Source organism: Leopardus geoffroyi, chromosome B4 (genome assembly GCF_018350155.1).
Source record: "Leopardus geoffroyi isolate Oge1 chromosome B4, O.geoffroyi_Oge1_pat1.0, whole genome shotgun sequence".
Taxonomy (NCBI): Eukaryota; Metazoa; Chordata; class Mammalia; order Carnivora; family Felidae; genus Leopardus; species Leopardus geoffroyi.
Genome location: NC_059341.1, coordinates 71,532,506 through 71,644,240, shown reverse-complemented (window position 1 = coordinate 71,644,240; position 111,735 = coordinate 71,532,506). Strand labels below are relative to the sequence as shown.

General features: G+C 36.6%; 2 protein-coding genes and 1 long non-coding RNA gene across 8 annotated transcripts; 1 reads left to right on the top strand and 2 right to left on the bottom strand.

Annotated features, from left to right (window-relative positions):
* Window positions 1-20,805: 20,805 nt before the first annotated feature.
* On the bottom strand, window positions 20,806-46,452 carry IRAK4 (interleukin 1 receptor associated kinase 4). 3 transcript variants are annotated; one of them, XM_045466555.1, is made up of 12 exons: window positions 46,254-46,452; window positions 39,471-39,640; window positions 36,018-36,163; window positions 35,008-35,190; window positions 34,361-34,521; window positions 33,378-33,442; window positions 30,546-30,660; window positions 30,042-30,151; window positions 26,172-26,355; window positions 25,255-25,317; window positions 21,507-21,665; window positions 20,806-21,381 (listed from the first exon to the last, which is right to left on the bottom strand). In XM_045466555.1, the coding sequence occupies exons 2-12, from the start codon at window positions 39,629-39,631 to the stop codon at window positions 21,346-21,348; spliced, it is 1,383 nt and encodes a 460-aa protein (XP_045322511.1). In that variant the 5' UTR covers window positions 39,632-39,640; window positions 46,254-46,452; the 3' UTR covers window positions 20,806-21,345. The 3 variants fall into 3 exon arrangements, with proteins under 3 accessions (XP_045322511.1, XP_045322512.1, XP_045322514.1); XM_045466556.1 differs by lacking the exon at window positions 46,254-46,452 and adding an exon at window positions 45,766-45,891; XM_045466558.1 differs by lacking the exons at window positions 36,018-36,163; window positions 46,254-46,452 and having other exon boundaries at window positions 39,471-39,584.
* Window positions 46,453-46,525: 73 nt separating this feature from the next.
* PUS7L (pseudouridine synthase 7 like) lies at window positions 46,526-80,063 on the top strand. 4 transcript variants are annotated; one of them, XM_045463175.1, is made up of 9 exons: window positions 46,526-46,596; window positions 49,977-50,896; window positions 64,615-64,774; window positions 67,318-67,510; window positions 70,412-70,510; window positions 72,882-72,963; window positions 74,104-74,384; window positions 78,054-78,107; window positions 79,150-80,063. In XM_045463175.1, exons 2-9 carry the CDS (start codon window positions 49,993-49,995, stop codon window positions 79,474-79,476), a joined length of 2,100 nt encoding a protein of 699 aa, XP_045319131.1. In that variant the 5' UTR covers window positions 46,526-46,596; window positions 49,977-49,992; the 3' UTR covers window positions 79,477-80,063. The 4 variants fall into 4 exon arrangements, with proteins under 4 accessions (XP_045319131.1, XP_045319132.1, XP_045319134.1 ...); XM_045463176.1 differs by lacking the exon at window positions 64,615-64,774 and having other exon boundaries at window positions 67,383-67,510; XM_045463178.1 differs by lacking the exon at window positions 49,977-50,896 and having other exon boundaries at window positions 46,548-46,596.
* Window positions 70,990-108,848, bottom strand: LOC123590254. Its single transcript, XR_006708688.1, has 2 exons — window positions 108,668-108,848; window positions 70,990-71,221 (listed from the first exon to the last, which is right to left on the bottom strand). It is a non-coding gene; the product is annotated as an uncharacterized LOC123590254 (long non-coding RNA).
* Between the last annotated feature and the right edge of the window lie 2,887 nt (window positions 108,849-111,735).

Sequence of the window (111,735 nt, the reverse complement as noted above, 5' to 3'; positions counted from 1 at the left end):
TGGACCAAGCTTGTTGCTGCCTCAGGAATGCTGAAGGTACTGTTCCCACGCTGGATCACCAATCCAGGATCTACATGTCTTCTTCCTTTATTTAACGCAGGTCTCTGCTCAAGTGTCCTCCCCTTAGAGAAGTCTTCCCTGACAACCCAATCTGATTGTACTCCCTGTCCCTCTCACCATAATCCTTTATTTTTCCTCTAGAGCGCTCAGGGATTTTATATCTATGCATATTGTTTGTCTCCTCCAGTAAAATAACAAAGTAATGGGGGAAAGGGGTGCAGCATCCTCAGCACCCAGAACAGTGTCTAAGACATAGTGGATACTTTATGTATTGAATGAATAAAAGAGATTTTACTTTCCTTGAAGAACAGTGGGGAGAGGAGCACATTCCAGCAATGACAGATACCTCACGGAGGCTCTGGCCTTCAGCGCTGCATTTCTGGCCAAAGCAAATGTCACTAGCACAGCCAGCCTCTTGTCCTCTGGACCGTGATTTCTACCACGAAAGACTCTAGTATTAACTCACTCCTGAGCAGCATCTTCCAATGGGAATCTTCTTTCAGCAGACTGCTCTGGAAAGGCCAAGACCAGCCTTTACTCAACTGCCAGTGCCTTTCCACCCATCAACATTTGCTAGAATTCAGCCAGGCCATAAGGCCGTATTGAAGTCTGGATGCTTAATGGGAAGAGGCAAGCTATGAATGTGATTTAAACTGTAATTTCCTAGTTTCCGATGACCAGGCTGTATGGACGGACCAACATGGGTCATGTGTTTGTGAACGTGTGTGTCTGTGTGTGTGATGCTGCCACTTAGTGGCTAAATGACTGAACTCAGTTATTGCTACCATACCACAAACCACTCCCAATATGTAGTGGTTTAAAACAGCAGCACTTTCCACAAGTCTACAGTTGGTTAACCTCTCATATTCTCATATATCTGTGGTCACCTGACAGGTTGGCTGGTCAAGGATGACATTATCTGAGGTGACTTGTCCCTGCTCTGCATGGTCTCTCAGCCCAGGATTGGTCTCATGGCAGTGGCAGTATTCCAGGAGACTAATACCCAAGGACTCTTGAGGCCCAGGTTAGGAACTGCAATATCACTTTTGGTGCATTCTATTGTTTAAAGCTAGTTACAAGGCCATCTTAGATCTAAAGGCTTGGGAAACAGACTGTGCTTCCTGATGAGAAAAGTTACACAACTATATTGCAAAGGGCATGGATGTAGGGAAGAGTGGACAATGGCAATTTAATATGATGACCGCTAGGAACAAGTTACTTAAACTTTGGGGTCATCAATTTCCTCAATAAGGAAAAGATAGAACGTGTCTTATAGGATTATTAAATGAGAACATGCTCATAATACAGTGCTCGGCACAGCAGTTAGCTCTCAATGATAGAGAAGATGATGTTTATATGATGACATAGGATGTGGTAGTAAAGGTTGCACGTTGCTGTCAGATGCCTGAGTTAAAATCCCAGCCCTGAAATTTCTTAGTTGCATAACCTTGGGCAAGTCACTTCACTTCAATTTCCTCATTGGTAAAATATGGGTAAAAATACCAAATTCCTAGGCTTGTTATGAGGATTAAATAAGTTAATAGAGGGGAAGCACTTTGAGCAGTGTTCGTAATCGTTTAATAAAACCAGTGCAACATACAACTTTTTAAAAATTAACAAGCTTATAAATTAACATACATAACATTATTATTATTATTATTAACGTTTATTTATTTTTGAGACAGAGAGAGACAGCATGAACGGGGGAGGGGCAGAGAGAGAGAGCGAGACACAGAATCGGAAGTAGGCTCCAGGTTCTGAGCCATCAGCCCACAGCCCGACGCGGGGCTCGAACTCACAAACTGCAAGATCATGACCTGAGCCGAAGTCGGAGGCTCAACCGACTGAGCCACCCAGGTGCCCCAGTCACTGATTTTTGTATATTGAACCAATCTTGCATTCCCGGGATAAATTTTACTTGGTTTTCGTGTGTAATCCTTTTTATATATTGCTGGATTCAGTTTGCTAGAATTTGGGGGTGGATTTTTGTGTCTACTTTGGGCACTGCTTTTGCTGCATCCCATTAAGTTTTGTTTGTTTTTCATTCATCTCAAAGCATTTTATAATTTGCCTGTGATTTCTTTTTGAATCATCATATATTTAAGAATGTGTTGTTTAATTTATATATGTTAGTGAATTCCCCAAATTTCCTTCTGTTAGTTTTTAAAAATTTTTAAACTTTATTTACTTATTTTGAGAAAGAGACAGAGAGAACAGGAGAGGGGCAGAGAGAGAGGGAGAGAGAGAATCCTGAGCAGACTTTGCTCTGACAGCGCAGAACCCGATGTGGGGCTCAAACTCACAAACCATGAGATCATGACCTGAGTTGAAACTAAGAGTAGATGCTTAACCGACTGAGCCACCCAGGCACCCCCAGTTTATTATTTTCTAATTAATTCTCCTGTGGCTAGAGTACTAGCTTTGTATGATTTCAATCCTTTGAAATTTATTGAGATTTGTCCTATTTGTTGGAACTGGTAAATGCTACTTTCTTCAGTAAATGGGTCTTTGCAAATGTGACTAAGCTAAGGATTTGAGATCAGGAAATTATCCTGAATTATCTGGTGGGCCCTAAATATAATAGCATGTATCTTTATAAGAGAGAGGCGGAAAAAAATTGACTACAAAATTAATGTTAAGGTAAAGGTAAATGTTAAAGGTAATGTTAAGATGGAGGCAGAGATTGAAGTGATGTGGCCACCAGCTAAAAATGCTGGCAACCAACATTGATGCTAGAGCAAGAAATGGATTCTCTAGAGATTTTGGAGAGGGGTTACAGCCATGTCCATGCCTTGGTTTTGGTCAATAGTACTGATTTTAGACTTCTAACCTCTAAAATTTTAGGGGAATTAATTTCTATTATTTTAAGTTATCAAGATTGTGTCAATTTGTTACGTCAGCCACTGGAAACTAATACCTTTTTTATGGACTAACATATGGTCTTAGAGAATTACTCATGAGCTTAGAAGAATGTGTATTCTGCTATTGTTGGGTGGAGTAGTCTATAGATTCTGTTAAGTCTATTTGATTTATAGTGCTGTTCAAGTGTTCTACTTCCTTGTCATCTTCCACCTAATCCATCAAGATTGGTGGTAAAGTCTTCAACAATTGTTGAATTGTCTATTTTCTTTCTCAGTTATGTCTGTTTTTGCTTCATGTTTTTTAAACCTCTGTTGTTAGATGCATATCTGTTTATAATTTTTATATTTTCTTGATAGGTTGACTCTTTCAGCATTATAAAAAGAGGTCCTTTGTTTATAGTAAGAATTTTGGCCTCAAAATCTATATTGTCTGGTATTCATATACCTACTGCAACTCTCTTTTAGTTACCATTTACATGGTATATCTTTTTCAGTCCATTTACTTTCAACCTATTCACATCTTTAAATATAAAGTGAGTCTTTTTTAGAAAGAATGCAGTTGGATCATGTAATTTTATCCATTTTCCAATGTCTCCATTTAGTTGGAGTGTTTAATCCATTTGCATTTAATGTAATTATTGAGAAGGTAGGAATTACATCTGTTATTTTGCTATTTATTTTTCTATATGTTGTCATTTTTGCTACTCATTTCCTCTATGACTGCCAATAGATACATTCTCATGTACTATTTAAATTTCCTTATCATTACTTTTTAAGTTTTATGTATTTTTTTGAGAGAGAGAGAGAGAGAACAAGCCGGGAAGGGGCAGAGAGCAGGGAGAGAGAAAAATCCCAAGCAGGTTCTGCATTGTCATTTCAGGGCCCTATGCAAGGCTCAACCTCATGAACCCATGAGATCACGATCTGAGCCGAAATCAAGAGTCAGATGCTTAACCGGATGAGCCACCCAGGTGACCCTCCTTATCATTTCTTTTACCATATTTTAAAAGTTATTTTCTTAATGGTGCCCTGGGAATTACAATTCACATCTTAACTTATAAAAATCTACTTTGGAGTAATACTAACTTAATTTCAATAGTTTCTGTATAGGTCTCTGCCCTGCCCCCTTCTTTGTGCCATTATTGTCATACAAATGATATCCTTACATATGGGATGTCCACCAACACAGATTTTTAATTATAGCTCTATGCACTTGTCTTTTAGAGAAAAAGAGCCACAAACAAAATATATTTATAATGTCTTTTATATTTACCTATGTAGTTGCCTTTACTAGAAATTTTTTATTTCTTCCTATGGATTTGAGTTACTCTTTAGTGTTCTTTCATTTCAGCTGGAAGAACTCTTATCTTTTTCTCATAGGGCAAATTTTCTAGTCACAAATTCTCTCAACTTTTGTTTTTCTGTGACTGTCATATTTTCTCCTTATCTGAAGGATAGTTTTGTTGGATTTATTGGTTGACATTCTTTTTCTTTCAGCAGTTTGAATATATATATATATATATATATATATATATATATATATATATATATATTTTTTTTTTTTTTTTTCCAGTTTGGATATATCCTCCCACTGCCTTCTAACCTCCATGGTTTCTGATTTTAAAAAATCAGCTATTGGGGCGCCTGGGTGGCGCAGTCGGTTGGGCGTCTGACTTCAGCCAGGTCACGATCTCTCGGTCCGTGAGTTCGAGCCCCGCGTCAGGCTCTGGGCTGATGGCTCAGAGCCTGGAGCCTGTTTCCGATTCTGTGTCTCCCTCTCTCTCTGCCCCTCCCCCGTTCATGCTCTGTCTCTCTCTGTCCCAAAAATAAATAAACGTTGAAAAAAAAAAATTAAAAAATCAGCTATTAACCAGCGCACCAGCTGCATGTAAAGCACCCCTCCAGGACAGACTGGCACTCTGGAGTGGTCAGAGGGAGAGCATAAAGATAGCGCCTGTCCTCTGGGGTCTCTGGAAAGGATTAGTCAACCCCTAGATCCCTTTTTAATTAGAAGCCTGCCCCTCAGGCTGCAGCTCTGATGATTAGCTGAAAGGTCTCTTTCACAGAAAGACCTAGCTGCTGGGTTTGTTGCCTCCTGCTGTGCCTCAGTGGTGTTGAACTGCTGTTTAAGAACTCTTTCTCTTTTGCTTACAGTCCTGTGGGACCCATGAGCGTAAGTCCTACTGGCCACCAGAACCAGGTGATGTACAGGTGTTCCCTGGTAGCAGCCACAAAGATTGGGGCACCAGACAGACATTGAGTTCCAAATCTTGGGTGACACCACTTATTACAATAGCATGGGACTGGAAACGCAAGCTCCCCTGGCCTCCAGAGCCACACAGTCAAGAGGTATATCCTGGGCAGCAGCCACAAAGATCGAGGCACCACACACATGTAAAAACTCCCTTCTGGGGATCCTGGTGCTCTGGAATACAGAAAAGGGAGAGCATAAAGATGGTGCCCACCAATCTCTGTCCCTGAGGAATGTTCCAGCTGGCTCCCAGATGTATTAAATTAGACACTTGCCCCTCAGGCCAGAGCTTTAATACAAGCAGGTAAGCCTCCTTCACTCTAAGTCTGGGTGTAATTGGCTGCCTCTGAGCTGGGCCCTGGGGTAGGGGAGACTAAGTGCAGAGGCCTATGAAAGCTATCTCCCTGGTCACTATAATCTATGAGTCTCGGGACACAAGTCCTTTTTGTTTTCAGAGTTAGATGTTTTGGGGGTTCATAAAGATGCAAGTTGAGATGCCTCGTGGTGGTTCAAACCCTTTGCTCCTTGGGGAGAAGTGGTGGGCTTTAAGCTTTCTCCCCATTGTGGGTCTCTGTGCTGGAGGTGGGGATTATGGTAAATTGTATCCCTACCTCTTCCACCTGTTTTGATGTGTCTTTCTTATCTGCCTGATGTACAGTCATCATTCAGAGGGGATTTTTTAAAGAGGAAATTGTTCCATTTGTAGCTATAGACTCAGTGTGTCTGTGGGAGGGTCCTATGTTGCCATCTTGCATCTGATTTTCTTGTCTAGTACCCTGGTTTTGCAGTTGGCACCCAAGGGATGCCTTTGACTGCCTATCTCTTTTGGCCATGGGGGCTTGCATTCCTGGGTCCAGTGGGACTGGCAATGGGAACGATGGTTCTTAGCAGGTTGCCACTCTCAGGGCACTGCACAGAAAGCAGATTGAAGTGCACCCCCTAGTGTTTCTGTGAAGGAGGCCTCGGCATTTCCTGGAGCTTTAACCTAAGGATCAAGATTTAGGTTTATCACACACCTAGTGAACTATGAAGCTGCTTTCAAGGAGCATAGGCTGTGAACACCATCTTGATGCTCTCCTTCTGCTTTGCTCCAGCTCACAAGTATCTCCGGGAAAAGAACTTATTTGCTCATATGAACCCCTATTTTTGCGACTGCTACCCAGAGGATACTGCCAGATTGCCTGACCAGTGGAACTTAACACTTGTAGTCCCACAACACTATATATATATTTGCAAACTTTTTAAAGCTGCTGCCTGAGGGCCTGGCTTCTAAATAGTCTGAATCTACTTGCTGAGATGCTCCCCTTAGGGACACTCACAGGTCTTGGTACATCCTCAGCTAATGGGAGCTATTAAAAATGTAATAGGCTGCTTAAGTAGAACAAAGGTTTGAGAGATGACAAAGAGTTAGCTGGCTCATGACCAGTTAGCTGGTCAGAGTTAGCTGAATGACAAGGCTTCTACACAAGGCTACTCCTTCAAGAGTGGGAGAGATGGTTGTTTCATCTACTGTAAGAAATCAACAGAGTTGAGCAAAATGAAGAAACAGATGAATATGTTCCAAATAAAAGAACAACATAAAATCTGAAAAAAAAAAAAAAAAACCTTAATGAAATAGAGATAATTAATTTGCCTCACAGAGTTCAAAGTAATGGTCATGAAGATACTCACCAAACTGGGGAGGAGGATGGATGTACACGGTGAAAATTTCAAAAAAGAGATGGAAAATATAAGAAAGCACCAAACAGAAGTCACAGAGCTGAAGAATACAATTACTAAACTGAAAAATACACTAGAAGGGTTCAAAAGTAGAATATATTAAGCAGAAGAAGGCAGTGGAACTCACCCAATCAGGGCAGAAAAAAAATAAATAAATAAAAAGTGAAGATAATGTAAGGGACTTAGAGGACAACATCAAACAGATTATAATTTGCATTATAGGAGTCCTAGAAGGAGAAGAGAGAGAGAAGGGGGCAGAAATGTTGTTTGAAGAACTAATGGCCAAAACTTCTCTAACCTAGGAAAGGAAACGAACATCCAAATTCAGGAAGCCCAGAAAATTCTAAATAAGGGGAATCCAAAGATACCTATACCAAGACACCTTGTAATTAAAATGGCAAAAATTAAAGACAAAGAGAGAACATCAAAAGCAACACGAGAAAAACAACTTGTTACATGCAAAGGAATGCCTATAAGACTATAAGCAGGCTTTTCAGTAGAAACTTTGCAGGCCAGAAGAGAGTGACACAATATATTCAAAGAGCTGGATGAAAATACAATTTCAACCAAGAATACTCTACCTGGCAAAGTTTTCATTCAGAACTGAAGGGGAGATAGAGTTTTTCTTTATCTCCTTGGGGAGCATAAGCTAAAGGAGTTCATCACCACTAAACCAAACTCACAAGGAATATTAAAGGAACTTTAAGCTGAAAAGAAAGGACACTAGTAACAAGAAAACATGAAAAATAAATCTTACTGGGAAGGTGAAATACATTGTAAAGGTAGTGGATTAGTCACTTATAAACCTAGTATCAAGTTTAAAAGACAAAGGTAATAAAAATAACTATGATTGCAAGGGATACACAAGATAAAAAGATGTAAAATGTGACATCAAAACCAGAAAACATTGGAGGAGAGGGAGACCACAAATGCTAAGCTTTAGAATAGGATCAAACTTAGGTTTTTATCGATTTAAAATAGACTGTCATAGATACAAATTGTTATATGTAAGCCTTGTCACCACAAAGCAAAAATCTATAGTAAATACACAAAAGATAAAGAGAAAGGAATATAAGTATACCACTAAAGACAGTCATCAAACCACAAAAGAAAAAAAAGAGCAAGGGAAGAAGAAAGGAACAGAGAAGAACTACAAAAACATAAACAATTAACAAAATGGCAATAAGTACATACTTATCAGTAATTAAATGTAAATGGACTAAATAATCATAAGACACAGAGTGGCTGAATAGATACAAAACAAAAACAAAAACAAACAAGAGCCATCTATATTCTGCCTATAAGAGACTCACTTTAGATATAAGGATGCAATGGTGAAGTAGAAAATTTGAACAGATTACTAGTAAGGAGGTTGAATTAATAATCAAAAACCTTCCAACAAATAAAAGTTCAGGACCAGATGGTTTCATTAATGAGTTGAAAAAAGAATTAATACAAATCCTTCTCATACTCTTCCAAAAAAATAGGAGGGAACGCTTCTAAGCTTACTTTATAATGTCAGCATTACTCTGACACCAAAACCAGACAAAGATGCCACAGGAAAAGAACATTACAGGCTGGTACCCCTGATGAACAAGATGCAAAAATCCTTAACAAATATTAGCAAACTGAATTCAATAATGTATCAAAATGATCATACACTGATAAAGTAGGAGTTATTCCGGGCCTGCAAAGATGGTTCAACATCTGCTAATCAGTGAATGTGATATGCCACATTAACAAAAATAGGAATAAAAATCATATGGTCTTCTCAGTGGATGCAGAAAAAGCATTTGACAAAGTTCAACATCCACTTATGATGAAAACTCTCAACAAAGTGGGTATAGGAGAAATGTACCTCAATATAATAGAAGCCATGTATGACAGGCCCACAGCTTTTACTCCATGGTGAAAAGATGAAAGCCTTTTTTCTAAGATCAGAAAAAAGAGAAAGATGACCACTCTTGCCACTTTTATTCAAGTATTGGAAGTCCTAGCCAGAGCAATTAGAAAAGGAAAAGAAATAAAAGACATCCAAAAGAAAGAAGTAAAACTGTCACTATTTGCAGATGACGTAGTACATATAAAAAAACCCCTAAAGACTCCCAACAAAAAACTGTGAGAACCAATTAAGTGAAAAAAGTAAGTTGCAGGATATAAATAAGCAATTAACAAAATGGCAATAAGTACATACTTATCAGGTATTAATTTAAATGTAAATGCACTAAATTCTCTAATCAAATCAATCAAATCGAATCAGACACAAATCTCTTGTGTTTCTATACAGTGATATAAACTCTTAGAGAATAAAGAAAACAATTGTATAAATTGTATCAAAAAAAAAAAAAATACCCAGGAATAAATTTAACCAAGGATGGGAAAACCTATATATTGAAAACTACAAGACAATAGTGAAAGAAAAGTGAAAAAAAAAAAACACAAAAAATGGAAAGCTATATCATGCTCATGATTAGAAGAATCAATATTGTTATAATGTCCATACTACCCGAAGCAACCTACAGGTTTAATGCAATCACTATCAAAATTATGATGGCATTTTTCAAAGAAATAGTACAAATAATCCTAAAATTTGTATGGAACCAAAAAAAAAAAAAAACAAAAAACAAAAAACAAAAAAACAAACACACACACACAAAAAAACAAATAGCCAAAGCCATTTTGAGAAAAGAACAAAGCTGGAGGCATCATGCTCCCTAATTTCAAAGTACATTACAAAGCTATGGTAATCAAAACAGTATGGTATTGGCATAAAATAAACATATAGATCACTAGAACAGAATAGAGAGCCCAGAAATCAACCCATGCATATGTGGTCAATTAATTTATGATATGGGAGCCAAGGAATGTACAATGAGAGAAAGAAAGTCTCTTCAATAAATGGTGTTGGGAAAACTGTACAGCTATATGCAAGAATAAAACTAAACTACTACCTTACACCATATATAAAAATTAACTCAAAATAAAGACTTGAAAATAAGACCAGAGGGTGTGTAGGTGGCTCAGTCAGTTGAGTGTCTGACTCTTGATTTTGGCTGAGGCCATGAGCTCATGGTTCATGTGATCGAGCCCCATGTGAAGCTCTGCACTCTGTAGCACAGAGCCTGCTTGGCATTCCTTCTCTCCTACTCTTTCTGTACCTCCCATGCTTAGGCTCTCTCTCTCAAAATAAATAAACTTAAAAAAAAAGAAAAGAAAGAAAAGGAATAAGACCTGAAACTGTAGGACTCCTAGAAGAAAACATAGGTGGTAAGTTCCCTAACTTAGGTCTTGGTGATGATATTTTGAATCTGACACACACACACAAAAAGCAACAGAGCAAAACCAAACTATGAAACCTACATAATGCCAAAAAGCTTTTGTACAGGAAAGAAGTCATCCACAAAAAGAAAAGGCACCCTACTAATTGGGAGAAAATACTTGCAAATCATATTTATGGTAAGGGGTTAATATCCGAAATGTATAAAGAACTCATATAACTCAATAGAAAAAAAATCCAATTAAAAAATGGGTAGAAGATATGAATAGACACTAATGGTTAAAGACAATGTGATAAATACACACAGACACACAGAAACACACACACACTGAAATATTCAGCCATAAAAAAGAATGAAATCTTGCCATTTGCAGCAACATGGTTGGATCTAGAGAGTAGAATCCTAAGCTAAATAAATCAGAGAAAGACAAATACCATATGATTCCACTCACAGGGTGGATTTTAAGAAATAAAACATTGGGGGCACCTGGGTGGCCCAGTTGGTTAAGCATCCAACTTTGGCTCAGGTCATGATCTCATGGTTTGTGGGTTTGAGCCCCACATTGGGCTCTGTGCTGACAGCTCAGAGCCTGGACCCTGCTTCCAATTCTGTGTCTCCTTCCCTCTCTGCCTCTTCCCTGTTTGCACTCTGTCTCTCTCTCAAAAATAAACATTAAAAAAAAAAAAAAAAGAAAGCAGTGAACAAAGGGGCAAAAAGAGATAAACCAAAGAACAGTTTCTCTCTCTCTCTTTTTTTAAATGTATTTATTTATCTTGAGAGAGACAGACACAGCACGAGTGGAGAAAGGACAGAGCAAGAGAGAGACAGAATCCCAAGCAGGCTCCACACTGTCAGCACGGAGCCCAATGCAGGGCTTGAACTCACAAAACCGTGAGATTATGACCTGAGTTGAAACCAAGAGTCTGATACCCCCCCAAAAAAATTCTTTATAGAGAACAAACATGCAGTTACCAGAAGGGAGGTGGGTGGGAGGATGGGTGCACTAGGTGAAGGGGATTAAGAAGATACTTATCTTGATGAGCACTGAGTTGTATATGGAAGTTTTGAATCACTGTGTTGTAATTCTGTAACACTGTATGTCACCTACACTGGACTTAAATGTTAAAAAAAAAAAATTTTTTTTTTTAACATTTATTTATTATTGAGAGACAGAGAGACACAGAGCGTGAGCAGGGGAGGGGCAGAGAGAGGGGGAAACACAGAATCCGAAGCAGGCTCCAGGCTCTGAGCTGTCAGCACAGAGCCCGACACGGGGCTTGAACTCACCAACTGCAAGATCATGACCTGAGCCGAAGTCCGTTGCGCAACCAACTGAGCCACCCAGGTGCCCCAATTAAATATTTTTAAAGGGCAGAAGATATGAATAGACATTTGTCCAGAAAAGACATACAGATTGCCAACAGGTACATGAAAAAATGCTGAGCATCATTAATCATCAGAGAAATGCAAATCAAAACCATAACTAAATATCACCTCAACCAGTAAGGATGGCTAGTATAAAAAAGGCAAGATATAATAAGTGTTGAAGATGTGGAGAAAAAGGAACCCTCATGCACTGTTGGTGAGAATATAAATTGGTGGAACTATAGAAAACAGGATGGAGATACATCAAAAAATTAAAATTAGAACTACCATATAATCCAGCAGTTCCATTTCTGGGTATTTATCTGACGAAAACAAAAATACTAACTAAAAAAAAATGCACCCCCATTTGTTCACTGCAGCATTATTTACAATAGCCAAAATATGGAAAAAACTTAAGTGATCATCAATGGATGAATAGATAAATAAGCAGTGGTATATACAGACAATGGAATATTATTCAGCCATAAAAAAGTGAAATCTTTTTATTTGCAACAACATATATGGACTTTGAGGTCATTATGCTAAGTGAAATATATAGAGAGAGTCAAATACTGTATAATCTCTCTTATATGTGGATTCTAAAAAAAGAAACAAACAGAAATACCTCAACAAGCTCATAGATACAGAGAACAGATCTGTGATTTCTAGAAGTGGGACAGATGGTGGGAGAAATGGGTAAGGGGAATCCAAAGGTAAAAAGAAAAAAGTAAAATTAAAAACAATTAAAAAAAAAACCCAAGTAAACAAAACTGATAACATCAAATCCATGCACAAAAAGTCCTTAATTTTATTTTATATTCTTTCTAATAAGTTTTATTAGCTGGCTTCCTAACTCATAAGAAATCTATATCTATTAATCTTATTGAGGATTCTTTATACCTACTGAGTCACTTTGTTTTTGCTGCTTTCAAGATTCTCTGACCTTAATTATGACCAGTCTAGGTGCGACTCTCTTTAGGTTTATCCTCTTTATCTTTTTAAGTTTAACAACTTGCAGTTGTTAATTTCTTGGATGCATAGATTAATTTTCATCAAATTTGGAAAAATTTTGTCCATCATTTCTTCAAATATTCTTTCTTTCTAGCACTTTCTCACCTCTCCTTTTAGGACTCCCATTACATGTATGTTGGTAAACTTCAGGGCGTCCCATAGGTTTCTAAAGATCGGCTCATTTTTCCTTATTTTTTCTTTCCCTCATTTGATTTATCTTCATATTTATTGATTTCTTTTGGCCTGCTCAAATATGCTGGTAAGGCATTCTAGTGAATTTTTACTTTAGTTATTGTACTTTCCAACATCAGGATTTTTATTTGGTTCCTTTTTATAATTTTTATCTTTTTATTGATATTTGGTATATGGCAAAACATTCTTATACTTTTCTTTGGTTCTTCAGACATGATTTCCTTTAGCTCTTTGAACATATTTAAAATAGCTGATAAAGTCCTTCTCCAGTAGGTCTAACATCCAGGCTTCCTCAGGTAGTTTCTATTGACTTTTTTTTTTTTTTTATATTGGGTATAGGTCATACTTTGTTTTTACTTTGTATGTATGGTATGTCTTTGTTGAAAACTGGGCATTTTAAATAGTGGCAACTCTGGAAATCACTCCGTCCCCTCCCCAAGACTTATTGTTGCTAATTGTTTTAGTTGTTTAATGACTTTGATAAACAAATCGTGTAAAGTGTGTATTCTTCGTAATGTGTGGCCACCAAAGTCTCTGTTCAGCTTAGTCATCACTATTGAATAGACCGAGATTTCCTTAAACATCTGCAGCCAATAAATCTCCCAATAAAAGAGTCTTGGCTAGGGCTCTGAGTGCATATAGAGACCCACCTTCCACACTAAACTAGGTAATTGAGACTCTGCCTTAATCCTCACTTCTTGCTTGTACAGAGCCACAAGGTCAGCCAGAGTTGAGAGCTTAGGGATTTCTCAGGTCTTTTTCATTTCGAGCATGTGCATGGCCTTGCACATATGCGTGGTTTTCTTGGTTCCCAGGAATATGTTAGAGATTTTAAAAGCCATAATGAATATCTTATTTGTCAGATTTTTCTTTTGAACTTTTTAGTTAACCTATTGTTTGTCCTGTTATTCATCACTTCAGCCAGCTGTGATTAAATCATTAGCCAGCAAATGTTTTTGACAAATGACTCCACAGGGAGGTTTTTAGCACTAGGTGGGTGAGCTTTAGTCAGGTCAAATAAAGATAAGACCTAGGACGTCTTTGGAACCACCTGAGTGGTAAAACAACTACAATTCTTTCAGAAGGAAGCTTTGAAAGAGCTCCAGGTCTGTTCTGCACTCTCTGGTACCAAGAATGTGGGCTGCTTTTTCTTCAAGGCTGCAAGCTGGACATAAGGGGTAGTATTAGGACAAATTAAAATGCCACAAAACTTGTCATTCCTATTGGGATTCAGCCCTTTTTCTTGAGGAAATGTCCCTTGGGTTATTGTGAAGTTTCTAGTTCTAAAAAAGTCAGTTCTGACAATTTTTGCCATTGTATTCATTGTTTTTATGGAGAGGCAAATTTTTGGAGTTCCTTTGTCATTTTCGAGCCCTGAGTATTTAATGGCACATGTTTTTACTGATCTTTCTCTGTCAAAAAAGAAAAACAATCTTGGTATGGCAGGGTTTCCTAATACGTTAAACGGAGTAAGCTGTAACAAGTTTTTTCTAATAACATGAATTTATTTAAGAATATTTGACCAGGGGCGCCTGGGTGGCGCAGTCGGTTAAGCGTCCGACTTCAGCCAGGTCACGATCTCGCGGTCCGTGAGTTCGAGCCCCGCGTCAGGCTCTGGGCTGATGGCTCGGAGCCTGGAGCCTGTTTCCGATTCTGTGTCTCCCTCTCTCTCTGCCCCTCCCCCGTTCATGCTCTCTCTCTGTCCCAAAAATAAATAAAAACGTTGAAAAAAAAAAATTAAAAAAAAAAAAAAAAAAAGAATATTTGACCAAAGAATACCATTAATGGAAGCGTTGTTGGCTTTTTTTAAACTATTGGTCAACACTAACCTATAATAGTCAAATTGTGTTATCACTATAAAGAAAAGTGTTAGTCTTCTTCTAAAATATGTTATGGAAATATTCCTCACTTTCTAGGAAAAGTTCTGTCATTATTTAGCCATTTTACAAAGGGGAGGAGGAACTAAGTATGCAGTCTCTTGCTTAACTTTTAAGTTCTTTCTTTCCTAGCTTTATTGAGATATAATTGACATATAACATCGTGTAAGTTTAAGGTATGCAATATGGTGATTTAATGCACTTGTATATTGCCAGATAATCACCACCATAGTGTTAACTATACATTTGAAAAGTTTTTATTTAAATTCCAGTTAGTTAACATACAATGCAATATTAGTTTCAGGTGTACAACTTAGTGATTCAACACTTACATACAACACCCAGTGCTCATCACAAGTGTACTCCTTAATCCCCATCATATATTTAACCCATCTCCCCACACACCTTCCCTCTGGTAACCATCAGTTTGTTCTCTATAGTTAAGAGTCTGTTTCTTAGTTTGCCTCTCTCTCTCCTTTCCCCCATGTTTGTTTTATTTTCCCCATTTGTTTTTTCTTAAATTCTACACATAAGTGAAATCATACAGTATTTGTCTTTCTCTGACTTACTTTGCTTAATATAATACTCTCTAGCTCTATCCATGACATTGCACGTGGCAAGATTTCATTCATTTTTATGGTTGAGTAATATTCTGTTGTATACATACCACATTTTCTTTATCTGTTCATCAGTCGATGGACATTAGGGCTGTTTCCATGATTTGGCTATTGTAAGTATTGCTGCTATAAATGTTGAGGTGCATGTATCCCTTTGAATTAGTATTTTTGGGTAAATTCTCTGGATAAATACCTAGTAGTGCAATTGCTGGAGCTAGTAGCTCCTTTTTAATTCTAAAAAGAGGTCGAGACACCATCTGGCTATTAGAATGGCTGTAGTAGGAGAAAGGGTCACTCAAAGTCTAAGGTTTGAATTTTAGAATTGCAGATCAGCCTGACATGATCAATTGTGAAAATTTAATTCATGCTACCTACACTTTTGAAAGACTTAGGTATAAACCAGGACGTGAATTTACTAATCATACAGAGACGCTGAGGGGCACCTGGGTGGCTCAGTCAGTTAAGCATCCGACTTCGACTCGTGGTTCATGAGTTCAAGCACCACATTGGGCTCTGTGCTGACAGCTCAGTCAGGAGCCTGCTTCAGATTCTCTCTCTCTGTCTCTCTCTCTCTGTGCCCCTCACCCACTCATGCTCTGTCTCTTTCTCAAAAATAAAATAAACATTAAAAAAACACTCTGAAACAGAAACTGATACATAGGTTGCCATAGTCTTTGTCACTGTGCATTGTCTTCTAAAAGGCAAATCCGGGCAATAAGTCAAAATGAAAAGGCTGCCAGATAAGTATGGGGTTAATGCAAGCAACCAGAGTTAGATAACCTTAACAGCTATCTTCAACAAACTACCCTGATGCATAAATAAATAGCCTAGTAGAGGAAAATACCTGACAGAATCTAAAAGATAATAATCCTTGCCCCGGGATAGTAGTAGAAATTTGATGACAAAGTCTTATTCTTAGGTCATTGCTAACCCAAGGGCATCTGATAACAGAGCTAAACACCAAATAAAACTTGATTCAATTTTTATTTTTTTATTTTCTTTTTTCTAAGTTATAGCAATGGTTGTCATTTCTGAGACCATACATTGGTAGGTTTCATTTTGTTTGTTTGTTTTTTGAGCTTGGGTGTTGTTAAATCTTTTAATCCAAGGTAATCTCTTTATCACACACATAGTTTTAATGTTTCCTTTATACTTCTCACTATCTGATCCTGTTTTATTTACTTGTATCATCTCAGTGTCTCATCTCCATCAAATAGGGATTTTCTCCTGAGAACAAGCTCCTAGAAAACAAGGACTTAGTAATGTTCATTATTAATGGTTCATTGCTATTATAAATGTCTGGACCATTGAAAACAATCAGAAGATCTGTGGAATCAAGTTGATTATCTGTTAATTATTGTTTTAGATGAGAGTATCTCATGAGATGATTTTTTCCCCTAATTTCATCAGAGGAATGAAATCTTAGCATTAATTTTGGAGATTCATTGCTATTGTCTCCATATTGACTATTTTTGAGATTCGGATTTGAATGATTAAAAAAAAGAATTTGATTAAAAAGCCATTCCTATTTATGTCCACTCTTATAGCACAAACTATAAAAGAGTATGAGGAGAGGTGGGTCAAAGAATACAAACTTTCAATTATAAAATGGCTGAGTTATTGGATCTAATGCACAGGTTGATGAGCATAGTTAATAATACTGTGTTGTATGCTGAAATTTGCTAACAGAGTGGATCTTAAATGTGCTCACCACAACAACAAATCAAAAAAGGTAGTGATGTGAGGTGATGGCTGTGCTAATTAGCTTGATTGTTGTAATCAGGTCACAGTGTATATGTAAATCAAACCACACATTGAACACCTGAAGTATGTATAATTTTATGTTAACTAGACCACAAGAAAGCTGGAAAAAATTAAAATACATACTCATAGGCATAAATCATTTTATTTCACTTTGCAGATAATGCAGCTTTTATAAATTGAAGATTTATGGCAACACTGGGTCGAGCACATCTATTGGCACATTTTTCCAATAGTATTTGCTCACTTAGTGCCTGTCACATTTTTGACAGAAAGAAACTTAACCTTAATTCTTGCAATATTTCAAACTTTTAATTATTATTGTATTTGTTATGGTGATCTGTGGTCAGTGACCTTTGACGTTTCTGTTTTGTTTGGGGGCCTCATCTACGGTACCCATATAAGACAGGGAACGTAGCAATAAATGTTGTGTGTGTTCTGACTGCTCTACTGACCTACTGTTCCCCCATCTCTCTCCCTCTTCTAAGGCCTCCCTACTCCCTGAGACACAACAATATTGAAATTAGGCAAATTAATAACCCTACAATGGCTTCTAAGTGTTCAAGTGAAAGGAAGTGTCCCACATCTCTTACTTTAAATCAAAAGCTAGAAATGATTAAGTTTAGTGAGGAAGGCATGCCAAAAGCCAATATAGACCAAAAGCTAGACCTATTGTACCAAACAGCCAACTTGTGATGCAAACTATAATTTCTTGAAGGAAATTAAAAGTGCTACCCTAGGGGTGCCTGGGTGGCTCTGTTGGTTAAGTGTCCAACTTCAGCTCATGATCTCATGGTTTGTGAGTTTGAGACCCACGTCGGGTTCTGTGCTGACAGAATGGAGCCTGGAGCCTGCTTTGGATTCTGTGTCTCCCTTTCTCTCTGCCCCTCCCCCACTCACGCTCTGTTTCTTTCTGTCAAAAATAAACATTAAAAAAAATTTTTTTAAGTGCTCTTCTAGAGAATACATGAATGATAAGAGAGTGAAACAGCCTTATTGTTGAGATGAAGAAAGTTTGAGTGGTCTGGAAAGAAGATCAGACCAGTCACAACATTCCCTTAAGCCAAAGCCTAACCCAGAACAAGGTCCTAATAACTCTCTTCAACTCCATGAAGCTTGGGAGAGGTGAGGAAGCTTCAGAAGAAGTTTAATGCTAACTGATGCTGGTTTCTGAGGTTCAAGTGAAAAAAAAACAAACCCATCTCCATGACATACAAGTGCAAGGTGAGGCAGCAGGTGCTGATGTAGAAGCTGCAGCAAGTTCTCCAGAAGATCTAGCCAAGATAATTAATGAAGATGGCTACACTAAACAATACATTTTCAGTGTAGAGGAAACAGCCTTCTTTTGTAAGATGTCATGCGGGACTTTCATAGCTAGAGAGGAGAAGTCAATGCCTGGCTTCACAGCTTCAAACGACAGGCTGACACTTGTTGGAAGCTAATGTAGCTGGTGACTTGAAGTTGAAGCCAGTACTCATTTACTATTCCAAAAATCCTGGGGCCCTTAAGAATTATACTAAATCTACTCTGCTTATGCTCTATAAATGGACCAGTGAAGCCTGAATGACTGCACATCTGTTTACAACATGTTTACTAAATATTTTAAGCCCACTGTTAAGACATACTGCTCAGAAAAAAAAGGTTCCTTTCAAAATATTGACATTTCATTGGTCATTGACAATTCCCTTGGTCACGCAAGAGATCTGATGGTGATGTATAAGGAGCTTAACATTGTAGTCATGCCCGCAGCCCATGGATCAAGGAGTAATTTTGACTATCAAGTCTTATTATTTAAGAAATACATTTCATAAGGTTCTTCTGCCATAGATTCTTCTGATGCATCTGGGAAAAGTAAACCGAAAACCTGGAGAGGGTTACCATTCTAGATGCATTTAAAAACATTTATGATTCATGAGAAGATGTCAAAATAATATTAACAGGCATTCGGAAGAAGTTGATTCCAACCCTCATGGGTGACTTGGAGAGGTTTAAAACTTTGGTGGAGGAAGGGCAGTTGTGATGGAAAGAGCAAGAGTAGAAGTGGAGTCTTAAGTTGTGACTGAATTGGTACAATCTCATGATAAAACTTAAACAAATGAGTTGCTTCTTATGGATGAGCAGAGAAAGTGGTTTCTTGAAATGGAATCTACTCCTGATGAAGGTGCTGTGAAGATTGTTGAAATGACGACAAAGGATTTAGAATATTACATCAACTGAGCTGATAAAGCAGTGGAAGGGTTTGAGAGGATTGACTCCAATTTTGGAAGACATTCTACTATAGGTAAAATGCTATTAAGCAGTATTGCATGCTACAGAGAAATTGTTTGTGAAAGGAAAAGCCAATCAATGGGGAAACTTCATTGTTGTCTTCTTTTTAGAAATTGCCACGGCTACCCCAACCTTCAGCAACCACCACCTGATCAGTCAACAGCCATCAACATGGAGGTGAGACCTTTCACCAGCAAAACGATTATAACTCCCTGTGAGCTCAGATGATAGTTAGCCTTTTCTAGCAATAAAGTATTTTTAAATTAAGGTAAGTACATTATTTTTTAGACATAATGCTACTGCACAGTTAATAAACTACAGGATAGAATGAACATAACTTTTATATGCATTGGCAAACCAAAAAATTTATTTGACTCACTTTATTGTGATACCTACTTTATTGTGATGGTCTGGAACTGAACTTTCATACCTCTGAGGTATGCTTGTGTTTTGAAAGTGAAAAAAAAAGGACTACAGATAGCTGAGATCTATGAGCATTTTATATAGGACCAGAAAGTGGACAGAGCAATAAATGCTTTAGAATGTCTTAAATTTCTCTTAATTATATGTCACAAAAGTAAGGCAAAACATTTATCAATTGTTCCTATTACCTGTGTGGTTTTCATAGAACATAATGAGAGAAATTAAAAATTAAAAATTTTTAGTTGGCTAGCTAGCAAACCAGTGGGTCAGAAATATGGTTCAAAAAACAGTTGTTCTGGGGCGCCTGGGTGGCGCAGTCGGTTAAGCGTCCGACTTCAGCCAGGTCACGATCTCGCGGTCCGTGAGTTCGAGCCCCGCGTCGGGCTCTGGGCTGATGGCTCAGAGCCTGGAGCCTGTTTCCGATTCTGTGTCTCCCTCTCTCTCTGCCCCTCCCCCATTCATGCTCTGTCTCTCTCTGTCCCAAAAATAAATAAACGTTGAAAAAAAAAAAAAAAAAAAAAAACAGTTGTTCTTTCTAGAAGAATTCAGTTTCTTGTGGTTATACAACCCAGGTCCCAGTTTTTTATGCTGGCTAATAGCTGGAAGGTAGCCTTTAGCCTAGAAGGCCACCCATAGATCTTAGCCAATGTGGCCTTCTTACAACACGGTAGCTTCCTTCTTCAAGGCCCACAGGACAATGTCTCAGACTTCTTGTAAGAAACCATCTTATTAGGTCAGGCCTACCCAGCACAGTCTCTCTGTTGATACTCAAAGTCAGCAGATTAGGGGCCTTACCAACATCTGCAAAATTCCTTCATTATGGAATATGTTGCCATATAACATAATCTAATAATGACCAAATCATCAGGTAATATTTGGTTAGTGGTGAATGCTTAAAATAGTACATTGTGGGGCACCTGGGTGGCTCAGTTGCTTAAGTGTCCTACACTTGATTTCAGCTCAGATCATGATGTCACCAGCTCGAGAGATCAAGCCCCATGTCAGGCTCTGTGCTGACTGTGCGAAGTCTGCTTGGGATTCTCTCTCTATCTTTCTCTCTGCCCCTCTCCCACTCATGCAAGCTCTCTCTCTCTCTCAAAAAACACACTGTGAACACGATCCTATAAACAAATGACTGTAATTGGATTGTATAAACATCTACATAAACTTTAAATTTTACATCACTTTACATGTTACAAAGTGCTTGTACATAGTCTGCATCATTGGATTTCCAGGACTACCTGTCAGAGAAGCACAGTAGATAATTAGCCTAATGTTACCAGTGAAAAAACAAAGGCTCAAAGCTGTTAAAGGATTGTCCAAAGCTCTATGGCAAATTAGTAGTGGAGTTGGGGCTTCAGCTTCGGGTCTTTTCACCCTATAGTCCAGTCCCCTTTGTTGCTAATTCTAGTTTTCAAACCATGTTTGGTGAGGTTCTAAGGTGAGGTCTTGGGGATTACTCAAGAACTGAGGGTGACACTAAAAAGCCAGGGATTAGGGTCGATATAGTGGCTCTACTTTTGTTGTTCTATATATATGTTGGGGGTTCCATGCTCCATGCTGCCTTGTTAAAGGTAAAAAAGAATGTTTATAACAAAAATTTAGTTTAAAAACTGTTTTACATAGCTGTATATAAAAAACCAAGAGTCTTCCAGTGAAGTTTCAAGAAACTGTCATTTCTTGCAGCAGCTGTTGAACCTTTCATAAAGACAGAAAAAAACAACAAAAAAAATGCATTAAAGAGTTGGTTTGAAATGTACACTTAGGAAAAAAAGATGAACCCTACCTTTTTCACTTTTTCAATAAATATAAAAAATCAGTACCTTCTTAATATCTGGTCTCTTATTTTTCTTTTCATGCAAGCATTGACTGGCAACAGAATACATGGTTTCAATGGAAATGGGATCAATGTCATTCATCTTCGTATCAATATAATCTTCAATTGTCTTTTCTTCATCTTCGATTTCTTCTTTAATATCTAGCTTTAAAACAAATGTTAAAACTTTAGTAGGAGTTTCAAAGAAAAGTGAGAGAAATCAGAATATAAATGGATTTATTTCATCTACTTCATAACAACATGTACTCTTACTTTACTGTCTATTTTTATAACCTTACTAAGAATTAAAGACATACAGGAGAAACCCTATTTGTCTATTTATACATCTATTCATACCTAGGTACATACATACCTTTTAGATACTTTCGGCCATTTGCCTTCTAATTTTTGTATTTCTGTTGCTGAGCTAATTGCGCTCATGTTCCCATTGGCAGCATTTACTAGGCTGCTAGCCCAAGGTGATTTGCTTCTTGATGTGCTCCTGATAATGCAGTTCCAATTTCTGGACCCAAAATCCTCCTCCCTGGACAGGCACACTTGTCTATAGGTACTCAAATTATTGAATCAAAGATAAAGAGGTAGAAGGAAAAAGGGGACAGGGCCATGATAAAAAAGTACTGTATAGGGAGAGAGACATAGAACTAGGATGATGTAGTGGGTCAAGTGATGGCCCTGAAAACAGTATGTCCAAGTCCTAATCCCCAGAATCTATGCTTATGACTTTATTTGAAGAAAAGGTCTTTGCAGATGTCATTAAGCATCTTGAGATGAGATCATCCTAGGTTATCCACGTGGGCCCTAAATCCAATGATGAGCATCTGTAGAAGAGACAGAGAAGAGAAGAAAACAGACACAGAGAAGACAGTGTGACCACAGAGGCAGAAATGAATGATGTGGCCTCAAGTCAAGGAATGCCAGCAGCCACTAGAAGCTGGAAGGGGCAAGGCAAGAATCTCCTCTGGAGCCTCCAGAGGGAATATGGCCCTGACAGCCCCTTGATTTCAGATTTCTTGCTTCCAGAACGATGAAAGAATAAGTTTCTGTTATTTTATGTCCCAATTTCTTACAGCAGCCCTAGGAAACTATTATCATTGAAAAGACTACTTATGTGAGGTCAGTTGTAAACCCTCCAGAAACTCTTCCAGAAGAATTTTAAGGGGCGCCTGGGTGGCTCAGTTAAGCTTCTGACTCTTGGTTTCGGCTCAGTTCATGATCTCATGGTTCATGGGTTTGAGCTCTGTATTGGGCTCTGTGCTGACAGTGTGGAGCCTGATTGGGATTCTCTCCCTCTCTCTCTCTGCCCCTCTCCATCTCTCTCTCTCAAAATAAATAAATAAATACACATTAAAAAAAAAAAAAATTTTGAAAGCATTTGGGCGATGGCAGAATCTAGTGATGTAAAGGTTCTTTCAAGGATCACTCACTCCCTTTTGGTTATATTTGTAATAAAATCTTACTACTTTATGGTCATCTTGCATGCACACCTTAAGAGTAAGTAAAAGGGTATAATCTTCCCTGAAGTTTTATGATTTTCATTATTATATGATCATGCATAAAGGTTAGGACTGAGATGGATTGTGTGTTTTTCTGTATTTCATCCTTACTCAAACCAAAGGTTTGAGTCTTTCATAATATATTAAAGGAGAAAAAGTCTGAGGGAAAAGGATTTAGGCTTTTAGACAGGTAGGCTTTGCTTAAAAAGTATAAATTACACAGTAAAAAAAAAAAAAAAGGAGAGTTCTTTTAGTTTTTTTTAACTGTCTTGTATTTTTATTTATTTATTTTTAATTTTTAAACATTTATTTATTTTTGAGAGACAGAGACAGAGCACTAGTGGGGGAGGGGCAAAGACAGAGGGAGACACAAAATCCGAAGCAGGCTCCAGGCTCTGAGCTGTCAGTACAGAGCCCGACGTGGGGCTTGAACCCATGAACAATGAGATTATGACCTGAGCTGAAGTCAGATGCTTAACCAACTGAGCCACACAGGCACCCCAACTGTACTGTTTTTAAAAAAAAAATTTTTTTTAATGTTTATTTATTTTTGGGAGACAGAGAGACAAAGTACAAGCAGGGGAGGCGCAGAGAGAGAGGGAGACACAGAATCTGAAGCAGGCTCCAGGCTCTGAGCTGTCAGCACAGAGCCTGATGCAGGGCTCAAACCCATGAAGCTCAGATCATGACCTGGGCTGAAGTCGCACACTTAACCCATTGAGTCACCCAGGCACCCCTGTATTTTTAATTTATACACTTTCTCTGTATAATCCCATCCACACCCAAAGCTTTATCTACACTTGGACACTAATGGTTCCAAAACATTGTATCTGCAGCTGAGGCTTCCTTCCTGATGTCCAACACACAGTAAGTAATGTACATAAACTATAACAACATATATATAGCTATGTATAGCTATATATTATATACAAGATATAATTATTATGCAGATAATATAATAATATAAATATATATTATACAAATAATAACTTTTCACAGTAATATTATGTTCTGTAAATATACCTTAATGCGAAATGTTATATAATATATAATACCGGAATAGTACATATCCGGGAAACCATGGAAAGCTTTATAATGTACTTTTTATTAAGGGACACCAGTAACAATATTATAATATATAGATATCATACTTATGGCTTTTCTTAAAAGAGTATGACACCAAACTCTTGAGCAAACATAGCTTTTGACTTTCTAAACTCCATAGGGAAATAATCTGTTATTCATGTATTATCTGAATTTTTCACACTGGTTTGTCTCATTAGAACACATAAATTAGAAGAAAGCCAGCATAGATATTTAATTTTAAGAAAAGCTTATACATGATAGTATTTTTGTAATCTTTAGTTTACAAAAGATTTTTGTAAATATTTAATTTTATAAAAAGACCCTCTAACTTCTTAAAATTTACTATATGGGGGAAAAAAGGGGCAAGGCATAATTTTCTCATAACTTTAGCATTCAGTTAGTCTATTTATGTAATTGCCAACGAATGCCGAATATAATACACAGGTCATGTTTTCTATCATAATTTTATAATTAAAATACTTCATAGCGGTGCCTAGGTGGCTCAGTTGGTTGAGCGTCCGACTCTTGACTTTGGCTCAAGTCATGATCCCAGGGTCGTGGGATTGAGCCCCACATTGGGCTCTGTGTTGAGTGTTGTGCCTGTTTAAGATTCTCCCTCTCTCTCTCCCTCCCTCTCTCTCTCTCCCACTGCCCCTCATTCCAATTCACACTTTCTTGCTCTCTCTCTCCCTCAAATAAAAAACAAACAAACAAATAAGTAAAATAAAAATAAAATACTCCATAATAGAAATAGATAGCAAATTTTACCAGTAATTCTATTCTGATACAAATGTGAAAGGAAGCAATATTGTTTTTTCTCTCTGAGCTGAAAAGTCTGTTAGTAATCATCCTGAAAGTAACAACAACAACAAAAAAATACTGGAGAAGACCTAAAAGATTATATAGTTCTATTCTGATATTACCCACAAAGAAACCAGAACATAGAATATATAAGTGACTTTACAAAGCTTCACAAATTCTTCATGGCAGAGCTGAGATTAGAAGTCTGTTACGCTTTTTCCATATGCCACTGGGTAATTGCCAATGGAAAAATTGCCAATAGAAAGTGACATATCTAGATGCCAAACTTACCCATACAAATTTAGATTATAAATGCAAAAGAAAAGGACTGGAAAAAATGAGTCTTTCAATTACCAATAACTGAGGTTCACGGTATTCATCTACAGCTGGAAGTCCAGTTATTATTTCTAATAAAACCTATGAAGACAAAAAAAGATCCATTACTGTAACACTCAAGACAACATATAGAAACTAGACAGAATATGGGTCTTGATTATGAAATCTGATTAATCATTTCCACACATTGCATTATGCCTTTCAGGCATTAAAGCAGAAAGGACATGAGCTGTGGTCATTTCTCACCATCATTCCCTCACAGAAACCTTGGGTTCCAGCAAACCCCACAAGCAGTACTTTTTGATTGTCAACTTACTAAACAATCAGCTCCACTCACTATGTATTCTAGACATTCTGTCCCCTGTCTTGCAGGGGATTCTTCACAAGAATAATTGTCTCTGGCTTTTAGAATATTATTTTCTAAAGTTTAGGCCTATCCTACAACTCTGTGCCTTAACAACACAGTGCTATGAGGTTAAATTTCCATATAGGAAACATGCGCGCAAAAATAAGATGAAGTAGCACCTAATGTCTCCAACCATTTCCACTCACTCCATATTAAAAGTTATTAGGAACAGACCAGTAGATCAGAAAATGCCAAAGTGTACATCTGTTAAAAAATAATTCATTTAAAAACTGACAGTAAATACATGCTGTATATGATTTGCTTTATGCGCTAATGTAAGCTTCATACTAATTTGTGAGGATAGTGTGTTAAAAAAGTCACTTCTTACAGTAACTTCAGAAATCAATTTAAAAGTTTACAAATTTGGAGAAGGTTTTATGACTTTCTCATTTAACTAAAGGTTAAAGTAAACAATATACATACTTACATAAGAGAGCTAAGAAAGACAGGTGTGTTCAAAATATTCTACTTCAACTTCACAGTTATAGCCAGAATGATTATTGTTACGAATTATATATGTGAAACTTACCACACCAAAGCTGTATATGTCAGATTTGGGTGTTATTTCTCCTCGTAAAGCCTCAGGTGCCATATAAGCTGTTGTTCCCACAATTCTGCTAGTCATGACTGTTTGGGCAAACTTCTCAGAAGCCCTTGCAAGCCCAAAGTCTGATATTTTGGCTGTAAAGTCTTCATCTAGTAAGATATTTGCACTGAAATAAAGTAAAGTTTGAAGAAAATAATATTTTTCTTTTCAAGCAAGTCAAACAGTCAGGTGTATGAACATACGTACATATTTACAGAGTAGACTATTTTATAATACACATCATAAAAGCCTGAAATTCGTGTAAACAAATCTAGACTTCAGATTGAAGCTAAAGAGAAATAATTGTCTTCTTTTTCCTTTTTGTTTCTTGAGGAAAAATTTTAGAAGAATATAAATGAAATAAAACTGTCCACATTAGTGAGAGATAATTTCATTGTTTCACAAATAATTTATTTTGGGAAAATATCCCTCAGTCTCCAGTCTTAAATTCCTTTCCTAACATTTCCCAACTCATTTAAGAACCAATTTCCAAACAAAGTATCTTAATTATTCATCTCTTTATTCTTTTTTTTTAAGTTTTTAGTTTTAATTCCAGTATAGTTAACATGAAGTATTATATTAGGTTCAGGTATTATTCTCTCCCTCTCTCTCTTTTTTTGTACTATCTGATAACTTTCAAAGAGGAAAGAACATGGCTAAGAGGTCTTCATTCATTCATTACACACATTCACTCATACACACATACTCACATTCAATAAAACTTTATCAAGGACTTGCTATGTATAATAGTATTTGATCTCAGTGCTGCATAGAGGGGGAGTTTTCAAATCTTGTCCATGACAAAGGTATATACCTAATTTTAAAAATCCAAAAAATATTCCACAATGGTGATGTTATGTACAAAACGCTGAGAGAACAACTAAATGCCTGGAAGAACTGGAGAAAATTCTAAAGACAGGGTAAACAGTGTGCTTAAAGGATTGTTAGAAGGTGATGGTTAAATGAGGGGAAAAGGTATTTTGGCAAATGGAGCAACACGTACATAGTGATGAAAACAAAAGCATGTGATCAATTTCGAGAAGCTGGTGCCCACGGAACATGGAGAGAATATGAACTTCATTCTGTGATAGCAGGACGCCAGTGAAAGTTTCCTGGTAATGAATTAGTGCTATTACACCTGATTTTTAGGAACACTACCTGGCCAATGTAGTAGTGAATGGAAGAGAACTGGTACAGACTGGTTAAAGGCTGACCATGAAAGCTTGTAATAAAATAAGAGAGAGAGTCTAGATAAAGAAAGAACACTGTGGGTGAAAAGGAGCTGAAAAGTTTGAGGCATGTTCAAAGGAACTTTGTAATTAGTCTGATACGAGGAATGAGAAAGACTAGCTGGGAGACAGGATGAATAGTGACTTCATTTAATCAGGAAGAGAATATAGGAGGAAGATTGGTTTGGAAGAGAAAATGAATTTGATTTCTGACATGTTAACTTGGAGGCTGCTGTGGGACATCCAGGTGAGGTATTTTTGGCCTGGAGATACCGAAAATATAGGATTGGAGGCTGATGATACGGATGATGATAGAGTCACCCACAACTAGATAGTAGGTGAAGTCAATATAATGTCAGTCAGCAAGAATATGTTGTGAGAACAGAAGAGACAGGAGGTGAGAACATGAGGAAATGCACCAATATGTAAGGGATGAGAGAGAGTGCCTGTCCTGTCATCCAAGCTTGATCCCTCTATCTGGACTCCGTCCTAAATTCTCAGGAACCTTACTCTATAAATTATCTTCTTCTTTCTTCTACTTTATCATCTCCCTCTTCCCATAGGCATAAAAGCATGCTTTAGTCTTCACCATCTAAAAAAAAAAGGTTTCCTGAGTGACATTTTATTTTCAGCGATCATTCTTCACTATCCAAATGTCTTAAAAGACTTGTCTACGCTCACATCTCAGTTCTCCAGCTTTCTCTCTCCTCAACTACAAGCTGAATTCTGCCCAATTGCTACGTGTGGAAACAGAGCTCTGTAAAGATACTAATGACCTTCAGGGCACTAATCAAATGGTTATTTTCAATCCTCATCCTGACTTCCAGAAAGCAACTGACATTTTTGACTAATACTTCTTAGGAAATGCTCTCTCCTTATTTTCACGGATACCACACTTTCCTGGTTCTCATCTTACCTTTCTATGCCTATTTTCTTAGATTCCTTAGGGATCATGCTCTTCTAGTTGGCCATTAAGTCTTAAAGTTCCTTAGGACTAAATCTTGGGAACTTTTCTTAATCTCTATCTCTCCTTAAGTGAATACAATCATATGACAGGTCTTCAATTATCGCCTACATGCAAGTAATGCACAAATTTAATGTCTTCAGCTCAGACTTCTTTCAGGTCCAAATCTGTATATCACATTGTCTATTTAACATCTCTACTTCTATATCTTAAGAGAATCTTAAACATAACATGTACAAAAGAGAATTCATATTCTCAACCCTCAACCTGGTCCTCTTCCACACATCATCCCAGAATGCAATTCAGGAAGCTATAAATCCAGGAGTCATTCCTGACATGTCCCTCTTCCTGACCCCTCTGCAGCCAAGATATGAGCAGGTCCTGCTATCTTAAATCTCTCAAATCTGCTCACTTCTTTTGATATGAACAGCTATCACCAAGACTTCTGTGAAAGCCTAACTCTCCCTTCTTACAAACTGTTCTCTACACTGAGAGTCAAAATGACCTTCTCAAAACTTAAACATGAGGCCACATCCCTACTTATAATTCTTCAACGGCATCTGGTTATTTGATGATAAAAGTAAAGTCCTTACCTTAGTCTATTAAATCCTACAGGGTTTAGCTCCTTGCTGATTTCTATAAATTTATCTTGTATCAATCATTCCTTCCATTTCTGCACTTCAGTTATAACTGTGTTCATTTCACTTCCTGTAATTAATTCATCATGACCGCATGCTCCCTCTCAACATTGGTTTCACAAATGCAGAATGCTGTTTTCCCGACCTTCTTTAGCCACCCTCAACTTGAGCCCACTTATTTCCCACTCATTCTTTGGATCTCTGCTAAAATATCACATCCTCAGAGAACACTTCTTTATACTAATATTTATATTAAATGCTGTATACTGCACACTAAAGTTTTTTATGATCTTGTGATCATTCGTCTGATGTCAAATGCAACAAGTGCTACTTTTGCTAAATATATTATCTTCAATGCCTACCATATGGTAGGTGCTCAATTAATATTTGTTACTTATGTAAGAAGAAAGAGACCTGAAATGCACCCATGGAGGATGAAAGTGATTCAGAAAATAATGGTGACCTCGAAAATAATTTTGACAAGGTAAAAGTGGTCAAGAAAAACGAAATGCCATGCTATTAAAAAAAAAAGAAAGGCCATGTAGGATGAGCACTAAAAATAGATCACTGGGTTTGTAATAAAGGAAATTATAGAACATCTTAATGAGAAGACCTTTCATGGGGTGCCATAAGTTAAGACATGCATGTAATTATGAATTGAAAGGGTGAGAGCAAGTTATTCTTTAAAAAAATTTTTTTTAAATGTTTGTTTATATTTGACAGAGAGAGGGGGACAGAGCATGATCAGGGGAGGGTCAGAGAGAGAGAGAGAGAGAGAGAGAGAGGGAGACACAGAATGGGAAGCAGGCTCCAGGCTCCAAGGTGTCGGCACAGAGCCTGACCCGAGGCTTGAACTCAGAGACCGCGAGATCATGACCTGAGCTGAAGTCGGACACTCAACCAACTGAGCCACCCAGGCGCCCCTAGAGCAAGTTATTTTTTAAAGTTGGTTCTCCAAAAGCTTTTTAAGAGTAGCATTTACCTTTTAATGTCTCTATGAATATGATGGTTTTCATGTAAAAAACTGATGCCAGTAGCTGCACCCTGAGCAATCTTGCATCTCATATGCCAAGAAAGTGGTGGAGTATCATCCTTATAAAGTAAGAAAACAACCCATTAAAAAAAAGAACAACTTTCTCAGCAACTGCTGAAAATGATATCATATCACCCAGATTTAGAATTGCAATTTTTAAAAACTGTTCAAAAATAATCTCTCAATAAGATCAAACCGGAGTTACCAATTCTTATTTGATAATAAAAATATATAAGAGCATCTTCAAAGACTAGTCTTGACTGATAATTTTATGTTTAAGATTATTACCTAATAGAATGGCAATCCCAGTTGTTTACCTATCAGCTGTAAAATTTTCAAAGAACAAGAAAAATATTAAGATTAATGTGGTTCAAATAACCTTGTCAGAAAGTGAATATTCATATTCCAACACATAAAGAGAAAGCCAAGCAATATGATGAACAAATATCTTACCAAGCAGGACAGCCTGTCCAGCAATGACCCATTGGGCATGTAAACATACACTAAGCAGAGGTCATCTCCATCACTTGAGAAACCAAGTAGTTCTACTAAGTTTTCATGTTGACACCTACGACAAATAATTTTGCACTCAAAATTATTATGATACATACATACATTCAGCTGTAGGTTGAAGGTTATTCAATTTGGAACTTTAACAGAAAAAAAAGGAGTAAGAAAATATTGATATGCTATGTATCATTATATTATAATATGTATGTTTATAGTATGTATATTTATTACAACCGCTTATAATTTTCTGCAAACAGTTCTTTCAGACAATACTGATCAACATTAGAAGCAACCCCTTTTTCCATTTTATAGTAAAAGCTCAATACTTTAGAACTTTGGAACTTGTGACAGTTTGGTTAAGGACTTGGGTTGATATTTACCTTTGCGTAGCACAATTTTCAATGATAGTACAGCCAAGATTTCAACAAGTCTGCTGAAACTGGTATGACAATCTTTTCAAGAACTTTTTAACATATCCAAAGCACTGATTTATAGACGTGTGATCTCTAACCACATCTAATTTACACATTTCTGATCTTTAATGATATGTTATAACCTAATTTGAGTTTCTTTATATACTTGAATAAAACTAAAGAGAGCTGAAACATAACAAAACCTTAGGTTTCCAAGGCAAAGTAGGAAGAAAAGTGGGCAAAGTCCTAAGTTTAAAGCCTAGCTTCGCCACCCTCTGGATATTTGACCTATAGGCCAAATTAACAGTTAACAGGTTAACAACCTCACTAAACTTCAGCAACTTTACCAGATGTGGATAGTAATACCGATTATGTAACACGGATGCTCTGAGAATTGAATGAGCAAATACATGAGAGCCTAGAAATATACTTAGAACATGATAACATTCCATCCACGTGCTTACTCATTTTGATTCAACATCATCTAAAATTCTGACATTTCATTATTTCAAATCAGACTTTAATTTGAAATCAGTCTGTCCTCATAAATATTTTAAGAAGTACAAATTAAAACAGTAAGTGCTCTATTTTCCACCAAACTGGCACATTTTTAAAATGAGTTGGCAACATTTGATGACTTTATACTATATACAAGGCACTGCAGTAAATGATTTACCTGCTTTGTTTTATTGAATTCTCACAATAACTTAATGAAGTAAACACTATTATCCCATTTTATAGATGAAAAAACTAATGAATAGACAGTTAAGAAACTTGGCCAGGGTTATTTTGCTAGTAAGATCCAAAAATTGGTACTTGTTAAAAAACAGTGATAATATTCAACAGTGGTGAGGTAAAGGTGAAATTTGACATTGTAATACATTGCTGGCAGGAGCATAAATCACTATTTATAAAGCCATTTGGACATGTGCTTGAAAAGTTTTTAAGAAGCTCATGAATTCTGAATGAGTAATTCTTCTAGGACTCTACCTGATGAAATATGCAGAGCTGCATTTAAAGATTTATGTACAACAAGATTTAATGGAGCTTTAATTTGTAATGTTGAAAATTAGAAATTAACCTAGTAGGGTAATGGTTAAATAAAATATAATCATCATATATGCCAAATAATTAACATATAATACCTTGAAATTAATGTATGATAACAAAATGTTTTAAAATTATTTTTAATGACATGGGAAAATTGTATACACACATCATGAGGCAAGTACATCAAAATATTAGTCATGGTTATCTCTGAGTGATATATTTAAGGGATGATTTTTATTATTGTAAATATATATTCCCGTATTTCGTAGATTATCTACTTTGGACAAATTACTTTTAGGATTGGAGAGTGGGTGTTAGAGTAGGGGGAACAAAATCCTGAAAGAGTTTTTTTTTTTTTTTTTAAATCAGTATGCATTATTTTTACTGTCACTGAATTAATTCCAGTCTGTTCTTTCTTTCTTGAGGTTAAGCAACTAGAATCGGTAATTTATAGCAATGGGTGTAACTGAGTGTAAACTGGTAAATCTCATTAGAATTGTATAGTGACTGAGGGTGACTACACTTATGGTGGTGAGCACTGAGTAATGTAGAGAACTGCCGAATCGGTATGTTGTACACCTGAAACTAATAGAACGCTGTATGTCAATTACATTTCAATATTAAAAAAATACATTTAAAAAAAGTAAAAAGAGAAAAGGTCAAGCTCTGGAATCAGATCCGAATATGAAAGGCAGATCTGATTTTTACTGGCTATGTGGCCTCAGGCAAGTTACTTAATGTTTCTAAACCTCAATGAAAAAAAAAATGTAGGGAGGTTACAATAACCTTTATGAGGATTAAATGAGGCCACACACATAAAATACACTGCACTACAATTATTAGAATAATTTCCTGACTTGTTTCCCTTATTCTTCCTGAAGACACCCAACAATTTTCAAGCATACTGGGTCAAAGTTTTCTAAGCATTCTGGCATATAACTTTTTCCTGGTTTAGGGTTGTTAAGATATCTAAGGGCCTATTATTCTATAATTTTTTTTTTTTTTTGTATCTCTATAATTTATCTGTCATGAATTTTGGGAGCAGCAGAGGATAATGGAAGATATTTGAAACCCTTTGTAACTTTGCTATGATTTAAAATAATAACTGCTGTTTTATCTGCAGGCATATAAGCATATGCAGTCACAGAATTATAGAGTCAAAATTCTTTCAATTCCTCTAATCTGAACCCTTTATTTTAATTTTACATATCTGAAAATATCACTAGTTCATGGCATACTCTGGGTAAGAAACCAGGCCCCCTGCTTCTTGTCCTGCTCTTGTCCATTATATCACACTGTCAAATTAACTTACTTTGCCATAACTTTTATTTCTTGATCAAACTGCTGTTTCAGTTCTTCAGTACTAATGTCAACCATCTGAAAAAATAATATGTAATATAATACAACATGATAACCTTAAGGCTCCTAAAGCTAGAAGGAGGCACAAGCGATTGCCTGGCTGATCTTGCTTTCTTTAAAATAGTAAGGCATTATTCTCTCCCTTCTGTAGAATAACCGAGAACTGGAAATATTACTGATTTGTTCAAGGTCCTATGGCTAGTTAGCAGAAGGAAAAAAACCCTAAAAACCATATAACCATATAAGTCTCAGTTACTGTAGGAACAAAATGAAATAATGTGAGACTTCATTGTATAAACATTCTGAAGAAAAAATTTGCTGTAAGAAAACATAAGCAAATTTGAAGGCAAAAAGAACAACAAAACCTGCAAAAGTATTTGTACTGTATATAACAATGGGTGACTATTTTTATCATATAAATATGTATTATATGGATATTTCTAAAACATAATAACAGATTTATAATATAACAAATCAACTACATGCTGAACACTCTAGTAGCAATGGGAATGAGGGATCTAGACAAGAATTTTTTCAATCTTTTTTCTTATTGTGTAATTTTTAAACTTCATTTTTAAATGAGAACAGTAACATAAGAAAGTTATTTTTACAAAATTCTCTTAGTGTCTTCCCATTTTAATCCTGATTATGCATAAAAGCACTATGTAGAACAGGGCTTCTCAACTTTATTTTGTGATTCTTCCAAAATTATATATACAATTATATGTGTATGCCTATAACTACATTTTTGTAGGGACAGGATCTGTAGCTTTCAACAAAATTTTAAGTGTTCAGAACCACCAGCTTAGAAGATGTTTAAAGAAAATACGCTCTGAAATAATGTATTTCCTAAGGACTAATTTAAAGCTTAAGATAGAGCACCCTAGGAAGCAACTTTTTCCTTTAATTCTTTGTACTCCTAAACATGTAACTTACTGCTGCAAGCTTCTTCACTGCTACAGTTTTGTTGTTCACGCAGCCTTTATACACAACTCCAAACCCGCCCTCTCCCATCTTGTTGCCACCGACAGAAATGGGCCTTTCATCAAAGTTATTTGTGACATTCTTCAATTCATAAAATGAAAAGCTGTGAAAACCTATAATGTCAATGAAATAAGAAAAAAAAGTGCTTCAATAAAAAGGATATTGGTTTTAATAACTTCAGTGTTTTCTCAACTTGATTATTTCATGTATACACAAATATTTAAAGTTTGGATTAGACAGGATAGGAGAGAGTAAAGCTATATTTTAAACTAAAAATTTAAGTTTTATCTTGAGAATTCTGTTTGGGGGTCCTCCACCCAAAACTCTAGTCACTTATTTTCTTTACAAAATGACCTTTTCAAGTTATGTAAATATTTATACATTTTTTCATATTTCTATGGTTGTATATTCTGTTGACTGTACTTACTGATAACACACTAATACAATGAAGATGGTGCTTAATAGGTCAGGAGGGAAAAAAAGAAAACCCACAAAAGAGCTATTGCCAGTGTGCACAAACGAAAGGAGAGATTTATTTCAAAGCAGTGATGGGCTTAATGACAAACCGGCCAGGGGAAAGCACTGTACGTGTTACTTACGTGTATCACTCCCTGCTAAACTTGTATTGTCTGGACTTGAGGAGTCAGGGGGCATATAGTTTTGTTCAAGATCCTGCACAGGTAACACAAATGTCCTGTCTTTGCCACAGAGAGGCATTTCTTTCTGCGGAACTGTTACAGCTTCTTTAGCAGGTAGTGTATTAACAGTTTGGGGAACAGCATCTGCCAAATGAAGTTACAAGTTGTTCTTCAATACGGAAAAGTGTTTGTCCAAAAGTTAAACTAGGAACTTGGTTCATTTGACATCACTTCAGTTTCCACATGTCAACCCCATTTTCTCACAGCACACATGATAAGCTACCTAGTATGAATTTGTGAGTTTGGGGTTAAGGTGATTAGAGAGGGTAAGGCGATGTTTTCAAAGTCTATGAGCCACCTACCTCAGAGCACTGAAGTGCTTGTTTAAAAACATAGACCTTAACCCAAGTCAAGAATTCTGATACAACCAGGAAGCTACCTGTTTAACAAGAACCCCAAGGGATTCTACTGCACACTGAAAAGTGACAACTGCTAGTATAAATGGCATCAAAGGGAAATAAGGCTATTAGGAAGGCATCTAGACAGTAACCCACCAGAATACAACGTAAGGATATCATGATCACAGAGTCCCATGAGGGTGGAGGTTAAGGGTAAAGAAAATCAAGAGCTAAAAACAAACAAACAAACACAACCAACCAACCAACCAACCAACCAACAAAAAACACCCCAAAACTAATTTTCATCCTTCTACACTTCCTACTAGCACAAAACTACCTGACTTGAATGGTGGGCTCAGGCCCAGTCACGAGGCCTCCTTCTCAGCAGCAAGTCCACAGTGCCCTATGTCTGGGGTGCTTTTTGAGTTGGGGAGGGTGGAAAGAATGAAAAGGAGTCTCAAATGTAAAGTTCATCTACTAGGAGAAAAAAGTCCAAGTAAGAAGACATGTTCCCATTTCTGCCACTTGCCTTTGCACCCTAATCGTTGATGCCCTACTCATGCTCAAGTTTACCTGGTAGCAAAAGACTTGCTGGGGCAAAAAACTCATTTTGGACCAAAAGATCCACAAGATCACCAACTGTGCAATTTGTGGTACCCCAGTCAAACAGTAATTCACAAGTGGGGCTTTTTCCAGTTTGAAGTAATGCTTCAAATCTCCTTAAAAGCAAGCAACAAAGAAACAAAATTAGTACGTAAATAGGCTTAACATGAAAATAGGAATTATTCCCTCATGCCCTTGTCTGGCCCATACCATCTCCTATAGTATTAAAGGAAAGGGGCAGCAGAAGAACCAGCCAGAATTACAGAGAACTGGGAAGATAGGCAGAAAGGAAACAGATGCTGAAGATACTATAGGTTAGCATATATTGAGTACTTACTGAGTATCTGCTCAGTGGGCCATGGGATGCACCCACATAAGCTCATTTAATTCTCAAAGATACTACAAATGTAGTACTAATTATGAATGAGAAAGCAAAGCATAAAGAGGTAAAATAACCAGCCCATAGCCACACAGCCAGAAAGCTGTATCTAAATTGAGATCCAAATTTAGATCTCACTTGACATAAGGGTCTGCTTTCAACCTACTAAGCTATATTTCTTCCTTACCTGACTTAATAACTCTGCTTATGAGTTAAAAAAAATTTTTTTTAATGTTTATTTATTTTTGAGAGACAGAGTGCGAATTGGGGAGGGGCACAGAGAGAGAGGGAGACGCAGAATCCGAAGGAGGCTCCAGGCTCCTAGCTGTCAGCACAGAGCCTGACATGGGGCCTGAACTCACAAACCGTGAGATCATGACCCGAGCCGAAGTCAGACGTTTAACCAGCTGAGCCACCCAGGCGCCCCTTAAATTTTTTTTTAATGTTTATTTTTGAGAGAGAGAGAAAAAGAGAAAGGCAGACAGAGAGGACAGAGGATTCGAAGCAGGCTCTGTGCTGACAGCAGTAAGCCTGATGCGGGGCTCTAACTCACTAACCATGAGATCACAGCCCGAGCCGAAGTTGGACGCTCAACCAGTTAAGCTCCTCAGGCACCCCCAGCCATATGATTTTCAATAAACCCTCCTGTTTAATGAAATACAATACTATACATAAACTTGGAGAATTATTCCTTTGATCTTAATTACATTTTAGTTAAATTAAGGAAAAACAGGTAATTTTTTTGTTCTTATTTCTTTAAAAATTAGTTCGGAAACTAACACTTAAAAATGTAACAATTTTTCCTGGTTTTCCTCCAAATTTTTTACATTGAAAAATTTCAAACCTACATAAAAGTTGAAAGAATAATACCATGAACAACCATTTGCCCTTCACCTAGAAGCACTAATTGACCAGTTGATAACACTTTTTCACACTTGTGTTCTTGCCCTCTCCCTTTACCTCTCCCTTTACCTGTATGCACACAGGCTTTACAGTGGAAGCCAGACACCTTGTACAATGTCTCACAGTCTAGATTTGTCTGACTACTTCCTCATGATTAAATTCAGGTTAAAAATGTTGGGTAACAAGGAATACAGGAGTACTGATGCATAGGGGCACTTGTACCCCAATGTTTATAGCAGCACTCTCAACAATAGCTAAATTATGGAAAGAGCCTATATGTCCATCAACTGATGAATGGATAAAGAAATTGTGGTTTATATACACAATGGAGTACTAGGTGGCAATGAGAAATAATGAAATATGGCCCTTTGTAGCAACATGGATGGAACTGGAGAGTGTTATGCTAAGTGAAATAAGCCATACAGAGAAAGACAGATACCATATGGTTTCACTCTTATGTGGATCCTGAGAAACTAACAGAAACCCATGGGGGAGGGGAAGGAAAAAAAAAAAAGAGGTTAGAGTGGGAGAGAGCCAAAGCATAAGGGACTCTTAAAAACTGAGAACAAACTGAGGGTTGATGGGGGGTGGGAGGGAGGGGAGGGTGGGTGATGGGTATTGAGGAGGGCACCTTTTGGGATGAGCACTGGGTGTTGTATGGAAACCAATTTGACAATAAACTTCAAATATTGAAAAAAAATAAAAAAGGAAAAAAAATAAAAAAATAAAAATGTTGGGTAAGAACACTACATAGGTGACAATGTGTTCTTGCCACTGTATCACATCCAGAGGGCACATAATGCAGTCTGTACCATTATTAGTGACCCAAAGTTTGATTACTTGGTTAAGGAGGTGTACTTCAGATTTTTTCTTTGTAAAAGCACCATTACCCTTCATAATTCATAAGTAACCTGTGGATAATACTTTGAAATCTTATGCATATCTTGTTCATTGACAACTTTTCATCTTGTCTTGTTAGCATCACTGATGAGTCTTGCATGAAGCAATTATTCATTGGTGGTTGTAAATTGGCAACTTTTCTATCATTTTTTCAATAATTATTTGTTACCATTAATCTGTAGAGAAGAGCTTTTTCTCCGCCCCCCCCCCACTGCCTCAACCATTCTCCAGAAGGTTTTGTTTTGTTTTTTTAAATTTTTTAACGTTTATTTATTTTTGAGACAGACAGAGAGAGACAGAGCATGAACGGGGAAGGGTCAGAAGAGGGAGACAAAGAATCTGAAACAGGCTCCAGGCTCTGAGCTGTCAGCACAGAGCCCGACGCGGGGCTCAAACTCACAGACCGTGAGATTGTGACCTGAGCCCAAGTCAGCGGCTCAACCGACTGAGCCACCCAGGCGCCCCCAGAAGGTTTTAATAGTATATCAGTAAACTATCTTTGAAAGTTGCCTTTCAAGGTTTAATCTTAAACTTCTTTCAAGTAACTTAAAGTGTTTATCCTTCATATGAGGAAACACTTCCTAGAAGGACTAAGAAGTTAAAGTTTTGGGATCTTTATTAGGTTAATGCTGAAAATCATAAATTAATGTCTTTTCCTCTTACTTTGAAAGACAGATTTTGATATAGGTTTGAGCTGAAGTAACAGCTTCAAAAATAAAATCTGTACTTGTATTTTACACTAAATCAAGGAGAGATAAGTAGACAAAGAATGAAATTATCTGAAGATAGTGTTGAAAAATCCTGCCTAAGAACTAAGAATTCTGTTTATAGATGTGTACATTTATAAGCAACTTTAAAATGTCAATTTGAAGAACTCCCAAAGTACATTGGTAAGGTGGAGTAGAGATTTATACACTTAGAATTTTACTAAAGATGCTTATAATATCCTATGTTCAATCTGGAAATGACAAGTGTGAGGCAGAGGAAACTGTTCTCATCTTGCTAAACAGAAAACTATAGTAAAAGTAGGAATCTTGATTCTAACCCAAAAACTTATTTGCAAGATCACAATACTAGCCAAGCTAACATAATGGAGAAGGAATAAAAAAATCATACACACAGAGGAAAAAGAGAGAGAGAGTTTTACTTTCTGAATTGCAACATTAGACAATATTTACATCTATTCATCATTCCAGATTGTGATGTAAGAATTTAAAAAGGAAGAGAATTTTATAGGTTACCTTATGTGAAACTGATTGTATCTATCATCACCAGATGGTTTTTTAATAGCTACCGCTAACTTCTTCCATCCTTCTTGAGGATCAATAAAATCTGACAGCTTCCTGATTAGTCCAACATTGAGGGAGCGCACATATGTTGAAGATGTTATGGGTTTATTCATCTTCTCTTCCTAAAATATGGAAAATTCTCATTAAAATTTTACAGTAGTTTTAGTGATGACATCTGTAAGCTTATAAATCACATTTTTCTACAGTATATGAAATGTTGGCAACTGATTACACCGTAATAAAGGAACACTCCAAAGTCCACTAACTGATATCCTAAGAAGAAATTAAAATTGTGGTTTATTTGTTTAATTGTCCTCTGTTCTTACTTACTTTCTCTACCTATAATTATCAATAAAAAATGGAAGAATCGTTTTCTGACACTGACATTTCCCAAGTATAATTTATCCAAAGGAGTAAAAAATTTACTTTTTCAGAAAAATTCCTGTGAATATATTCAGGAATCAAATCTATTAAATAACAGAGATTTATTTTTTAATTTAAAATATTTTTCTCAATCAGTATTTATTTACTATGAAACATTTACCACCACTCTTTGGTAGAAGTAAAAAAAAATGTCCTGAAATAATTTGAGTAGCATTAAAAGACACGGTAAATAGTCAACTTTTACTATAATATCTCTTTTTCAAATGCTCCACATTATTTGAATCCAGCAGACCTATCTGATCATGATTCATTCTCTACTAAGCCAAACCCTGTGGTTCACCACTTTACACTCTAGAGCAAACCTTTATTTCCTTATTCCCCTTTTTCTTTTGCCACTGCACCCTGGAGAGCATCAGCCAGGGATGGATTTCACAATTTTACTGGTACAACAGCATTGCTGAATATACCTAAGAAAACCTGGTAACTGAGCAGACTGGTATGAATACAAATTAATGGGGACCCCTTTTCCATGGGGCCTTCAACACTGCTGTTAATCCTATTACTTGTCTTCTCTCAGCTTATTGTCCTTAGTGACTATTTCACACCTTACCCTCTTTCCATGTGGTTTTATTTGATCTCTATGCCTCTCATTTTTAGCAAGTAGCAACCTTTCCTTCTAATTCATCAAGACAGAGAGATTTAGATATTCTTCTGTCAATTATTTTCCTGCTTCCCCCCATATATATATATTTTAAAAAATTTTTAATGTTTACTTATTTTTGAGAGAGAGAGAGAGACAGAGCATGAGCGGGGGAGGAGCAGAGAGAGAGGGAGACACAGAATCTGAAGCAGGTTCCAGGCTCCATGCTGCCAGCACAGAGCCCGACGTGGGGCTCGAACCCACGTACTGCGAGATCATGACCTAAGCCGAAGTTGGAGGCCCAACCGAATGAGTCACCCAGGCGCCCCATCCTCTTATATTTTTAACTTTAAGATGTACTATAATTAAATTTTGGAGTAAAAAATATATTCACGTGGTACAAAATTCAGAAGCTATAAAAGAGTAAGAAGCAAATGTCTCCCAGATCCTAGGCCTCTATATTTATATTCTCTTCTCTTTGGCCTTCTTTGACCATGGCATCTAAGTAGGTCTATCTGCCTTCAACCTAATTGTCTTTGATCACGGCACAATGTAACTGTAATCATGTATTTATTTGTTTAGTACCTGCCTCCCCCATCAGATTATAAGCTCCATGAGTTCAGGGACTATGCTCTTTCATTCACTAATATGAAACTAGTGACTAGCACGTGGTATATATTGCAGATAAATGTTAGAAATGAATGAATTTGTTGTCTAGTACCATGCTAAGTAATTCATATATTTCACTTAACCCTTACAGTGATGAAGACAATTTTAACATCTTTACTTCACAAAGGTAGTAAATGAAGACTTGTACATGAATCTGTATCTTACTCCAAAATTCATTCCATATGTCCATGCTTCTATAACTCAATGCATTGTTTGAGTCATTCTCTTTTCTATAAAGACAAGACATATCCTTTCATATATTCATATGTTCAAATAACATGTCAGGCTTTGGGGACGCCTGGGTGGCTCAGTTGGTTAAGGGTCCAACTTTGGCTCAGGTCATGATCTCGCGGGTTCGTGAGTTTGAGCCCCATGTCAGGCTCTGTGCTGACAGCTTGGAACCTGGAGCCTGCTTCAGATTCTGTGTCTCACTCTCTTTCTGCCTCTCCCCCGCTGATGCTCTGTCTCTCTGTCTCTCTCTCAAAAATAAATAAATCTTTGGGGCGCCTGGGTGGCGCAGTCGGTTAGGCGTCCGACTTCAGCCGGGTCACGATCTCGCGGTCCGTGAGTTTCAGCCCCGCGTCAGGCTCTGGGCTGATGGCTCAGAGCCTGGAGCCTGTTTCCGATTCTGTGTCTCCCTCTCTCTCTGCCCCTCCCCCGTTCATGCTCTCTCTCTGTCCCAAAAATGAATAAACGTTGAAAAAAAAAAAAATTTTAAAAAAATAAATAAATCTTAAAAAAAATTAAAAACAAACATGTCAGGCTTTGTACTTAGTGATGGGAGCTACAGAGAGGAGAAAAATCTTTGTTTTCAAGCTTCTCAGTCCAGCAGGGGATACAAAGAGTGAATGACAAATGTTACAAGAGCGGTGTGCATGGTGTGGATGCCCAGTGAAGGAGCATAAAGCCAAAGCAGTCTAAAGCAAATATATCAAGACAGATTTAGGTGGGGTGGGAAATTAGAAGGATGAGTGAAAAGGAATGAGGATAAACCTAAAGGGAAATTCCAAGCAGTAGGAATAGCAGGGAGAACATGGATTAGGCTCAGGCAAGGAGTTTGCTATGGCTGGAGCATGGGATGCATGTCATTAAGTAGTAAGAGAAGAGGTAGGAGAGGTAGGCAGGGCCAAATCATCATGCACCTCAGATATTAAGACAAGGAGTTTAAGCTTTCTACTAAAAGTTATCAGGAAGCCATTTCAGGATTTTAAAGAAAGGTGTCATGAGATCTTATTTGGTTAAGTGGATTCTCCTGGATAAAAAAATTTGAAGGGATGTATATTGAGATAAAGAGACCAGTTTGAAGACTTTGCAATAATCTAGGTCAGCAGAAATGAAAGCCTGAAAAAAGTTGAGGAATGGAGGGAAAAAAAGACTCAAAGATTTAGGAGGCCAAATTGAAATAATTTAACGACACATCAGATATTAGAGGGAGAGGAGAGCGAGGGAAATCCAGAAGCTGATTCCTGGTTTTTTGGCTTGGGCAGTTAGATGATAGAGGAAATGAAGTGTTCATGGTCATGTTAAATGTGAAATATCTACCTCTGGCACCATCTAGGGGATTTGGCACTAAGTAGCTAGATATATGGTCTGGAGCTTAGGAGAGAGGTTTAAGTAAAGAATGCTCAGTGTATGGGCATTCTCAAATGTTCACAAGTAAATTGTTGGTTGAAGCAACAAGTAAATATGAGGTTGCCTATTAGGAACATATAGAATATGAAGAAATGAAGAGAAAGAAGAACCTTTAAAAAGTATTGTTTAGCCATGGAGGTAAGAAAAAAAAACTAAGACAACAGCATATCAGAGATTTCTAGAATAGGGGATAGGTTGGTATAAAAGACCCAAAGAGGTCTGATAAATACTGCTGGGTGTGTTAGATTTGGAAACTGGATGACTTAAGAACAGTTTTTATAGAGCAGTGAGTGAATGATAAAAGTGCATTTTCCAAGAAATCTGGGTTTGAAGGGAAGGAGACACAGAGACAGAGACAGAAGGCATCAGTTCTCAAATTTGGTCTTGGTACCCTTTACACTCTTAAAAATTTCTGTGGACTCCAAAGAGTTTTTGTTTATGTTGGTTAGATCTATCAATATTTACCTTCTTAGAAACTGACACTGAGAACTTTAAAGATTACTTATTCATTAACTGATTAAAAATAATGAACATATTACATGTTAGCATACGTAATATATTTGATAAAAATACATTTTCCAAAATAAATAAAAGTGTGATATTATTTTACAGTTTTGTAAATGTCTTTAATGTTCAACTTAATAGAAGACAGCTGGATTCTCATATCTGCTTTTGCATGTAATCTGCTGCAGTATATTGATTTGGTTGACATATATGAAGAAAATCCAACTTGACACAGACACATAGCTGGAAACAGTATTTTAATAGCCTTTTCACAAAGTAGATTTTTCTCTTTGACACTATAGTGAACCTTGATAAAAGATAATTTCCTAAACCCTATCAATGAACTTTGTTTCATTAAAGTTCATTGCATTCTGAATCAATCTTTTACTCATAAGCGATTTTGACCCTATAAACCTCTTGAAAGAGACTTGGGGACACCAACAACATCCTGAAAACTGCTGGTTTAAGATTTGCTTTTAGAGTTAAGCCTGGTTGAAGATACAAAAAGGGATAGTGAATAGAGAGTATAGGTGAAGATGTAGCCTTGAATAGAAGGAAGATTCTTCCAAATCTTGAAAAGAGGAAGCAGAGGTTTGGATACAGACATATTTGAAGGGAGAGGGAGAATTCTCACACAACGTTATTTCTTGGTGAAGCAGAAGGTGAATTCATTTAGGGCTCAGTAAAATAACTGCCCAATCACCTTGAGGACAACCAGGTAAATGCCTAGGATTTCTTCAAGCTCAATGCAAAAGGCACTATTGGCTTTCCCTGATAATCATCTCCTTTGCTCCAAACTGTCACTAGTCACTCTTCCAGCATAACAATTATCATATTTTATTGTTTAATGTGTCTGCCTTCTCTTCTAGATGGTGTGCTTTCCTAAGCAGGGACCCAACCAAATTGAGCTTTAGCAGCTACTCAAAATAGTTGTGTTGGATGAAAGACTGATTTTAAAATTTTAATTTAGTTTTTTCAAGTTTATTTATTTATTTTGAGGCAGAGAAGAGAGGGAGAGAGAGAATCCCAAGCAGGCTGAAATATTGAATATTTCAGAATGCTAAAATAAATAAAGTAGACTGAAGTCTACTTTGTGCTGGATACTGATCTAAGTTCCTAGAGATAAAACATTAGGAAAATATGAAAAAAATAACTGAACTCATGGAGCTTATATTTTTAACAGAGGAAGATAGGCAATAAGCAAATAAACTCTATACTATGCTACATAGTGTGGACAAAAATAGAGAAGGGGTTTCATTTAAAAAAAAATTTTTTTTTTCAACGTTTATTTATTTTTTTTGGGACAGAGAGAGACAGAGCATGAACGGGGGAGGGGCAGAGAGAGAGGGAGACACAGAATCGGAAACAGGCTCCAGGCTCTGAGCCATCAGTCCAGAGCCTGAAGCGGGGCTTGAACTCAACGGACCGCGAGATGGTGACCTGGCTGAAGTCGGACGCTTAACCGACTGCGCCACCCAGGTGCCCCAGAAGGGGTTTCATTTTTAAAGAGGGTAGTCAGAGTAGGCCTCAGTAAAAAAGTGCCATGTGATTAAAGGTCTGAAGAAATGGGAAAGTCAGACATTGGGATATCTGTGGGAGAAGCCTGGAGACAAAAGGAATACTAAATGTAAAGGTCTGGAGTGGGCCCACTGAGAACAGCAAGGAGATGCTAAGTCTGGAGAGGAAGGAGCAGGAAAGTAGCAGATTAGATGAGAGAGGTAGGCTAGAGCCTATAGCCTTTGTATTGATTTTGTTTATCCTCTGAGTGAGAAAACAGTGGAGGCTTTGAGAATGGAGACATACACTCTATATTCATGTCTTAAAAGGACACTGGGGCTGCTGCTGAGAATAAAGGATATTGGAGTAAGAGTGGAGAGGCAGGGAGTGACCAATTAGTAGTTCAACAATCCAGGTGGGAGGTGCTAGTGGCTTGGGTGGTAGCAGAAAAGGTGCAAAGTCTTAGGATGCTGTATATTTTCTGAAGTAGAGCAAATAGAATCCTATGTGCTGATATGAAGGGCAAGGAGATTGCACCAAGATTTTTGGCCTGAACGTTTCCTGACATTTACTAGGATGGAGAAGACTGTAAGGTGCAAGTTTGGCCCGCAGGATCAGGAGCTTGGATTGGACAGGCAGAAAGCAAACTTCAAATGAGTGTTCAGCTTGAGAGAATAAAAGAGATAATGAACTTTCTGACCGATCTCTTCAAGGATTACCCTTAGAAAGGGGAAAGGCTGGCTTTAATATTCTCCACTCTTTGGGCTCCTTGGGCAGTAAGTTTTTCAAGCACAAATACAGCTATCTGTTTCCATTTTAAATGGCATTTTCTCGCTTTCTCAGGGTCTGCTTTTTATCCCTTTGTTATCTCTCATGCTCCAGGCTGTCAGGTATACTTTTCCCATCTGATTATGTACTTACCTGATCCTGACAGCCCTCTTCACTTTCTAATTTCCTGGAAACTTGGAAGCCAGAGTGACAAGTTAATTAGAATCTTGTGGAGGCCCAGAATGCTTTCCATGCCACGAGCATCTCTGCACGGAGCTGGCCTTACTTCCTGGTTCTCGGGAAAAGAGATTCATTTCGTAAATTGGTTCCCGCAACACAACGCCTGGGTGTTGAGAAACAGGACGCGAGGTCTGACACAGCCACACAATGAACTTGGTGACGCCTCTCCACGCCCCGGGCTCCTCCCCAGGTCCTATTCACTTTTTGATCCTCGGGAACCCACCCAAGTTTTTAGCCTGGAGCAAGCTGTGCGCACACAAACTACTTCCTCTCTGACTTTTCTCACTTTGCTATTTTCCTTCCGAAACCGTCCCTCAACAACCTTGCGGCAGAGGGATGGAGGCGGGAGCACAGATCTTGGACGACCTGTGAAGAAGGCGCGCACGGCGGGAATCCCTTACCTGCCCAGTAGCGGGGCGCCAGGGCGGCTGGGGCGCCTGGGCGGCCAGGGCACCGCCCAGCTGAGCCAGCTGCGAGGCCACCCGGACTTGGAACAGCAGCGGAGCGGGGAGGGTCCCACCTGTTAGTTCCAGCCCGAGACCCCGCCCACGTCCAAACCCCGCCCCACCTCTTTGCAAGTCCTGGCGTCTCCGCAGAGAAATTCCGGGTCTTGAGTAAGGCTCTGCTTTAAGTGGCAGCCTGCCCCTTTAATTACTCCGCTGTCGGAGGCTAAGTATTTTAGCGCTTCCGGACATGCGCAGTTTTGTGCCCAGGAATTCGTAACGTGGACGTGAGGTAGATCGGGTCAATCTTGCGAGTTTTGGCGTTTCTTTGGGGGGCAATGACGTGATTAGTAGTGGGACCCCCGACTGCCCGCAAACGGAGGGCGGCATGGGCTAGTATCGTGCGTTGGGACAGGCGGGGGACGTGGAAGGAGAAGTGGAGCCATTGGCTGTGTCTGGGGGGTACTTTCGGATTAGCCAGAAGGCAACACCGCCGGAGACTAGTTCTGCAAATTGGTGACAGAAAGCAAGTAAGAGTGAGTTCGGCTGAGCGTTGGCATTGGAAGAAAGAGCGTGAGGGGGAAAAGCACTACCTGCTGCATTTCTAACATCTCCTCAGAATCTACCCTCAACCAACAATTACCCTGTCTTGGGTTAGCCAAACTACTCACTCCCCTCTCCACCCTGTACCCTCATCAAGAAATCTGTTTAGGAACACTGCACATTTGTGTTTAACTCCACGTGGGCTCCTTGGCCCCCTCCAGCTCAGCTACATTCTTTTATAAGATGATTGTTGTAATTCCCTGATCATTACGTTCTTTTCAGTTCTACCTATCCTAGTAGTTTAGAATGTCGTCACATCTTGCTTTTACTGGGAGAGAGATCTTTATTCTTTACAAGGCCAATCCTAAAACAGTGCTCTTGATCACATTGCTTTCGAACTCTCGGAATTCTTCATCACATTCATCCTGCTCAGTGCCATTATTCATCTTATTAAAACAGCTTTTTGGATTGTGCCATTTTTCTACTCAAACACCTGCAGTAGCCATCTATTGACCACTCAATAGATCCTAAGTCCTTGGCAGGGCATTCACTGGCAGTTTGGCTCCAATCCAAACTGTATTTTCTAGAACTGTACTGTAAGACATTACTCCTGTATCTGGGCTGTTCAGTTTTCCCTGGCGCATTGCATATTTTGTTTGTATGTTACTTCTACGTTTTTACCTTATTTCTGTCTCTTGAATAATTTTGAAGACTTAGATGGCCACTTCTCACATTACACCTTTTCTGATTATCATAGGCCGGAGTGATCTCTTTTTTCTTCCTCTTCACTCTCACAGCTCTTGTTTTGTACTAGTTTCATTTATTCAACAGTCAGTATTGGTTGCATGCTTACTATATGCTTGACGCTGTTCTGAATGTGAGATAATTAGTCAATTAGGCAGACAGGGTTCTTGCTCCCATAGAGCTAACATTGTAGTTGTGAGAGGTCTACCGTAAATAATAGGGAAAGTTATTAGATAGAAATACTGTGCAGAAAATTGAATAGAGTTTGGTGAAAGAGTGCCTTGCTGGTTCCTTTACCATATTAGTCAGGGAAGACCTCTCTGAGGATGTCATTGGGGAAGGACTAATTTAATCAGCAGGAACAGTTAACACAAAGGAACTGAAGAAAGCCGGTGTGGTTGGGAGTATAGTGGGTAATGGGGAAAGGGTACAAGATGAGTTTGGAGAATAAACAGAGGCCAGAATCTTAGAAGTCTTTGGAAGCCAGGGTAAGCAGTTTGGATTTCATTCTAAATGTGATCAGAGGTTTTAAAGAGAATTGTGATATGACTTAATTTACCTTTTAAATCATCATTCTGGCTACGTGGAGAATGGACTATGGTAGGCTAGTAGTAGAAGCAGATGAGAGGCCTTCACAATGTATAAGAATTACTGAGGTGGAAGTACTGCGTGATCAAAGGACAGCCATCGTGTACTGTCATCTCTTGACAGTAATCAGAGAGCCAGATACTTAAAGCTGATGTAATTTTTTGTGATGGGGAAGTCAAGGTTATGACCAAGATGGCGTGGAAGTGGATTGAGGTGGAGATCAAAGACTGTGGTGTTAAATAGATGATGCGTGTAGATGGACGTGAAAGTCATGCTGGGTAGACATTGAGGGAGGCACTAAAGGCATCAGTGAATGAAGAAGAGTCATCTGGGCATCAAAGAGAAGATGATAGCAGATGGTAGAGTCTGATGGCATGAGCTTTGAAAGAACTGGGATTTGGGGAGGTAGAGGAGGGATAAATGGTTTGGAGCTGTGGCAAATAGAAAATATTTACTATCTCCAGGTCCTAAGTTAGGTGGGTGTCAAAGGAAAAAGAGTCCTCACTTGAGAAGACTAGAGAAGAAGCCTGAGGAAATAGCCAGGTTTCAGTTATGGCAAGAAACTGAGGAGACTGTGCAGGAAATCACGGAAAGAAGGAAAATAAATATATCCTCATTTAGTCTAAGAAATTAAGATATAGAGACTTTGCTGTGATTTCTACATGGCATAATTGGGGGGTGGAGGTTTGCTAAATTGGTTCAGATTGGTAGAATACATTGTAGAAATGGGGTGAAGGTTCAGATGATGACAAATTACCTAGAGACTGTAGTTAACACACAGAACTGAGTAGTATGGGGCCCATGGGCATTTTATCTTTCTTATAGGACTATCTGATATGGTAGCCATTGGTTATGTGAAGGGTGAGTAAAGGCTTCAGAGGATTCTCTTATCTACTGCTTCAAGAAAATCTGTAAGGGTTTTTTTCTCTGATGCTAGTTGTATGGTTGGAATTTTTCTGTGCATCAACCTTAAAAACTTGTGTCTGTAAAAGTTTGTAACTGGGCTTTCAAGAAGGTTTAAGATTCTGGATTAATTTAAGCCTATTTTGAAGCATAATCACATTGCAAGTTTCATTTATCAATTTGGACTATTTCCTCCTGTCTTCTAGTCCCTTCTCTCATCTCTAACCCCTAATATATACAAATCTAGCCACAAATTCTCTAGAATTAGTTAGAAATTTTCAGGGATGGGGTTTGGACAAATCATTGTTTAAGTCTGTGTTCTGGTCCCTTCTTTTTGGGCCTACACATGGTATTTTTATTTTTATTTATTTTTATTTTTTTAATTTTTTTTTTTCAACGTTTATTTATTTCTGGGACAGAGAGAGACAGAGCATGAACGGGGAAGGGGCAGAGAGAGAGGGAGACACAGAATCGGAAACAGGCTCCAGGCTCCGAGCCATCAGCCCAGAGCCTGACGCGGGGCTCGAACTCACGGGCCGCGAGATCGTGACCTGGCTGAAGTCGGACGCTTAACCGACTGCGCCACCCAGGCGCCCCAACACACACACATGGTATTTTTAAAGCAGACTTGAAACGGACCCATTTTATTTCTGGATAATAGATGAAACCTTGGAATGGGTGAAAGTAAAGTTGCAAATCATCAGTTTCATGAGAAAAAGATTGCCTATTAGCTTATCTTGGTATAGGAGAGTCAAAATGCCCATGATTTATAGAAATAATTTGTATTTTAAGGGGACCAGGATTGAAAGGGAGAAAGAAACATAAATCCTGCAAATTTATTTTTTTCTTGTTATCTATAACTTTTCTTTTGGGTAACTGACTGCCTCTTTGTTTCTTTTGTAGGCATTGTTATTTAAGAATGGAAGAGGATACAGATTTTAGAATCCGGTTTAGTTCTTTGTGTTTTGTTACTGATCATGTTGGATTTCGTGGCACTATAAAAAGCTCACCAAGTGATTTTGTTGTTATAGAGATTGATGAACAGGGACAATTAGTTAATAAGGCACCAAGTAAACTGATTAGTAAAGTACTACCTGAGCCAAATAACTTTGCCAAAAAGGCAAAACTTGATCTTCAGAATTTATCCTTTGAAGAGGGAAGCAACCAAGAAGTTAGTATTTTTGCTGGGTGCTCTGGTGCTGATCAATATCATCAATCTGGTTCAGAAAGGGAAGATACTATCAGTGATGGAACTTCCAAAGGCGAAGAAGAAACAGTTGATGTTTTAGGTACCTTGTTAGATGAAAAAACTAACGAACTACTGAATCACTTTGCCTGTGATATAAAAGAGAAGTGGAATTCTAAAACTGAGCTAATTGGATCATCTCCTGAATTCTCATTAGGCAGAATCCTTGACAAAAACCAGAGGGCTATTCTGCACAGTGCTATTAGGCAGAAATTTCCTTTTTTAATAACTGTAGGTAAAAACAGTGAGATTGTTGTAAAACCAAATCTTGAGTATAAGGAACTCTGTCACTTGGTATCTGAAGAAGAAGCATTTGACTTTTTTAAATATTTGGATGCAAAAAAAGAAAATTCCAAATTTACTTTTAAACCTGATACAAACAAAGACCACAGAAAAGCTGTCCACCATTTTGTCAACAAAAAGTTTGGAAACCTTGTGGAAACCAAATCTTTCCCTGAGCTCAATTATAGTGCTGGCAATCCAAATGTAGCAATAACAGTAAGATTTCGGGAAAAAACACACAAGCACAGGAAGAGGTCTCTTTTTGAGTACCGGGATCGAAAAGTTATATATACAGGTAATTTAATAAATCATTACCATTTTCCTCAACAAACTTAGTTAAGATTGTGTGAAAGATGAATAATTTCAAATGAATTAAATAGAATTAACCAGAGGACTCTTGGGAAAAATATTTGGATCTGGTTTTTAGTGGAAGATAAAGCCTTACAAATTACACTAATTTTAAGAATTAACCTTATTGATGAAAGTATGGTTAACATCAGCACAAACGTATAAAGTTGAAGCAGTTAGTTTGTTAACGTTTTATTGGCGATAAATCTTGATTTCATATTTTAAAAGTTATTTTAATTAAAATTAAGTATTCAGAGATAAGTAGAATGCATCTGCTCTGCTTCGCTTTCCCGAAGTGAAGAGAATACCTTGTTATCTAAAACAATTGAACTTCATGTAAATTAAACAATAAATAAGTAAATAAAACAATTGAACTTCACTGCCCAAGGTAGAGAGCCTAAAAACTTATAAGGAGGTCCTTCCTTTGACTCCGTCACTCTTTTAGAGGGGAGGTTCTCAAACTTTAACATGCATTAAAATCACCAAAAGGGCTTGTTAAACAGATTTCTGGGTCCTGTTCTCAGAGTTTCTGATTTAGAGGGTTTGGGGCAGGGCTTTTTACAAATTCCCAGGTGATGCTTTTTCTACTGGTCTAGGTACCACATTTTGCAAATCACTGTTTTAGTGGGTATATTCAATTCCTAAGATTGGATGGAACTGATGAAATATATATATTTTTAAGTTTATTCATTTATTTTGAGAGAGAGAGAGCGTGTGCAGGTGCTGGAGTCATGCTCACATGAGCGGGGTGGGGGGGGGCGGTAAAAAAGAGAGGGAGAAAGAGAATCCCAAGCAGTCTCCTCAGTGTCAGTGCAGAGTTCAGCATGGTGCTTGTTCTCACGAATTGAACTGTGAGATCATGACCTGAACAGAAATCAAGGGTAGGATGCTTAACTGACTGAGCCACCCACCCAGATACCCCTGATGAAACCTTATTCTGTAAGTTTAGCTCACCAGATTTTTTTTTTTTAATTTTTTTTTTCAACGTTTATTTATTTTTGGGACAGAGAGAGACAGAGCATGAACGGGGGAGGTGCAGAGAGAGAGGGAGACACAGAATCGGAAACAGGCTCCAGGCTCTGAGCCATCAGCCCAGAGCCTGACGCGGGGCTCGAACTCACGGACCGCGAGATCGTGACCTGGCTGAAGTCGGACGCTTAACCAACTGAGCCACCCAGGCGCCCCATTAGCTCACCAGATTTAATTGGCCAGTATCTTACATGAAGGATGGGAAGTGTTTCAGATGGTCATGTTTTATAGATTCATACAGCAAAGCTTTTTTTTTTGGTTAAAAACTTTTATTTATTTATTTTATTTTAAGTGTTTATTTTAATCACCCAGTACTCATCATGATATTCCTTAATCCCTATCACCTATTTCACCCATTCTATTCCCCTCTGAAAACCATCAGTTTGTTCTCTATAGTTAAGAGTCTGTTTCTTGGTTTGTCTCTCTCTTTTTTCCACTTTGCTTATTTTTTTTTTTTGTTTTGTTTCTTAAATTCCATATGAATGAAATCATATGGTATTTGTCTTTCTCTAACAGACTTTTTTCACTTAACATTACTCTAGCATCATCCATGTTGTTGCAAATGCCGAGATTTCATTCTTTTTTACGGATGAGTAATATTCCATTGTATATGGTATATACAGAAGTGTATACACCTCTTTATCCATTCATCAATCCATCAATGGACACTTAGGTTGTCTGCATGCCTTGGATATTGTAAATAATGCTGCTATAAACCTAGGGGTGCATGTATCCCTTTGAATTAGTGTATTTGTATTCTTTGGGTAAATACCCAGGAGTGAGATTTCTGGATCATAAGGTAATTCTATTTTTAACTCTTTGAGGAAACTCCCTACTGTTTTCCACAGTGGCTGTACCAACATCCACATCCTTACCAACACCTGTTGTTATGTTGTTGATTTTAGCTATTCTCAGACATGTGAGGTGATACCTCATTGTAGTTTTGATTTGCATTTCCTTGATGATAAGTGGTGATGCACATCTTTTCATGTGTCTGTTGACCATCTGTATGTGTGTTTTGGAGAAATGTCTGTTCATGTCTCCTGCCCATTTTTTAATTGGATTACTTATTTTTTGGGTGTTGAGTTGTATCAGTTCTTTATATATTTTGGATACTAACCCTTTTTTGGATATGTAATTTGCAAACATATTTTCCTATTCTTTAGGTTGCCTTTTTGTTTTATTGATTGTTTCCTTTGCTGTGCAGAAGGTTTTTATTTTGATGTAATCCTAATAGTTTACTTTTGCTTTTGTTTCCCTTGCCTCAGGGAACCTATCTAGAAAAAATGTTCCGTCAATGATAGAGAAATTACTGCCTGTCTTCTTTCCTAGGATTTTGATGGTTTCCTGTCTCACATTTAGGTCTTTAATCCATTTTGAATTTGTTTTTGTGTATGGTGTAACAAAGTAGTCCAGTTTCATTCTCTTGCAGGTAGCTGTCCAGTTTTCCCAACATCATTTGTTGAATAGACTGTCTTTTTCCTATTGGAAGTTCTTTCCTGCTCTGTTGAAGATTAATTGACCATATTATTGTGGGTTCATTTCTGGGTTTTCTGTTCCATTCCATTGATCTTTGTGTCTATTTTTATGCCAGTACCATACTGTTTTGATCACTATAGATTTGTAATATAACTTAAAATCCAGAATTGTGATGTCTCCAGTTCTGCTTTTCTTATTCAAGATTGCTTTGACTATTTGGGGTCTTTTGTGGTTCCATACAAATTTTAGGGTGAGTTCTGTGAAATATGCTGTTGATATTTTGATAGAATTTCTATTAAGTGTATAGATTGCTTTGGATAGTATAGACATTTTAACAATGTTTGTTCTTCCAATCTATGAGCATGGAATGTTTTTCTGTCTTTTTTTAAAATTTCTTTCATCAGTGTTTTATAGTTTTCAAAGTATAGATCTTTCACCTCTTTGGTTAGGTTTATTCCTAGGTATATATTATTTTGGGTGCAATTATAAATGAGATTATTCTCTTAATTTCTCTTTCTCCTGCTTCATTGTTGATATATAGGAATGGCAAGTATTTCTATACATTTATTTTGTATCCTGTGACTTTAGTGAAGCCATTTATCAGTTCTAGCAGTTTTTTGGTGGAATCCTTAGGTATTCTGTATATAGTATGTTATCTGCAAATAGTGAAAATTATACTTCTTCCTTAAAAATTTGGGATACCTTTTATTTCTTTTTGTTGTGTGATTGCTGTGGCTAGGACATATCACATTGATTGGTTTGTACATACTGAATAACGCTTGCACCCCAGGAATAAATCTCACTTGATTGTGGTGAATAATTTTTTTTTAATGTATTGTTGGATTCAGTTTGCTAGTATATTGTTGAGAATTTTTGCATCTGGGTTCATCAGAGATATTGGCCTTGTACAGCAAAGCTTTTTAAATAAAATCAGCAACCCAAATTTGTGTAGATTGCATGTGGCACAGAAACAGGATTGTATTATATAATACAGGATTCTGTGGTATAAATGAAGAGATTGGACCTTGAATGTAGGTCTTACTTTATGTTATGACTTCAGTTCATAAAAAGATGTATGAACTTTTTAGTATCTTTAAGATTTAATTTCCACAAATATAAAAATGGAAAGAATAATACCATGGGCAAGTTACTTAACAATTTGTAACTTTTTGTTGTACTTTAAAAATGGGGTAATAGTAAAACCTAATTCACAATGATATTCTAACAATTAAATAATGAAAATGTTTAGTATGTAATAGTTGTCCAAATGTTGGTGTCTCTCCTGGAAATTTCTGTCTGGTTGTGTGACTTGCCTTATCCATGAGAAAACTGCTGGTATAGGACTTGATACATGAGGCATGCAGTAAATGGTAATAGATAAATCTGTTTTGAAGGAAAAAACAAAACTAGTTTTACATGTGGAAGGGAGAATTGCAGTTAAGTGATTTAAGCAGTTATAGATTTTATATTATTTGAAATTCTAACAGCATTACCTTGAATTAATGAACTAAAAAATTATGGAAACTTTTTATATATTAGTGTAAATTAGTTTTACAAAATCTATGAGTAATTGGAGGGATATGTTAAGGGGAGGAATTGATGGTACTACTCCAGAGAATAGTATGAAGATATCGGGATATCCACAAGTCCAAGAACAAAGAAAAAGACAAAGGTAAAGTATACTTATCTCAGATTTTGCAAAGGTCACCCTTTTTTTAAGAAAAAAATAGCTCTGGGGCGCCTGGGTGGCGCAGTCGGTTAAGCGTCCGACTTCAGCCAGGTCACGATCTCGCGGTCCGTGAGTTCGAGCCCCGCGTCGGGCTCTGGGCTGATGGCTCAGAGCCTGGAGCCTGTTTCCGATTCTGTGTCTCCCTCTCTCTCTGCCCCTCCCCCGTTCATGCTCTGTCTCTCTCTGTCCCAAAAATAAATAAATGTTGAAAAAAAAAAAAAAAATTAAAAAAAATAAAAAAAAAAAAAAGAAAAAAATAGCTCATATAAAAAAATTTCTTAATAAGTAGGCCTATCTAAAAAGTAGAACACTTAAAACACTTTTTAATTTTAGTTGTTATAAGGTATACGTAACAATATTTACCATTTTAACTACCTTTAAGTGTACAGTTCAATGGTATTGAGCACATTCATATTGTTTTACAACCATTACCATCATTTATCTTCAGAACTTTTTTATCTTCCCAAACTGAAACTGTATACCCATTAAACAGTAACTTGCCATTCTCCTCTCCACCAGCCACTGGCAACCACCATCCCACTTTCTGTCTCTATAAATTTGACTACTCCAGGTATCTCAGATAAGTGGAATCATAAAATATTTGCCAAGTTGTGACTGGAACATATCACTTAGCTGAAGATCTTCAAGATTCATCTATGTTGTACCTGTGTTAGAATTTTCTTCCTTTAAAGACTGAATAATATTATATGTATATATACCACATTTTATTTACCCATTCATCTGCCAATGGACATGGGTTATTTCTATCGTTTGTCTATTGTGAATAATACTGCTATGAACATGGCTGTAAAAATATCTGTTCAAGTCCCTGTTCTTAGTTCTTTTGGATGTGTACCCAGAGTGTAATTGCTGGGTCATATGGTAATTCTGTATTTAATTTTTTGAGATAGCACCATATTCATTTTCCTAGAATACTTTTTGCAGAAGAAAATATATGAAAGATTTAAACATCCAGTGAAATTTTTATTTTAAGAATTGCATTTTCCAGCTCTAGAAGTGCCATTTAGTTCTTTCTTAGGTCTTCAACTTATTATGTTTATGTTTTCCTATAATCTTTGAGCCTATTTTTAATAGGTCTTTAAAAAATGTCTGCTAATTCTGTTGCTGTCATTTCTGGATGTGCTTCTAGTGAATGTCTTTTAGTTGTGTTGTGGGTCATATTTTCCTGCTTCTTTGCATGTTTAGTAATATTTTTTGAAGGTCAAACTTGGTGAGTGTTACCTTGTTGACTGTCTGGATTATGTTGTCTTCATTTAAAGAGTGTTGAACTTTGCTTTAACGGGTAGGAAGTAATTTGCAAATGCATTTGAGGCTTCATTTTGAGTTTGACTAAGGGAGGTCTAGAGTAGGCTTTACTCTAGAGCTGTCAGTCATATAGTTCTACTATTATAGCATGATCCTTCTGTGGCTTCTCCTGCATGCCCTTGCTATTTAGTTAGATTTCTCCTCTCTGTTCTCTCTGGCTGCTCTCCAGCTTTGTATAATCTCTGACAAAGAGATTACAAATTGACTAGATTACAAATGCCTAATATTTCATCGTTTAGCCTGGTGGAATGTGGTAGCCAGCATTCAGATAGCCCCCAGTGATCCTCAACTACTGATATTCATGACCTTTTGTAATGCCCACCCACAATGAATCAGGGCCATCCTGTCCAAGTAATAGAATATGGCAGCCACAGTGAGTGACTTCTGAGGCTAGGTCATAAAAGGCATTTCATATTACTTATTCTGACAGAACCAAGACAGCATACCTTGAAAACACTCAAGAAGCCCTATAGGGAGAAACTGATGTTTCCCATCACTAGCCAACATCTACTTAGCCACTGATGTGAGTGAGCCACTTTGGACATGACCTTTAGCTTCAGTTAATATTTGACTGCAACTTCATAGTATCCCTCAAGCCAAAGCGGTCCAACTTCTGAATTCCTGCCCCACAGAAACTGCTGGAATAGTATGTTGGTCTTCTCAGACTGCTATAACAAAATACCATATACATGAGTGGCTTAAACAGTAGGCATTTTTTTTACAGTTCTGGAGACTGGGGGTCCAAGATCAAGGTACTAGCAGGGTTGATGTTTAGTAAAGGTTGTCCTGTTGGGTTGTAGACAGCCATCTTTTTACTATGTGCCCACATGACCTCTTCTTTGTGCACACATGGAGAGAGAAATTAAGAGAGAGGAAGGGAGCTCTCTGATGTCTCTTCTTATAGGGACACTAATCCTATTGAATCAGGGCCCCACCCTTATGACATAATTTAATGTTAATTGCTTTCTTACTGGTCCCATTTCCAAATTCAGCCACACTGGGACTAGTACTTTGACATAGGAATTTGAGGATTGGGGGTGGTGGTGGTGATGCAGATATTTAGTCCATAACAGATAGGAAATGCTTATTATTTTATGTCACTAAAATTTGGGGTGATTTATTGTGCAGCATTAAATAACATATTTTGGTACCAGGAATGAGTTGCATCTATAACAAAAGCCTAAAACTTGTGGTAGCAATGTCTTTGGACCTGTTGGCAGGGAGATGTTTGAAGTTACCTCAGGGAGGCTATCAAGGACAGTTTATTTTTAAAAAAATTTTTTTTAATGTTTATTTATTTTTGAGACAGAGAGAGACAGAGCATGAACGGGGGAGGGGCAGAGAGAGAGGGAGACACAGAATCTGAAGCAGGCTCCAGGCTCTGAGCTGTCAGCACAGAGCCCGACGCGGGGCTCGAACTCACGGACCGCGAGATCATGACCTGAGCCGAAGTCGGACGCTCAACCGACTGAGCCACCCAGGCGCCCCTCAAGGACAGTTTAAAGGAAGGGACAGTATTATTAGAACCTGGAAGAAAGGAATACTTGTTATGTAGTGACACAAAGTTTGGCAACCTTGTTGTAGGCAGTAAAATGGAAAGTAGAAATGTTTCTAAAGAGGAGCACTGTAGCTAAAGAGATTTGTATGCAAAGTGTTGAAGGCTTCTTTTCTACTGCTTGTAGTAAAATTCTAAAGGAAAAACTGCTAGATATAAAGGAGCTAGAACTCACTGGGTTCAAAATCATTTTTTTTCTTCAAAAAAAAAATCCCCAGTTTCTTTTTTTTAAATTTTTTTTTTTTTTCAACGTTTATTTATTTTTGGGACAGAGAGAGACAGAGCACGAACGGGGGAGGGGGCAGAGAGAGAGGGAGACACAGAATCGGAAACAGGCTCCAGGCTCTGAGCCATCAGCCCAGAGCCCGACGCGGGGCTCAAACTCGCGGACCGCGAGATTGTGACCTGGCTGAAGTCGGACGCTTAACCGACTGCGCCACCCAGGCGCCCCAAATCCCCAGTTTCTTAAGATGGCACATTATGTTTAAATTAAGAAATGGCTTCCAGACAAAGAGAAAATCATGGCAAGGTCAGGACATGTTCTAGCAAGGAAATCTAGGGTGTGAACTGTGAAATCCTTTTTTAAAATTTTTGCACAAACCTCTACCAGTGTCTCAGAATGATTCAGACAGGCAAAGCCCTCTGGGGACTTGAAGGGCATGACTCAAGGATCCCCTGTGTTAAACAGTAATACCCCTAAGAATTTAGGGGACATTTTCCCTCAGTATCTTCTAGCATGTTCTAGCTAGGAAATCTAGGGTGTGAACTGTGAAATCCTTTTTTAAAATTTTTGCACAAACCTCTACCAGTGTCTCAGAATGATTCAGACAGGCAAAGGCCCTCTGGGGACTTGAAGGGCATGACTCAAAGATCCCCTGTGTTAAACAGTAATACCTCTAAGGATTTAGGGGACATTTTCCCTCAGTATCTTCAGTAGAAGCCCTAAGTTGAAAACATCTGGTCTTCACAAAATTTGAGTGTATCCTTGTCTAATAGAGTGAACCCACATAGTTTTTGAAGAGGTCAAAGACAGTACAAAATAAACAGAGGCCTTTGTACTACCAAACTTTTATTTTGTATTTATTTATTATTATTATTATTTAATGTTTGTTTATTTTTGAGAGAGACAGACAAAGCATGAGCTGGGGAGGGGCAGAGAGAGAGGGAGACACAGAATCCAAAGAGGCTCCAGGCTCTGAGCTGCCTGCACAGAGCCTGACACAGGGCTCGAACTCATGGACTGCAAGATCATGACCTGAGCTGAAGTGTGGCACTTAACTGACTGAGCCGCCTAGGCACCCCAGTACTGCCAGACTTTCAAAGGCAGGAATTGGGCTAAGAAAACTACTGCATTATAAATAGGTAACTTTTACGGAAGAGGAAGTTTTACTTGGAGGGCAAAATTGACACCCAAAAGTGGACTCTAGAACTATAGTAATTATTCCCAGATACTGGGAGGACTGAATGCTAATAAAGGAACAACAACATATACTTGGCTGGATTCAGAACTGCTGTGTAAGAGTAACTTGTAGGTATATCTATTCCCCACCCCCACCCCCAGGTTGAATAAAGAGTATATAGCACTTGTCCTATGTGTGTTTCAACATTTCAAGGTGTGTGAAAAGCAGATTTGTCTCTTTGTGTCATGGTCCTTCAGAGCCTTCATATTAAGAGAAATTGTATTTGAGGATTCTGATTTGATATGTACTCAAGGAACCTTATCTATAGCTGGGCCTGATTTAGATTAAAAAAAAAATGCTAGAATTTGAACTGTTTTAATCGTATGAGTGTTGGAGGCCTTGGGAAGGAATGAGTATGTTTTGAATTGGGGGTTTGTGTGGTGGTACTAAAAGTATTCGAGCCAAAAGGTGGATTGTAGTTCTCAACCCCAAGATTCTTAATGCTCTTCTCCTGGTACTCACACAGAGTGGCTTTTGCGGCCAGTAGAATATGACACAAGTGATGGTGTATGTGTCTTCTAAGGCTAGATCATAGGTAGCATTATACTTTTTGCCCATGTTTCTTGGATTGCTCATTGTAGGGTAAGCCGGCTACTATACTGTGAAGATATACATATGGCTCACTGGAGGGCTGAGGGCTGTAGCCAACTGCCAATACAACTTGCCAGCCATGTAGGTGAGTCCCCTTGGAAATGGATCCTTCAGCTCCTGTCAGGCTTTTGAATAACTATATTCCCAGCCACATCTAACTGCAGCCTCTTGAGAGAGCATGAACTCAAACCACCAAACCAAGCTGCTCTTGAATCTCTGACCCACAGGCGCTATGAGAAATAAATGAACACTGTAAGCCACTGAGGTTTGCAGTGACCTGTTATGCAACATTAGATAAATAGTGTATAGCAATTAATCCTAGGTATGTGCAGATTACTAAAAAGCAAACACCTCAAGGGATCACCTATGCAGATTTCTGGAACTCTTTGTGCACGCATAGCTTCCTCTTATCTAGAACTCTGCCCTGTGAATTCCAGCCCACTCAGCCTTCCTGAACTCTAACCTCCACCCTTTTAATTCAGTATAACCACTGTGTTCTCCCTGGATTCCTCCTCCATGTGCTGTGGTCAAGTAAATATCTCTATGCCAAAAACAAACAAACACACAAACATAGTATTTTAGGACTCACTTTGTTTTCTTTTTCTTTTTGGATCATAGTTCTATGCTGCCTGTTCTCCAGTGTCTAAAAACGGGTGTTTCTTGTGTTTTGTCCAGCTTTCTATTTGTTTACAGTGGGAGGTCGAATCTAGTACCAATTATTCTAACAAGTGGAATTCTCTAAAAGTGAATTTTATTATTTTAATTTTTTTAATCTTTTTTTTTTTTTGAGAGAGAGAAAGAGAAACAGAGTGCAAACCAGGGAGGAACAGAGAGAGAGGGAGACACAGAATCCAAAGCAGGCTCCAGTCTCTGAGCTGTCAGTACAGAGCTGGACACAGGGCTCAAGCCCACGAACCGCGAGATCATGACCTGGGCCAAAGTTGGACACTTAACTGACTGAGCCACCCAGGTGCCCCTCTAAAAGCGAATTTTAAAATTTAGCATAGTTGGTTTTCTTTTTAAACACTTCACTTTTTCCAAGTATTTAAGAAAGTGTTATAAATTAAACTTATAAATTTGGTGATCTTTAAGTTTTCCTGTGTTGTTTCCTTATTAGTTACTAACTTAATGAGATTTCAATGTAAAAAGACAAATTTAAATCAATTAGACATTTGTAATTGGAATATATGGGAGTCTCATTCTCTTAAAGATTCCAAGTATGTAAGACACAGATTCATTTATACAAACACTAAAATTATGGGTTTGATTCTCCTTACTATTCCTATTCTAAGTTCTAAATCCTCACAAATGAAATAAAAAGTGCTTATGCTCTACGGCTAATCCGCAGCAAATGATATAATTTCAGACAATTTGGAGGTTCCTTCTTACATGGCTGAGCTTGCTTAACAGCTAGTGAGTGACATGCCCACATTGTCAGGGGTAGATTTGACACCTTAAACCCTAGTTACCAAATACATAAACTTCAAAACTTTTAAGGATTAGTTTCTTGGCCTTTTTTGGAATACAGTTTCCTGTTCTACTTTGAAAAGTTTGTGACACCTAGCCCTGCTGCTGGCAACACTTGACCGAATTTTGCATTTCTTTTACTCTTCAGGTATTTTAGTGACTTGGGTGCCTGGGTGGCTCAGTTGGTTAAGTGTCCAACGTCAGCTCAGGTCATGATCTCAGGGTTCATGAGTTTGAGCCCCACGTCGGGCTCTGTGCTGACAGCTCGAAGCCTGGAGCCTGCTCTAGATTCTGTGTCTCCCTCTCTTTCTGCCTTTCCCCTGCTCACATTCTGTCTGTCTCTCTCTTTCTTAAAAATAAATAAACGTTAAAAAATATTTTGGTGACTTCTGTCTAGTTCCACAAGTTTGATACACTTGAGGGGCTACCTGTATTTTTTCAAAATGTTCCTAATTGACTCTCAGACATTTTGGTTCTAGGACACCTGAAGGGGATAGCTCTTATAAGTTATCGGAGACCACAAACAACTTTCGTTTGTGTGTTTATTACCTATTGATATCTAACCTATTAAAATGGAAAAATCGTTGGACCACCATGTTGTATTCCTGAAACTAAAGTAATATTGTTTGTCAACTATACTTCAATTAAAAAAAAATTTAATATATGAAGTTGTTTAAAATAATCTATTACTATTAAAATGATAAGAATTTTAATGAAAAAAAATTTCAACTATAAATTAGTGACAAGAAGCATTGTTTTACAGTTCTGCAAATCTTTCTAATGCCTGATTTCATAGAAGTCAGCTGGATTCTCATATCTGTTCTTGCATTCAGTCTGTTGGAATTTCTTGTTTTGAATGAATCAAAAGAACAAAACTTAGCTTCACACAGGTATGTACTTGGGAAAGGGAGAACATTATAGACCCTATGAAATAATAAGGTCCCATAAATCTTACAAAAACAGAAATATTTGCTATTTCTATCTTTCTTATTGCTTTGGCTGCTTGCCATGCTTCTGTTCATTCTTTAAACCTCCAGAGGCACTTCTTCCTCAAATTCTTTTAGGCCTCCTAAGACTAAATGCTTCCAAGACAGGGATCTTTTTTTTTTTTTTATTGACCATTGTATCCTTAGCCTAGCACATCTTCCTAAATCATTTTATTTAAACTGTATAATTAAATCCTATCATCACAAAAGCTGAGATATTTTGAGGTATAATTTCTCTACATTTTAAATATGGGCTTTTCATTTCATTTTATTTGAAACAAGTGATATAAACAGCAGTCTTGGACTAAGACGTTTATATTCGAATCCATTTGGTTAAGATAACCTGAAAGTGTAAAGAACAGATTGTAACTTAGACACAGAATTGACGTGTATGATTCTTTCCTTTCTTTTACTTCTTTTATCAGTTCTTTAAGAATAACAGAAGTCATAGTAAATTTAACTTATCACTGCTATAATAGAAAATTTGGAGAAATCTAGGAAGCTGTATGATCGTACAAAAAATAATGGCCCTAGTGGTAAAAAATATCTAGAAAGTAATGGATAGTGCCTGAATATTCTTTAGAAATTATATCTGTTTATACTTTAACAGTTCTTAAATGTGCAAGCAAAAATATTTTTCTTATAAAAATTAAAACATTGAAAATATACAATATTGCATTGTAGATTTTTAAAACTTTTACATAAATTATATGCACTATGCATCTTTTTGAAACCTGCTATTTTCATGTTTTTAGAGATTATTCATTAGGAGATATAAATAACAGGTCTTCCCCATTCTTTTAAACAACTGCATGATATTCTAAAGTGTGGATATTATAAGCTCTTGTTTAGCTATTTTATGTATTCATAGCTGGATAGATAGATAGAGTTCACATCCTTCTACTTCCTGAATCATGTTTATGTTTAATGTTCATTTTTCCTAGAGTACTCATATTCACAGAGACCCTTGTAGCTGCCGATGACAATTATGACAACTGAACAAAATATAAATTATTTTGCAAAAAACCCTGTGTTTCCTTTTCATGACTTGAGGGAAGAGGGCAATAGTTTGATGTATCTTATATGTAAATGTGGTGACTTGTGGGTTGTGGTATTTTGTTACTATCATTGCTGGTGGGTTATATAGGCCAGCATATGGGGGAACTTCTTTGGTGTTGGTTGGTACTGGGCTTGTTCCTTCTCCCTACCTCCATAATCTCACTCCCACTGTGTCATCTGGTAGCATTTTAAGCACCTACCACAAGGCAAGCACCCTTCTATCTACTGGTTTGCTGTCCTGGAACTACCAGTTTGTGGGGCGGACAAACATAAAGAGATAAATTATAATGGCAAGTGTCATGATATCCATAATGACAACTTGTGGAGACATGCCAGATTATGTAATCAGCACGTTGTGGAGTTTATTTATTCATTCACTTGACAATTATCTGCATACTTACTGTGTGTTAGGCTGTGGGTGTTAACGATTGAGAAAACCAACACGATCCCTGCTTAGGAGCATTCAGTGTGGGGAACTTGGAAAGAATTTGAGAGAGAACTGCTGCTGTTGTTGGATCATGAGGAGTGCATACAAGCATTGCAAGTAAAATGGGAGGAACACATTTAAACAGAGGGATTCAAATGTGTGCAAGTACAAAGCTGTGGAAGGCTCTAGTCCATCCAGGAATTATGAGATAGTCTCTGGGTTGTATAAGATACATGGATGGAAGTGGCACATGTGGAGACTGAAAAGGGAGATTGTGGCCAGATATGAATGCCCAATTAAGGAATTTAGATGTTTTTTTCTGTAAGCCTTTGCTGAGCCAATTAGTATTTTTTAAATGATAGTTGTAATCTAAGACACTGATTTTGTATCTTGACTAAAAAATACTTATACCTACTTAAATGAATGATTTGATTCATTATATTAACCTGTTTGTCTACTAAGAATGTAATTGATGTATCACAGCTGGTGTGTGTGTGTGTGTGTGTGTGTGTGTGTGTGTGTGTGTGTGTGTAATCTTGGGTTTTTCTTTGTTTCAGCCTTTACGCTACGGAAAGAAAATCTGGAAATGTTTGAAGCAGTTGGTTTTTTAGCTATGAAACTTGGTGTGATTCCTTCAGATTTTAGTTATGCAGGCCTTAAAGACAAGAAAGCTGTCACCTATCAAGCAATGGTTGTTAGAAAAGTGACTCCAGAGAGGTAATATGACATTACTTTATAAGATAGAACTTTTCTATCTTATTGCATCAGATACATAAATGTAAGATTTAAAAAATCAGAACACTAGGAACATATTAACCTCACTATCAATAGTAATTAAAAAAAAATTTTTTTTAACGTTTATTCATCTTTGAGAGACAGAGACAGAGCATGAGCGGGGAAGGGGCAGGGAGAGGGAGACACAGAATTGGAAGCAGGCTCCAGGCTCTGAGCTGTCAGCACAGAGCCCGACGCGGGGCTTGAACTCAAGAACTGCGAGATCATGACCTGAGCTGAAGTCCGACGCTCAACCGACTGAGCCACCCAGGCGCTCCAATAGTAATTAATTGATTGAAAGCTTACTGAACAGCACATTCTTTAATAATATAATTATCATCTAAATAGCATTATGTCTTAAATTTACACTGAAGGGGCGCCTGAGTGGCTCAGTTGGTTAAGCGTCTGACTTCGGCTCAGATTATGATCTCCCAGTTTGTGGGTTTGAGCCCCATGTTGGGCTCTGTTCTGACAGCTCAGAGCCTGGAGCCTGCTTCCAATTCTGTGTCTCCCTCTCTCTCTGTTCCTCCCCTACTCGGACTCTCTCTCTCTTTCTGTCTCTCTCTCAAAAATAAATAAACATTAAATTTATACTACAAATATAGGTTGTTTTAAGACAGACACATTGAGAAGTGGAAGATTTTAAATGATCTGAATTGTTTCTAAAAATCCTGTGTGGCTGGCACAGTCGGTATAGCCTGTGACTCTTGATCTCAGGGTTGTAAGTTCAAGCCCTGTGTTGGGTATAGAGATGACATAAAATTAAAGGTTTAAAAAATACCCTGTACCATATTTGAACATGCATTTATATTCAGGACAGTGTGTTACAAATGTATGTATTTTTAATTACTATAATACTTTTTATGCTTTTATCGTCATGGTCCCTTACATTTAAAATAAATCCTCTGGGCGCCTGGGTGGCTCAGTCGGTTGAGCGGCCGACTTGGGCTCAGGTCACAATCTCACAGTCTGTGAGTTTGAGCCCCGCGTCGGGCTCTGTGCTGACAGCTCAGAGCCTGGAGCCTGTTTCAGATTCTGTGTCTCCCTCTCTCTGACCCACCCCCGTTCATGCTCTGTCTCTGTCTGTCTCAAAAATAAATAAACGTTAAAAAAATAAATAAATAAAATAAAATAAATCCTCATTAAATGAAGAGTAAAGTATTCAAATTAACCTCCTTTCAGCTTTCTCAAATTTTAAAAATATTTTTTGTAATTGTAAAATAAATACGTATTTATTACAGTAGATTCAGAAAATAGAAGAATGTAAGAATGAAGTTAAAAGTCACTAATAATTCCACTACTCAGAATAGCCACAGTAACCTCTTTTTTTTCTTTTCTTTTCTTTTTTTTTTTTTTAGTATACTTGACACAAAATATTACATTAGTGTCAGATACACAGCATAGTGATTCAGCAGCCTGGAGCTTGCCTCAAGTTCTGTTTCCCTCTTTCTGTCCCTCCCTGACCCATGCTCTGTCTCTGTCTCTCTCTCAAAAATAAATAAACATAAAAAAAATTTTTTTTTTTAAAGTACAGTATAGTAAGAGAGAAAGACTTTAGCTTTCAAAGATATTTAGATGTTAGAAACTGGTTTTCAACTACTAAAGACAAAATATTATTAATTCCTAGGAGGAGAGAGCCCTTTGATTTGGCTAATGGGTATAGGATTTTAATTACCCTTCAAGTAATAGTAAGATTTTAGCAGGTGAAAAAAACTTGAAGATGTATTTGGATGAGCAGTAAGTTAACTACCTACCTGATAAAACAGATAGTTCCTATAAGTATGACAGAAAATATGAATGTAGAGAAAATGCTTTCTTACAGAGTCTTTAAAGATATGCTAATAATTGGAATCTATTCTTTAGACTTGGGAAAGAATTGAAAGTTTGAGTTAAAAAATGTTCAGAGCAGGGGCGCCTGGGAGGCTCATTTGTTTGAAGATCTGATTTCTGCTCAGGTCGTGGTCTCATGGTTCATGAGTTTGAGCCCCACATCGGGCTCTGTGCTGACAGCTCAGAACCTGGAGCCTGCTTTGGATTCTGTGTCTCCCTCTCTCTCTGCCCCTCCCCCACTCTCAAAAATAAATAAATATTAAAGAAAAAGTGTTCAGAGCAGAATTTTAGTAAAATCCTCTGGTGCTACTGGTTTTTCTTAGTAATGTTGGAGGAAGAGAGACTGAGGAGGAAAGGAACAAAGTCTGAGGACAGGAAGACTAGAACATTTAAGAGGTTTTTACCAGTTAAATTAAGGAGAAGTCAGAAGGCACAGATAAAGTGATAGCATTAGGAGTGTGTGTTTCAGGTCATAAAACAACTCTGTAATATGATCCTATAATAATGGGTTTTTTAGTGCACATTCGTTGAAATAACATTAACTTTTGAATTTTTAGGTGTTCTGGTATAAGTGGTTGTCTGGCAACTGTCATTTAAACTTACATTAATTTTTAAATGTAAGATTTAACTGAGTCTATATGATTTATCGTTTATAGGTTGAAAAATATTGAAAAAGAAATTGAAAAGAAAAGAATGAATGTGTTTAATATTCGATCTATAGATGATTCCCTTAGACTTGGTCAGCTCAAAGGAAATCACTTTGATATTGTCATCAGAAATTTAAAAAACCAGATAAATGACTCTGCAAACCTGAAAGACAGAATTTTAGAGGCAATAGAAAATGTTAAGGTAAGAAAACTCAATTTTAAAATAATGTTATAGGAAAATGTTTATAGTCCTCTTTACACTGAGGCAGGAAGAAAAACGTACCTTTTTTTAAATGTGTATATGTAATTATTTAAAAAATGACAGGGACATTTGGCTTATTTTTAATTTTCTTGGTAGTATATTTTTGTATTAAAAAACAGCTTTAGGGGCGCCTGGGTGGCGCAGTCGGTTAAGCGTCCGACTTCAGCCAGGTCACGATCTCGCGGTCCGGGAGTTCGAGCCCCGCGTCAGGCTCTGGGCTGATGGCTAAGAGCCTGGAGCCTGTTTCCGATTCTGTGTCGCCCTCTCTCTCTGCCCCTCCCCCGTTCATGCTCTGTCTCTCTCTGTCCCAAAAATAAATAAACGTTGAAAAAAAAAAAATTAAAAAAAAAAATAAAATAAATAAATAAAAAACAGCTTTAATGTGATTTTTAAAAATGTAACATATAGTGTTATCCAGAGTATGTGGGGAGGGGGAAGCTATCTATATAAGAACAGAGGTAGGTTTTTTTGGTTGTTACTTGTATGTTTAGCATATGCCATATAGAGTAGTATTTTAGGCAAAAGGATTATTTTTTTTTGGAAATTTGTTCAGTAATTTTTTTCAGAAATCTTTGGTAAATAGTTACATTACTTATCAGAATTATATACAATCTTTTTCTTTTTAGTCTAATTATGATTTTTTTCAATGTAGTAAATCACATACATTTTATTATGTCTTGCAATAAAAAGCTATTTAACATAAACATATAAGTGACATTTGCCAGGCATCTAAACATGCCATAGCCTTCAGTCTGATCATTTAGAGTAAGGTTAGCAAACTTTCTCTGTAGAGGGCTAGGCATATGGTCTCTTTTGCAACCACTATACTGCCATTGTGTGGAAGCAGCCATAGACAATCCATAAATGAATAAGCATGGTTGTGTTCCAATAAAACTTTATTTACAAAAATAGGTGTAGGGCCACATTTGACTTATAGGCCATTAGTAGTTTGACAAGTTCTGATCTAGACCAGTAATCCTCAATCTGGGATGCTTGTACGCAATCTCAGTAGTCAATCTCTACCCCCAAACCAATTAAATAAGAACATTTGGGAATGCAGCTTAGTTTATTAATATTTTTTAAAAACTCCCTAGCTGATTTTACTCTACAGCTAACATTGAAAACACTGATATAAGATTCTGACCACAAAGACCTTTTTACACAGTTTTATTCCTCTCCAAAGAAAAGCAAACAAACAAAAAGCCAGGTTTTTAATCAGTTATTATGCCTTACAGTCAGGAAAATGACTTCTAATAAAGATTTTTAAAATTCAGCACATTTACCTGTGCATAGACACTCTTTGATTGTATACTCCTTATATGGTTGTTTTTCCCTTACTTCTGTATCTAAAATTCTTTTCTCTGTCCTGAAAAACTGCTACTGAAATAATATCCCTTAAAAAGGGGAGAAAGTTTCTCTGAAGTCTGATAGCATTTATTGCCTGTCTTTCATTTGGAACTTATGGATACACAACTGCTAGTTATAAAATCCCCATTAGAAATGGTTTTAGCTTTAGCCAGCTTTCCTTTAGTTCTGAAAATAAGAAGTCTTTGAAGTTTTGTTTTAGATGGTTATAACTTTGACCACTAGAAACCTTTTGTTATATCCAGCCCTAAGTAATTTGAAGGGGTATTTAAAGCTCTTCTGGTTATTCGAGGATATTATTTGATATTATTTTTCCAAATTTGAAGTAATAATTGCTGAATGAATAAATATGATCTCCTCTCATAAAGTGAGTGTGGAAGACTCTTATCTTTCAAGAAACCATCTGGGCCCTGATGTTTTCCTTGTGAGAGCATGTTTAACCACTGACTATTATTGTCTTTAAGGTTGCAGAGTAATTTACAATTTTCTGTTCTTGGGGAAGTGATGCCATGTCATTCTCTTGACTCAGGTCTTTAGAAACTGAGATAATTAAATAATGAATTGTTCTGTATAAAGGAACTAAGACTTGCTGGGTTTGAAGTAAATGTATTGCTTATTCCCAGCATCTCCAGACAACAGGAGCATCTCAGAATCAGAAAGAGCTTTAGAGCAAAGATCACACCCAGTAACCAGTTCATCCCAGTTTTCCCAGAACTTCCCCAATTTTAGCATTGAAAGTCCTGCATCCTAGAATACCCTTCAGTAATATGAATGGAAAGCTGACCTATTTTTTAAGGCTTTTTTTGCTGGCCTTATTTTCTAACTTTTAATTGTTTGTTTTTCTTCTTTCTTTTCTTTAATTGTAGAGCATATCTCAGACCATTTGGTTCCCATGTGTATATTGCTGATTACAGTATTCTTTTATTAAAATAAATATGAGGAGGAAACTTGGTTAGATATCTGACACAATAATTCTATTAATTTGTTGTAGTCACTTTGGGCCTATGACAAAGACCCATAGACTGGGTGACTTTTAAATCACAGAAATATATTTTGTATCATGCTGGAGGCTGGAAGCCTGAGATCAGGGTGCCAGCCTTGTCTTCGTGTTGTATTCTCACATGGTGGAAATAGAGTGAGCTAGCTCCAAGGTCTTTTCTTAGAAGGCCACTAATCCCATTCATGAGAGCTCTGATTACCTCCCAGAGTCCCCACCTCCAAATACCATCACATTGGAGGTTAGGATTTCAACGTATGAATTTTGGGGGATATACAGGCATGCAGTCCATAACAATATGCTTTTTTTTTTTTAATTTCAGTTTTTAATTTTTTTTAATATAATTTATTGTCAAATTGGCTAACATTGTATACAGTGCACTCTTGGTTTTGGGGGTAGATTCCCGTGGTTTATCGCTTACATCACCCAGTGCTCACATAATAATATGCTTTTAATGATTGATTTTCTTGTATTCGTAGAATAAAGGGTTTGTAAATTACTATGGACCACAGAGATTTGGGATGGGAAGGAAAGTTCACACTGACCAGATTGGATTGGCTTTGCTGAAGAGTGAAATGGTATGGATTAAAAAAAAACACTCTGCTCTGATTTTTTTGTCAGTTATACTTACTACATAACCCAGCCCTTTGCTTTGTTAACCCAGCATATGAATGCATATGTACACACATACATACACCATAATGCTACATTATTGAACATTTATGAGCAGCTATTGTAGTCTTAGTATCACACTGTAATAAAGTGAAATTGTATGTGATGTCCCTGTGTTTAATACTTGAGACTTAACAGAGAATTGATGAGCACTCACCAAATTCTTAATGAAGTGAATGGAGGATTTGGAGGAAACGTAACACCCTATAATTCCAGAAATATGGCATCCGATAATGCAAAATTCACATTTCTTATAGCATTTAAACAAAAGCTGTCCCCTCTTTTAAACGTCATATTCTGTGCTTCTCATTTTTTTTTTAACTTTGCTAGAGCTTTAGCTGTCAATTGTTGCTGTGTAACAAACAAACTACTCACAAACTGCATGGTCTATAATGACGAGCATTTATTATCTCACTGTCTCTGAGGGTCAGGCATCTGGGAGCAGCCGAGCTGGGTGTTGCAGCATCAGGGTGTCTCATGGTGTGCAGTCACACTGTCAGCCAGGATTATAGTCTTTGATGACTTGATGAGGCACAGAGGATCTCCTTCCAAGCACACTGTGCTTTTGGCAGGAAGCATTAGGTTCCCATCATGGGACTACTCATAGCATGACTTCCCTATGAGAGAGGAGTTCAGGAGCACAAATGAATGGGAGAGAGAGACCACAGCATAAATCGAAGTGTCTTTTATAATGTAATCTTAGAAGTGACATCGTCACTTCTGCTCTGTTTTACTCACTGGGCACGCAGATCCACCCTGGTAAGTACAGAAGAGGACTGCACGAGGCATGAGTACCAGGGAATGGAGATCAGTGGGGGCCAACTTCGAGGCTGGCCCCATGCTAGAAAGCCATATTTTCTTTCCTTGGAAACATTTTCTCCCCAACCTTTATATTCTTTGCATCTCAATTTAAATTCTTATCCCATTCCCAAGAAAAATTGAATTATTCTTATCTTGTGACTTCAAAGCCTCTTGGATTTCCCATCTTAGGTTTTATTATATTTTACTGTTAATGTTTATTTAATCTTTTCCAGTAAACAAACACTATGTCTCTCTTGCTCAACATTCCATCCCTGGTACTCTGCATAGTGCCTAGCACATCACAGATGCTTAGTAATATTTATTTGAATGAATTAGCTTTTTAACATATATTTGTTTGAATGGATGAATGAATACTGTAAAATAAGACTGGGATTTTAGGTTGAATGATGTATTTTAAGATCCTTTCCTACTCTAAAACATATGAATCACCATGCTGGAGACAGTATAATAATAATAATAATAATAATAATAATAATAATATACAGGACCTCATAGATAGCATTAAAAAAAAAGGAACATCTTTTAATCTATTTAGTTTTCAAAAGAAAATATTACTATTGGCAATAAAAAAAAGATTTTAGCAATTATTTTAAAGACCAAAGCATTCCAAAACTTGAGAACTGGAATGAAATTAGTGGTTCACCATTTTCCTATGCTTATTACCTCCCCTGTTTTTGTTGTCTATGTTGGTCAGGTCTGAGTTTTATGTCATTAGTTCATACATGCAGTTGTAACTCAATGATAGAGATAAGGAATGACAGAAGTAGAATATGGAAGTGATGGGAGGCACTTTTTCCAGTTGAGAATATTTTGTTTTAATTTTTTTTAACTTTTATTTATTTTTGAGAGACAGAGCATGAATGGGAGAGGAGTAGAGAGAGAGGGAGACACAGAATCCAAAGCAGGCTCCAGGCTCTGAGATGTCAGCATAGAGCCTGACATGGGGCTCAAACCCATGAACTGCATGATCATGACCTGAGCCGAAGTCAGATGTTCAACCAACCGAGCCACCCAGGTGCCCCAGTTCAGAATATTTTAAACCTGTGTGTAAAGTTGCTTGGTACAGATTTATTTACCAATTTAACACTGTTTAATTTTTGAAAGCTTGAAGATAAAATTGCAGCACCAAATATCATTGGTTAAGTGCCTATTTTTTTTTTTTTTTTATGATGCTAGAGAATTTGTATCTTTTTTAAAAAAGTGATTTGCGACCACCTGGGTGGCTCAGTCAATTAAGCATCTGACTCTTGATTTTGGCTCAGGTCATGATCTCGCAATTTGTGAGTTTGAGCCCAGCATCCGGTTCTGTGCTGACAGCATGGAGCCTGTTTATGACTCTCTCTCTCCCTCTCTCTGCCCCTCCCTGCTCATGCTTTCTCTCTCAAAAATAAATAAACATTTTTTAAAGTAATTTGTCATTTTCATTTACTATGTTTGCTTGCTTGATTTTTAAAGGTGGAGGCTGTAAAATTATTTCTTACACCAGAAGATTTGGATGATCCTGTAAACAGAGCAAAGAAATATTTTCTTCAAACTGGTATTTAAAAGTTTCTTTACCCCATACATAGTCATGCAAATCTATAATATAAATGTATGTCATTAGGCGGGCATTCATTGCAACATAAATGTGATAGGAAATAGATTATAGTATGTTATATATTTAATAATTTTATTACATGCCCAAGACACTTTAGTTTGGGCCAAATATCCAGAACTCTTGTCTATTTTAAGTCTTGCCTGGGGGTAGGAGTAAAGAGAGAAATAGCTTCTTAGTTTTTCTTGGTCTGTACCCTCAGAGGAGATAAGAATTCCAAATTCTAAACTGGTACTGATGGAAGTATATGCTACAACTCGGGGAGACTGAAAAACCAACTACATAAAAGTATTATTTGTTGTATCCAATACTTCGTGCATTGATTTGGGCTTAGTCGCCATTCAGCCCTGTCAATTTTGACACTTTAGCCCAATGTGATGGTTTATAATGCAGAATGTTTAATGAGAAGCACTAAAGAAAAGTGGTTATGAGTATGGGTTCTAGAGTCAATCTACATGGAGTTTCACTCTCGAAATGACGTTTGTGTTTGTATTATTTAGAGTCCAGAGAACATAATGTCCTTACGGCAATGATTCATACAGTTCAGTGTGCATGAGCAACATGTGGCACATTTACTAAAATGAGGATTCCTACCTGAATAAGCCTCTTTGCAGTAGAGTCCATCAATTTAATTTTAAAAAGCACCCCATTAGCAAGGCCTGTTAGCATACATGAAGGATCCAACCTTTCTTATTCCAAATATTCTATATAAGTGTTCATAATAGCTCTTTAAAAATCTATAGGCTCACAGGTTTATTTCATGCCTTTTTTAAAAGAGGTCCTCTGAATAATTTCCAGTTAGTTTATCTCCATTCTGAAGTAGGTATTACTAATGTGCTTTTTGCTATTTTTTTTAAAGCAGGGAAAATGAATGGAGAATGGACTATATGACTAATGATCTTTATTAAACAAACAAACTCTTCAGGTATAGCTAGGTTTATAGTTGGTAATAAGCATCATCTTCATATTCAAGTTTATAAGATGACACAGTTCATTGCCTCTCATTTAGAGGGCATAATAAAGGTACTTATAACTGGCCTTTAAAGGAAAGTGGTTGACTCACTGATTTTCTCTTTATTTCAGAGGATGCTAAAGGCACACTTTCATTGATGCCTGAATTCAAAGTTCGAGAGAGAGCATTGTTGGAGTCACTGCATCGCTTTGGCATGACGGAGGAGGGTTGTATCCAGGCGTGGTTCTCTTTTCCCCATTCTATGCGCATATTCTACGTTCATGCATATAGCAGTAAAATTTGGAATGAGGCAGTATCCTACAGACTTGGAACCTATGGGTCAAGAGTAGTAGAGGGTGATTTGGTCTGTTTGGGTGAAGATGTTGACGATGAACATTTCCCAAATAATAAAGTAAGTATCCTTTCATCAAAGTTTTCAAAGAGTTGTTACTACACTTGGAATATCAGAGAAGCTCGTTTTTAGAAATCATTTAGCACTAAACACACATTTTATTTTTTTCGCTTGTATTTATTTGCTTATCTTCTGCTTCTATGCTGTTAACTGAGGCTTAACACCTATCTGTAAACAGAAAGATAAAAATAGTCACTGGTATTAAGTAAAAGGTACAAATGTAGTAAACCTTCCTTTAAAGAACACGTTAAAAAAATTACAGAAGTAATGCACAAAATAGTGCCATTAAAAGTGAAAAATTGAAACTTTACATACAAAGCTATCATCTTGCCACCACTCTTATTGTGTGTCCAGGAAATCAACCTCTGTTTTTTTCATATATGTTCTTCTAGACCTTTTTCTATGCTTTCACATAAATATCTATAGAAAAGTGTATTTTTATTCTGTTAGCTAACATGAATAAAAGCAAAGGCAGGGTTTAGGAGCTCGGAACTTAAAATATGAAAAGGAAAAAATACAGTTTTTATAACGATGGTATATAGGGTGTGTAATGTTTGGATGTATTTTATATAAATGTGATTTTATATAATTGCCATTTACAACTTGCTTTTTTTATAAATTATAAAAATTATAATATAAATTTTATAAAATTTTTATAATGGGAAGTTTCTCTTTCCATTTCTTCTCTGTCCAACTAGTATTTTTATCTTGGGCTTGAACAGTTAAAATAATGAAACTGAATTATATAAATCAAGTAAAGAAATGTATTTTATATATAATGCAAAGAATAAATTAAAATGCAAAAATAACATTATCTCAAGTTAGTCTCAGAAATACGTTATAAAAGTTAGTGAAGGTATTTTGAATAGTAATTTCATATATAACATCATAAAATCACTGAGTTCTAGATGAGAAAAGGGTTTTAGAGACTCTCTTTCCTAACTCCCATTTTGTAGAAATGAAAATTGAGACCCAGATTGGAGAGGAGACAGATTAAGTGACATAGGTAGCAGAATTAAAAAGACCCTAGCCTGAATTGGTCCCTAGCAGAGAAATCATGGGATATAGAAAAGGTGTCTGCATCTAGAGAGAACATGGGCCAGTTTTTCAAAAAGGAAGAAAAATAGAAAGGTAGACTCTGAACTCTATGTAAAGGAAACTTTATCTAAATTAATGGCACAGTCTGGATGTATGAATTAAGGTTTTTGTTTGTTTTGTTTTTGTTTTTGTTTTAAGTAATGGAGATCCACCTCAAACTAACTTAAGGCAAAGCAGACAGGAATTCATTGGCCCTCATAACCAAGACGCTGATTCAGGCGCAGCTCTATCCAGAGGTTAAGCAGTCTCTTAAATAATCTCTATCTTCTTTTCTTCATCTTTCAGCTCTGCTTTCCTATGTTAGAGCCATTCTGAGTCTGGCTCACTCTTTTAGTGGCAAGATGGTCATGAGCATCTCTAAGCTTATCTCTTGTGTGTAAGTGATGAATCATGGGAATCTACTCCCAAAGCCAAGAGTACACTGTATACTCTGTATGTTAGCTAACTTGACAATAAATTATATTAAAAAAACAAACAAACAAAAACCCAGATTAATGTGACTACAAAAACAAAAACGAACAAACAAAAAACCACCTTGTAGAGAAGAGGACTTTTTTCCCCCATGGAATAAAAGCCATGGGATTAGGTCTCTCTGGCTAGGAGTGACCAGGCTTGGGTCCCATATCCAGGCCCAAACCAATTATTGTGGCCTGGAGTATGTCATTGGCTAAGCCTGTGTTCCAAAGGATCCTTCCTGGAACCATCCCATAAAAATCACATTTGCGACCTGGTAATGAGGGTGCTACTACTGGAAAAGAGAGAGTAAAGGCTGAATAAGCCAGAGCAACAGATGTCTGCTTCACTGTTTCATTGAATGGGTGGGTGGCTTATAAATATTTAGTCAAGAAAGGGATTACTGGGAGCATAAATCACTAAGAATGGTCATTTAACTGAGACAACATCTGAAACTGTGTAAAAAGAAATACAGCATTATAGGCTTTACTTTACCTCATGTGAGTGGAAGAAGAGCTATCAGTGATCTCCTTTTTATAAATACTGAAAAATCATGTTTTTTTTTCACATATTCCAGGAAACATGTTCTTTTAAATATTACCTGTGCTATGCATTATTTAGTAAGTTAGCCATTACTAATTCAGATTTTCAGATATTAAAGGTTACTTTGACAAGATATGGTAATAATCTCTGAAATACATGTCTTATAAGACTGTTCAACGTAACATTTTGCAAGGAGAGTTGCAGGATCAGAAGTGTATCTGCTTTTCTTTTGGAGCTGTAAGAGAAAGGAGAACATTTTCTTCCTCATGTCTTGCTAAGTTTCCTTCTATTAGCAAAAAACTAAAAGTCTTTATATATTGTAAGACCAATCATTTATACTCTATTAGTACATACTAAGAAAAGAAAAAGCAAGACTTACAGATCCAAAATGGTAACATATGAAAAGAAAAAGACAATCAAGTTTCTAATAAATGGTATATGGGGCATATCATGTTGTGCATCTACAGTTAAAAATTATAGGAAACTATAGGACGCTATTGTGATTCCCTTCTTGATAGGATTACTAGACAGGTACAGATATACCTTTATTTCAAGTCACAAGGTAGATTTTCTTATAATTTTTTGTGAACAAGATAGAGAAATGTGTTAGGTGAATTAATTAAAAAATTAGGAGAATTCATATTTGGGGAGTAATCATACACCAAAAGTATGTTTGTTAATCAAAAAATTGATTGATATCAATCTGGAGGGAGTTCTCCAAACACAAAACATGGTCTTCTGTACTTGACCACATTTTCTGGTATTTTCATAGTCTTATGAGTTTGTGAAAGACAAAAAGCTGGAAATGATGATGCAGGAGAGACCCTCATCCCATGGATTTGGTCAGATCACATCTAGAGTTTTATATCCATTTTTGAATGCAGCAATTAAAGAACTTACCAATAAGCAAACATACAAACCCAAAATGAAAAACAGAAAAGGGAAGCATCTAATCTATTGATTAGAGTAGGCAGACTTGAAGGGAAAGCTGGCAGAGTTAGAGGGGATCTGGACACTACATTATGTGATGAATGCTTTGGAAGGTGGGGGTCCTGTTCATCCTTGTTTAGTGATGACAGCTGCCTTTATACCTGAGTTTCATATGTTAGAGAAATCAGAATGACCTATTCTGTAGTGTCCTATAGCAGCATTTCTCAGACTTACCACATACCTCTTTTTTTTCCCCTGCCTCCTATTACTGTTCTGTGAAACACGTTTTGAGAAACACCACTTCTCGGAGAGTATTATGATATTTGTTGGGGACAGAGGTGGCGGGGGGTGTGGTGGTTTCAGAGAGTAGAGTTTTGATTCAGCGTAACAACTTTGTAAGTCCGGAAAAGTTGGTGATAAGGTGAAATTATCACCTCAGAGTGTTAAGCTACCTCCATTCTCTACGTGTTCCAATTTGACTTGGTTAAAGCAGGAAGCGTTCTAATTTTTATGCAGTCTAGAAACAAATTGTGAACATACTCTTGTTTGGGTACAGGTATATTCAGCATGGGAGTCGAATTATACATAACAGGGAAAATTGAAGGAATGAATCATCCATATTTTTGTCATGTTTTTAAAAAATAGGTTCATCTAGTAACTGAAGAAGAGGAATCAGCTAACACATATGCAATACATCAGGTAAATTTGCTTAAGAATTGGCATCACTTTGGTCTAAATGTAGATATTGAGATATTGTGTCCAAAAGACAAAATGTTGATTAGTTTTCTTCTCTACCTTCCTTTTTTTTTTTTAACCACTTTTTAATTCAGGTGCAATTATATACAATAAAATTCACTCTTCTCAGTTTCCAATTCTAAGAGTTTCGATAAACACATACAGGCTTAATGACCACCACAGAAATCAAGATAAAGTAACATTTTCATCTCTCCCTAAAATTTCCCTGTGCCCCTTTTTAGTCAACCCGTACCCCTAGTCCCTGGCAGGAGCTTGTCCATTTTCTGTCCCTATAGTTTTGCCTTTGAAAGAATGTCAAATGGAATCTTATAGTATATGGCCTTTTGTATCTAGCTTCTTTCAATTAGCATAATTAATTTGAAATCCATTCATGTTGTTTGCGTTTGAATTTTTTACCTTGTTCCTTTTTCTGACTAACCGTTTGGTACCAGTAGTTCAAGAAAAATGTCTAAAAATCACCCGCAAAGGAGGAGAGCCTTACAAAAGGCATAAGCAGCTGTATATGCTGCTGGTGGTTCGCTTTCATGTTTTTAAATAAGTAAGAAGAATATAACATCATCAGCCAAAATACCAGTTATATTATTGAACAGTAGGGATTCATCTTTGTGTTATAGAAACAATACGCTTTTAGGATTGAATGACTACGTTGAGGTTAAGTCTTTGTCGGATAATTAAATGTACCAGAACTTCTTGTTTCCTCTCTTCTGCATTAACGATAGTTTGTCTAGTAGTATCTGACTTGAGTTGGTTACCTTGGTTATTGTGAACCCTTCTTGATTTTAGTTAGCTCTCTGCCTGGCAGCATTTAAAATAATCAAAGTAGTGTGGTGGTCAGTAGCATGTTTTATAGGCTGATTGTGATGTTTATATTCTGAGACATAATGATCATATCTCAAGGATTATTTCATATACCAAATCTCAGTGTTACAATGATCATGTATTTTTCTGAAGGCTGTTTCATCTGTATTTTTTCCCTTCTACACAGGTGGTTCTTCCAGTGCTTGGATACAATATTCAATACCCGAAGAACAAAGTAGGGCAGTGGTACCAGGAAATACTTAGCAGAGATGGACTGCAGACATGTAGGTTTAAAGTACCTACTCTGAAACTGAATGTTCCAGGATGCTATAGACAGATATTGAAATGTCCCCACAATGTCTCATACCAACTAAAGGAAGAACATGATACTGATGTCAAAATGGAAGGTTCCCACATTGATGAAGCAACTTTATCTCTTTTGATCTCTTTTGATCTTGATGCTTCGTGTTATGCTACGGTCTGTCTGAGGGAGATAATGAAGCATGACTTTTAGAACCATTAGCCTTGATCTAATCATATCTGTCATTCTTTAGAAGAGAGGGAGCTAAAATTTCTGGAGCATCTACCATTTACCAGGAGCTTTATAATTGTTATCTCCTGTAATTACAAAACATCCTGAGGAACTAGGAATTTGATGCTGATGTTCCAGAGGACATAGAGCTAGTAAGTGGCAGCGTTTGAATTTAAGACTGCAAAGCTTATGTTCTTTCTATTATCTAATGTTTCAGTGACCTTTATTCTGTGCTATAAAGTTTACAATCTTTCTGGGCTATTCAGAGCATATAATACTGCAAGGTAACATGTAAAAAAAAACATGTTTGGAGTAATGTTGATATCCTATACTTGCTTAGAATGTAGATGAAACTAGATTTTAATGAAAGCGTATGGTTAGAGAGAAAGATAAATGAAGCATTTTGTTAATTATTATTGTCATTCTCCATTTTTGAAATCATTTATCAGAATAATACATTAGGGAATTATAATTTCTATTATGGTAGCTACCCCGGGGTAATTTACCTCTTTATGAGATAAATAATCTTCGGTGAAGATTGAAATAAAATTTTTCATACAATTTCCTTATCTCGATATACATTGACCCTCTTGACTTTCTGTGATTCTTTTCTCTGTCATCAAAAACAAATTTTAGAGTCAGACAGATCTGGGCTCAGACTCCAGCTCTGACACTTACAAGTCACTTTGGGTATGTTGTTGACTCTTTTTTTTTTTTTTTCTTTCAACGTTTATTTATTTTTGGGACAGAGAGAGACAGAGCATGAACGGGGGAGGGGCAGAGAGAGAGGGAGACACAGAATCGGAAACAGGCTCCAGGCTCTGAGCCATCAGCCCAGAGCCTGACGCGGGGCTCGAACTCCCGGACCGCGAGATCGTGACCTGGCTGAAGTCGGACGCTTAACCGACTGCGCCACCCAGGCGCCCCTGTTGACTCTTTTTGAGACTTACTAAAGAATCAGGACAGCACAACCTCATAAGCAACAAGTAATAGAATTGTCTCCACCTTTTATGTTGCTAGAGGAAGAAAACATTTTGCCTATTTGAAAATTGAAATATTTAACTATCCCACATCGTAAACCATCCTTAACCACTTATATATATCAGTTAAATTTGGGGTGGTGGTGGTATATATTGATTTCGAAGGTCTAGCATCCTTTCATTGCTGGTAGTATAATATGGTGACATTTAAAAAGCAGTATAGAGCATTGTATGTCAGTATTTGGCACTTTTATATACTTAAGTCAGTGAAACTATTTTGGGTATAGTAGCATAAGGAAATAAAATTCAAAAGAAGGAAAAAAGTTACATGCAACACAAAATTTGCTCATTATAACATTTTTATACAGAGTGAAAGAAATTATAGTTTGAAAGTCCAGCATTAGATAACGAAATAAAATGAAATGTATCAACTTGATGGCAAAACATGTAGTTATTAAAAATTATTTTAAATGATGATAAAGGTTTTAGGTATGTGAAAAAAATGTTGCCCCTCAAAACCAGAAGATAGACATTACAAATGCAGTATAAACACTGAATGCAGCTCTTTCAAAGAGAGGCACTTTAGCATAGCGACTAAAAGCACAGTTACTGGGGACAAACTCCCCCAGTTTGAACCTTGGCTCTGCCAGGTAGCATGTGGCCTTGGACAAGTTGTTTAAGCTTTGTGTGCTTTGGTTTCAACATCTATAAAACGAGAATGGTAGTATACCTCCCTCATAGGATCATTGTGAGTTCATATATGTTCATATATGTAAAGTGAGTCCATACCAAGTTCATGTATGTAAAGCACCTTGGAAAAATACCTGGTACTTAGTTATTGTTAAATAAGTATCCACAGATTCAAGTTTGGAAAGGAAGAGAAAAACATGAAAATAAGTGTCTTTTTTGTTATTACATATATTATCTTTTTAAACAGGGTGTGTTTTCAGTATTTTTTTTTTTAAGTTTATTTATTTTGAGAGAGTGGGTGAGGGGCAGAGAGAGAGAATCCCAAGCAGACTCCGTGCTGTCAGCGCAAAGCCGGATGTGGGGTTTGAACTCATGAACCATGAGGTCACAATCTGAGCTGAAGTTGGATGCCTAACCGACAGAGCCACCAAGGTGCTGTTGTCATTATATATTTTAATAAGAAACAGATCTCAGAACACAAAAATTGGAGGTTGTAGTACCATTGTATTTTTAATTAATTAATTTTTAAAAATTTTATTTTAGAAAGAGTGGGAACAAGGGAGAGGGGCAGAGGGAGAGAGAGAGAGAATTCTAAGCGGGCTCCACACAAACAGAGCTTGATCCCACGACGTTGGGATCATGACCTGAGCTGAAATCAAGAGCCAGATGCTCAACCGACTGAGCCACCCAGGCGCTCCTATCATTGGTTTTTTAAAAATTACCTTTATCATTTTAATATTTATTGAAAATAAAATGCTATATTAAGTAGTAAAAAATTTAGAAAAAATGTTTCATCTCATGATAAATTATATCCCACAAATGTAATCAGAAAATGAATTATGCAAATTGTGACACTCTAGGTGTCTTATATGTTGAATTGCAATTAGAAAATATGAAAGCATAAAGATGTGCCATCATTGATATTATTTTCTTTGCCTGTAGATGGCACTATAATTTTAGATATCTTCCTTATTTATTTTATTTATTTATTTAATACTTTGGCCATATGTAAAGAAAGAATCACTGAACTTATTTCAAGTCACGATAAAATGTATTCAGATACTGTTCATGTAGAAAATTATTTTATATGCCTGTAATATTTGACATGTGAATTTTTTTTCCATTTAAGGCCTTGAATGTACTTTGGACCATATGCTGACCAGTCACCTAGGTTTTTGCAGTTCTCCTGAGCATTTCAGGCCTTCAGAAGAATAATCTTTGAATTAGTTTTAATTTTCTAGGTTGCTCTTGAAACTGAGCAATAGTGCATCAGGATTACTGAGGTGAAACAAATTGAGGTTTTTGTGGCTTACCCTGAACTGCAAGTCGTATGCAGCTTTTGATTTAAGTAACGTTTATTGAGGGTTTGTTGTGCCAGCACATTCGCTTTTCTCATTTTAATCCATAGACCCAACCTACAGGTAGGTGGTATTTTCCCTGATTTTAAAGATGGGAATAGGGGCGCCTGGGTGGTTCAGTTGGTTAAGCATCCAACTTTGGCTCAGGTCATGATCTCATGGTTCATGAGTTCGAGCCCCACATCAGGCTCTGCACTGACAGTGTCGAGCCTGCTTGGGATTCTCACTCTCCTTCTCTCTCTGCCCCTCCCCTGCTCTCTGTCTCAAAAAATAGAATAAACTAAAACAAACAATTAAAAAAAGAAGATGGGAATATATCTGAGTGGTTTATGTTCTAGTTAAGGTCAAACAAGATAGTGTGTGGTTAAACTTGATTATGTTTCATGGATCAGTACTGTTTTTATCTACCTAATATTTGCCTTCTGAAAACACGTTTTTTTGTTAATGACTTTCATTTCCACCGATTCAGTATTACTTGCTCCTGATTAATTCTCTTGAGAGAAACAAGATTTCTTTTGAGATTCTGAGACTAAAATAAAAGTAAAGCAGATCCTTCAGGAAATTCCCAAATCATTTTGGGTTATTTTCCAGAATACTGTGGGACTCGTATCACAATGATAGACAAAATTATCATAGGTCATATAGGAGGTTATTTTAGATGGTACCTGGCACAATGGTAGTATTGTTGAAAAAGCATGGTGAGAGAGTTGCTGCTTTTTTTAGAAAATCTTCTGAAACACTAATGACAGTGTCTAGCATCTAGTAAATTCTCAGTGCCAGCTAGTGTTATGATAGTTAATGTTACATTACCGTGCTGATGAAAGTTTTACGGTAGATTGGTTAATGACTTCCCCCTTGAGATCTGATCTGACTCTGTCTTTGCATAAAGTAAGTATAATTCAGCACACTTTTAGATTTACTTATTTTTTTTGTAAGCGAAAAACACTTTCTAAATCTGGGAATTCAGCAATTCATTAAAATTAAGATCTTTAAGAATTATCTAGGTCAGTGTTTTCAATATTTCCCACCTGGGAGACCAAAAAGAAAGTGAAGCCCCAGGTTAACAGTACAGAGTTTTAACATAACATAGGGATAGGAGAAGAGGCTGCAGGAAGATGCTGGAGTAAGGAAAATAGGACTTTTCATTTTTTTCTCTATTTACCTCTGAAGTGTTTGGGTTTTTAAATAAGAATGTATTTGTGTATTAATTTTACAGTTAAAAACCTTGACGAATACGTACAGTTTAGAGAAGGTAAGGTAAGAGAATTGATGGATTATAGTTGCATTATTTTCAGAATGGTTCTTCTGGTGGCTTATGCCAACATACTGCCAGAGAGAAATACGCATTATATGTTTTAATGGCACTAATGACAGTTAATATAAATAGTTTAAAGTTTAGTGCCTGTGATATGGATTTTGCTTTCAGATTCAGGAAGGTTCTTAGAGATAGCTTGATGTCTTATGGTATTTAGTCTATTTTTCCTAAGCCCTTCTGCTTTACCTATTTTTGATAGGCTACCAAGCAATGCCAAATGCCTGACGTAATAACCAACAGATATTTGAGTGTCCCTAAGTTAAAGGCACTCTGTAAAATACTGTGGGGAAAGACAAAATAAGTCAGATAATATCTGTGCCTTTGAGGGATTAACAGTGTTATATCCTTTAAGATATTTGATTTGAAATGTCATCTGCAAAAAGAATATGTGGACTAAATGGCAAGGAAAAAAACAAGCAGTGTCTTTCCATTTCACGTATGGCTCACTATACGGCCAATAATATGTTACTTGACCTCTCAGCACCTCATTCTGAATCCTTACATGATACTTATATTAGCATTTCTAAGCATTTTGAGATCTCTTCTTAAAATATGCTTTGAACTATTCAGTCTAAATGCTGCTTTCTGGAAAGCTACTACTTTAAAGAATGGGAAATGGTGTTAATGGAGTTAATCTTGTGTAATTTCAGTGTGGGTTGTCAGGAATATCTTTAAGTAAAGAAAATGACTCTAATCTTCTTAAGCAATTCATTTTCTCAGGCGCTGTGAGGCGGGAGCTAATTTACTAGGCCTGTGTACATAGACCCTGTCTGATTAAAGAAAAATTTTACTCATGGAAAGAAGTCAGGACATCCATGAAATTATTTAAATTTAGATATACTGGAAAATATTATAAAATAGAAGATATATTAAAATGTCTTTTTCATTATCAGTTTCCTTAAAACCCAACTCAGTCACCAATATAGAAATGAAATCCCTGTTACAAGGAAGAAATTTAATTACGGAGTCAAAACAAGAGCTATTTAGTTGTTTTTAAAGAGAAGAGATCAAAGAACTGGTCACTCCTTTACTGAGCACGTTCAAGCAGCAGGATGGGAGTGGGGAGTGGAGAGGGTTAGGGATTCAATTCTTTATGCTTTTATTCCAAGTCACCCTTTTCTGATGAGTCTTAGTGACATTCTCTTAGACTAGTTAGGTCAAGATTCTGAACTTTTCATTACAATAGTGTTTTAATCTTAGCTGATTATTGTTTCCACCCCCACCCCTAGTCATAAAGGACTAGTGTTCTTTTTAAAAAAAAAGAAGATGAAGGCTATTTCTATAAAAAAACAAACAAACAACCTTTATACGTTTTTTTAGGGTTTAGTAAATGGATTTCTTTTGCACCTGATTTTCAAAAGAAAATTCATTTATGTTGCATTTTTTCAATAAATATCTTAAGGTAAATCTAATAAATTTTTATGATATGTGAATAATAACAATGCACTTTACCTATTTAGAAGTGATTTTAGAAAAATTGAGAAGCAGTTATTCTGAATTCAAAGAGCATTCTCCCAAGGCATTGAAAGAGAAATTTTAATATCACAGTGAAGCATTTGATTATTGTGTTTTTCTTATACGTTTTTGATTATTGTGATAATTTTCTAGCTGGCTGCCTCTATTCTTCATTCTCACCAGTCCATCCTGTACCCTTCTGAACGTAGAAATCTGATCCTGTCATTGTGTTGTGGCCATTTAGCATTTCAGTGGCTTCCCAGTACCTATGTTATAAAAGTCCAAATCCCTAAACATAGCATATATATATCTGCACAGTATGGCTTTAAATTATCTTTCAAGTCTCGTCTTCCACCTGTTCCATAAAACATCTTTTTTGTTTGTTTGTTTTTGAGTTTGTTTATTTATTTATTTATTTATTTATTTAAAAAAAAATTTTTTTTCAACATTTATTTATTTTTGGGACAGAGAGAGACAGAGCATGAACGGGGGAGGGGCAGAGAGAGAGGGAGACACAGAATCGGAAACAGGCTCCAGGCTCTGAGCTATCAGCCCAGAGCCTGACGCGGGGCTCGAACTCACGGACCGCGAGATCGTGACCTGGCTGAAGTCGGACGCTTAACCGACTGCGCCACCCAGGCGCCCCTATTTATTTATTTTTGAGAGAGAGAGAGAGAGAGAGAGAGAGAGAGAGAGAGAGAGAGAGAGACACAGAATCTGAAGCAGGCTCCATGTTGTCATTGCAGAGCCAGATGCTGGGCTCAAACCCACAAAGTGTGAGATCATGACCTGAGCCAAAATCAAGAGTCAGATGCTTAACCAACTGAGCCACCCAGACGCTCCAACATACTTTTTGTTTTCGCTGTTTGCTCTTTTCCAAATAGTAATATTTTCTATGTTATGCATCTCAGCCTCCCATTCCTGTTGACAGTGTCTCTTCTTGCTTACTTTAAATATCTTGTCCATTAAATCTGTGTTGTCATAACACTTGTATATGTCTGTACTATCTCATTACTCATACTAATTTGATTAAATATCTGACTCCTCTATCAATTATTTAAAGGCATTCATCTCTGTACCTCAGGGACCCATCGGTGTTATAACATAATAGGTTAAAAATCCTGAATGAATACCACAAATATACTTTAGTAAATTTATTTGGCAAATATATATATTGTGATATATATAATTTCAGGAAAGTTCTAAAATAGTTTTTTTACCCTCACAGAAAATTTAGTAGAATTAGGTCTCATTAGATTGCTTTTCCACTTTTATAGAATTGCCAAAATCATTTTAATAATTTCATCTTTGTCATTACTACCTAGAAAATGTCTACCTTTTATTTAAATATTAAATGCATTGTAGAATTTCATTTACTGCTCAGAAAAAGCTCTCAAGGGTATAACTATTCTTCATTTCACAAATGAAGTGTCTAGAGCTTGAAGAGGTTGGGTAGCCTACTCAAAGTGGCAAAGAGAGTTTAACTTAGCTCTTTAGTTTCAAGGCCCATGGTGATGCAACATGTCTCCGTTCTCCACTGTGCTTAACTAGTGGGTAGTTAATTCGTGCCTATCTTTTATTGACTTGTATATTTCTAAAACTTTATGATACTGAGGCAAATTGGGAGAAGACTCACTTTAAGTGACATAATGATAATAGCTGTTAATCACTGAGCACTATGTGCTAAGCATTTTACAACTTACTAGAACATACCTGTAGAATAAGTACTGTTGTTATCTTCGTTTTGTGGATGAGAACTCGGAGATTGAGTGCAATTAACAAACTTGAGAAAGATAAAACATGGAGCCAGAGCTGGAAACTGGAACCTTTTTCTAATAGAACCCAGAGACCCTTAAACCATCAACTTGGTTTGAAATTAAATGACAGTGACTCCAGTCAGGTCACAGAAGCCAACACAGGTGTTCATTTGAAGTCACCTTATCCTAGGTTTTGAGTAAATGTTCAAATACATGAACATCACAGATAAAAGCAAGGCATCATAATTGAGAGCCTGCAGAAACAAAAGATAATATAAATAGACCTGCAAGACTTCATAATTCTAGATACAGATGTCATGTTTACTCTTTTTAAAAGAATAAGAGACAAGCTTAAAAATGTACAGAAAACAAGAAGCTAAAACAATTTAGCACAGGGGCGCCTGACTGTTTCAGTCTGTAGAGCATGTGGCTCTTGATCTCAGGGTTGTGAGTTCGAGCCCCACATTGGGTGTGGAAATTAATTAAAAAGAAATACTTTAAATAAAAACAAACGAAACAAGCATATTTGAAAAAGGACCAATAAACTTTCTAGAAGTGAAAACTTTAATAATCAAAACTTAAAACTCATTATATGAGTTTAATAACATCACACAAAATTGAAAAGCAAACTAGTAAACTAAAAAAATAGTTCAGAAGAAATCCAGAATGGAGCAAATGTGAGATTAGAAAAATACAGAGGTGAGACATGGAGGACAGAGGAGATTTCAGATCATTTAATTGGAATCTGAAGGAAAGGAGAAGGAATAAGGTAGAGGCAACATTTTAATAGATAACAGCTGGGAATTTTCTGAAACTAGTAAGACACTAAAATAAGGATTTAAGAAGTCCAGTGAATCCCAAGCAGTGTAAGTAAAAAGAAGCCCACATTGAGATACATCATAGTGAATATGCAGAGCATCAATAATAAAAAGAAGAATCTTACAAGCGTCCAGGGAAAGATTATTCTCAAGAAATGACTGGAGTGATAGCTAAGTCTCCAGAGAATTGATGGAATATATTAAAATAACTGAGAAAGTTTGCAAGTAAGTACTGACTCACTCAAGGAAATTCTAAAACAAAGAAACCCACAAAGAAACAATAACAAAAAAATGCTTCAGGCAGAGGGTAAATGATCCCAAATAAAAAAACCTCAAGTGGGGAAAATGAATGATGAACAGGAAAAGTGGTAAATATATATGTAAATATATATGTAAATCTATAAACATTGACTTTGTAAAATGATAATGTCTGTAATATCTGCTGGGTTACAAAAGAATGATAAATTAAAACATAGAGCCTGGGAGGGAACTTAAAGGAGTTAATGATCTAAGGTTGTGTTATCTGTAAAAAAGGGTAAATATATTGATTAACTTCGGTCTTCTGTAAGTTAGAATTGTGTGGTATAATATCTATAATAATCACTAAAATAATAAAACCAAGTGTAACATCCAAACTAAGTAAGCAAGATGATTGCTCTAGTGTGTGTCCCACAAATTAGAGCTTTGTGGTTAGTTTGATATACTTGATAAAAGAAATTTGATGAAAATACAAGAATCATTTACATTATCATGAAAAATTTTCAACATTGATTTTTTTAAAGAATAGGAAGAGTTGTTAGCTTCTTCAAACATAATTTCAAGTGCTGTAAACTTTGTATGATTGTAAAAAAGAGATTCAAAATTTACTATTTTCTAGACATTGTCACAAACACTTACTAATTTTTAATCATAAACTTTGAAGTGTGTGTAGCCATTTCACACACAGAATCCACTACTGAAAAGCTCTGGTCAAAGAAGCAACTCAAATTTCTTATTAACGTTTTGAAAATACTTTGTTTTGAAACTTTATGTTAACTCAATATTTAGTATCTTCTCCTACTGTATAGTTAGTATAGTTATAGTATCTTCTCCTACTGTAGCTGTAGTTATTTCATTTTCTGATCATATTTATATAAAAAAGGTAATAACATGTTTTTCACTAATTCCTACTCCTAAATTCTCCTCAGTTTACTGAGGAGATGGTACAGATGTCATTTTCTACATATGAGGGAAAAAGTTTGGAGAAAACTACAGTATGTAGAGCCAGATGGAGTTCGGGAAGAGAGAGAAGGGAAAATTCCTCATTATCTTTAATTATCCTGCATTTTAAGGCTATACTAAAAAAAGAAAAAATATTAGAAAATATTTATGTCTATAAATATGAATACTCTTATTTTTTTCCTTTTCCTTTTCCTTCACTTTTCTCTCTTTTTGGATCATGCCCCTGTGCTCTCACTCTGCATTTGACAACTGACTTGATCAGTTCCATAGCCACAAAAAGTCATAAGTCGTTGGTTTCATAAGATACTTCTGTGACCTTTGTACTGATGGTTGCTTAGTGTTCCCAGAAGGAAACTCACTAGGAGCCAGCCTTCAACTTCAATGCCTACTCTAATTTCACAGTGAAATATATCTTTGTACTTCTAACCCTGTCCCAGGTCATCCAACTCTACTAGGTATTCTTCTTCATGTCTTAATGCTCTGAGAAAAGCCGGAGGCTCTCCTACGTTTTTCTCTGCCTATTTCTGAAGTGTTAGAATGCTTATTTTATCATTCATTCACTTTCTAGGTGAGAAATCAAAATCAGATATTTTGATAATCAGGTGAATTGCTCTAGTAATTGCAGCTGAATAAAATCTCCCTTAGTAGGAGTTGTTGACAAATATTCTACATGTATTTAATAAGACAAATTAGAGAACTTAATATTTTAAGTCCTTGGTTATTGATTTTACAGTTGTGTTTAATGTCATCCAAGAGAGTAGACAAAACAATAAGTCTTATGAGATATGAGTTAAACTTAGGTCTCTGGTCACTTATAATATGAATGTGGTTGTACAAGTGAGCTTTTCCTCCTGAAGATCATATAAAAGCAATAGGGAAATCAACATTTTTAAAGCTTACAAACAATATAATAAACAAACTTAAAGTACATGTGAGAGCTACCAAAGGCCCCTGAGGCCTGAAAAAAAGTTGCATGGTAAGAAGTGAAAAAAAGTGGCAAATGGGTTCAATAACAGTAGACCTCAAAAGCACACACATTTAAAAAATAAAAATTTTTTCTGAAGATGAGGGGCCTGCCCTAAAGACAAAAAGTTCTATCTCTTGTTAGGAAGGGTATGAGAAATTGAGTAAGCAAGGCTGGTGACAAAAACCCTGCTGAACTTGGTTTGGGGTTAAACAAAGCATTGCAAACAATGGTGTGTTGCATTTGTGAAAAGCAGAAGAGAGAATCTGAGTTATAAATCATGAAAGATTACTTGGTTTCTGTGTTCTAACCTAGTATCTCTATCAAATAACTGGGCCAGGAAAATTCAACTCCTTCAATAATGAGTAATGAAGGACACTGGGCACAACCTCAACAAAAGGTACTCTAAGATAAACATGTGGAAGAGAGGTACAAAATTTATCAGCAGATCACACAAAGGTGGCCATAAAGAGGATAAAAGTTGTGGCGCACACTTTTCTGTGGTAAAGCAATTGTTTCTACGAAGGAAGCTACCAAAAAAGAAATGGAAGAAGAAAGAAAAAACATAGGGAATACTAAACAAAAGGAGGAGGAGAGGAAATCTGAGATAGCAGATTTCAAGAAAGATGCAGAAGACAAAAACAAACCATCAAAGAAATGAAGATGAAATTGAAACAAGTACCAAAAAAAGTAGATGATGAGAAAAATACAGTAAGGGACAGAAAATATAAGGAGAATAAAATTGAACTCTTACAAATATTTGAAAATTTAAGCACACATACCTGCATGCAAGGAAAATCATAGAACACAATGATTAAGATGTAAAAGGATAACAAAAGACCTTCAAATTTGTGGTCACAAGAACATATAAGACAGAATTTAAGAATATACTTTTCTATGGAATTGCAAAAGAATCTTGGATTCCTGGAAGGCTTGATGGACTGAGTACTAGGATGAATGAATTCTTCTAGCTAAGCAGAAAGCCATGAGTTTCCATATCTGAGTGTGGATAAACTCAACCTAACTGAAGCTGTGGGCCAGCCTCAGATCAACTCAAAACCTAGGAAGGATCCAAATAAACAGCTTTCTTTCCAACAGTCAAATGAAGAAAGAACTTGTACTGTTTGAGAAATAGAACAACACTGGTCCTTCATACGTAATGTTGGGAATGGAGTTTTTAAAAGTAAGACTTTTCAATGAAGCAAGAATGTGTGATCCATACTGAAGAGAAAACTTACTGGTGAAATATTAAACAGTTTCTCCTAAGATCAGAAGAAAGGAAATGATATCTGTACTCACCACTTTTGTTACATACTAGAGGTCCTAGCCAGGTCCAGCAGTAAAGCAAAGAAAAGAAATTGAATGCATTAAGTTTGCATTATTTCTTTTGGAAGACAATATAATAGTGTACATAGAAAATACCAAGTTATCTACCAAGAGAACAATACAAACAGCTACAACTAATAAATAGTTTTATCCAGTTCACAGACTATAAGGGCAATGTACAAAAGTCAAATTTGTTTCTATGTAATAGTAATGAATAATTGGACAATGAAAATTTTAAACAATACTACTTACAACTATAAAAACATGAAATATTTACAAATATACTTAATAGAGCTTACATACCTTCTATGCCATTAACAATGAAACATTTTTGGGATTATAAAAAAAGAGAGAGAACCTAAGAAGATGGAGAGAGGAATGATATTCATTGACTGGAAATCTCAATATTGTTAAGATGTCAGCTTACCCCAAATTGGTATGTAGATTAAATTAATTGCCAATCAAAACACAACCAGCTGTTTGTGTGAAAAATGATACAAATGCTTTGGAAAACTGACAGTTCTCATAAATTTAAACATACTCTATTGTATGACTCACCAATCCCACTCCTAAGTATATATCAAAGATTGATGAAAACGTCCACAAAAAATTACAAAATGTTATACAAAAATGTTCACAGTAACTTTATTTATAATAACTGGAAACAACCCAAATGTCTATAAAAGAAAAGTGGATAAAGAAATGGTATATTCATACAACGGAATAAAAATTTTAAAATACACGAAATTTATAAATATCAAAAACATTGTTTTGCATGAGAGAAGCCAGAAACAAAAGAGAATGTGCTGTGATTCCATTCATATGAAGTTCCAAGCAGGCAAAATAAACTATAGTAATAAACATCAGGACAGTGGTTGCCTCTGAGTATGTTGGCAGGGGGAGTGAGCAGCAGGGTTCAGAATCAGAGGGGGTTGGATCCAAGGGCTTGAAGGATCTTTTGCATGTGAAGGAAATATTCTGTATCTTGTTTGGAATGGGGTAAATGGATTTGTAAATTTGTTAAAACTTGTCAGACTGTGTGCCCTTAAGATCAGTACATTTCACTGTATGTAGATTATACTTGAATAAAATTATAAAATCTGTGTGGCAGTCATGGAGCTCTTTGACTCAGATATTCATTCAAGAGTGCAGCAGGTATGCAGTTAACCTATAGCCTCAAGCTGTACCACCTTTAGGATGTGCTGCAGCATTGGAGCTAAGGACATGTTCTCTTTTGCACCTCCAGCCAAATGACTTAGCATGGCCTGAGTATTAGATGCTGGCCATTTCTGCTCAATGAGATACTTTCTTAATGCGAAGTTTGTTTAGAGCTTCCCCTTAGAACTAGCCACAATGTTTCAGAGGTGCACTATAGACTGAGGCTCTTCCTATCCATCTGTCCTTGCTTTCCCCTCTCTTTCTCACATTTTAGACTTGTGGCATGGTCTGAATGTTTTTTCTGACCTACTTCTGCTTCCTCTTGCCTTTTTCTGTCACAGTCATTAGGCTTAGTAAATCTTCCATGTCTAACTCCATCTTGGCTTTTGCCACAAACTGTTAATTAAAAAAGTCTGTGATAGAAAGGAGACTAAATATATGTCATATCAATACATTTATATGGGTGTAATTCCAGGAAAGTTTTTTTTTTTTGTTTGTTTGTTTTTCCAGAAAGTAAATTGCATTTATGCCTTTATGCTGGATGCAACAGGCTTACCTAAAACATGTATTTAATGGTTGGATATAGAGTTGTGTACAAAGGCATAACTGTAAACAAAAGGCTCTCTGTAAACAGAAAGCAGAAGTTACGATCAGATTAGGAGGAATTCAAGCCAAAACACATTAAGGAAAGGCAATTTTGTATTCTTAATACCAAAACCAGACAAGGATGCCACGAGAAAACAACATTATAGGCCAATATCCCTGATGAACATAGATGTAAAAATCCTCAACAAAATATTAGCAAAACAAATTCAACAATACGTTAAAAGGATTATACCCCATGATCAAGTGGGATTCATTCTAGGGATGCAAGGATAGTTCAACACTCACAAATCAGTTAACGTGGTACACCATTAATCAAATGAGGGATAAAAAGCCTATCATTTAAAAGATGCAGAAAGAGCATTTGACAAAATTCAATATCCATTTATGATGAAAACTCTCAACAATGTGGGTATGGAGGTAGTGTGCCTCAAAATGTAAAGGCCATATATGAGAAAACCACAGTTAACTATGCTCAATGGTGAAAAGCTGAAAACTTCTCTAAGAAGGAACAAGACAAGGATGCTTACTCTCATCACTTTTATTCAAAATAGTACTGGAAGTCCTAGCCACAACAGACAACAAAAGAAATAAAAGCTATTTAAATTGGTGAGGAAGAAGTAAAACTTGCACTATTTACAGATGACATGATATTATACATAGAAAACCCTAAAGCCTCCATCAAAAAACTGTTACAACTGATAAAATAGTAAAATTGCAGGATACAAAATATGCAAAAAACCTGTTATGTTTCTATCTACTAATAATAACTTATCACAAAGAGAAATAATCCCCTTTGCAACTACATTAAAAAGAATAAAATACCTAGGAATAAATTTCACCAAGGACAGGAAGGACCCATATATTGAGAACTACAAAATGTTAATGAAATAAATGGAAGAAGACTCAGATAAGTGGAAAGATGTATTATGCTCATGGATTAGAAGAATCAGCATTATGTCCATACTACCCAAAGCAATCTACAGATTCAATGCAATCAATATAAAAATTCTAATGTCTGTTATTTTTCAAAGAAACAGAATAAATAATCCTAAAATCTATATGGAACCATAAAAAACTGAATAGCTAAAGTGATCTTGAGAAAGAACAAAGCTGAAAGCATCATACTCCCTGATTTCAAACTATATTACAAAGCTACAGTAATAAAGACAATAAGGTATTGTCATAAAAACAGACATACAGATTGATGGAACAGAATAGAGAGCCCAGAAATAAACCCATGCATATATGGTCAATTAATTTATGACAAAAATGGGGAAAAGAAAATCTCTTCCATACATGATGTTGGGAAAGCTTGACTGCCACATGCAAAAGAATGAAACTCAACCCTAACTTGCAATATATCCTAAAGTTAACTGAAAGTGGATTAAAGACCTGAAACCATAAAACTAAAAGAAAACATAGGTGGTAAGCTCCTTGACAGTCTTACTGATATTTTGAATCTGACCCCAAAAGCAAAAGCAACAAAAGCAAAAATAAATCAGTGGAAGTACATCATACTCAAAGCTTCTGCACAGCAATGGAAACCATCAACAAAATGAAAAGGCAACCGACTAAATAGGAGAAAATATTTGCAAATAATGTATCTGATAACAGGCTAATGTATCTGATAACAGGCTAATATCTAAAATACATGAAGAGCTCATAAGCTCAATAGCAAAAAAATCCGATTTTAAAAATGAAGATGTGAATAGACATCTTTTTACCAAAAAAGACATACAGATTGCCAAGAGGTACATGAAAAGATGCTCAACATCATTCAGGGAAATGCAAATCAAAACTACAATGAATATTACTTTACATATGTTAGAAAGACTATCATGAAAAAGACAAGAAACAACAAGTGTTGGCTAGGATGTGGAGAAAAGGGAACCCTTGTGCACTCTTTATGAGAATGTTGAGTTTCCCAAAAAAATTAAAAATAGAACTACCACATGATTCAGCAATCTGATTTTTGGGTATTTATCTGAAGAAAACGAAAACACTAATTTGAAAAGATATATGCACCCTCATGTTTACTGCAGCATTATTTACAATAACCAAGAAATGGAAACAGCCTGTGTCCACCAATAGATGGGTAAAGACTTTGTGGTATATACATAAAATGAAATATTAGTCATAAAAAAATAATGAAATCTTGCCATTTGCAACAACATTGATGGGCCTTGAGGGCATTATTCTAAGTGAAGTAAGTTAGAGAGAAAGACAAAAACTATATGATCTCTTTTATATGTGGAATCAAAAAGAAAAAAAAATCAAGCTCATAGATACAGAAAACTGGTGGTTGCCAGAGGCAAAGGGTGGCAAGATAGTGAGAAATGGGTGAAGGGGTTAAAAGGTAAAAATTAAAAAGAAGTGAAACAATGTTAGAGGGAGCTGAAGATTTTTTAAAATTAATTAATTAGTTAATTAATTTTAAGGAACTGCGGATTTTAATTATTTCCTGAAGTGAGGCTACAGCAAGACTCATGTTGCGCATTGAGGAGGCTTTGATTTCATATACCGATGGCTCAGATGATAATTTCCCATTCCCCTCCTTGCCTTGGTTAGAGAATCTAGTTAAGTAAATTGATATTTGACAGTATTGAGGGTATATAAAAACAACCCAAGGATGGAATATTGTATATTAATCTATGACTGCAGGAAGGAGGCTTTTCAAAGTAAATCAGGAATTAAATTTCACAAAATGCTGTTTCACTGTGAAAGGAAACAGACAAATTCATCTGCAAGGACATGTCAGACACAGAAAAATTAAAAAGTAAATTAAAAATAAATTTTTAAAAAAGGAAATATTCATTTTGACAGCATGAAGAGACATTTCAAATATTGGTGACTTTAAAGGCAACCAACAAACTGAAGGATGAAGAGAAAGGAAATTTCCCCTGAAAACAAATAATTGTACATGTGAATCATTCTGTAGTTAATTTTTCTTATTAACTTGTTTTATTTTTTATGTTTTTAAATTTGCATCCAAAATAGTTAGCATATAGTGCAACAATGATTTCAGGAGTAGATTCCTTAGTGCCCCTTACCCATTTAGCCCATCCCTCCTCCCACAACCCCCCCAGTAACCCTCAGTTTATTCTCCATATTTATGAGTCTCTTCTGTTTTGTCCCCTTCTCTGGTTTTATATTATTTTTGTTTCCCTTCCCTTCTGTTCATCTGTTTTGTCTCTTGAAGTCCTCATATGAGTGAAGTCATAGGATTTTTGTCTTTCTCTGACTGACTAATTTTACTTAGCATAATACCCTCCAGTTCCATTCACGTAGTTGCAAATGGCAAGATTTCATCCTTTTTGATTGCTGAGTAATACTCCATTGTACATATATATACCACACCTTCTTTATCCATTCATCCATCGATGAACATTTGGGCTCTTTCCATACTTTGGTTATTGTTGATAGTGCTGCTGTAAACATTGGGGTGTCCCTTTGAAACAACACACCCGTATCCATGGATAAATGCCTAGTAGTGCAAATGCTGGGTCATAGGGTAGTTCTATTTTTAGTTTTTTGAGGAACCTCTATACTGTTTTCCAGAATGGCTGCACCAGCTTGCATTCCTGTGTAGTTAATTTAATAAACTTGTGTGGATAAGCCAACAATATCAATTTATGTAATATATTTCTGGACTCAGCTGTCTCTTCAAAAAGTTATTTTCTTTAATAACGAAAATATATGTTCTGTCTGAGAAACTTTATAACATCTGGCTTAAACAGTTATGCATAATAATTTTGTAAGTATATCAAATGCATTCCTTTGCATTTATCTCAATTGTAGCTATATAAATTTATTTCTCCGATTATTAGACTAGTATCTTTCCTGTCATACTTTGAGATCCATAAGGGCAGGGATATTATTGGTTGGTTGGTTGGTTTGCTTGTTTTTATCATTGTATCCTCAGCATCTGACACAATGTCTGGCACATAGTGGGCACTCAATAATTCTTATGAATCAATAAATGAAGAATGGAACACAATAATATTGATGTAATTCTCTATTAAGGACTACAGCTAAATTTATTCCTTCTAGATGGAAGTCTTCCTGGAGGCAGAAAGTTGCCGTGCTCATTTATTGCTGCATCCATTCAATCAGCAATTTATTTACATGGCAGACAACACTATTCTAAGCATGGAATACATGATGATAAGAAGAATAGATATAGTTCCTGCCCTGGAGGAGCTCATAATCTGGTAGGTAACTGATTAAAGACTTATCAATTCTCTATTTCTAATATTTTATGTACAGCTATAATTATACATTTATGGTAGTGCTGTATCAGAGGGCTCTCATAAGCTCTTTTCTTATTTGATCCTCACATATTTGATCTTACATATTTGAATACATACATACATACATAACATATATACATATTTGATTCTTACATATTTACATTTGTGTTTCCACTTTAAATTTCAATTTAGTATTTTCAAAGTTCCCACAAAATAAGTAGAAATGATTCAATGCAGTTCTTTACACTTAGTAAGACCAGGTTGTCATAAGGTCTAACAGTTTTTCAAATAGCATTAAAAATTCTTTTTTTTTTTTTTTTTTTTTTTTTTTTTTAAATTTTTTTTTCAATGTTTATTTATTTTTGGGACAGAGAGAGACAGAGCATGAACGGGGTAGGGGCAGAGAGAGAGGGAGACACAGAATCGGAAACAGGCTCCAGGCTCTGAGCCATCAGCCCAGAGCCTGACGCGGGGCTCGAACTCCCGGACCGCGAGATCGTGACCTGGCTGAAGTCGGACGCTTAACCGACTGCGCCACCCAGGCGCCCCAAAAATTCTTAAGATTAAAATTTTCCTTTCCTAACTTCTTTCAAAGACAATGAAAATAAGCATTTTTGAAACTGAGTATAATTTTATTAAACCTTAAATGTTATTTTATTAAACCTTATTTCAATAAGCACAAAAATCAGGGAGTAGTATTTTTAAACTAGGTTATTTCCTAATCATATTGTCTAAATATAAAATACTTTCTTTAAAAAATTACTGTTGTGTTTATTCTGGCTTATATTTTCTTTTATTGGTTTTTTGTCTCTGGTGAGTATATCACATAGTCATTTATTTTAACCGTTCCTCAAATAGTAAACAATAAGTTGTTTTGAGAGTTATATTCTCTAAGTTGGAATGGCATCATCATTTGCAGCCATTTTCTTCTCCTTCAATGAAATGTGAGGAGGGTTTAAAATTTCTATGACATTTTTTAGATCTTTCTCTAACATAAATGACTCAGTACTCTGAATATCTGTGCTTTATATTTTTAGCCTCATTATTTTGCTGTTTTCTTCTATTCTTATTCCTTATTCTGATGATCCAATTCCAGTCATCCTCATCAGCATGACTCAAGTCTTTTTCTCTGCTAGGAGGTGTTCTAGGAACATTCCAGCAAAACCTCCCTATCTGTAAAACTCATCTAATATGGGATCATAGGTTCCTTTATGATAATGTCTTTTTGTTGCTTATTCAACATTCCACATGTTTTCCCCTAAATGAGATTGCAAATTCCCTGAAATCAGGGACTAAGGCAGTATAGCCAAGTGTATCAGAATCATGGATTCTCTAGCTGGATTGCCTTGGGTGACTCCCTGCACTCTCACTATTTCCCTTGGGGCATAAGACAACTGTTCTAAGTAATTTCCTCTTCTAAAATACTCTAAAATAAATGTCTGCTCTTATTTTTTCAATAATAAATATCATTTACATAGCAATTTACCACAATTTATTGAATTTAGTCCTGATAATATTATGTTAAATATGTGTTGTTATCCTCACTTTATAGATGAAGACCCTTTTGCTCAAAGAAGTCAAGAACTTGCACGAGATGATATTGTAAGAGGTAGAACCAAGGCTATTTATCTATATATATAGCACAGTACTTTGTATAGTGATGGTACTAAATTAGGTGATTGATGAGTTGTCTCATGCTTGAAATCTTTTCCTACTGGGGCTTTCTGTGTAGACAGCTGTTAATTTCTTTGAGTTTCTCCCTGTTCATTTCCTGCAAACTTTCCCTCTTCCCACCTCAAGAATTTTAAGAATAGGAGAGGGTTAATTATGTATCAGCTACCATTCGACTATGTCAAATTGAACCCTGAAATTAATTCGAAATTTCCTGCTTGACTTGTAAAGTCAGTCTCTATTCGTTTTATACTTTAAAACTTCATATTCTCTTGATCACCTTTCTGTGACTGCACAGCTGAGTCACTCTTTCATGTTCCCTGCTCCACTGCTTACTTCCTTTCTTCCCCTCAAGCCATTACATCTGTCCTTCCTTACAAAATATGTTTCTTGTTGGTTGAATCTGTTTTTAATTCAAGTCTTCAATCATCCTTCATTGCCTGGAGTACTTACAGCTTGTCCAAAAGCCCATTTGTAATTTTACCCCTTTACTTTAGATTTCTTCTTCTCTTTCTTTTTTTCTTTTAGAAATCTTGTTCTTTGATTTTCACATAGTATTATCTCTTTATCTACTGTTCATTCAAACTTTACTATTTTCCCATGCTGACTATAGCAGAACGAGTTGAAATTTATCTGCTGATAATCACACATATATCACTAATTAAAGTTCACTTACTTAACTATATGTGGATTGAAAAACAGCCCAACCTCTGCCTCTTTATCAATCTAAATAAAAAACTAGGATTCTATTTTGTCTTAAAGATGATGGAATTTCAGGAGAAGGAAAACTTTGGGTAAGATAGAAATTTCTGTGACAACTAAGGTAGACAACATTCCTATAACAAGGTAAACATACAGATTTTGGTATAAACGTGTGGCTTGGTGTCCATAAAAGACCTGAGGCCCCCCCCCCACCTCTCTCTCTGTGTTTGTGTAGGGAGCTCAAGACACTGCCTATTTCTGTATCCTGATTACTTTTTTCTCATAGCAGCATTCACTGTGGCTGTTTTGATTCAAAAGGATTAAACTTCTTGCTTGAGTTTTCCCTCTCAGTGTTTGGTTATCAGACCTAGGGCCTAAACGGCAAACCTCCACATTCTCACATTCAAAATCAAATGTCTAATTTCAGGTTCCCAATAACAATATAAATTATACATTACCCCTGGGAAGATGCAGGACTATCAGTATTACTTAATTCTACCGAAGTTGTATCAGGGTCTGCACTAGCTTGTCCCACTTCTTGATTTTAAGGGATCCCAATTTGGCAACTCTTATGGTCTTGTGTTGATAAAACTCTACCATGCTTATAAATCAGCTCAAGGGAGTCTAACATATCTGGAGTTTGAATGCTTGTATCAAGAATTGCCTTATTATTCTTTATTCTCTGAAGGTATCATTCAGTCAAGGGTTTCTGACGTTTCATACCATACTCTTGCTATGAGACAAATTCTACCCCTGGGCTGAACATATAGGGGGCTCTAGCTCAACTCAATAATACACGCCATTTATACTGTTGATTACTTATGGCCATTGCTCCAAGCATTCTAGTGGGGATCTGAGATCTTGCTGCTAAGCACAGTTGGCTGGCGTTTCTGCTGTTGTGTTGCCCAGAATCTTTAATCTTTGGTTTCAGTCTTTCAAATCTTCCCAGATGCCTGACCTACCTGATTTCTAATTGGGGTTCGAGGTACTTGCCAACTGAAGCCTGCCTTTGTTAATTTTCTTAACTTGAATCTTTGCCTACTTAGATCTTCTTTAGTCACAGCCTTCAAATTTACTCTCTTATAGTTGAATTCCTCATTCTGCCCCTGTGGCCTCCATCCTTTTTTGTTTCAGTCTAAGTTCTGGTGACATACCCTGGTCAGTCATTCTATAACTTGCACATTATGTGTGAGGGAAGTAATATTTTTTTTCCTCAATGCACAGCCTTTGTAATTTAATAAAATATAACATTGAGTAGTAAATCAGAAGAATGTGCCCACATATCAACATACTTGTTAAGTGAATTAACACATTAAGTTATCCACAATTATTAAATGATAGTCTAATTATTAAACTTTTCATTCAATAAACGAATCAGAATGGTTTAATTAGTCTCACTACATTATTACCTTAGGCTCAAGGTCTTCAGCAGCTCTTGCTAAAAGCTAATTTATTTTTAGTTATAAATTTAAGAGTGCAAGCTATAATAATTTCTAGTACAATGATGAAGCAATTGCTTCTCTTTACAAAAAGAAAATCTCTGGCAGAGAGTTAACTTATTTATGGGTATGAAGAAATCAACATGGAAAATAATACAAAGAAGATGGTTTAAGAAATGTTCATTGGATAAATGAATGAATGGTTGAACTAACCATACTGCTTATTTTTTGTGACATATTTTGGACATGATTGTTTCATTTACTCATATTGGTAGCATTCTTATCATGTTAGGAAGTCTAACATATCTGGAGTTTGGATTCTTATATGAAAAATTCCCTTAGTATTCTTTATTTTCTCAAAGTATCATTTAGTCAAGGGTATCTGAAGTTTCCCACCAGGCTCTTATCTGGTTTCTTTCCACAAAAGTTATGCTGGAGGTGAATTATTGGCCAATTGATAACATAAAAGTTTTAAAAACTTATACCTGATTGGAATGTTATGTTCAGTGTTTGACTTCCTAGAAGAGTTCCAAGGTATTTTTCCCATTGAATATGTTTTCTGCTTTTTCTGTTGGTAGTGCTAGTAAATTCAGATATGCATTATTTGGTATCAGACATAAATAGCGATGCATTGCCATTATAAAGCTTGTAAATGGTATATAAAAATGTTTTTCTATACTGAGACTTTTTAATAGGACATTCATGCTAGAGAGGCATTGTAGTATTTAGCACTGAAGTCCAAGGAAATTAGCTGGTGCCATATCATGTATTAGACACAATAATGCTCAGTTGCCGGTAACAGAAACCCAAAATAACAATTGTTCCAACAAAAGAACAATTTATTTACATCTCAAGTAAAATTCCAAAATGGACAGTGCAATGCTGCAGGGGAGATCTCCACAAAGTCCTCAAGAACTGGATTCCTTCTATCTTGTTCTATAATACATAGATTTCTTTAAATTTTTTTTAAAGTTTATTCATTTTTGAGAGAGAGAGACAGAGCAAGAGCAGAGGAGAGGCAGAGAGAGAGAGAGGTAGACACAGAATCTGAAGCAGGCTCCAGGCTCTGAGCTGTCAGCACAGAGCCCGACAAGGGGCTCAAACTCACCAACCGAGATCATTACCTGAGCCGAAGTTGGATGCTCAACCGACTGAGCCACCCAGGCGCCCCTGTAATACATAGATTTCTATTCACAAGGTCTACTCATGGTCCAAATTGGTTGCTCCATCCACATTTTAAAAGAGAGGAAGGGAAAAATGAAACTAGAAAGAAGCAAATGGTGTAGGCCAGCTATTTTGTGGGGGCCAGCTTTTTTTAATGCTTTTTTAAAAAAAACGTTTTTATTTATTTTTTGGGAGAGAGAGATGGAGCACGAGCAGGGGAGGGGCACAGAGAGAGGGAGTCACAGAATCCAAAGCAGGTTCCAGGCTCCCAGCTGTCAGCTTAGAACCCGATGTGGGGCTTGAACCCATGAACTGTAAGATCCATGACCTGAGCTGAAGTCGGATGTTTAATTGACTGTGTCACCCAGGTACCCCATGGAGGGCAGCTATTTTAAAGAAAAGTTTTGCTTACATGTTATTAACTAGAATTCAGTCATATGCCACTTAAGCTACAAGGGAGACCAGGCGTCCATAAATCTGACTATAATGTCAGAAGTTCTTTAATTATGGAAGAAGAGGAGGACTTTTGAAGGGCAGTAAGGATTCTCTACCACCATATGTGAGTTACTTCAGGTTAAGGAAGCTCTGAAAACAAAGATTGAAATATTTAATTACTTTGATTAGTCACTGGAGAATACCAGCCATTGAAATTTTTAATATATAAATCACAACGTGTTATATATTACAACCTAATATGCATTTGGTCAGTTTTACAATTGAAATACATTGGAATAAGGCATAGAAAAAATAAGTAAGTCATAAGAGTATGTAACATTAGTCATAACTTCTAATTGTCTATTAACCAAACTGGGTCAAGTGTAAAGAACATGAATTGCTCAAAATTATCAGAGATTAAAATAAATCTCCTTAGTAAAATGGCATTTCTCTACTCCTACATTATTGCTTTGAGTGTGGCTGAAATAAAGAGACGAGGGAACTTGACTGAAACAAATTGGATGAACTAGAAATCCTGATGAACATCATATAACAAAAAGTTGGGGCTAGTTGTGCTAGCTCAAAGAGAATGGGAATGCATAAACATGTGGCAGAATAAATCTTTTCAATAAATACTGAATGTAACAAGGTTAGATACTGCATTTCTTTGATATTTGCATGTTGCACATGAATAAATTTAAATCGAAGAACAAATGTTTAGAAATTTGTGTTCTATGTAATTTTAATTTTTTTTTTCAACGTTTTTATTTATTTTTGGGACAGAGAGAGACAGAGCATGAACGGGGGAGGGGCAGAGAGAGAGGGAGACACAGAATCGGAAACAGGCTCCAGGCTCTGAACCATCAGCCCAGAGCCCGACGCGGGGCTCGAACTCACGGACCGCGAGATTGTGACCTGGCTGAAGTCGGACGCTTAACCGACTGCGCCACCCAGGCGCCCCTGTTCTATGTAATTTTAAAGAGAATATCAATTCAAGAATATTCCATTTGAACAACAAATGTTGTTAAAATGTCGATACTACCCAAAGCAATCTACATATTCAATGCAATCCCTATCAAAATAACTTCTTTACAGAGTTACAACAAATAATCCTAAAATTTGTATGGAGCCAGAAAAGACCCTGAATAGCCAAAGCAATCTTGAAAAAGAAAGCCAAAGCAGGAGACTTCACAATCCCAGACTTCAAGCTATACTACAAAGCTGTAATCATCAAGACAGTATGGTACTGGCACAAGAACAGATACTCAGATCAATGGAACAGAATAGAGAACCCAGAAATGGACCCACAAACGTATGGCCAACTAATCTTTGACAAAGCAGGAAAGAATATCCAAGGGAATAAAGATAGTCTTTTCAGCTAGTGGTGCTGGGAAAACTGGACAGAGACATGCAGACGAATGAACCTGGATCACTTTCTTACACCATACACAAAAATAAACTCAAAATGGGTGAAAGACCTAAATGTAAGACAGGAAGCCATCAAAATCCTCGAGGAAAAAGTAGGTAAAAACTTCTTTGACCTTGGCTGCAGCAACTTCTACTCAGCATGACTCTGGAGGCAAGGGAAACAAAAGCAAAAATGAACTACTGGGACCTCATCAAAATAAAAAGTTTCTGCACAGTGAAGGAAAAAATCAGCAAAACTAAAAGACAACTGACGGAATGGGAGAAGATATTTGCAAATGACATATCAGATAAAGGGTTAGTATTCAAAGTCTATAGAGAACTAATCAAACTCAACACCCAAAAAACAAATAATCCAGTGAAGAAATGGGCAAAAGACATGAATAGACACTTCTCCAAAGAAGACACCCAGGTGGCCAACCGACACATGAAAAAATGCTCCACATCACTCATCATCAGGGAAATACAAATCAAAACCACAATGAGATACCACATTACATCTGCCAGAATGGCTAACATGAACAACTCAGGCAACAACAGATGTTGGTGAGGATGCAGAGAAAGAGGATCTCTTTTGCATTGTTGGTGGGAATGCAAGCTGGTGCAGCCATTCTGGAAAACAGTATGGAGGTTCCTCAAAGAACTAAAAATAGAACTACCCTACGACCCAGCATTTGCACTACTAGGCATTTATCCATGGGATACAGGTGTGCTGTTTCAAAGAGACACATGCACCCCCATGTTTATAGCAGCACTATCAACAATAGCCAAAGTATGGAAAGAGCCCAAATGTCCATCGATGGATGAATGGATAAAGAAGGTGTGGTATATATATACAGTGGAGTATTACTCAGCAATCAAAAAGAATGAAATTTGCCATTTGCAACTACGTGGATGGAACTGGAGGGTATTATGCTAAGTGAAATTAGTCAGAGAAAGACAAAAATCCTATGACTTCACTCATATGAGGACTTTAAGAGACAAAACAGATGAACAGAAGGGAAGGGAAACAAAAATGATGTAAAACCAGGGAAGGGGACAAAACAAGAGACTCATAAATATGGAGAACAAACTGAGGGTTACTGGGGGGGTTGTGGGAGGAGGGATGGGCTAAATGGGTAAGGGGCACTAAGGAATCTACTCCTGAAATCATTGTTGCACTATATGCTAACTAATTTGGATGTAACTTAAAAAAAAAAGAATATTTCGTTTGGTGATCTTTTGCTTCATTAATTGTATCACTTGTTTCCACAATTTTCTCCCTTTTTGCACCTGCATTTGCAAGATATGAGAAATATGCTATGCTCTCTGCCTTCCCCCAACCCTGGAAACACTCTGCCCAATATATACTTTACTTTGTGAAGGAAGCTTAGAGTTTTTTTTGTGCTCTTATACTTGAAAAGATTGAATTCTCTAAGGTGACTTTCAAGCAGATGTCATTTATTAAATAGTTATGTTTCCTCATTAATCTTAGCATTTTTCTCATCAGTTCTGCTATGAAAATGTAGCCAAAACAAAACTTTGGGGACAGTCTGAGGCATGTACTGCCCACTCCTTTCCTTTCTTTGCTTCTGGAAGCAGATGTGTTTTAATACAGGGGGGCGATGGGTGGGGGGGAATGATGGTACAAAGAGGACTTTCTTGGTCTCTTCTTCCATAGAGTTTATAGTATCTATATGTGTTTTGTAGTACACAAGTATTATCTCTTGGCTATTAACATTCTGTGCAATAAAATTAGCCTTCTTTTCTCTTTTAAATTAGAAGTTTAAATAAGTTGGAGTTTATTCGTCCTTCTCTTCATCTTCCTTTGGCTTACTAGGGTAACAGGATGTAGACATTTAAGAGCAATGTGCTGACAAAGCCAAGAGAATGCATTTCCTTTACACTTAGTGGGAAAAAAAATCTCCAAAACAGTAAAATATAAAAAGGATAAATTTAGGGGCCACCTGTCTGGCTCAGTCAGAAGAGCATGCAACTCTTGATCTCAGGGTTGTGAGTTTGAGCCCCGCATTGGGTATAGAGATTACTTACATAAATAAACTTAAAAAAAAAAAAAAGAGATATTTAGAAAAGTGAAGAGCAGGAGTGGCCTGAGGTTGTGTGGGGCCTGAGGGTTATTTAATATGTGAGGAACACTTCTTTAAGAATCAGAGTGCAAACTATCTTTACAACCCTAAAACAAATGACCATGTGATCATATTGATAGGGTCCGTCCTGGGGTTTTGGAGGTGGCCTGTGCACGTGAGAGGACCCACAGCTTCTATAGCTTCATGGTAAGTGTGCCTCTGGTTCATCTACAGTATGGTTTCAGATGTACTTTTTGGGTTTTTTGCTATTGATTTGTGTTACACTTCACTGGATCCCCCATTTTTACTAAATGGACTTTCTAGAGCCAAGCATTGGATTTGTTATATCATAGAATAGAAGTTGGGCAGTATGGCCCTAGCCTCAGGCTATTTCTGTGGAGCCTGTGTCAATCCATGTGCCAGAACCACGAAGCTGCCTTTTTGTTTTCTCTCTAACAAGAGATCAGAAGGTCTCTTTCTGGGGAGGGAAATGATTAATGAAGAACATTCATCTTGTAAAGAAACATCTTAAATAGTGTCCGTTCACCCTATACATATTGATTATTCTTTCAAGGAGAAATCCAAATGCCATGACTATAAGCTGTGCATAGCATCTGTGAACTCCTCATAAGCTCAGTTAGGATATACAAAGTTGGGTGTGTTTGTGTATGTGAATATATATGATAATTTTGTCAGTTTGGCAGGCAATTATTTTTACTTAAAAAACAAGTAATTTCTTGGCATTTTATACTTACAGGTTATTAATATACATAGTTTATAAAGTGTTAAGATTTGTTTTTAGCTAACACACTCATAATTCTATTTAAAATAAATCGTTTCCCTCTTTAATGGAGACATTTTTAGAAGTGATATGTTTATTCCTACATTATTGAAATATATATTTTCAGAATTTCATGTGGAATTTGTTTTATAAATTCATTGTGTGTGTGTGAATACATGTGAATACATACATGTGAATACATACATATATACATACAGACACAAACAAACATACACGTGCATACATACACATACATTTTGTCTCTTGCATGGCCTATGTGAATAAAATTACAAAATTCTACTATGGTTATATTTATTTATGTGGGAGGATAAAAGAATAAAAGAAATGAAAGGAAATAGCCTATGCATGGACAGGAAGACTCGGTATTATCAGGATGTCATTTATGTGCACACTCATCTGTAGCTAAGTACAATTCAATTGCTTTTGAAGTGTTGTGCTTAGGAACTTGAAGATTAAAAAGGGATTTTAAAGTACATTTATGAAAAAATCATGCAAAAATAGCCAGGAAATTTTTCAAAAGAAGAACAAGGACCAGAGACTTTATCTTATTTTTTTTTTAAGTTAATATCAGACTTCAGCAACTAACTTCAGCAATTAATGTGTATTATGTAATTAGGTATGTAGTGTACTGATGTACACAAGTCAATAAGAAATAAGCCCAAGTATTTATTATGATTTAGTATATCAGCACAGTGGCATATAAAATCACCGGGCGGTGTTAGGAAATAAAAATAGCATTTATTGGGCACTCACTATGTACCCGGTGCTGCTCCAATCACTTGACATCTATCATTTAATCCTAACCTCACAATAACCTTATGAGTTTGTATTAGTCCTGATTTATAGATGTAGGATCTAAGACTTAGAGAAATTAAATAATTTGCCAATGATCATGCAGGTGGTAAGTGAGAGGTGGGTTTTAGATCTAGGCAATCTGGCTTCCAGCCCAATCTCTTAACCAGTATGCGTTACTGCCCACAGTGCCCCTTGCCAATGATACATGCTAGTTATTTTAGAGCATTGTCAGTATAACAGGCAAAACAGTTTTTAAGTATTTTTTCACTTTCTAAATTGCATTCTTTAATTACCAAAGAGAATGAACTTGTAAAATATTGCATATATAGATGTCTTTTTTTTTTTTTTTTTTTTTTTTTTTTTTTTTTTTTTTTTTTTTTTTGGTAAACTACCTACTCCCACTGTTATGTTCAACTTTTACTTTTTGATTTATAAGAATTCTTCACATATTAAGGATATTACTCTTTATCATATATATGGTTGCAGCCACACTCAAATTCAAAAATGACAAACCATACTTTGCCTCTATATTACTAATTATACTGTTTTCACCTTTCCTGAAACGTACTTTCCCTGCATAACCCCTGCTCTTCATGATCTCAGTTTAAACATACCTCACAGTAAGGCCTTCCCTGAAACCCGGGACTAAGTTAGAACGCCCTCTTCCAGGTAACCAATATACCCTGTACCTCCCTCTTGTAAACATGAATCATATTTATATTTACTTATCCAAAGTTTATCCACTCTAATAGAGTGGATATTCTGCTTATATTTACCTGTGAAATGTTTTCCTTTCATAATTTTCTTGTTCCTCATATGGCCTTTTCTTCCCACTCCCTTCAGTGCTTCTTGTAAGGCTGGTTTAGTGGTGGTGAACTCCTTTAACTTGTTTGTCTGGGAAACTCTATCTGTCCATTCTGAATGACAGGGTTGCTGAGTAGAGTAATCTTGGTTGCAAGTTTTTTTTTCCTTCCAGTACTTTGACTCTATCATGCCCCTCCCTTCTGGCCTGCAGAGTTTCTGCTGAAAAAATCAGCTGGTAGCCTTATGGGGTTTCCCTTATATGCAGTGATTTTCTTTCCTCTTGCCTCTTTTAAAACTCTACCTCTACTTTTTGGCATTTTAATTATTATGTGTCTTGGTGTAGACCTCATTGGGTTAATTTTGTTGGGGCCTCTTTGCTTCCTGGACCTGGATCTCTGTTTCTTTACCCAGATTAGGGAAGTTTTCAGTTATTATTTCTTCAAATAAATTTTCTACTCCCCTCTCTCTCTCTTCTTCATCCGGGATCCCTATAATGGGAATGTAATTATGCTTGCTGATGTTCTTGAGTTCCGTTAACATATTCTCATTTTTTATTATTCTTTTTTTCCATTCAGCTTGGTTGCTTTCCACTACTGTGTCTTCCAGCTCACTGATCTATTATTCTGCTTCCTCTAATCTATTATTGATTCCCTCTGGCCATTTATTTTATTTTTTAAATTTATTTCTTTAAATTCAAGTTAGTTAACATACAGTGTAGTATTGGTTTCAGGAGAAGAATCCAATGATTCATAACTTATATATAACACCCAGTCATCATCCCAACAAGTACCCTCCTTAATGCCCATCACATTTGGCTTATCCCCCCACCCACCTCTTCTCCAGCAAACCCCAGTTTGTTTTCTGTATTTAAGAGCCTCTTGGGGCACCTGGGTGGTTCAGTCAGTTGAGAGTCCGACTCTTGATTTTGACTCAGGTCATGATCCTAGGGTCATGGGATTAAGCCCCATGTCTGGCTCCACACGAGCATGGAGCCTGCTTAGGATTCTTTCTCTTTCCTTCTGCCCCTCTCCTCTCTCTCTCTCTAAAATAAAAAAAATTTGTTAAGTCTTTTCTGGTTTCCATTATCTCTGCTTTTATCTTATTTTTCCTTCCCCTCTCCTATGTTCATCTCTTTTATTTCTTAAATTCCACAAATGAGTGAAATCATATGATATTTTTCTTTCCCTGACTGACTTATTTCACTCAGCATAATACACTCTAGTTCCATCTACACTGTTGCAAAATGGCAAGATTTCATTCTTTTTGATCAAGTAATATTCCATTATATATGTATCCCTCATCTTCTTAATCCATTCATCAATTGATGGACATTTGGGCTCTTTCCATAATTTGGCTATCATTGATAGTGCTGCTATAAACATTGAGGTGCATGTGCCCCTTCAAATCATCATTTTCGTACTCTTTGCATAAATACCTAGTGGTGGTCATAGGGTAATTCTGTTTTTAATTTTTTGAGGAACCTCCATATTGTTTTCCAGAGCGGCTGCACCAGCTTGCATTCTCATCAACAGTGCAAAAGTGTTCCCCTTTCTCTGCATCCTTGCCAACATCTGTTGTTTCCCAAGTTGTTAATTTTAGCCGTTCTGACAGGTGTGAGGTGGTATCTCATTGTGGTTTTGATTTACAATCAACAAAACTAAAAGGCAACCCATGGAATGGGAGAAGATATTTACAAATGACATATCAGATAAAGAGTATCCCTCCAGTGCATTTTTAATTTCAGTTATTGAATTCTTAGTCTCATTGATTCCCTTCTTTTTTTACATTTTCTTGTGTTTTTTTCACCATGATCTCAGTTATGTTTTTATTTTTTTTTCACAACTTTGTTTTTAAAACTGAAGAGGAAAAAGGAGAAAATTAACATTATTAGTTGCATATGAGCAATGAAAACATTTTTACACATAATTTTCTATATTTTCCAAATTATCTATAATTTATTCATTTATTTTTACTCTAAATCTTTATATATTTTTACTTAAATTTACTTCTTCTTTTTTTTATTTTTACTTAAATTTAAAGACATTTTATTAAATTTATAGAGAAATCTAGCTTCAAAAATCAATTGGAACCAAAAGGCTTATAATGAAAAACAGAAGTCTGGTCTCAACTCCTCTCCAATTTCATTCCCTAAGACAACTGTTTTTTGTGGGTTTTTAAAATTTTTTTTAAATTTTAATAAATTTTAATCACACAAACATCTACATGAGACACTTATTTTTTAAATCAGAGTTCCTATTCTGTGCCTCATCTGTGGTAAACATAACTTTTGTAGTTATTCTTAAATATTTTTCAAAGTAGCCATTTATTTATTTATTTATTTATTTATTTATTTATTCTTTTAATTCCAGGAATAGAGTTTAGTGATTCATCACTTACATATAACACCCCAGTGCCCATCCCAACAAGTGTCCTCCTTAATGCCCCTCACTCATTTAGCCCATCCCCCTACCCAACACCCTGCCAGCAACCCTCAGTTTGTTCTCTGTTTTTAAGAGTCTCTTACAGTTTGTCTCCCTCTCTGTCTTTATATTATTTTTGCTTCCCTTCCCTTATGTTCATCTTTTTTACATATTCTATCTCTTTGTGGGAGCTCTCACTGAGATCCTCCACTCTTTTCTCAAGTGATAAGTGTCTTTATGACTACTGCTTTGAATTTTTTGTGAGGCATCTTGCTTAGCTCCGTTTCATTTAGCTCTTTTGCTGCAGTTTTGTTCTATTCTTTCATTTGTGACATATTCCTTTGTCTCCTCGTTTTGTCTAACTCTTTGTTTCTATGTGTTAGGAAAATCAGCTACATCTCCTGCTCTTGAAAGTAGTAGCCTTTTGAAGAAGAGGTCTTGTGGTGCCCTGTAGAACAATGGCCTTTGTTCACCAGAGCCAGGTACTTTAGAGGTGTCTCCTATGTGTGTTGCATGTACCCTACTGTTGTGACTGAGCCTCATTTGCCTTTGTCCAATTGGCCTCAGTGGCCCACTTTGCCTGTTGTGATCTGGGTTTGGACCTTGTTCTCTTAGGAGGA

Excerpts from the sequence above, each read along its gene's own strand:
- IRAK4 (XM_045466555.1), bottom strand. The coding sequence starts at position 39,631 with ATGAATAAACCCATAACATCTTCAACATATGTGCGCTCCCTCAATGTT. Across the intron at positions 36,164-39,470 it reads TACAATCAGTTTCACATAAG|GAGATTTGAAGCATTACTTC; the intron begins GTAACCTATAAA and ends CTTGCTTTTAAG. Across the intron at positions 26,356-30,041 it reads ATTCATAGAGACATTAAAAG|TGCAAATATCTTACTAGATG; the intron begins GTAAATGCTACT and ends ACTTTATTTCAG.
- PUS7L (XM_045463175.1), top strand. The coding sequence starts at position 49,993 with ATGGAAGAGGATACAGATTTTAGAATCCGGTTTAGTTCTTTGTGTTTT. Across the intron at positions 64,775-67,317 it reads AGAAAAGTGACTCCAGAGAG|GTTGAAAAATATTGAAAAAG; the intron begins GTAATATGACAT and ends TATCGTTTATAG. Across the intron at positions 74,385-78,053 it reads AACATTTCCCAAATAATAAA|GTTCATCTAGTAACTGAAGA; the intron begins GTAAGTATCCTT and ends TTTAAAAAATAG.